Here is a 144,179-nt window from a genome sequence, read left to right as displayed (position 1 = left end):
ATGCACTACTGTTATAGAAGCCCCCAAAAATGGAAGGTTAGAAAAGTAAATGATAAGTGGCTCACATTCAATGGGTAAAAAATGCACCCACCCTGACGGCTAAGATTATTCAAGTAGAAAAGATGACTTAACAAATAACAAGTTACAACACAAAGTCCGTAGATAAGGAGGTTAAGAAGGGAAATACATAAGATATAGGGTACAACATACAGATACAAGTGGAAATTTCTTGTTCCCTGACAACAGCAAGAGTTTTATGAGTTATGACCATCTACATATAGAGGACGGTGAGGCTCTCGTTTTCATATTTCCACCCTTTAAACATAAATCCTTCCCGCATATAAATTACCTGCATAGACTCAAGCAAAAATTAAACAATTTATAGAAAGTTTAAGTTTTGTATTTAGTGAGAGGTAATTTGGAAATGATGAACTCATTTCAAAGACAAACAAACAGGGGGAGTTATAAAAACATTGCAAAATGATGAACTCATTTCCATGACAGATAAAAAAAAAGAGAAGATTAATTACCCAAGTTGGAGGGCTATTTTTTCCTGACGAGAGTAGTTGTGATTTGGGTCGAGTAGATTTACTTGTAGGAAGTTCCGAGAATCAAATGGAGGCATCACCGCGTATTCCCCATGATGCCCCTGTTGCTGCTGTAACATGTTCATGTGCTGTTGTTGGGTCCTCTCATTTTCAGATATCTGATAGATAATGCACAAAAACCACTCAGTTAATTACTCATCATTTATACTGGCTACTGATAATTGCACTACCATGTTATGATAATGAGACAAACTTACCTTGTCTTCCTTTTTAAGTATCTGTTGAGAGCTTTTTGGGAATTATATTGCAGTAGCTTTCGACATCTTATTAAATTATAAGAGTAAGGTGAGTTTGTCTCATTAACATAACATGGTAGTGGGAATATCATTAGCCTTTATATTGCAAGAATAATGATTTGTGACTGAGAGTGGATCCCATAGTGGAACCAAAATATTGCCTTTTCCCATGTTAGCAAACTTCTCTTTTTGGCTTTTTGTTTCCTTAAAATGGCAAAACTACCCCTCATTTGCCATGTGTCATAGAGGGATTTGTGTGGTTCTACTCTCGGTTTCCTTAGTAGGATAATGATATTGCCATCCTTTTTGTTTAATTTTCTTGAAAACAATCATATGAAAAAATAGACAAAGGGAGGTGGAAATATACTAGAGAGAGAGAGAGAGAGACCTTAGCTCGAATATAGATATTTTCATTCTGCAGATCTATCTCCTGCATGCCAACAGAAATAAGTAACCCAATCAGTATAGATGATAAATACACTCATTTTATCCATGAAGAGAATTTATATGATACCCGACCGTCAAAACATAAAGGGCAGATATAGACAAAACCTGCTGCCTTGATTTCCGAACCAAGGAAAAGTCAAGAAAGGGGGTTTCTCTTGGATTAAAAATCAAGGGAGAGATGGTTCTCTCTCTCCGCCCTTTATGGTTTGACGGTCAGGCACCATATAAGTTCTCATCCATGAATACCCTCCTTGTATATAGTGGTTCTATGACTATTGAACCATCTTGTTTTAATCATAAAAGGAAAATGATATGGAGACCGAGAATACCACCGAGCAGGAGACCTACAATGAAAATGTGTCATGTGTCCAACAAAATTACTTTTGATTGATTTTCTTAAACTTAAGGGTTGGATTACGTCATTTGTGAGGTTGTGGCAATAAGCCATTTGTTAGGTCCCCTGCTCGGTGGGACTCTCAGTCTCCTTAGCATTACTCTGTTTGTTAAGTTTTATAGGCAAAGAAAAACATTAAAGGGCGTGAATTTATCCTCAAGCAGTGAACCATTCTCACGAAAACCGTTTGTGTGTGTGTGCACCAGCTGGAGGGGGGAGGGGCTGGCAATATCATCTCCCTAAAATAAACATCCTGAAGATATCTTTTAACCGTTGATTTTAGTCCCCACATGTATAAGACAAGACCTTATGCATTGGTCAATTTTTACAATGCAAGTCTGGGAGGTGTTAAAGAGTCTAATTACCCTCTTCTGCATGTAGTCGATTTCAGCAAACAGCAACTCGTTCTGGTAAAATTAAACCGTATTAGTATGAGAATACAGAGAGTGTTAGTGTTAGACCTTACGACTACGAAAAGAAATTTCATGATAAACTGACCAAAAGCCTAGCAACAAATGGTGATTTGTAAGACGTTCACACCTTTTTAGAACGAATTCTGCTAATTCCTTTCTCCACTCTATTCTCCAGCTGCTTCAGTTCCTTAAGAGTCAGATTACTAAGAGCCTCGCCCATCAAATTCCTGGAATAACGTTTGTTAAAATTCACATCTGTAAATAATTATAGAATGATTTGAAATGTTCACCTGTTTGCATCCTGTATAATCCCGATTTGTTTGTGCAGTTTTGAGGCTTCTTGTTGGTAGTACTAAGATGGAGATGTAAAGAAAATGGGGTTAGAATATCCCTATTAGAAGTGAAGTTTATTCAAATTAATCAATCATGAATGCCGATGGTTTAGTTACATTATAATAGAGAACATGTTTTACTACTCCAAGACAAAGATAAAGAAACGAACTTGTCCAAAGTGTTGTGGGGACGAGCCTCATGATTTGGGCCCCACATACACTTAAAAATCGTATTATAATAGGAAACCGAGTAATACTATATGAAATAAGAAACTAAGAAGGATGTCCGTGTTTTTTCCCTGTTCATTGGAGAGTTTTCATGTAAATCTTTTGTGTTCTCTGGTGTGAATGCTAGTGAATGCTCTCTTGATGGTATGATTCTTTAATCCACATATATTTGTTTCGAAAATTTTAGTGGGTTTTCTTCGGCAAAAACCATACACAAAGCTAGTCTTGTGATAGTATACTAAAAGTGGCTCTTCATTTTTATTTGGGTCGAATGCTCTATCTAGACGATGAAGATTGGTCCACTAGTAAAAAAAAATCATAATAGTAGTGTGCTGGTTGAAGAAGAGAGGAAATGAGACGTAGTCAACATGAGTTTGAGGTGCATTACACATGTTGGAATAATCCAAACTAAGAGGAAAAAAGATCAACTTCAAGTGAAAAAAAATTGCTTTTTTGATGTTTTAACACACAAAAATGGAAGTTCACTTGCTTTAGTACTCAAAAGGCTTTAAATTCCATTGATAAGCTTGCATTTGAAGATGATACATAGGTACTTAACATACATCACAAATCTGAGATTAACACATTATTTAATTGCACTTATTTTTAAGCAACAATCTATGCATAACCATATGTATATGTAAAACATACAGAAAGTCAAGAACTTTACATTTACAAAGCAAAAGTAGAAGCTAACATCAAGGCTTGCTTTGAATCTTCCAAAGCTTGCTCCAAGTTCAATACAGCCATTTAAAATTACAAGGCTTGATTAGAATACCAATATCACTATTTGGATTCTCAAGCGTCAGCTTAGAGTTCCAACAGCCCTCCTTAAGTTAGACCACTACTATGCCAAGTTCATTCTTCATTTTGTTGACTATTTTATACTTAAAAGCTTCCAATAAAAATATTTGTCAGTTGATATTGAGTCTCATAATTTTTTACATCAATTTCTCCTCCATCAGCCTTAAAAATCAATTGTATAGTATCATAAACCTCATAAAATATATAACTTTCATTACATAAAGCATATGATTGAGCGAAGGAGATACATGATTAAAAGCCCCATGTGGAGCTCCATCGAACACAATAACCAACACCAAAAATAAACAAGCGCGCACGCACGTGCGTGCACGCTCATAGGCTATTGATATTGGCACTACCATGTTTAGATAATTACACTAACTCATCATTTTTTTTTTGTTTAAACAGAAGTCAAAGGTTATTACAATTCACAAAAAACTCTATGTATCCAATATAAAAAGTAAAGAGAAGCTGAGTTTCTGCCATTTTGAATATTGAGTTAAGAGTTTCTGTGATTATCTCTTAACTTCTTAAGGAGATCTATCGTAACTGTAGAAGAGAATGAAGACACGAATTGTCGTAGAAGAGATGAAACATTCAACTCAATTAAGCCAAATCTATAATTTTGTCATTCCGGTAGGAAAATCTTACATGAAATGATAATAATTATATATGTTTTTTTCAAATTGAGTGGTCATGATAATATTATAAATCAAGGCAATAAGGAAATACAAACCCCAACCAAGTTGGTCAAGGTAAAAACAACAGAGAAGACAAACTATAGCAAGAAGCCCAAATGATTAGCCATGGTCCTCAAATGAAATATAGTCCAGGACATCATGAATCTCCCCGGAGACACCACTATGGGCCAATTGATCAGCATTATCATTTGCTGACAGAAAACTATGCTAAAAGACTTGCCCTCTATATTATCAAGAACTTCTAATGCATCGGCAAACTCCCAGGGAAATTCATATGTTAGGCTCTCACCTAACAGATGATGTTCAAAAGATAATGGCCAATAAATCACCATCTACCGCCAAAGAGTCCAAAATCTCCCTATGAACTTGCATTATACCAGTCCTCAAAGCAAAAACCTCTGCCTCTTAGGAGTCATTACCTCCAACTAGCCCAGAAAATGCCCTATCCACCATACTAATCATACTATCATACCCTCTAAGGAGCCCCACAATACTTGTAAAGGTAATGAAATACCTGTTTTGACAAGAGACAGTGTTTACATTGGCCCACAGATATCAGAGTGCACCAGCTCTAATGGTGATTTAGCTCTCCATGCCTTTCCTGTAGGAAAAGAAGAACGGTGCTGTTTTCCAAAAACACGCCCTTCACAAACATCAGTATCACATCTAATTGTTGGCAGCCCTCTCACCATGTTTAACCGACAAAGCAACTTTAATCCTTGCAAATGCCAAGTTTCATCAACATCTGTTTTCAAAGCAAGCTACTTTCCATATTCAAGTGTAAGAACAAAATTTTTATTCTTTTCCATATTCACCTTTGCCAAAACTTGATTCTTGTTCTTGTTATAAAAAATAATGCCCGAATCATCTTTAAAATGAACTGAATATCCTTTCTGAACTAATTGACCAACACTCAATAAATTTTGTGCCAAATCAGGAACATGTAAAACATCATGGATATACTTAATGCCTTGTTTAGTGTTAACAGCAACCGTACCTTTTCCTTTAGCTTCAATCACAGGCTCACAGCTCCATTTCCCATACACACTTGTGACTTTATGGAAGTATCGATATCAAGAAAAATTCTCTCATCACCTGTCATGTGATTGCTATAGCCACTGTCCAAATACCAAACATCACACTTCCTTTCATTAGCAACATGACATGCAAAAAATAGAATTTCTTCTTCTTTTCCTTTTTTCTTCAGAAAAATTTGCTTGGTTTTTCTTTAAGTAGCAATCTTTTTGTTCATACCCAAATTTTTTGCAATTGAAGCATTGTGGCTTTCCACGGTGCCAACAAATTTTTGCATCATGTCCGGACTCTTTACAAATGTCACACACATTTTGAGAAGTTCTAGCATCATTCCCTTTCTCAAAATAGTGCTTAGAATTTTGAGAAGATCTGAAATCATACCTTTCGCAGAATAGTTTCCATTCCTCCCCTTGAAATTTTATTCTCTTTCTTGTCCTCGAGCATTTTTTCCACCAAATTTAATGTTTTTCCCTTTGTCACTTGTTTGTACATTAATAGAAGAACCTTTGAAGCTAGTGGTTAGCTTAGTCTGAAAAGCATGCTCAACTGATTTATCAGTATGACGATTCATTCTTTGTTCATGCACCTCAAGAGAACCCATCAATTCACTAACTGTCAAAGTAGAAAGATCTTTTGTTTCGTCTATAACTCCAACAATAGAGTCATATTTAGCAGGAAGGCTAATGAGATTTTTTTCAACAATTTTTTTATCAGAAATTGTTTCCCCATATGATCGCATCTGATTAGTTATTTCTAAAACTTTAGAAAAGTACTCCTTCAAGCTTTGAGAATCTTTCATATGAAGGTTTTCTTAGTCTCTACGAAGAGATTGAAGTTTGATGGTTTTTACCTTTTCATTACCACTGAGTTCATTTTTGAGAAGATCCCATGCTTCTTTGGCGGTTGTAGCTCCAATGATTCTTGGGAAGATCGCTTCAGAAACGCTTAGTTGAACGAAGAATAGAGCTTTGGAATCCTTCTTCTTGTTGTCTCTGTTTTGCTCCATTTGTTCATCAGTTGGAGGATCATCATATCCATTTTCTACCGAGTCCCAAATGTCTTGAGATAGAAACAAAGTCTTCATCTTAATGCTCCAAAAGTCATAATTCTCTCCGCCAAAGACTTGCATGGTAGGTTGAGAAATGTTGAGGCTTCCACGATTGGTTGCCATAAGACCCTTGAACAACACCCAGATTTTATCGTTCCTTGAGTGCTTTGATACCAATTTGTTGAAGTAAGACGAGTTGCAAGTGCAGAGCTTAAGAAAGGAGAAAGAGAAATCTGAAATTTGCTAAGACTTGCCTTTTCTTCTTACTATTCAAATGATGGCATACAACTGTTTATATAGACTTTTCTTACACACTTCTCATAAAACTCTTAAATACAAAACATAAAGTCCAACAACTTCCTAGACTTAGACTACTCATATCCTATGCTTGACTTATCATTTCCTAGACAAAGATATTTCCCACACACGTCAGTTTCAATGCTCTTTCTTTTTCCAGACACACCCTCTTAATAAACTAAACATTTCCAAGGCTTTTACAAGACACCCATTTCCAAAACAATGACTCAAACTTATTTCTAGAAAGAACATTAATTTTCAACAGTTCTGTAAATCTTTTGCTTTTCTAATGGAAAGTGTATTTTCTTTCATAACATGAAAACTGTATTTTAGTTTTGTGAAACTAAATACATTAATGATTTACGTGCAGCCTTCAATTCTCATACCAAAATTCTAAGGATTGCTTTTTTGGGTTATTTCATTCTGTTGGATCAACTGCAACTCAACTCAACTCAACTAAGCCATTCTGTTGGATCAACTACACACACCCACACAAACACACGCAAAAAAGAAAAAGAAAAAAAAAGTTACAATAGAGTTTGTATGAGTTTCATGTTTTCTACACAGTTGATAATTCTCTTTCCTGCACGGAAATACTTATGTTTGAAGATGAGCAAAATGAACACTTTAAAAGGGAAAAGACTTACTTGAGAATTGGCTTCCGAGACAGGTCCAGAATTTGTTGTATCTGCACATGCCTTCTTGTACCTATCGATTGTTGTTTTAACACTGCGTCCATGTAAAATTACCGATGTCAATGAGAATCATTTTCTTTGTTTCTCCATAAAGTTTACTAATCATAAAAAATATACTCATAAATCTGAAAGCATATCAATTACTCAAAACTGATGATTCTTATCATTCCGTTTTGTTTATATTTGGTCATTAAGTTTTATGACTTATGCATAAGAAGATGGGGCAACAGTTCCAGTCCTTGGACTATGAAGTTGGGAGCCCATTTCTAACTCCACCAGACACTTGATATGTGTATATTGGAACGACAATCAGGTGGGCCTACCATATTGTGGTCATATAGTCTCATCTATGTTTTTATATCCTGCGTTGAAAATCCTTCTTTATTATAATGCATATGTGATCAGATGTATCAGTAGTTAAATATTGCTTGTATTTGACACAAAATCTCAAACTCCGAACTACAATGGATATGAATAATAATCGGGTAGATGAGATACAGCTATCCCTGAAACAGGAGTAACTGGTAGTTTCACATGGTATTAAAGCAAAAGGTCCGGAGCTCAAACCTCCTTGATGTCAAAACTCCACATGCAATGGTCAACCCAAAAGTGGGGCCACATGTGCCACGTGCATGTGAGGGGGAGTGTTAAAAGAATAAATAATGCCTTCTCCAGTAGCTTAAGCTTTTGGAGTTACTGATCATTTTCACAATAAGGACGGTCCTAGTCATATGATCATTTGCGTTGCAAATGGGCCGCTAAGACAAAAATGGCTGACGGATTACTAAATTTGTCAGATCATTTAAAGGGTTCAACAGGCAAAAGAGCATTTGACCAAATTACTTTGTTTCATCCAGTCTGAATTTTTTTTACCTTCACCCATCCATCCAGATGACTGGTTTTAACAATTCAAAAAGTGAGATCACATTCAAAACTTAACACATGTCATTCGTGAAATATAATTTTGAACATGAAATATCATGACATGAAAGCACGGTGGATGAGAAATCCTAATAGTAATTGGTTCTATATGAGTTTTTTCAGCCCAAATAAAAAGTAAGTAATAGGGACCCATCCTAGAGCCCTGATTTCAATTTTATGTGTCTTTTAGGTGCCGTGTATGCTCCTTAAGTTATAGGGGGTACCATGGTATTTTCCTACCAATATCACTTGTTTTCTTGAATGGGGTTTTAAATAGGTCACATATATGTATTACGAGAATTCTAAGTGAGGAGAGAGTTTTAAGTCATTAGGGGTTGGGCCTGTAGCTCAATGGTGGACGCTTTGTTTCTCAACCATGTGGTCACAGGTTCGATCCCAGCTTGCCTACCAAAAAATAGAGTTTTAAGTCATTAGTGGGTATTATACTATAAATATGTCTTTCATTTACAAAGGCACTTTGACTATAAGATATTAAAAAAGGAAGGACAACTTTCAGTCGTTCAGCCAGCACCTTAGCAAGGACTTTGTAAAGACAACCCACCAAGCTAATAGGACAAAGATCCGAAACCAACGAAGCTCCTTTGACTTTGGGTATCAATGCTATAAAAGTGGCTCCAGTACCTTTGTCCACTTTCATCCCATCATAGAATTCTCTGAAAAATCTAATCAAATCCTCTTTAACATAATACCATCAACACTGGAAAAAGGTGAGGAAAAACCATTAGGGCTGGGGCTCGATCTCTACCCAAAGTGAAAACCCCTTTTTCAATCTCTTATTCCGTGGAGGGTCTCTCCAACCTTTTACTCTACTCCACACCAAGAGACAAAAAATCCACATCCTCAAGGATCGGGCAAATCACACTCTCAGATGAGAAGAGACGGCCATAGAAGTCCACCAATTGTTTCACTCTCAACTTCATATTCTCACTTTTCACCCCATTTTCCACCAAGCTCTCTATTCGGGTTCTCCGCCTTCTCGCGCTAGCAATTCCATGAAAGTAAGTTGTCTTTTTATCTCCAGCCTCCAACCATTTAGCTCTCGACTTCTGACGCTGTGAGATTTTCTCATGAAGAAAGATACTATTATGTTCTTCTTTTAGCCTTCCGACCTCCTCAATCTCTTTAATAGAAGCCAAGCCGCCTCCTCAACAGATTTAATGTCATCTATTCTAGACCCTAAAAAATTACTACAAATAAAATGACGAAAATACAAATTAAAAGATAAGAAAATTGTTCCACGCCAACGAACCGAACTATTCTTGGTGATTTTCGTCCGCATCACGTTCTCATTGGAATTTGATGGGAATTATACTTATCATTCTTATCAACAGACCTCATGGGAGAAATGGTTGTAAATAAGTGTCTGTTAGGAAAGAGCCTAATAGGTTTTAAAAAGGTTTTTCGATTACCTATCTAAAGAGCTCAAGATTACACGATTTGGACTTAATTTGGCTAAGTTATAGGCAGTTTTAGGATATGGTAAGTGTCTATTACGATATTACTATTTTAGATAAGTTTCAGTCAAGTTTTAGGTTTTATTTATGTTATTTTAGATGGACGGCTACGATTAGTTGCTTAAGCCTTAAGTTAAATTTTAGGGTTTCTTTTATTATAAATAGATGTTATGAAAGTAATGTAATGGATTTTGATTATTGAATGAAATTTGCCTTTTGGCTTTTGAGTTCTTTTGAGAAATTTTCGTTGCTTGGATTAGCACCTGCAGGAGTATTTTCTAGTTTCGCTCTGAGAAACTCGACTTCCACGAGATCGAAGTAAATCACATCCCCTTCAACTGTGATTGAAGTATTCTACTCCATACGACAGTGTTCAAAGGGTCATTTTTCATTTATTTTATCAATCTTGCATCCGCTGCTGCACCACGAAGAGCGTCCAGATTATTGGATTGCATCATAACGCTTCGATCAGCTAATCCTAGGCCCTTGGTTCTTCATGCTTTGTTAGGGTTTCGTCAATAAAATCTAAAACATTAAGTTTATGCTTTATCTTATCCATGTGATGTCAATTTCGGATGGGTTCCCTCATTATGTTCTACAAGTTGACGAACAAGTCACCTTGTGGGACCAAAAAGTATTTATTCCATTTATAGTAAAGTGAATTTATGTGTTGTCATTTTGAAATATTGTACAAGTTTGTTTGTTTTCCTCTTTATCATAAATTTTTGATGTAAAAGATGCTTCAATCTTATATGAGAGACAAAAGAAGAGGATTTCTGTGTACAACAAAGGAGGAGAACCCTAACAATTTTGGCGCTTGTATTCTGTTGCATATTATATAATGTACGCCCTAATCACATGCCTATATGATTTTGGCTCCATTAAAAGATATATTCCCAGATTTGTTCCAGGTAGTGGAGGACCAAGAGGCCTGGGTGAGGGAGTGTATGGAGAATGGGGAGGAGGAGCGGATAGCATGGAAGATCACATTCAGAGGGAACCTCTTTGATTGGGAAATAGAGAGGGTAGCAAGGCTTTTGCAGCTTCTAGTGGCATGCTATAAAGAAATCAGGTGAAGATAAAAGGGTTTGGATCCGATGCTCTTCAGGCTCGTGCAACGTTAAATCTTTCTACAACGCAATTGCATCCTTTCCTATAGCTTCGCTAGTGGCTTAAGTGTGAAAATACTATCTTTCTACGGATTCATGCCTTCTCTTGGATGACGACATTAGATAAGATTCTCACAGTGTATCACTTGTGGAACCGTCACATGTGGATCATAGAACATTATGTGTTGTGTTGAGGCAGGTGAATTAGTTGACCACAATTCCTGCATTGCAAAATAGCTAGGCATGTGTGGAGTAAAATTTTATGTAGATTTGGCATAGCATGCATATCCCAGCTAAGCTATTAGAGCTATTGGAGTGTTGGTCTTTGACTCCATGGCGAAAGAAGGCTAAAATTTTATGACTTGTAGTCCTACTAACCACAATCTGGGTGCTGTGAAAAGAGCGCAACAACATGGTTTTTAAAGGCCAATTGAAATCCTCTTAATTCCTCGACATTAAGATAATAGCTCTAACCATTGCTTAGGTCCGATCTTTGCCTTGCTTCAGGTTTGTCTCACTATAGGATCTATGGCAATGATGGTTAGAGGTATGCAATGGAAGGGAGTTGAGGGCGGTGATCTCTCAAGTTTGGGAGCCCCCTAGTAGTGGATATCTTAAGGTTAATTTTGACGGTTCAAGTTTGGGGGATCCTGGGCTAGCCAGAGTAGGAGGAGATACGATGTGGGCGTTCTGAAGGCCACATTGAGGTTTCAGACTCCAATCAAGTAGAAATTAGAGTGGTGCATCAAGGAATAAGGTTGATGGACCATAATACACCAAACAAGGTGATAGTGGAAGGAGATTCCTTGAATGTGATAAAATGGTTGGAGGAGAGTTCATTGCATCCTTGGCAGTTTTTTTTTCTTGTTTTTTGTATTGCCTTGATCATCTCCATCATCGGGGCTTTCCCGTCCTTCCTTTAATTTACTAATTCATTGGCACTCAAAATAATAATAATGTGGATAAGGGGCACTAGTTTTCCTGCAGTGACAAAAATAAGCGCTGACTTACAAGTTACTTTTGTAAATTATACTACTCTTCAAACACTCATCTAGTCACATGCACAATGTGTGGTGTTCAAAGCAAACGATATGGCGACCACCATGAAGTGTCTAGCCAAGAATGCTCCCATGTTAAATGAAGATCCGGTTTGCTCGATCAAGGCTTGCAAAAATCAGCTGTCACAGTTTAGCAGCACCATATTGCCCATTCATTGTAGTGTGAAAGATCTTCTCAACATTGTCGATGTATTTCAGATATGATGTACAAAGAAAGTTCTTTACAAATAAGGCCATTGCCTATGGTTCTTGACTACTTGCCATTTAGTTCTATGGTAATCTTTTGTAAGTATTTGACCATGGTGAATGGAAAAACATATTAGAAGACCAAGAAGAAGTTGAAAACATATACTAATCCAAACGATAAATGATGCAAGTCTCTCCTAGGCTTCTTGGACTAAGGATCGGGAGAGTGACAGACACACACTCAAATGCTCAAGAATTCGGATTCAATAAAAAAAACAGATTTGCGTAAGTTCAGTAAAATGAGCGTATCTCCCTCGATATAGGTCGGAATGACTTGATTCAAAAGCCAAAATTTTAAGGACTCAAAGATCTACAACTTTGTTGACAAAAGTTTGCTCAGAAAAATACTGGAAAGGGCTTGAAATGGTGATGGAAGTGGATGAATGCGAATTGACAGGTTTTTGGAAATAGAGCGGGGCAAAATAGAGAAAGATAACTTCAATGGCTACTCTTCTAGGTTGCCAAGGAAGATAGGTAACATCAATTCTTCTAGATTGATGGTTGCAACTGTTCATGGATGCAAACAATAGGAGAAAGCTCCTACTCTTCAAGGAAGGAGTGAAACTCTTCTAGGTTACAAGGAAGAACTTTTCAAGGTTCAAGGGAAAATGCACTAAGCAAATTTTTATTCAAATATTCAACTAACTCCATTACATATGTTTGATACTCTTAAATAGAGAAATACATGAGAAAATTCATTCAAACTAGTCCACTAACTAGTTTAGGGACTCACATACATCATTAATAGTTTAGGAACTCTAAACACATTAACTAGTCAAAGCTAGCAAACACAGTCTACCAAAATAGCCATAACTCTTTAACCACTGAGCCAAATCAGGACCATGAATATCTGTTGGAAAGATAATTTAAAGACCTACAACTTCTTAGTTAAGCCTTTTCTCTGATTCATCCATCTAGAGGTCAAAAAATGGACTCCAAAAAGTGGTCAGACTCATTAATGCGGGACTCCAGCTCGATCAGTGTGTCCATGGTGGTCTTTATGCTTAATGGATTCAAGTTGGACATGGGCCTTGTGTTGGGCTTGGATGCGGGCTGAGCTTCTCACTTGCTTAGGATGGTTCATCTGGGCTTCAAACTTGTCAACCTCATGGGTGTGGGCTGCATCATTCCCCCATTGTTTGAAAGAATTCGTCTTTGGATTCGAGGTATTATCATCAGTGGAATCTCCCATATAAGGTGTCAAATGGCGGACGTTAAACACATCATGTATCTTCTTATGGGAAGGAAGCTTGAGACAATACGCATTGGGATTGATGCATTCAAGTACTTCAAGTGGACCAAGCTTGTTGTAGTTTTCAATGGGGTGACGTTCTGGTAGCAAGTAAGCCCAAACAAAATCTCCGGGTTCAAATATGACTTCACGACGCCTCTTATCAACAGCCTTCTTATAGGTCTCAGATTTACTTTCCAGCTTACGATGAACATCTTCATGTATAAGCTTCATTTGAGATACAAAATCTTCAACTTGGGCAATGGGCTTTTCAGCAAATGGAATAGGTACAAGATCTAGTGCTGACTTGGGTTGTCACCCATAGATAACCAAGAAAGGGCTGCAACCTGTAGAATGGTTCACCGAACTGTTGGAAGCAAATTCTTCAAGTGATAGGCGATCTTCCCAAGAACGGGGATTGTCATCAATCAAGGTTCTCAACAAATTTCCCAATGATCGGTTTACAACTTCAGTTTGCCTATCAGTTTGAGGGTGGAACACAGTGCTATACTGCAGTGTGGTCCCAATACTCTTCCATAATTGACTCCAAAAGTGACTAAGGAACTTCGTGTCTCGGTCTGAAGTGATGGTATTTGGTACTCCATGCATTCTGAAGATTTCTTTGAAAAATAAGCTAGCAATGCGCGAGGCATCCATAGTCTTTCGGCAAGGTACGAAATGTGCCATTTTGGAAAATCTATCAATGACCACAAATATGGAATCCATTCCTCAGTGTGTCCGTGGCAATCCAAGGTCAAAATCCATGGATATATCCTCCCATGGTGCATGTGGTATAGGCAAAGGCAAATAGAGACCGGCATTTGTAGTTTGTCCCTTACCAATTTGGCAATTTCGGCATCTCATAGCATAACGATGTACATCCCGTTTCTAATGTGGCCAAAAGTACTTTACTTAAACAAGTTGGAGAGTTTTGTCACGACCGAAATGACCTTCATTATGTATCTCACCAATCACCTTTTGCCGAAGAGAGCAATCCGGTACACATAAGCGATTTCCTTTGAAGAGAAAACCATCACATAAGGTGAAATCAGTAAGCTTCTCATCTTGAGCATATGATATGAGTTTGGAGAAGTATTCATCCTCCATGTATAGCTGTTGGAAGGAGTCAAAGCCAAGCACAGTAGTGCGCATGGTATTGAGCAAGCTTTTCTTTCGGCTGAGAGCATCGGCAACCTGATTTTGTACACCCGCCTTGTGCTTGATGTTGAAGGTGAAATCTTGAAGATATTCCGCCCATTTTGCACACCGAGAATTTAGCTTTTGTTGACCTGAAATGTACTTCAATGCTTCATGGTCAGTGTACAAAATAAATTCTCTATAGATTAAGTATTGCCTCCAATGCTCAAGTGTGCGAAACAAGGCATAAAACTCCAAATCATAGGTACTATATTTGAGTTTGGCACTATTCAACTTCTCACTGAAGAATGCAATGGGACGTCCTCCTTGACTTAGAACTCCTCCTATGCCGGTTCCGGATGCATCACAATGAACCTAAAAAATGAGATCGAAGTTGGGAAGCGCAAGGACCGGGGCTGTACATAACTTTTTCTTGAGTTGTTCAAAGCTTCTTTGGGCTTCAATGGTCCACTCAAAAACACATTTCTTCATACAAGAAGTGAGTGGGGCAGCAATAGAACTGAAGTGTGCAATGAATCGTCGGTAGAAGGAAGCTAGGCCATGGAAACTTCGAACTTCATGCACGTTTATTGGGGTTGGCCATTCTTGGATCACCTTGATCTTGGCATCATCAACTGAAATCCCTTCTCTTGAAATGTTAAATCCAAGGAATAGGATTTGTGGCACCATGAAGTAACACTTTTCAGGGGCTGCAAATAAGCGTGCTTGCCTTAGCAAGCGTAACCCATCTTAAAGGTGCTGCAAGTGCTCATTAGTAGTCTTACTAAAAATCAAAATATCATCAAAATAAACAACCACAAAACGTCCAAGATACGGCTTTAGAACCTGTGTCATGAACCTCATGAAGGTGGAAGGTGCATTAGACAATCCAAATGGCATGACTAGCCACTCAAATAGTTCATCTTTGGTCTTGAACGCCGTCTTCCATTCATCTCCGGGCTTGATTCGGACTTGATGATATCCACTCTTTAAGTCTAACTTTGAGAAGATGGTGGCACCGGAAAGTTGGTCCAAGAGATCATCAAGACGAGGGATCGAAAAGCGGTATTTGATGGTGATTTTGTTTATGGCTCTACTATCAACACACATTCTCCAAGTGCCATTTTTATTCGGCACTAAAAGGGCTGGAACGGCACATGGGCTGAGGCTCTCCCTTATGAAACCTTTGTTCAATAGTTCCATGATTTGCGTTGTAGTTCTTCATGCTCCACTGGACTCATTCGATAGTGAACTAGGTTGGGTAAAGATGCACCGAGCAGCAAGTCAATTTCGTGCTGAATGTCTCTCATGGGGGGAAGGCCAGAGGGAAGGTCTAATGGAAATATATCTTTAAATTCTTCCAAAAGAGGCTTGACTTGGTTCGGAATGATTGGTGAAACCACATCTCCAATATCGAACTTGTTAAGTAAGATGTATATAACACTAACCCCTTCCATAGCACTCTTTACATCTTTCATCACAGGAAAATTAGAGGATGGTGAGTTTTCAACCAAAGGAGTTTGAATTGGCTCTTTACTAGGTGCTAAAGTAATCTTCTTTCCTCCATAGTCAAAAGAGTAAGTGTTGCGATACCCGTCATGGATTGTTTTCTTATCAAATTGCCATGGACGGCCAAGGATGATATGACTACAATCCATAGGTATAACATCACACAATATCTTGTCAAAGTAGATGGAAGCAATAGAAAGATTGACAAGACAACGTTTGAAAACAGTTACCTCCATACCTCGCTTTTACCAAGACATCTTGTAAGGGGTTGGATGTTCTTTCAACTCCAATTTCAGCTTGCTTGCCGCCGCCTCAGAAATTATATTTTCACAACATCCGGAATCAATGATTAATCGACATACCTTTCCAGAAACGGTGCATGCCGAGTGAAAAATGTTGTTGCGCAACCAACGATTTCCAGCTTCTTGTTTTGGAGTTAGAAAAATTTTCCGCACCATAAGAAACTCACCGGTATCGGCATTAAGCACTTGCTCATCCTCCAAGTTACTCTCATCATCCTTTGGGTCAATATCAGTGTCTTCCTCACCCAGATCATCAGATTCATTTTCCACAAGTAATGCTTTACCCGCTTGTCGCTTCCGACAATTGCTAACACGATGTCCTATCTCACCACATGAATAACAACGCATACCGGTTGTAGAGCTTTGACTGGTAGGAGGGGGTTGATTAGAACCCTTGGGCGGGGCAGAGGCTTTGTTGATGTTATTGGTATGTGCACTTGTGTTTTCGGCTTTATTGGTGCCAACCGAACCTTGAACTGCTCGATTTGTGAAGGATGTGGATTGTTGCTTTCAAGAGCGTGAATGCTCCACCTTGAGAGCTCTTTGGTGTGCATCTCCCAAATCCCAGATGTCAAGAACATCAAGGGTGTCTTGGATATGAAGTTGAAGGCCTCCCAAATACTTGTTCACGAGCATCTCCTCCGGATCTTGAATATTGTTGCGAATTACCAACTCATTGAATTCAATGGTGTATTGTTCCACCGATCGCGTACCTTGCCTCAAATTTTGATACCGTTGGTACAAATCCCTCTTATAACCTTTGGGAAGGAAGTACTTGCGGATCTTGTCCTCCATCTTTCTCCATCGAGTGATAGGATCCTTACCGGCGGAGTGGCGGGTTTGCTTCTCACGTCTCCACCAAGTTATGGCCTTGTCTCGGAATCGCATGGCAATGATGCCAACACGACGCTCTTCCAGGACATTTCTATGATCAAAAACTTCATTCACAAGTGTTAACCAATCAATGAATTCATCAGGGGAATCAGTTCCTAGAAATTCTGGAATGTCTCTCTTGATTTCCTTTTCCCAATCCGGTTCTCGAACACCTTGTGTGTGGGGTTGAGGGCGCCTACCTTGTCGCAAAGATTGAACACTTTCTGAAGAAGAAGAATCATCATTGGTTCTTCCGGATCTGGAATGGGGTGGAGGATTGTTTGCTTCAGCACGAAGACGTTCAACTTCTCAAGTCAAATCATTGATTTGTTATTGCATATGCTGCTGCAAGTTTTCAGCAAGTGTGTGTACTTCATCCAAGGGGATTGTTCTACCACCTCGACGTTGGGCTTGTCTTGGAGGCATTGTCCTCTCCTCCAAAGATCTGATACCAAAATGATGCAAGTCTCTCCTAGGCTTCTTGGACTAAGGATCGGGAGAGTAACAGACACACGCTCAAATGCTCAAGAATTCGGATTCAAGAAAAACAAAACAGATTTGCACAAGTTCGGTAAAATGAGCGTATCTCCCTCGATATAGGTCGGAATAACTTGATTCAAAAGCTAAAATTTTAAGAACTCAAAGATCTACAACTTTACTGCAAACGTTTGCTCAGAAAAATACTGGAAAGGGCTTGAAATGGTGATGGAAGAGGATGAATGCGAATGGACAGGTTTTTGGAAATAGAGCGGGGCAAAATAGAGAAAGATAACTTCAATGGCTACTCTTCTAGGTTGCCAAGGAAGATAGGTAACATCAATTCTTCTAGATTGGTGGTTGCAACTCTTCAAGGATGCAAACAATAGGGGAAAGCTCATACTCTTCAAGGAAGGAGTGAAACTCTTCTAGGTTTCAAGAAAGAACTCTTCAAGGTTCAAGGAAAAATGCACTAAGCAAATTTTCATTCAAATATTCAACTAACTCCATTACATATGTTTGATACTCTTTAAATAGAGAAATACATCAGAAAATTCGTTCAAACTAGTCCACTAACTAGTTTTGAGACTCACATACATCATTAATAGTTTATGAACTCTAAACACATTAACTAGTCAAAGCTAGCAAACACAGTCTACCAAAATAGTCATAACTCTTCAACCGCTGAGCCAAATTAGGACCATGAATATCTGTTGGAAAGATAATTCAAAGACCTACAACTTCTTAGTTAAGCCTTTTCTCTGATTCGTCCATCTAGAGGTCCAAAAATGGACTCTAAAAAGTGGTCAGACTCATTAATGCGGGACTCCAGCTCGATCAGCATGTCCATGGTGGTCATTATGCTTAATGGATTCAAGTTGGACATGGGCCTTGTGTTGGGCTTGGATGCGGGCTTACCTTCTCACTTGCTTAGGATGGTTAATCTGGGCTTCAAACTTGTCAACCGCATGGGTGTGGGCTGCATCAATAAATTTGATGAAGATGAAACTTCTCCATTTGTGACCATTATTCACAATCTTAAGTTTTAGCATGAATGAGAAGCCGAAGATCAATATTATAGAATAATGATTCTTAAAGCATAAAAGATTAAATAACACCATCTCCAACGGCGTAAGCTTTTGGAGTAATTGGTTGTTTCTCATGGTATTAGAGCAAAGGTCATGGCTTCAAAACTCCTTGATATTAGAAATTCACATGTAATGGCCGACCCAAAAGAGGGGCCACATGTGCCATGTGTAGGCAATTCCTGAAAAGAGGGGCCACAAGTGAGGGGGAGTCTTAAAGCATAAAAGATTAAATAATGGCATCTCCAACGGCTTAAGCTTTTGGAGTAATTGGTTGTTTCTCTATGATGAATTACTGCTGAAAAAATGAGTGATGATGAATAGTGATAGTGTGGATGTAAACTTAGATCAAATCACGAAACAATAAAAAAAGAAGTAAATAAGCAGAAAGCATGCTTGGAATGACTATTTTATGGAATACATAGCAGCCCACCATATGTTGGATTCTTCATAAACAGGAACATCATTCAAAATTGGCTGCCAATATAGGTGTCATTCTTAGATAAATTTTGACAAAAAAATAAAGGATGACAAAGCTCTCCAAGCTAGTTTCAAAAGGTGTCTCATGGAGCTCTTTCTCTTTATTGTGAGACTTCTTCATTGGATGGATGACAAGCCTGATTCCAATCCACTGACACTGATGATTTCCCATTAGGTTGGCAAAGAGAAATCTCCATCAGGCTTTCAATTTCCATGATGATTGATCTACAAATCTTGAAATTTCTAGGTAGAAAATTGTGTAGGAAATATAAGCTTGACCACATGACTTTCTCGGAACTCATTACATGCATGGAGCTTGCCATGCACCCATTGAATTTTCCTAGCTTGGAACTTTGCTATATTGATTATTACATTGGGAGCTTGCAACATGGACTTTTAGAAATCTAGTTTTTGGGAGTTAATGTACTAGGGACTTTGTTTCTTGTTTTGGAATTGTGTAAGTCGTTTACTTTGCATTTCATATTGTGTTAGTGCCAGCTTAGGAAGCTAATTATAGTTAAAGAATGTTAATCTCGGATTTGAAGTGTACCTTAAATATTAGGCCTTGTATCTTCATCTTTTGTAAGCCATTTTAGTGAAATTTGAAGTCTCTTGAGCAGTATAAACACTTGAGCTACTTTTATTGTGTGTTTAGCATCAAGAGAACAATTCTTCTCTTGAATCTCACCATCTCCCTCCATCCTGGTTGGTTTCATTCCAACAAAGTGGTATCAGACCATTGAGGTCAACCAAGGAGAGGATAAAATTTTTATTTCTCAAAAGAAGTATGCAAATGATTTGCTAAAAAGGTTTAGAATGGAAGGTGCTACAGATATTATCACACCTATGCATTCTGGCAATAATTCATCACCCTGGCATACTAATGTTGTGCTATAAGCGTATTTCGATAAATTTTAATGTAGTGATTTTAATATATAAGTCACATACTATAGTCAAAGGAAGTAAGGTTTTTGTGCAATTGTTGACCAAGAGAAAAGAAAGGAGAGTTTTGTCACCCTAATTGAAATAGTGGAAGTCTCTTATCCCATGGACATAGGCACACTATCGAACTATGTAAATTGTGTTATTGGTTTGTGTGTTTCTTATATTGTTGTTTGATGCACATCATGTTTGATCCTATTTTCAGAAATTAGAGATCTGTTGGTTTTCAACACATTTCATACTAGAATAGATCGCAAAGATCTAGATAACTTCATTTCCATTAGACGAATTACAATGGAAGATGTTAGCCGGAAGTTTAGACAAAGAAAATAAATGAGTTAGGGTTATCTCCCCCTGACTCATATCTTTATACTAAAACATAAAGGAATGTACAAAGTCCTAAATGCCCTTAGGCAAGTTACATATTCCAACAGAAGACTTGAGAGGAGCATGATTCGATTTTTCCATTTACTAAGACTATTGAAGAAGAGCCAAATTGTCACAGGTTACGAAGATGTCAAACTTTTTAACGTAATGATTTTTTATTTATTGAGAAAGGTGACTTTATTGATCTAAATCAGACATACAGATAGATGGAGGGGACAAGGTGTCCCCAATCATAGATGAGGTACAAATATAAACTCAACTCAACTCAAAAAGCTTTTGTCCCAGACTAGTTGGGGTCGGCTAAATGAATCCTTTAGAAAAAATTCATGAAGAAGGTGAAAGGAATCTACATGGCTCTAATCCTGGCTCTAGTTGGGTTCTTCTACGTGGATCATTTTCTTCCATTCTATCCTATCCAAGGTCATGTTCTCTGTTATGTTCCTAGCTATCAAGTCTTTCCTCACTATTTCTACCCAAGTCGTTTTCGGTCTGCCCCTACCTCTTTTTACTCCATCAATTTGGCACGAGTCGCCTCTTCTCATCGGAGCATCCCAAGGCCTACGTTGGATATGTCCAAACCACCTTAAGCAGTGCTCTCTCATCTTCACCTCAATTGGTGCCACCCCCACCTTTTTAATTCTATCCACCTTTTTACAAATATAAACTCTAAAGAGAAAAAATAAAAACCCTTTTCTCAAAGCCTAAATGGCCTAAGATACAAGAAAACGGCTCTCTACCACACGGCTGCTGTCTGCTCCTGCTTTCGCAAGTTCATCGGTTTTTTCATTAGCGGATCTGTAGATATATGAGAAAGTTGGGCGAATGACCTTACAACAGTCCAGAATTTCCAAAATGATATTAGAGAGGTTCCAAGGACCCGGGGCGTCACCTTTCGCCCATGAGATGACGTTAGATGAAACCCCCTCCACTATTAAGGGGTCAACACAATGTGTAGAGTGCCACCTAAGGCCATGCAATAAAGCTCTTGCTTCAGCCTCATTTGATTAGCATATTCCGGCGTAGCCTGAGTATGAGAACTCGAGAGGAGAATTTGGAATTGTTGGACGACGGGCAGGAAAGGAGGGGGTTGAAAAGCTGGACCAACTATTGAGGATGAAGAATAGGGAGTAGAGATTGGAAGGTCGTGGTAAGGACTTTCAAGTAGTTTGTGGCCGAGTTTGAAGAAAACCCTGCAAAATGCTAGGGCATTATCATATTCAACTTGTACGTTGTAGTGCCCTTCAGAAGTAGTTTGATGTGTTGATGAGAGGGGATTTTTGAGATTTGCTTCAATACATACCCTAGCTAGGTGGGCACTTGTTAAGCAAATAAACTGCAATCTATAATGCTTCCAACATTGGTATTGCAATCTCCTCAACCGTTCTGTTTTTCTTTTCTGCGACACTTTTTTTTGTGGACTGTAAGAAACTGTCAACTATCTGTGCACACTAACTTCTTCACAGAAATTATCAAATTCGTAGGATATAAACCCACCACCTCCATCACTTCTAAAAATTTGATGTCATATCCACTTCTTTTTGTTCTATAAGAAATTTAAACTTCTTAAAGATCGAAAAATATTTTGATTTCTGCTTCATAAAGTAAATCTCTGACATTGGAGAGGAGTCATTAATGAGAAGAATAAAATAAATATTTTTATTGTCAGATGTCGATATGAACCAACTCCAATGGTTTCATTGCTCTCTACAGGTTTTTTTTTCTATACAAAATGAGGCACTATGGTATTTGTCCAAAACACATCCTTCACAAACATCACTTCTATAATTAATGGTTGGCAATCCTCTCAACATAATTTTTTGATCTAATAATCTTAACCCTTGAAAGTTTAAATGATCAAAACCTCTTGTATCATAGCCAAGAATCATCAGATACTTCTTCTAAGGCAATTCCTACACATATTGAACTTTAAGTGAAAATTTTATTCCTCTCCATTTTCACTTTAGTTGTCAGTTGACTTCTATTTATTTTCATATATGATGCAAGAGTTAGTTTTACAAAATATCCACTTTTAACTAGTTGCCCAACTCTAAGTAAATTCTTATCTAAATCAGAAAAAAAAATCATAGCTATACTCAGTTTCTTTCTTAGTTTTCACAATAATAGTCTATTTAGCTTTTGCCTAAACCAAACAACCATTTCTCATGCGAACCTATGATGTGACAGAAGGATTTGTATTTTTTAAAATATTTTCAAGATCCGTTATATGATTATTGCATCCACTATCTATATACCAAATGTAAGTTTTTCTTTAATAGCCTGTCATGCATAAAATAGGTTTTCTTCTAATTTTTCTTCTAAAACTTTTGCCTACTTCTTGTCCTTAAAATAATAATTTTTTTAACTTGCTCAATTTTTATGCAATGAAAACATTGTGGTTTATCAAAAAGCTACCAATCTTTTTGTAAATATTTCATTGAGATTTAGAGTATATAGAGTCTTTACCTCTCTTAATTACTTCTACCTCTTCCTCCTTAAGTTGTTCACCTTCTTCTTTCAGATCTTTTGATCACTCTATATGTATCTCTTTATGTCTTATCTGAACTCGATTGCACTTTATCAAAAGTCCCTAAAAATCAAGGGTTATCTCAGATTGAAAAGTACTTTCAACAATTTTTTTGCAATGATATCAGAAAATATGAAGGCCGATCATGTATACATCTAATTGGTCATTACTTTCAAGGTGATAAATACTAATTTTCGAGATAGTGGAAATGGCTGTTGACTTCATCTTCCCATCTTTGAATTCCACGCTTCTCTATGTACACTAGCAAAGGACTGGTAACTCATCCACAACTTTAATAAAATTTGAAATTCAGCTTGTTTTCAGAGTTGAGTGAGTCATTTCATTGAGTGAGTGAGTGTTCTTCCCTTTTGGGTGACTTAGTCCCCAATAGCTACCTTCCATATCTGCAATTATTATTTTTGTAATAAATCATCACTACCTATTTTAATGACTAAGATCAATGCTTACTTTGTATAGTATCATGTACGATTCAATAAGTGATTTGTCCATGATGCCAGTTGTAACATAACACTAAAAAAAGATTACTAACAGAGGTTCTTAAGAAACTCATCATTCATTATAAATGCTTAAGCTTCTCAAGACCCTCATATTGAAATTAGGGTAGTGTCACTTTTAAGTATGGCGGAGTGAATCTCCAACAAAAACAAGAATCAACTGCACCTATGACAATTATCAAGGGAGTCAATAGTTTGGAACCATAACTTTCTTGAACCATTTAATAATTGCACAGATAAAGGAGTGTTCTTCCAAAGGATATATATGATGTAACCAATACCCTGCATTCAAGTTAAGGGAAATGATTTCACCACAAACATGTTTTGATACATGACGCTCATGTTTCTTGTCTTTTATATTTAAAGAGCTGTAAAAGAGCTTTTACAGTCCCCAAAAAGCACTTATGTGACAGTTAAACGCTAAAAGACAAGATACGTGAGCGTCGTACATCAAAACATAGTTGTGCTAAAATCATTTCTCTTAATCAAATGCATATGATCTGGAAACATTTTTTATCATTAACTAAATACTCTAGAGTTTACTATGCTGAATCAAATTAATTATCATTAAGTAGATACTCTAGAGTGGACTAGCTAATTGGAGGGAGAACAAAAAAACTGCTTTGAAAAGCACATTTCATTTATCCTTGAAATACTCAACTTGGGTTTTGTACAATGAGATGTATCTAGATAACATGAACTTTCATAGGTGTTAGTAAAATAGACAAAGCTCCAAATCTCATTGAAATGTATAATAATAAAATTAAAAGAATTAAAAATAAATAAATTATTTTATAATAAACCAGGTCCCTTAGTTACTCACACCTACTTAAAGTAGAAAAAATAAAACCTAATAAAAAAATTAAAAAAAAAAAAAAAAAAAAAAAAAAAAAAAAAAACTGAAAAAGAAAAAGAAACCCCCTCTCCTCTCTTTATTTTTGAACTCCCCCATTGGCTAATACTAGGACAGCTCATTAGTACATATATAGAACGAAGGGTATAAATCCATCTGAAAAAGCAATAAAAGAATAACTGAGAAACGTCAGGTACTGAGTTCAACATAGCTGTTACCTATGTCCTAAGCTCCGGTATATGCGCTCTTACCTTAGTTTCGTCGATAAACTGATTGGTCCGTATTGCCACGTTGGCACGAGATCTCACAATATGATTGGCTCTCTTTCCCGGGACGGATTCTTTCTCTTACCCGCTGTATAATCACCAGTTTTACCCGCCTCGATTAACTCCAAAATGACGAAATTGCCACCGGAAGATCTCTTTTCATTTTATTATATGTTTTTTTTTCACTGGCGCTATGTACAAACTACAGAAGGTCCATCTATCACGGTCACAGCCAAAAGTCGCGCACTCCCCATGCATGAAAAACCAAACGTACAAAACTCCTATTGGTTACCAGTAATCGTACCTTTTGATTCTGAATCTCTTATCTCTCTCTCTTCTTCTCTGTCATTTACTCTATCTTTTATCTCTTCATCAGAGCTTTGTTCAAAGGGATAAGAGCATTTTCACTTTAGTTACTTACAAAAAATAAAGAAAGCAAAACATTGGAAATCATGATATTGCCCACTTTTCTTACAGTGGTGAAAAATCTCGTGTGACGTGACCAAAGATTGGAAACTAGGGCATGAAAATATGAAATACATAAGTTCATAGTTTCATACCATGCCTCCTTCAAACCTAACCAAACCCAGAAGGGTAAAACGGTATAAGTTGCAGAATGGGGAAAGGTAGGAGAAGGCATGAATTTTCTAGTCAAAATTTAGATTATTTTTGTTTTTTTTGTGTGTTCCAACTTCCAACAGTAAACCCTAATTTGGGTTTTGGTGGGTGAAAAGAAAAACATACAATAACAGACCCTAATCGAATTTTCTAGACAAAATTGAGGTTATTTTGGGTTTGTTTGTGTCCCAACAGTAAACCCTAATTTGGGTTTTGGTGGGTTTTAATGAGAAAGAAAAAAGAACTAGGGTTGAGAACTTGAGATTCCTCTTGTTTTTTTTTTCGTTTCCTTTATGTTGTAAGAACTGACGTGTTATTAAGGAAGTGTCAAATGGAATAGTACAAGGGTTTAGGAATGGGCTAATAAGAAGGCGACAGCTTTGTAGCAGGCTTTCATATGCCTGATGGGTGACGTGAAGAAGAAAGAAAAATAGAGAGGGAAAGGAACAAACCTAAGGAGGAATGAAGGCTGAAGAAAAGAGAAGAAATGGCAATGTTAAAAACCATGGAAAGAGAGATACAAAGAATTCTAATTCCCTCACATGCATGCTTTCTAAGCCCTATTTATTTCAACTTCTACTTCTACTTCCATAACAGATCTATGCATCTCCCAAAGAAAGAAACACAAGAAATAAAATATCATATTATAATATATAGAGAGAAAAAAAGCTGACCCAGAAAAAGCAAGTAAATAAAAGTAGAGGAAGACCCATGAGAGTATTTGTTAAACATAATCTATAACAAGGTAAAAATGATTAAGTTTTCGCTGGATTGACCTTAGGAAATCTATGAGAGATGGCGAATCTGATCCTAAAACAGCAAATATTACATATGAAGCAAATGACATGCCTAGGAAAAATTCAGGAACCTCATAGTATCAAAAGAGAAACATTTACACAGCTAGAATTTTATCATTACCATCTAGAGTTAGAGAACAAAGCTGTGAACCTAAACAGAAACAGTTATATCTGCACCCTTCTAAACTTAGTAGAAATTTTATTTTTTTTTCCGATCTAATCGCATATTTTAGGATCCAACCCCTAATTTTTACTCATCCTTTTCATCCCTAATGCCCCTTCCTAGGGGGTAGCTATAATTTAGATCTTCCATGGAGGATAAAAAAGAATAGGCCCATACCCAACTGCAGAAAATAAACAGAAAGGGGTTTCTGATCTTCAAGGGGAGGGGTAAAGATCACATACGAAGATAATTAAGAATACTAATCCGAATTAATAATAAATACCTGTTGTTGGAATATTCGTAGAGGCGTCCACGGTTCGAAAACACGATGAGGGCGACCTCGGCCTCGCAGAGGACTGATAATTCATAGGCCTTTTTGAGGAGGCCATTTCTACGCTTGCAGAAAGTCACTTGCCGGTTAGTCGTGTTCTCGATCCTTTTGATCTCGATCTTTCCTCTTCCCATTTTCCCTTGGATTCTTCTTTGAAAGGAAGCAATTGTTGGGTCTGAGAGCTGAAAAGAGGCCACAAGAGAAAAGAAGGTTTGCATTAGCAAAATCGTTAGGGTTGAGTTTAGGTCTAAGCTCAAAAAGATGATCCAAGAAGAGATGGAAAAGGCAAAGGGTTTAGGATTCTGTTTTGGTTCTACTTACTGACCTCCACAAGGAAAGGAAATTGGCAGAAATCTGAGGAAAGGAGAAATGATTTCACTCTATTTCCCCCCGTTTTTTGCTATAAGAGATGCAGTATTTATAAACTTAAAAGTGACACTCTCTCCATTATCTTCTCTTCTTGCTCTCTGCTGTATAGTAGAAACCAAAACAAAGCAAGGGCTTGTTATTTACTCAGACTCCTCTACCATTCATTTCATGAATGATGGTTTTGGGAGACGAAGAAAGGAAAGGGACTTTTGGAAAGCGATTATTAATGGGGTGAATAAGACATTGAGCCAAGTTGCACCCAAGCTAATACCAACAGAAAAGAGGGAAAATGAAGAGGGAAGAGTCCCTTTTCTTTTTCTTTTTTGGATTTTGTTTTGCTTTTTTGTAAGATTTGGCTTCTGATCTAGTTGTAGGTCGAAATTCATTAGGATTGTGACATCTCCCTCAATGCACTATGCCTTCTCATTTTTATTTCTATTATTATTTTCATTTTTTCACCTGTACTCTTGTTTATTTTAATTTATATATGTAAATATGTATACACCATCTATTTTATATTTCTCATTCACATATGGTTATGACACAAGTGAGGGTGACTCCCATGTGACTCACTACCCTACATTTCCCTATTCCTTGCCTCATTTATTGTAAGAAGAGAAGCCTCACTAAGCATTCTAAGTAGCCATGCCATTTCCCCACCCTTTTTCAGGTGAGGGCCAATGAAACGAGCCCGTTGAACCAGCGGTGCCAATGCCTCCAATTGGGCTTGTCCACGTGAGAGGGATCTTTCCATTGTTTCTTGTCCACCCTCCACAACCCATGAGTGTGTCCACCTACCTCTCCTCCATTCATCAAAGCTACTCTCAACTACATGCTTTGTCTCTCTTGTCTCCCTTGTAAATGGCTTGTGAACAATGGTGTGCAAGATTGTACAGGACCCATACTTGTACTAGTAAAAATTTCACAAAGCAAGCTACTGGATAAATGTTATTCCATCCAACTTCATTTTTATTACTGTGCGGCAAAACTATTGAGCCAATTATTCCCTTGTATCTTGTTCTATTTATGGTTTTGATCACATAGGATGTAGGAGGTTCCATATATTACTTACTTTATATATCTTTGCATTGGCCCTATGAAATTCTACTCTTGCATTTGGGCAGAGAGCAATCTCATTCTAATTTGTAGTAGGGAGTATGTGATGCAAGGAACGTCGAGCAGCAACACAAGATGGAGATCACATAAAGAGTGACTAAATCATCTTGTGGGAGTTTGAATAACCCATACAGCGATTTTAGAGAAAACTCAAATATAACACATGAAGGAGCTAAGATCCTTGAATCACGTGAAGGAGCCAAGGCTCTCTTCACTGAGAATGTTCCAAAAAAAACCTCATTCAAATCTATCTTTTCTTTCTCATGTCATTACATTAGATGGTCAAAACCTAAAAAAGAAACCCTAAATTCCAACTTAAGATCTAAACAGTTAATCTCAATCGTCCATCTAAAGGAACTACAATAAAAGTCAGAAACATTACATAAATAATCCTAAAATAGAAACTCCAAAATAGATATGTAGCACGCCTGTAAATCATATGATCTCAGAATAGTTAGATAGGTAAGTAATTGAAAAACCTTTCAAATGATGCCAAAATCAAGCTAAACAAACAAGATTTGATGCTGAAAAAATAAGGTTCAAATAAGATGATGAAAGTAGAAGTTGAAAATGAGGAATTGTTCCAGGCCGCACGTTCTTGGTAGCTTCACCTACATCAATATGTACATGGATTATAACTCTCTTTCTCCATAGCAATATGAAAAGATCCATCATATCAATGAGCAATAGCATGCAAGTACAAAGTATTGTGATTAATTTTATCTTTATGCATTGAGGATGTGAAATATTCCAAGGGATTTTGAATCTCTCAAAATAGAATCAAATTCAATGTGTAGCAGAAGACAAGATGAGATGCAAGAAAGTCAAGATAAGATCAAGAAAGAAAAATAAACACAGCAAAAAAGACAAGGCTTATGTGGTTCATAAGTTATCCACACGAGAAGAGAGTTACACTGCTTCAATATTATGGTTCCAAATCTCCTTGCTACCTTTTTCTTTCATCCAAGAAAATGTTAGAGTAATTAGGTCAAGCAAGAGGTTGCTTGAAGCATTACACCCAAGGTATCTAATTTGGAATACCAAGTTTGTTGCCTCCAGCCCCTATATATATTAGATACACTATGGGTTTAATAGGTTAGTGGGCTCTAGCCCAAATAGGCCCACTACACCGGTCCATTATCTTATTGGGCTTATATTAGAACATACATGGGTTATATTATATACCCAACAATCTCCTCCTATGTTCTACATATAGCACAATCCAATAGATAGATAGTGTAATGTTCACAACAAAATATTGAATCATCCACATCACCATATGGTCTATATCATAAAAGATCTGTAATCCAACTGAAAACACGAATCCTTTTATGCAAACCAAGAGTTTTAGATATACAACAAGCTAAAGTCAACCAAAAGGTAGTTTCACATATAAGTGAACCCCACTGATCTTAGAGGAATTCATTCATGGGGTATGATTCTCATCGAGATCCAAAATAAAGTTCTACAAAAAAGTGAACTCTATACATACTGAAATAAAAGCATAGTCTTTATGACTTTAGAAGATTTAAGTAAGTCATCTTCATCAAAGTCCAAATCAAGACAAGCTCCTCCTTTTTCGCCAATCCCTGTGAATTACCAAATATGGATTTCATAAAAATGAATCCAATCATTTGTGTAAAACACTAAAGTATCTAGTTCTACCTGAAGAAGAACTTAGTACAATTCCATAATTCACGAAAGTATCTAGTTCTACATGAAGAAGAACTTAGTACAATTCCAAAATGACTGAAAAAGTATCAGTATCACTCTCACCATAAGCATCATTGTCAAGTTTCAATAAAGAACAAGACCTAAACAGCTTCATTTGCAAATAACCATTCCTAATTGTCAAGTTTCAATAAAGAACAAAACCAAATAGTTTCTTTTGCAAGGAACCATTTTATGTTTCTTTTTTTTGGAATGTTACAGTCATCTTATCCATATTTGAGTTAAGTTGTATCATCAAGTTTGGAATGTACAACCTTTCCCAAAAAAGGACATGTCATCAAATGTGGAATGACATACAACAACTGTAAACATCATTGAAACATATCAAGTGCCTATCTTAGCCAAAACAAAGGGAGATTCAAAAAATTCAAAATAACATGGATGTAGGTTAAGACATGTCTACACGGTCTTTAACCCCATCTCCCCCACAATTTTGAATATTCGATATTTTGGTCAGTCCCTGTTGTGAGAGCTTCGGCCTATTATCCTTCGATCTCGAATCAATCAAAGTGATAATCTCGTGTTCTTGAGATAATTCAGCATATGGCCTGTTATAGCCTAAGATGTCTCTTCTTACTATTAAAGAGTGAGTTCTTCACAACCATTGTTGTAGCTTGATTATCACATAACACACATAAGGAACTAATCCTTAACCCACTAAAGAACTAATCTTTAATCGGGTCAGTGGAATGCCATAACCATAATCAGATTCTTTATCCCCTAGCTTTCATCTATAGCTGAAGTTAGGGCATAAAGTTCCAATTCGACTTCCACACAACAACAATAAATTTGCTGTCATCTGATTCTGAGCCCCAGGATACATCATAATAAACTTCCATAATAAGTAGATGGCCATCATAGTTCAGAGCATACTCTTGAGGACACGAAAGGTATCTCATCAGCCTCATAAAGGCATTTCTATGCTCATGACCAGGAGTGCTAGTAAAACGACTCAGCATGCCAACTATAAAGGCTATGTCTGGCCTGGTGCAACACAAAATAGACATGAGACTACCTATCAATTTAGAATAATCTAACTGACTTACACTATCTCTTCCTTAAAGATCAGCTTCTTGGTATAATCAAAATGGTGTCTCAATCGATTTGCACTCACTGCATCCTCAAAAGGAAAGTAGTTTTTCATATAATGGGCTAGGCCAAGGGTGATTCCTTGCCTTTCAAAACTTACTTTCATACCAAGAATGGTGTTAACAACACCCAGATCTTTTCATGTCGAATTCTTTACCCAAGGTTAGATTCGCATTACTCATCACAGAGAGAGATTGGAAACAAGAATCAACATCTACATACAAGCAAATAATCATGACCGTATTCGACACAAAACGATAATAAAGGCATTTATCCGAGTAATTTGTCAGAAACCCAAAGCTCTTTACTACTTAGTCAAAAAAAAAGTTTATGCAACAATTTAGGTGCTTGTTTAAGACCATAACAAATTTTATATAATCACATACAAATATCTACTTACAGCCCATAGTCTTAGCCTCTTTTGGCAAATCGACTAGCTGTCAAGTTAGATTTTCTAACAGAGAGCTCATTTCATCATGAATGGCTTCTGCCCACAACATAGAGTCCCTAAATCTCATCACCTCCTTATAGGATGATGGATTATTCTCCAATTGGTAGGTCACAAAGTCCTCACCAAATTCTTGGGTACTCTATCACATGGAGGAGCATATAGAGATTTAGGATGTGATTTGCAGTCAAAGCTGCCTCTCCCCAAATGCAACTAGGCATGCTAGCTGACATTAACATTGAGTTTAACACTTAAGTTAACGTCCTGTTCTTACACTCAGCTATGCCATTTGATTGAGGCGAGAGAGGAGCAGTAGTTTCAAGGATTACGCCCTGAGAGGCACATAATTCCTTGAACCCTGTCAATGTGTATCTTCTCCTTCTCTATCACTCCTAACACTCACACTTGTCAAATGTAATTGATATATATATATATATAATAGTATCTTATGAGTATTAGTAAATTAGACCATTTTCTGATAGTGCACATGTCCCAATTGGTTGTGTAACAACTTATGAGCAATTAGCGATGAACTATCCTAACTAACAGTCTCATTATCTAAACTCAAATCAAACATACCATCTATCAAATACGCCCAATCAAAATAGTATGAGTTAACAATTAAAGTTACTCTACCACACATAAATGAAGTACATATGCCAGCATAGTCTAAAAGACTAATAAAAATTAAATTCTTTTGAAGAGCAAGAACTACTTTAACAATTTTTAAAGTTAGTATTTGTCCTGAAGAAAGGACCAAGTTCGCAGTACCAGTGTGAGTAATCTCTGCCTCTGCTCCACTAGCCACTGTAACGGTCTCTTTCGCGGCAACAAGTGGCTCCTGTATCTAACCACCAATCTGAAGAATGACTGGCCTTACCGTTGCCCAACATAGCAACAAAACTCTTAGGCTCAGTCTTACCCACCATCATATGAGCTTCCTTCTGTGGTGTGTCAGATTTAGACTGGTTTGGTAGCCTACAATCTGCCGCAAAGTGATCACATTTTTCACAGTTGTGGCGCTTGCCCTTCTTTTCTGGAAGATAGGCTCTTTGGCCTCCAACTTGAGATTGTCACTTTTAGGTGACTTGGATTTTCAAGAAAATTTCTTGGGATTTGTTACCGCGTTAGCAGTAGACTGTTGCTGTCTAACCATCTCCAAGTTATTCCTGGCTCGAGTCTCATTTTCGATTCGAATGAATCGTTTGAGATCATCCAGTCCCATTTGCACCTTTTTCCTATACATTTCATTTTTAAAAGAATGCCATTGAGATTCATCAACTTCTTCATTCGTGTCAGCAAAGGTACTCAAAAAGGTGTAAAAACAATTCATATATTTTAGACCGAATTGAGTCTTTCACTTCCATGAATTAAACTCAAATCCACCAAAGGATTGAAGTTTGACCATCTCAAAGGGAATAATAGTCTTTTCCATTTTAGGCTAACTACAAAAGTAAATATGGAAAGAGTGCACCTGATTTGTGTATCGCGAAAGCCGAAGCCAAATGGGTGACCAAAATCGCGTACCAAATCCAACAGCCAAGGTGAAGCCCTTCAGCAACAGATAACCACCAAGGTAATAACTCAAACCCAACTGACAAATATTGAGATTTACAGGGGGTGAACCAGAGAATAAAGAAACAGCCAAGGCCAGACCCGAGGCATTTAGGCTCATGCAAGAACTGGTGGCGAACCAAACAGATTCAAAAGAACTCAAACTGTCAACAAAACTGGTTGTAGAGAACTGGTCTAAAACCAATTTCACAAACTGAACCAGTTGTAAAGTCTGAGAAAACTAGTTCAAAAAAATCGGCCACAAATGCCGCGAAGGTAACCAGTTAGAAGCCGACGGCTTGCATCAGTTGACAGCAATTTCTGAAAAACAGATTTCTCATCCTACTGTCTCATACCAATTATGTCTGAGAAGATCCACAAGAACCAGCTTACAAGACCACTTGGAACTGGCTGTAATTACTCTTGCGAGATGAGTGAATCAATCAACGGTTACAGGTTTCTCGCATAAACCAGTTTCCAAATCGCAAAAACAATTACACAAACTGATTTCTCGCTCTTGTGCGCCAAATATCGCATAAAATCCTCCTAGGCACAAAATATCCCAAAAGGTGATATCGCACACAGCTGATATAGCGCATAGGTATCCTGTCCAAACAGGTGACAAATATCTCTGGTTCGAACCAAATAGCTCCAATAGATCAATCCACCAAGGGGATTTGGCTCCAACAATTGGATTCCGAAATTTCGCCGTCCATCACTAAAAAAAATTTCGACCACAAAGAACTTCCACAAGTTCAGCCCTTTGGAGCAGAGAGGTTGCGGGCAACAAGATAGAGCCCATGATGAGTCAAAAAACCCCCCAAATCTCAGCCCTTGTTTCCACAAGAGTTTAGGGTTGCAAATAAGTTGGAGCCGGCAGCTGGCCAAGGAATCTGAAGCTCTCGTCGATTAAGAATCCGAGAGAAACCCCCAACGATCCAACAGATTTCTTTCAAGATGTTCGTTCCAAGATGAAAGAAACCCTCGTTTCTATTCTGAGGTGAAGAAGAAAAAAAAAAAACCCACAGCCAAAAATCCAAAAAACCAATTGATTTCTGTGGGATTGAAACCCACGCTCAAACAAGTTTTGAGGAAGGCAAAACCACGGCCAAATTGGATCTGTGGAAGAATACACCCACGCTCAAATCGACCCCCAAAAGACCCTTGAAATTGTGGTGTCTTTATTTCCACCATGATCTGCCCAACTATGGCTGAAGTCCTACCAGGCTTCAAGAGGAAAAAAAATAAAGCAACAGATGTCCTCTTTTTGTGTTGAAAGAGACCAAGAATTCCAACGGTGGTTTTGCAGAGATCCACCACCGAACAATAGCAAGGGTTTCCCAATTCAAAACAATCGATTACCTTTTTGCCTTCTCTGTTGGGTGAAAAGCACGTTGCAAAACCCACGTTTGGTTATCTTTCTTGAACCCAAAAACGTGAATCTAATTCGTTGGTCCCTGTGGACCCCGATCCTGAGGTAGGCGTGAGGGAACGGGTCCCTACACATCCACTGGATCATCCACGTGAATGGAGAGCTCTACCAAGGAACTCTCAAAACGGATGCCACCCTCATAGCATAGCACGAGTGGTGATATAAAAAGAAAGAGATATGTCTCGATCCGGAGCCAAGGCTCGAAACCAAAACATACCTGAAATAAACTCAGAGTCGCCATCCATGGATATGCCATGGAACCCTAAAATCAAATCCTCTGTGCAATGGATAACCAGAAATATATATGGGTTCGTGCCTGGTTATGAATGGGGAAGGTCTGAGAGCACCCCCCAATTCGTCCGAGTGCAAGCACTTGGTCTCTTATGCCATTTTTATTAACTCCAAAGAAGTTTGGGTAAAAATCATGTGAAATGGGAACAATCCTCAGGAATCGTCTACCTAAGCATGCATTTCCTGAGGATAAAGATAATAAACACATATAAAATAAAATGAAAGATGTGTCACCTAAGCATAGCTAGGTTATGAGTGACAAGCTTAATGGGTGTCTAAGTTCTGATGTGCAAACACATGCAAGCTATAGCTAAAGGTATAGGATCAGTACAAGAAAGTAAGAAAACACATAAAAAAATACAATAATTACACAACAAATCCTCAGACTCTAAATGATTAGCCCGAGTCTTCGGATGGTCTGGTATTCATCCAAAGAAACCTACGTATCCCCGCCTCCACGAGAATCAAGGCAACGTAGTTCTTCGCTCCTATTCTAAGCTATGATGCCTAAGACACCTAGCCCTCTATCCTAGACTCGATCTAAAAGACCGGACCAATTATTAAAGTTTATTGTACGATTATTTAAATCCCAGTGAATTGTGGATTTTAGGACACCATATATGCCCTAACTAAATGGAGATTAGCCCTAAGCTAATGCAGGTGGTTCCTACAACCTATGTGTAACTAGGCTGTATTTTCTAAAGAAAACCAAGGGTGGACTAGCGTATCCTACTCTAGTCATAACTCGGTGATGTGGATCGCCGACTGACCGGACGGAGGCGCTCCTATAACTCTAGAACATACCCCTAACTCTAAAACAAGCACACAACAAACAATCAAACAAACGACCTATCAAAAGAAAAACCTAACTCTAAAACTCTTTATCTAGGAGAAACTCCTAACTCTAGAGGAAGATCTTTTGAAAATGAGGTTTTAAAGGTTTGCTTATTCAAAAAGATTTAAAATGTTATTTACAAAAGTTTGGCTGAACTTGGGATATAGATTCCAAGCTGCACTACGTACCTCGTGGAAGAGGATCAAGCCAACGTAGTTCAAAAATCGAACTCTCCTAAGTAAAACCTAACACTCCAAATGATTTAACGGTTTTAATGTTTTTCAAATGTTTTTGATATTTTTAAAGTTTTCAAATGTTTTTGAATTTCAAATTTCTAATGTTTTTTGAATTTTAAAGCTTTTGGATCTTAAAATGATTTCACTCTTACAGGGAACAAACAAGCATAACCATAAACTAGGGCAAAGCCCTAAAGCAAAAAGGGGAAACCCCAAACAAGTCACAAAGGTCTCAAAGAGACGATCCACAAAAACCAAACAAGCGTCCCAAGAAGAGAGAAAACGATCCAAGATCCCAAGCAAGCAAAGCTCTAATAAGACTGAGTTAGTCTCTAATGGAGAAACTCCTAACTAATAACACTAGGGGGAGTACAAATGAGTCAGAGACTCTCTAATAACACTACCAAGACAAAGGCTCGCTCTAAAAGAGGAGGCCACTCTAACATGAGGCTAGGTAAGCCTCCTAAAGGGGAAACTCTTTATATGAGACAAGGCTTGTCTCCGAGACACAAATGACGTAAACAAGGGTTCTGATAAGACTGGGCAAGTCTCCTATATACAAAGGAGGGGTATGCTACTTGGACTGAGCAAGTCCCCTAAGGATGGGCTTGGGCTAGCGCCTTCATCGCCCTCAAGAAGTTCCCATCCGTTCTCAACATAAATGAATCTTTTAAAATTGACAAGAAATTGATACAATGGTTTCAAGCGTCCCCATGATCATGAAATGGTGTGAAATCAATTTTCATTGGCCTTTTCCCCTTACCGACCCTAGCTATAGCTATCAATTCTTCTAGTAGCTCCTCCAGGCAGCGCAGGGGCCATTGCGTTGGACCATCAACAGGCGCGCTTAAAGGATCGCCATGCACCTCCATGAATAATCCACCCACCCCAACAGCAACAGATGTCCTTGCAACATAAGGTATTAGTTCACGGAGGCCTCCACTAGCAATACCGCCACCTTCTAGCTTTCTCCTAGCAGGCTGTTGAAGTGCATGTGTAACATCTGCTACCACAGGGTAATTTGCTTCCCTCACCCACTCCAAGTTAACGTGGATCAACAATCAAGTCATTACAGCCAAACATCGTTCCTCGCTCGTAAACCATCACATTTTGGTTCCCAGCCAACTTAACCTTTTCTGCAGAGTTTGTCATGACAGAAGCAGAACAAAACTGGCCTTTCTTAATATTGATAATTTTTTTAGTCTTGGCAGCTGCAACTAGAAGATCTGTCCGGCGGCATAGGCAAGCTGGAATTTGAATAATATCTGCAACTGCCTACAGGTTCACACTGGCTAGCCTCATGCACATCAGTCACAATGGGAAGGTCGTATGCCAGTTTAACCTTTTTAAGGATCTTCAAGCCTTCTTCCATTCCAGAACCACGAAATGATTTAGAAGATGCACGATTAGCTTTGTCAAAGCTGGACTTGAAAACCAGCTGCAACCCAACTTTGGAATCGACATTTTTTATACTTTTGGCCATACTTAGAACATGCTCCTCAGATTCAATAACATTAGGGCCTGCTAGTAAGAAAAAAGGCTCTGCAGCCTTCAGCGCATTGAACAGAATCGTTGATGAGTCCATCAGTGGCTTTTCACCTTCACACTTGAAAGTCAAGTAGGGCTTAGCCCTTATTTTCTCTTGTCGCTCGCGCTTTCTCGGGAAATTTTGGCAAAGAAGAGCACTATTTCTATGGAGCTACTCGTCTAAATCAATTAAAATGTGAAGGAGAATTACCGGATCTTTTCAGAGCTAATAATTGCTAATATCGAAATGAGGAGGGATGTACATGTTAAAGCTAAATGAAAGTACACACATCAAAGGCAAGTGGAGGCTTCACATGTTAAAGCCAAATGAGGGCTTAATTCTCATATCCAAACAGCCATTATAACATTGGTATCTACCTTATTGACATATTACCCTGCTCAAGTAATCCTCATAAATGACAAACCATTACATAAAAACACATATAAACCTGTACATAGTCTTAGAGATGAACACACATGTACATGGATACACATGCACGCAAGCGCACACACACTCACAGCCACATTGCATATATGTAGATTGTCATACCTACACACAAACACATGAGCTGACATTCAATTTGTTGATTTTGTATTACATGAAATAGTGATTGACACATGGAGAGCATTGTGTAAAACAGGGGCTGATTTATACAAAACAGGGAATGGCTTATGGAAATCATGGAATGATTTAGTGCAAAACAGGGGTTAACTTAGGGGCTGAAATGTGCTTAAAAATAGGCTGATTTTTGGAATGCTCTTTATTCAAACAGAGGCTGACATTGAATACAAACAGGGACGGAATTGTGGTGGACAGTTTTGCGAAACAGGTGGTTGAATTGGCGCCAAAAACCAGGCAGATTTGTGAACTAAAAACTGTGCAGAGAACGAGCAAATCTTGTACAAAAACTAGATTTTAGATTTCTGCAATTCATAAAACATGGCTAGACTAATATTATTCCCCACAAACAATAAAATCAGATTAGTACAACTTTTAAAACATTGATCACATGAATCTCTCTGGCAAGTCAAACCTTGAACTATCTTTCTTATCATCTTTAAGAGTATTAACAGAACTAAGAATAGATTATAAAAATAAATTCCGGCTGAAGAGCTAACCAAGGATTTAAAGGAAAATGAAGCAAACAAAAATTTAAAACAGGGAACATAGCTAGCATAAATGTATAAGTCAATCACAATAAATATTGGCACAAATAATGAAGAAGAAGTTACTAGAATAGCTTCACCATTACAAACCTTTCTTAATTTCCTTACAAATTGATTTTACTTTACTAACCCTTATTCCAGTAGCTAATCAATTTAGGTGATAGATTTGCCAAAAAAGAAAAAAAACTGTTTCCAATGCCCACAATGCATAACCATAGATTATCATATGAGAATATATTAACAAGTGGATGCCCTTTACAAATCAACACTAAAACCTAGGCATAACCATTGCTAAACTTAATTTGAAAAATCAAATTCATCAGATAACCCAAAATCAAAGGCATATCACTTAAATCAGATATTAATAATTATAGATGTAATTTTAAGAAGAAAAATCCATCAGATCTATATAAAAAAAAACACAGGGTAATGATGAAGATTTTACCTGTCACCGATGAATTTCTACCTTCTTCTTAGAATTGGTGAACTCTCCTTTGCTCCTTCTCCTTCGGATGAATTCCACACCGGAGATCTACAAATACTGTAGATCCTTTGATATACAACTATCCGAATTCTCTTTGCAAATATACTAAAAGGAAATGATCAGATCTAAACAATAGAAGTTCAGATATGAAACTCTCTAAGGCTTCTCTAGGTTTGCAATAGAAATATCATCAAAATTGATAGAAATTTGGTGAGATTAGGAAAGGAAAGAACAAAAGGAAACTAGGGTAAAAATAACAAACGGATCTTGGCTGGAATCTGGTGTGTTTGGCCGGAGAAGATGCTCGAAGAAGGAGATCGAAGAAGAATAGGAAGAAGTTAGGGTTTGAATAAAAATCTTTAGATCTATTTTCTTTTTCTTGATTTCTCTCACTCTTCTTCTAAGATTTTTATGAAAATGAAATTCTTCTCTTCATGAGAACAAGCTTTGATCTGAAATAATAAAGATCAGTGAAGGAAAGAGGAACAACAGAGTAGAAAATGAGTTTTGAAAGTGGATCGGAAAACGGAAATTCTGGCAATGTGGGTCGGAGAAGATGATCGAAAATAGAGAAAAATTTCGGCTAAGATTTAAGGCTTAGATCCAAAGATAAGCCAAGGAAAGAAGAAAGTAACCTGTGAAATATAATTCGACCGGAGCTCCGGTCAAGCCACCGGAGAAGAGAAACCTCTCTCCACCTCTCTCACTCTTTCTTTCGGATTTTCGCGAAAATCAGCTGCTCCTCCCTTGCTATTCTCAGATCTGAGATCTCGGATTTTAGGGGGCGATGATCGGATTCCGACGAAATTTTCGTCGGAGAAGAAGATCCTTCTCTCTCTCTCTCTCTCTCTCTCTCTCTCTCTCTCTCTCTCTCTCTCTCTCTCTCTCTCTCTCTCTCTCTCTCGAAGAAGAAGAAGAAGAAGAAGAAGAAGAAGAAGAAAATGAACAGTGTTTTCTTCCTTTCGATTTATATATATATATATATATATATCAAAGTGCCGATATCCGCACTCCCACTTGATGAGCGCACACAATTTGATGGGCGCGCGAATCGGCCGCGGCCCAGACGAGATGATTCACCCTCCTTCTACGCCCCTGATTCAATAGCTTGGTAAATACACCCCCAGTGTAGATAATTCACCCCCCTTTGGATTCACACCACACTCACTCTCTTGGCACGTTCACTGAGCAAACACGCTCGGATCTCGACGAAATTTTACGGAGACCTATGGGGGACCTTAAACTACCCTAGGGTTCAATTTGGGACCCCAGCTCACTGATTTGACAAGGTTTCGCACAAGCAACACGAACTTGGGTCCGGTCAAAATGGGGTGTCTACAGTCCCCTCTAATAAACGAAAAATTGAATTCGGCTATGGCCTGTGTCCAATTGCACCGACCATGTGAGAGAGAGTAACCCCCTTTAAAATTCAATTCCCAAAACAGTGTGAATACGTGATGGGGTATACGAGAGAGAAAGAGGCTATCGACCTCTTCTTGGCCTTGATTCCAACGAGTGAAATAACCCACGATCCAAACTTGGAGGGAAGAAAACCCACGGCCAATCTTGAAACCCACGTCCAAAGCCGAAAGAGGGGAGAAATTCACGCCAAAAACCAATGGAAGAAACCCATGTCAATTCGATTTTGTTTCTGTGTGAAACGTGAATCCAATCCGAGAGATAGAGGCTTCTTAATCAAACGAATAAAAAATTAGGGTTCATAATGCTTCAAGATTGTTAGAGTAATTAGGTCAAGCAAGAGGTTGCTTGAAGCATTACACCCAAGGTATCTAATTTGGAATACCAAGTTTGTTGCCTCCAGCTCCTATATATATTAGATACACTAGGGTTTTAATAGGTTAGTGGGCTCTAGCCCAAATAGGCCCACTACACCGGTCCATTATCTTATTGGGCTTATATTAGAACATGCATGGATTATATTATATACCTAACAGAAAATATCAAACTTCTATTATGTGACCCTAAAGCCCAATATGTTCAAGAATTCTCAACATACCCTTAGAGAAGTAGGATAAAAATAATCACTCAAAATGTGCTTCATACGCATTATATAACAATCATAACAACATAAATTGTTCGCTTTTGAGCCCCCTTAGTGTACTTTTTGCCATTTTTATGAATTCTGGTTGGGGTCTGCCTAACCCCTGCTTACCCATCAAAAAATAAATAATAATAAATAAATAAATCATAACAACATAAATTAAGATCAATTAAAGAAATTAACGAATAATAAACTTGTCTCCCCCACATATATTTAGATATTCACACAAAAATATGCACTCCAATGCAGCTACATGCGCACATAAATTAATAAGACAAGCAACCCAATCCAACAAGGAAAAGATTAGCCAAATAAATAAGTTTGAGGTCCAAAAACCTTTCCTTTCTCTCCGATATGAAGATATATCGAAAAATACATCAACCGTAGAAAATATTACTTCATGACCTAGAAGAATTGGAAAGGAGCAAGTACAAGCTACGAGTTATAACCATTAAAAATGATATTCAATTCTCTGTACGCTGATGTGAAGGGGACCGCATGCAACAGCTATATTTTCATTGGACCTTCAAAAAGATGCCTAATGATGAGGGCATCAATGCAAGACCTAATGTCATAAATGTCACACAAGCATTGTAAATTCCCCTTTGTTCTTCTTATTATCCTAAGAAACGGTGAAAAAATACTGGCTAAAAGAAAGAACAGAGGAAAGTAGAAAGAATTAATGCCATAGATAGGATGAATAAAAGGAGATAACTGGGCATTATGGCCTTCTAAACATTATCAATTTAAGGCACACCAACTAATCACTTGTAATTTCTTCTTATGCAAACCTATCCAATTACTATATTCAAATGGAAAATATCTACCCTCACTCCCTTGTTTTGGTAATAGTACTCCTCTTTTTTTCAGGTTTTTCTGTCCTCAAAAAGCATGTTAGCAGTTAATCAAACTAGGGTAGTGTTTAATAAAGCTATGAGTAGTGTCACTATCTAAACAAGGGAATGCAAATACGGTTCATTTCTCTTTTAAAATTGTAACAACCCGTTTTCCGTCGAGTCGCTACGAGCAAAAGAAAGTAAAAATCATGAAAATATTTTTTTTTTTTTTTTTTTACAAGCATCAACCACGATAGAATCTTATTACAACTTGAATATGTCTTATCATAACAAAGTATCGATAGAAATGGTAAATGACGCAAGGCGTCAAAATGCAAAGACTCCAGGAATAAACTCTCTGATCACACAGTCCCTTATCCCATGGTTCCTTCATTTGCAAATGCTCCGCCTTCTAATGCCTCAACCCCTGTGGTGGAGGAATCAACGTCAGAGCAGGGTCATCCAGAGACCGAGCAAAGTAAAAGAGACAATAATAACAGTGCATACAATATAATCCACATCCTCAATAATGTCTAGAAACAATATCATAAAGATTACAATGCCCATGGCAATATAAATAAAAGCAATGACAATAATTTCAATTTATACTATGTATGCAACAATTATGAGACAGCACATTCCCCAGGTACATCCGGCTTTTCCCCCATTTATTTTTCGGTCAGTTCTTTTCTGACTTTTTCATTTTATTTTTCTGCCGGTGTCCTTGCCGCACGACTACCCACTACCCCTGTCTGAAGGTAGTGACGTTATGGACTTGGATTACGGTCTCGCATTTGCCGAGCCGGGGATACTATCCCTCGGGGATACTTTCCCTTTTTGGTTGGTTTGCCAACGAAAGGCAGTACACGCTTCTCGCGTTGGCCTTTGGACCTTAGGTCCCAGGATGATTCCACCACACCCTTAAGTTCCCCTTCACTCTACCCCATGTATGCAACATGTATGGAATTACTTACCTTTGCCTTTCTTCCTGCATTCATTTGATTCCAGGCAAGCGAGTATAAATTCACTAAGCAGGTATTTATCAAGCAATTTATAAGCAGAGCTATATTGCATAGACAATTATATTGAATACCATTACAAGACAAGGTCTAGCTGTCACCTGCCTTTTCAAACTTGGAAATGTGAGTGAAATTAGAACTTGAAAAGTCCCAATAGAGTAGGAAATGATTATCCTGAAAATAAGACCACACATACCATTATTTGTATAGTGGTTTATGCGAATACTTATACCCCATTTCTGTCAGATTTGGATTCAAGAATTACTACACCAAAAGCTCATAAATCTGGTATGTTTGGAACCCAAAAACACCCACACGTACAGTGTTAAATCTGTCCTGTTTTGGGCTCGGAGATACACACACATACAGTACATAAATCTGTCCCGTTTTTGGATTCAAGAATTACACACCCAAAGCTCATAAATCTGGTATGTTTGGAACCCAAAAACACCCACATGTACAGTGTATAAATCTGTCCTGTTTTGGGCTCGGAGATACACACACATACAGTACATAAATCTGTCCCGTTTTTGGATTCAAGAATTACACACCCAAAGCTCATAAATCTGGTATGTTTGGAACCCAAAAACACCCACACGTACAGTGTATAAATCTGTCCTGTTTTGGGCTCGGAGATACACACACATACAGTACATAAATCTGTCCCGTTTTTGGATTCAAGAATTACACACCCAAAGCTCATAAATCTGGTATGTTTGGAACCCAAAAACACCCACACGTACAGTGTATAAATCTGTCCTGTTTTGGGCTCGGAGATACACACACATACAGTACATAAATCTGTCCCGTTTTTGGATTCAAGAATTACACACCCAAAGCTCATAAATCTGGTATGTTTGGAACCCAAAAACACCCACACGTACAGTGTATAAATCTGTCCTGTTTTGGGCTCGGAGATACACACACATACAGTACATAAATCTGTCCCGTTTTTGGAGACATAAGATGCTCTCATTTTCAAACACAACCTGGCCCACTTTTGGTCCTAAAATCTTCGACCAACAGTGTGAAAATCTGGTCCCATTTGGACCTCAATACTTATATATATATAGAACATAAATCTGGACATATTTGGTGATCTCGTTTAAGGTACAAAACAGTACTAGGATTTAAATTTTATAATTAAAATCTATAGATATATACGTACATGTAAGCACAAATTAAATATATACAAATTCCAGGTTTAAACCTAAGTGTATATGCCCATGTAATACAATAGATATTTCAGATTAAATACGGTAAATCAGGCACATAATTTCGCATATATCAATGTAAATATAATTTTTTTTTTTTTTGATTTAACTATATAACAGTACGCACGTATTCATATGGTTAGGTAAGTCTCCTCCTTGTCTTTTCTTCCTCTCCCTCTATTCTTCTTTTCTTTCTTATTTTCTTATTTATTTTGTTTTGAACGAGTCTCTCTCTCTCTCTCTCTGCTGAAATTTTGGGCGTGAGAGGAAAGAAAAGACAAGGTCACGATTGTATATGCCCCTCCTTTTGCCTAGTTTCATTTGTTTACAACAACCTTAATTATTTATTTTTAACAGAGATATGGGTTTTGCATATGATGAAATCGTGAGATTTGAGCATGGTTTTTGTGATACATGAGATGTGGAAATCCAAGAATTTAAAAATAAAGACACTTACTTGTTGTAAAAGAATGATGGAGGTTGAAGAAGAATAGAAGGACCAATGGTTTCTTCTCTCTATTTCCTTACTTCTCTTTTCTTTCTTTTCTTTTCTTTTTTTCTTCTCTTCTTTTTTTTTTTTTCTTCTTTTCTTTCTCTATTTATAGATGTATTTTCACCCACCATCTTCTTAAAATAAGATTAACAATAATGATTTCACCCACCATTAACAATAATGATTTCACCCACCATCTTCTTAAATAAGATTAACAATAATGATTTCTCCCACCATCTTCTTAAATAAGATTAACAATAATGATTTCACCCACCATTAACAATAATGATTTCACCCACCATCTTCTTAAATAAGATTAACAATAATGATTTCTCCCACCATCTTCTTAAATAAGATTAACAATAATGATTTCTCCCACCATCTTCTTAAATAAGATTAACAATAATGATTACTCTCTTAAATTAAGACTAACAATAATAATTAATCTCATTAATTATTATTTTTATTGGTAAGTGCAACTATAGTGGTTGTGGTGTGACCCGCTATTTGTGGGTCCTGCTTGTTGTGGGGCCCGCTGATGTGGGACCCGCTTGTGTGGGACCCGCTGATGTGGGACCCGTTTGTGTGGGACCCGCTAATGTGGGGCCCGCTTATGTGGGACCCGCTTGTGTGGGACCCACTGTAAATAGTAATTTTTGAATAGTGACTATTTGGTAATGCCGATGATTACTCACCTATATATTTTTACCGGTTATTACATTCTACCCCCCTAAAAAAAAAAATTTCGTCCTCGAAATTCCTCTTTATCACTAAATAACTAAAAGCGTACCTCCAAATAATTCTGGAAAATTTTTCTGGATATCCGATTCTCGCTCCCAAGTAGTCTCATTAGCGCCATGGTGACGCCAAAGTACTCTGACAAGGGGAATCGACTTGTTCCGCAAAACTCTATCCTTGCGCTCCAGAATGCGCACAGGCCCTTCCGAAAAGGACCAATCACCCTGAAGCTCCACCTCGTCCTCTTCTAGCACGTGAGAAGGGTCGGGATGATATAGACGAAGCATGGATACATGAAATACGTTATGCATCCTATCAAGGTTTGGAGGTAATTCCAACTCATAAGCTCGAGATCCAACTTGTTTAGAGATGCGATAAGGCCCGATGTAACGAGGGCTCAACTTACCTTTCCTGCCGAACCGCATAACCGCTTTGAAAGGCGAGATTTTAACAAAAACCATATCTCCTTCAGCGAACTCGAGTTCTCTACGCCGCTGATCGGCATAGCTCTTCTGCCTACTCTGAGCTGTCTTTAACCTTTCCCTGATCAAGGTTACTTTCTCAGAAGTTTCTTCCACCAATTTCGGCCCAAGCAACTGCCTTTCACCAACTTCAACCCAACACAATGGTGATCTACAAGCACGACCATAAAGAGCCTCGAAGGGAGCCATCTGAATACTTTGCTGATAACTGTTATTATAAGCAAATTCGACTAGGGGCAAATGACGCTCCCAGTCTCCCCCAAAATCGAGAATACAGGCTCTCAATAGGTCCTCCACAATCTGGTTAACCCTCTCGGTCTGACCATCCGTCTGAGGATGATAGGCCGTGCTAAAATTTAGCTTTGACCCCAAAGCCTCATGTAACCCATGCCAAAACTTAGAAGTGAACCTGGTGTCCCTGTCTGATACTATAGAAGTAGGTACTCCATGCAATCTGATAATTTGAGCCACATACACCTCAGCCAACTTGTTCAAAGTCCAAGTCTTTTTCATGGCAATAAAATGTGCAGATTTGGTGAGACGATCAACAATTACCCAGATGCTATCACAACCGTTCTTGGTTTTGGGCAAACCCATGATGAAGTCCATAGAAATGCTATCCCACTTCCACATGGGTATTTCCAAAGGCTTTAGAGTGCCTCCAGGTTTCTGATGCTCAATCTTTATTTTTTGACAAGTCAAACATTTCGAAACATAGCTAGCCACTTCTCTTTTCATTCCGCTCCACCAGAAGTTTCTTTTCAAATCATGATACATCTTGGTGCTACCCGGGTGAATGGTGTAGCGAGACTTATGAGCCTCATCCAAGATACTCCTTCTGAGATCTTCTTTAGCTGGCACACATATCCTGTCTTTAAAGTACAAGAAACCGTCTGCCCCAATTGAAAAGTCTGGTCTGGAATCTACTTCTTTCTTCAACTTGATCAACTCTGCATCATCTGCTTGAGCCGCCTTTATCGACTCCAAAAAGTCTGACTGAACTCGAAAATTTGCTAAGACTGATTTTTCACCCACTTTGCAAATATCCAGAGTCAAATCTCTAAACTGTTCAAGAAGTTTCCACTCTTCCATCAGTAAGCATGCAAGTTTAGCACATCCTTGCCTACTGAGAGCATCGGCAACCACATTGGCTTTACCTGGATGGTAGCTCAATGTAAAATCGTAGTCTTTTAAGAACTCAAGCCACCTCCTCTGGCGCATATTTAATTCTTTCTGATCAAACAGGTATTTGAGGCTTTTGTGGTCCGTAAAAACCTCAAACTTCACACCATACAAATAATGACGCCAGATCCTGAGCGCAAAAACCACAGCTGCCAATTCTAAGTCATGGATAGGGTAATTTACCTCATGCCGCTTCAACTGCCGTGAGCCATATGCAATCACCTTCCCATCCTGCATAAGTACACAACCTAACCCCTTTATGGAAGCATCGCTATAAATAACAAAATCCATTCCTTCAGAAGGAAGGACAAGAACAGGTGACGAAGTCAACCTCTTCTTCAATTCCTGGAAACTGAGCTCACACTCCTCTGCCCAAATAAACTTGACATTCTTTCTAGTCAACTTGGTAAGAGGACCAGCCAATGCCGAAAATCCCTCAACAAATTTTCGGTAATAACCAGCTAGCCCCAAGAAACTCCTGACTTCAGTTGCGCTAGACGGCTGTTTCCAATGCAACACTGCCTCGACTTTAGCTGGGTCCACCGAGATGCCCTCCTTAGAGACCACATGACCTAGGAATGTCACGCTCTCTAACCAAAATTCGCACTTCGAAAACTTGGCAAACAAATGATTCTGCCTCAAAGTTTCAAGTGCTCTTCTCAGATGCTCTGCATGATCTTCCTTGGACTTAGAATAAATGAGTATATCATCAATAAATACTACAATGAACTGATCTAAGAAGGGTTTGAAGATCCTGTTCATTATATCCATAAAGATAGCTGGAGCATTAGTCAATCCAAATGGCATTACCACGAATTCAAAATGACCGTATCGGGTCCTGAAAGCTGTCTTGGATATGTCCTCATCTTTGACACGAAGCTGATGATACCCTGATCTGAGATCAATCTTAGAAAAATGACAAGCTCCCTGCAACTGGTCAAAAAGATCGTCGATCCTAGGCAAAGGATAACGATTTTTTATAGTAACCTTATTCAGTTGCCGATAATCGATGCACAAACGGAGGCTGCCATCCTTCTTTTTAACAAATAGAACAGGAGCACCCCACGGCGAAGAACTTGGCCTGATGAATCCTTTCTCGAGCAACTCAGACAACTGTTCCTTCAATTCCTTCAACTCGGCAGGGGCCATCCGATAAGGTGCTTTGGAAATGGGTAAGGTTCCTGGCTCGAGAGCAATGGTGAAGTCGATCTCCCTGTGGGGAGGCAACTCCGTGAGATCCTCTGGAAAAACATCAAGGAATTCACTCACCACGGGAATATCAGCTGTTGATAACCCTACACCATCATCTTCTTTCTTCACATACGCCAAGAAACCTTCACATCCCTTATTTAACATTTTCTGGGCCCTTAATGCAGCAATAATTTTGATCTTGCCAGGGCGCTTCACACCCTCAAACAAGAATTCTTCCTCTCCGGGTATTCTGAACACCACTACCTTATGGAAACAATCCACACTGGCGTGATAAGACGCCAACCAGTCCATGCCTAAGATGACCTGGAAGTCATTCATATTCAGTAATACAAGGTTTCCCAAAAGCTCCCGGTCCTCAATTTTAATTTTGCAACCCTTACATACCAAGTTAGTAATTACTACATCACCTACTGGTGTGACCACTCTCAACGGATGTAGTAAGGGTACAGGAGATAAAGCTAATTCTCGAACAAAATCAGGCGATATAAATGATAATGTAGAGCCAGAATCAAATAAGACATGAACAGATATATCATTAACGAGAAGCTGACCTTCGATAACTGCATCAGATGCTTCAGCATCGCGCTGACTTAAGGCAAAGACCCGATTGATAGGAGCTTGGGGTGCATTTCTTCCTTGAACTGGTATGAGATTTGGGTTTCCCCTCCACTGATTTTGCTGCTGCGGCTGGTATGGAGGTCTAGGAAGAGCCTGCTGTTGCTGCTGATATGGCTGTCTAGCATACTGCTGGCGCTTCTTCTTAGGGCAATCCCTCTGCTTATGGTTGGGATCTCCACAATTGAAACAGACATTCATTGCTTTCCAACACTGGCCTGAATGGAATTTTCCGCAAAGAGAGCACAAGGTCTTGGATTGCGAACCACCATCCGTCCTCTGCTTTTTGGGTGGGGGTCCCTGATTCCTGCTAATAATAGATTGAGATCTAGCTGCCTGTACTGACTTCTCACAGTCTTCCGCCACTTCGGCCTTTTCACAGGCCTCTGCCAAGGTCCTAGAACCAAGGTTAACGATACTCGCCTTAATGGAAGGACGAAGACCGCTAACAAATTTTCTAACCTTATCATTTTCTGTCGCTGCATAACCCGGGGCATAGCGCGACAAAGCCCTAAACTTGGCCCCATATCGAGCCACCGTCAACGTTCCCTGCTTCAGTTCTGCAAACTGTCCTGCTAACTGGTCCTTGATATGCGAAGGGAAAAATTGATTGTTGAATCGTGATTTGAACTGGTCCCAAGTTTCGTTCCTAACCGTCGGGTAATTTTCTTCTACTGTTTGCCACCAAACACCGGCATCGTCTTTTAGTTGGAATGATGCAAGGCGGATCCTTTGAGTATCAGTGCAATTCATCACTGCGAAGATCCTTTCCATTTCAACTAACCAATGGTCAGCTGCTAAGGGTTCTCCTTCTCCATTAAATTCAGAGGGATGGTAGTCCCTGAACTGTCTATGGACTTGAGTGGTATCCTCATGATATCTTGGCTCCTGACGAGTCCCAATGCTCGCTGCAATGGCCTGAAGAGCTGCTTGATTTGCCTCTTGATTTGTCCTGAGGATTTCAGCCAGTAATTGTAGGTCATCTTGATTCTGATCCTGAGTTGGGCCCTGGGTATTGTTGTCAGGCGCAGGAGCTTGGTTAGTGTTGCCATTACTGCCAGTTTGCTTCCTTCTTGAATACATCTATAAGATACAAGAATACATGGAATGAGGAGAAAACTATGGGTCAGAACGAAATCTCTTTATTTCACAACTAAATTTCGAGGTACCATGAAGTTTCTAATCAATTGTTTACTTACTAAGGTTTTTAGGGTAGTTCTCCTATCTCGTTCGAATTCTCGGTTGACCTTAAAGGTGTGACATATCATATGTCACCTATTACCTATCTAACCCAAATTAACGACTCAACCCACAAGCACCAGATTTTCCGTAAAACCTGGCTCTGATACCACAACTGTAACGACCCGTTTTCCGTCGAGTCGCTACGAGCAAAAGAAAGTAAAAATCATGAAAATATTTTTTTTTTTTTTTTTTTACAAGCATCAACCACGATAGAATCTTATTACAACTTGAATATGTCTTATCATAACAAAGTATCGATAGAAATGGTAAATGACGCAAGGCGTCAAAATGCAAAGACTCCAGGAATAAACTCTCTGATCACACAGTCCCTTATCCCATGGTTCCTTCATTTGCAAATGCTCCGCCTTCTAATGCCTCAACCCCTGTGGTGGAGGAATCAACGTCAGAGCAGGGTCATCCAGAGACCGAGCAAAGTAAAAGAGACAATAATAACAGTGCATACAATATAATCCACATCCTCAATAATGTCTAGAAACAATATCATAAAGATTACAATGCCCATGGCAATATAAATAAAAGCAATGACAATAATTTCAATTTATACTATGTATGCAACAATTATGAGACAGCACATTCCCCAGGTACATCCGGCTTTTCCCCCATTTATTTTTCGGTCAGTTCTTTTCTGACTTTTTCATTTTATTTTTCTGCCGGTGTCCTTGCCGCACGACTACCCACTACCCCTGTCTGAAGGTAGTGACGTTATGGACTTGGATTACGGTCTCGCATTTGCCGAGCCGGGGATACTATCCCTCGGGGATACTTTCCCTTTTTGGTTGGTTTGCCAACGAAAGGCAGTACACGCTTCTCGCGTTGGCCTTTGGACCTTAGGTCCCAGGATGATTCCACCACACCCTTAAGTTCCCCTTCACTCTACCCCATGTATGCAACATGTATGGAATTACTTACCTTTGCCTTTCTTCCTGCATTCATTTGATTCCAGGCAAGCGAGTATAAATTCACTAAGCAGGTATTTATCAAGCAATTTATAAGCAGAGCTATATTGCATAGACAATTATATTGAATACCATTACAAGACAAGGTCTAGCTGTCACCTGCCTTTTCAAACTTGGAAATGTGAGTGAAATTAGAACTTGAAAAGTCCCAATAGAGTAGGAAATGATTATCCTGAAAATAAGACCACACATACCATTATTTGTATAGTGGTTTATGCGAATACTTATACCCCATTTCTGTCAGATTTGGATTCAAGAATTACTACACCAAAAGCTCATAAATCTGGTATGTTTGGAACCCAAAAACACCCACACGTACAGTGTTAAATCTGTCCTGTTTTGGGCTCGGAGATACACACACATACAGTACATAAATCTGTCCCGTTTTTGGATTCAAGAATTACACACCCAAAGCTCATAAATCTGGTATGTTTGGAACCCAAAAACACCCACATGTACAGTGTATAAATCTGTCCTGTTTTGGGCTCGGAGATACACACACATACAGTACATAAATCTGTCCCGTTTTTGGATTCAAGAATTACACACCCAAAGCTCATAAATCTGGTATGTTTGGAACCCAAAAACACCCACACGTACAGTGTATAAATCTGTCCTGTTTTGGGCTCGGAGATACACACACATACAGTACATAAATCTGTCCCGTTTTTGGATTCAAGAATTACACACCCAAAGCTCATAAATCTGGTATGTTTGGAACCCAAAAACACCCACACGTACAGTGTATAAATCTGTCCTGTTTTGGGCTCGGAGATACACACACATACAGTACATAAATCTGTCCCGTTTTTGGATTCAAGAATTACACACCCAAAGCTCATAAATCTGGTATGTTTGGAACCCAAAAACACCCACACGTACAGTGTATAAATCTGTCCTGTTTTGGGCTCGGAGATACACACACATACAGTACATAAATCTGTCCCGTTTTTGGAGACATAAGATGCTCTCATTTTCAAACACAACCTGGCCCACTTTTGGTCCTAAAATCTTCGACCAACAGTGTGAAAATCTGGTCCCATTTGGACCTCAATACTTATATATATATAGAACATAAATCTGGACATATTTGGTGATCTCGTTTAAGGTACAAAACAGTACTAGGATTTAAATTTTATAATTAAAATCTATAGATATATACGTACATGTAAGCACAAATTAAATATATACAAATTCCAGGTTTAAACCTAAGTGTATATGCCCATGTAATACAATAGATATTTCAGATTAAATACGGTAAATCAGGCACATAATTTCGCATATATCAATGTAAATATAATTTTTTTTTTTTTGATTTAACTATATAACAGTACGCACGTATTCATATGGTTAGGTAAGTCTCCTCCTTGTCTTTTCTTCCTCTCCCTCTATTCTTCTTTTCTTTCTTATTTTCTTATTTATTTTGTTTTGAACGAGTCTCTCTCTCTCTCTCTCTGCTGAAATTTTGGGCGTGAGAGGAAAGAGAAGACAAGGTCACGATTGTATATGCCCCTCCTTTTGCCTAGTTTCATTTGTTTACAACAACCTTAATTATTTATTTTTAACAGAGATATGGGTTTTGCATATGATGAAATCGTGAGATTTGAGCATGGTTTTTGTGATACATGAGATGTGGAAATCCAAGAATTTAAAAATAAAGACACTTACTTGTTGTAAAAGAATGATGGAGGTTGAAGAAGAATAGAAGGACCAATGGTTTCTTCTCTCTATTTCCTTACTTCTCTTTTCTTTCTTTTCTTTTCTTTTTTTCTTCTCTTCTTTTTTTTTTTTTCTTCTTTTCTTTCTCTATTTATAGATGTATTTTCACCCACCATCTTCTTAAAATAAGATTAACAATAATGATTTCACCCACCATTAACAATAATGATTTCACCCACCATCTTCTTAAATAAGATTAACAATAATGATTTCTCCCACCATCTTCTTAAATAAGATTAACAATAATGATTTCACCCACCATTAACAATAATGATTTCACCCACCATCTTCTTAAATAAGATTAACAATAATGATTTCTCCCACCATCTTCTTAAATAAGATTAACAATAATGATTTCTCCCACCATCTTCTTAAATAAGATTAACAATAATGATTACTCTCTTAAATTAAGACTAACAATAATAATTAATCTCATTAATTATTATTTTTATTGGTAAGTGCAACTATAGTGGTTGTGGTGTGACCCGCTATTTGTGGGTCCTGCTTGTTGTGGGGCCCGCTGATGTGGGACCCGCTTGTGTGGGACCCGCTGATGTGGGACCCGTTTGTGTGGGACCCGCTAATGTGGGGCCCGCTTATGTGGGACCCGCTTGTGTGGGACCCACTGTAAATAGTAATTTTTGAATAGTGACTATTTGGTAATGCCGATGATTACTCACCTATATATTTTTACCGGTTATTACAAAAATTATCGATTTTTTGATGGGCAAGCTGGGATTGAACTTTTCAAATTATACATTCAAAACCTGATCTTTATAGCAAATATAATATACCCCATTTAACCTGAATATTAGATTTAGAGTTAAATGTCTTTCTCATTTAACCTGAATATTAGATTTAGAGTTTATGGAGGGATAGAATAAAATTTTGTAAAGATGTGTGGTGTGCAGAGAGGCTGCTTAGGTTGTTGTTCCCGGAGATTTATAGGGTGGCCCTAATTAAAGAAGCTTTTGTGAGTGAATGCTTGGATCGTAGTGGCGGTGATTTGGTGTGGTGTCCGGCTTACAGAAGAATTTTTTTTGCTTGGGAGCTAGAGTCTGTGTCTGATCTTAAGAGGCTCCTTGATAGCTGCTACATTAAAAGAGTATAGAAGGATAGGAGATTATGGACTGCGGATTCTTCTGGGATTTTCTCTGTCAAATCATTCTATAAAAGCTTGATGCCCTGTTTTGCTCCCTCTTTTTCAGCAAAGGTATGGAAATTTCACTGTCCGCCTCGGGTTAGCATCTTTGCTTGGGCTGTGTGTCGCAAAAGGATTCAAACCATTAACTTTCTGAGAAATCGTGGAATGTGGCTTGTTTATCATTGCCCCCTCTGTCTTGACGATGGGAAATCTGTGGATCATCTTTTCATGAACTGTTCGTTTACCCGGACTATATGGGGCCGCATTTTCTTGAGATTTGGGATTACTTGGGTATTCCCAAGATCTATTCAGATGTTGTTGGATCTTTGGAGCTTTGTGCCTTAAAAACGAAAGGGTAAAATCTTATGGGAAGTTTGTTTGCTTGCTGCTTGGGGGGTAGTATGGAAGGAGAGAAATGCTAGGGTGTTTGAGGGGCTATCCAAATCTCCTCATTATCTGTTTATGTGTATTATTGCGGTGGCTCTAGCATGGACGAGATGTCATCCATTGTTTCGGTTTGTATCGCCTTATGAACTCTGGGAAGGTTGGCGAGAAATGTGTTTTAGTAGTGAGAGGGTTACTATCATTGTCCACAGCTGGGAACCACCTCCTTTTGGAGTGCTAAAACTGAACTTTGATGGTGCTTGTTTTGGGAATCCAGGTCCGGACGGGGTGGGAGGCTTATGTCGGGATGATAGTGGCAAGGTGCTTTGGGCCTTTTGCGGTCCGATTGGAGAGTGTGATGCTACAGAGGCGGAAGTCAAAGCGGCTTTTCAAGGACTAAAAAAGATTAAGAGGGATAGTTTGAAGAACTTAATTGTTGAAGGGGATTCTCTAAATGTGATCCGATGGTTAAAGGGTGGGGTAGGTCCTCCTTGGAGATTCTTGGCTCTTTTTGATGAAATGGAGGAAATAACGACTGAATCAAATATTGAATTGAACCATGTTTGGAGGTCTGCAAATGAGAAGGCAGATTTGTTGGCTAAAAGAGGGGTGGGGAGCGATTTTTTTATATGGTTTGATCATCTTCCTCCTTGAGGTGTCCTCTGCGTTGTGCTCTTTTTTCTGATTCTTTTTTCTGATTCTTTTTTCTTTCTGTATTCTTGGGTTTTCCCTTCTCGGGGCCCCCCCTTTTATTCAATATTATTTGCCATTTCAAAAAAATAATAATAATACCCCAAATGTAACAAAGAACTATAGAGTAACCAATTGCACCATACTATTGCGTTGAATTATATTGTGGAGTTCTGGAATATTGAGATTTTTTTGTTATGCATTTGAAGTTCATTTGCAATAGTAAATCTTTTCAATTCCTACATTCTCCATTTCTTTCCTTGTGCATCATTATCATGTTCACTTTTTTATATAAGCATAAAGATATGGGTATATTTGGTAGTGAGGATCATAAGGGAGGGGCAAATGCTACACGCTATTATCATGTGCAATGTTACCTATGCACGCTGGTGAGTGGTTTGGGAGAACCTTTCATCTCTTCTTCACCACAAAAAGGAGAAACACGGCCCACTTTATTAACCTACATTGACTTTGAAGAGAATTAATACCAACACCCATTTAGAGCTGGAAAGTATAGCATAACTTTTTTTGCCACGAGTAAAGCTGGAGAAAGGAGAAAGACATAGCTTTGAGAGATGATCCAATAAAAAACTTTCACTTCTATGCTGCAATTTTTAGTAGCTTCCTCTTCCATGGCAACATAATTTTCTTTTGGGTGAAAGAGAGAAGCCTAGACCCCAAAAGAATTTGAGGTTAGGGCATTACTTTTGCCCACCAAAAATTCGGAAATTTTTTTTAACATTCCCATCTCAAACTAATTAAAGAAAAGAAGTGGGTGCTTTTGTGTGGCCACACCTAGAAATTATTAGGGCAAGGTAAATAGTACTAAGACATACAAGTGAGCTTGAATCTATATTAACATAAAAGGAAACGGAGAAGGGTCCTAGAGAAAAGAGGAGCAGAGAGAAGGTCAATCAGAATTTACTGCAGTATAGATTTGAGACTTACATTGAGGTACACAAAAGTTTTATGGACATTTTTAATAAAGAATTGGCTTGGTTATAAGGGTGTCAATTTTGGCTCGGGCTAGGAAGCTCGCTCGAGCTCGGCTCGAATCCTTAACGAGCCGAGCCCGAGTTAGGCCAGGCTCCGCTCGGCTCGGCTCGTTAAGGCTCGTTAAGAATTTAATATATTTAAATATATATATTATATATTAATATATACACTAAAAGGGTTAATTAGGGAGTGAAAAGGGGAGGCAAAATATGTCACTTCTTTTTTGGAACCCCATTTGTTACTTGGACCACCCCCCTAGTGTAAAAAGAGTAGTAAAAAAACACTAGATAGGGCTGTCCAGGGAAGATGAGGGGTGTAAAATTAATATAATTCGAGCTCGATAAGGCTCGCGAGCCTGACCGAGCCGAGCCTGGTTCGAGCCCGAGCCGAGCTTTTGAGCTTAACGAGCCGAGCCGAGCCTAGCCAAGCTCGGCTCGGCTCGGCTCGTTTACACCCCTACTTGGTTATTTAATTAGTTTTGGAATACTTGGCAAGTATTTTAGCGATTTTATAACGTATATATCCATAATATATAGTAACTTTTCAGGGATTTTTGGTTGTTTATTTATGAACTGGAGCTGAATTGGAAGGCAAAAATTTTACCAACCTTCCATATCCAATCCCTTTTCTCCAAAAAATCTTACTCAAAGAATGATTTGTTTTCGTTGGGTCAACCTAGAAAGCTTGTGGTTCTACAAAATGCCTTTTGCAATGGACATATGTGTGTGTGTGTGTGAGAGAGAGAGAGAGAGAGAGAGAGAGGAAAGTGTTCCTGAGCTTGAGCTCAAAAATAAATGTGGCCCCACCTTTTTGGGGGAGATCCAAAGCATTCATTTGGAAGGCTCTTCCATGGATAGGGTGTGTATCAAAAATCAGCCATATAGGATCATCCTAACCCTGCCATTTGTGGATGGAAAAAATGGGCTAAAACATGGACATACAGTATCTGTCCATTTTCCCCCGACCTTTGATTGGGTTAGGATGATCATATAGGGCTGATTTTTTGTACACACCCTATTCATGGAAGGGCCTTCCAAATGAATGCTTTGGATCCCCCAAAAATGTGGGGCCACATGTGTTTTTTAGCTCGAGCTCAGATAAGCTTATCAGAGCTCGAGCTTAGGAACACTTCTCTCTCTCTCTCTCTCTCTCTCTCTCTCTCTCTCTCTCTCTCTCTATATATATATATATATATATATATATATATATATATATATATATATATGAGTTAAGTGAAGCTACACATACGTGTAGCTAACTTAGCTACACCGACGGCTTAAAATACAGTGGGCCCACATTGTTTGGGTGATCCAAACCATTCATTTGATAGGCCCTCACATTGATAGGGTGTGCTCAAAAAATAAACTCCATTGGATGATCCCAACCCTTCAAACTGTGGAGGCAAAAATGGACTGATTTGTGAAGGTTTTTACACGTCCATTTTTGCCTCCACAAATCGTAAGGTTGAGATGATCCTATGGAGCTGATTTTTTGGGCACACCCTATCTATGTGAGGGCCCATCAAATGAATAGTTTGCATCACCCAAAGAATGTGGGGCCCACTGTATTTTAAGCCGTCGGTGTAGCTAAGTTAGCTACATGTATGTGTAGCTACACTTTTCTCTCTCTCTCTCTCTCTCTCTCTCTCTCTCTCTCTCTCTCTCTCTCTCTCTCTCTATATATATATATATATATATATATATATATATATATATATATATATATATATATATATATATGAGAAAACATTTCCTACACACTTGTGTAGGTAAGTTACCTACACACTACCTTAAAATACAGTGTGGGCCCACATTGTTTTCATTTGAATGGTCCTCACATAGATAGGGTGTCCACAAAAAATCAGATCCATAGGATCATCCTAACCATTCAAACTATGGAGGCAAAAAATGGACTAATTTGTGAAGGTTTATACACGTCCATTTTACCTCCACAAATCGTAGCGTTGGGATGATCCTATGGATCTGATTTTTTGTGGACACCCTATCTATGTGAGGACCATTCAAATGAATTGTTTGGATCACCTAAACAATGTGGGCCCCCACTGTATTTTAAGGTAGTGTGTAGGTAACTTACCTACACAAGTGTGTAGGAAATGCTCTCTCTCTCTCTCTCTCTCTCTCTCTCTCTCTCTCTCTCTCTCTCTCTCTCTCTCTCTCTATATATATATATATATATATATATATATATATATATATATATATATATATATGGAAAACGGTTCCTACACATATGTGTAGAGAGTTCTCTACACACTAGCTTAAAATACAGTGGGGGCCCACATTGTTTGGGTGATCCAAGCCATCCATTTTAAAGGCCCTCACATAGATAGGTTGTCTACAAAAAATCAGATCCATAGGATCATCCCAACCCTACGATTTGTGGAGGTAAAATGGATGTCTTTAAACCTTCACAAATTAGTTCATTTTTTGCCTCCAAAGTTCGAATGGTTAGGATGATCCTATGGATCTGATTTTTTGTGGACACCCTATCTATGTGAGGGCCTTAAAAATGAATGGTTTGGATCACCCAAATAAGGTGGCCCCCACTGTATTTTAAGCTAGTGTGTAGATAGCTTATCTACACATATGTGTCGGAACCGTTTTCTCATATATATATATATATATATATATATATATATATATATATATATATATATATATAGGGAAATGATATCAGCGCTCCAATGTAATGTTTTGATATTTCCGCTCAGGTTTCTTGTCTTTTAGTATTTAAAGAGCTATCAAGAAACTTGTGCGGAAATATCAAAACAATGGAGCACTGATATCATTTCCCCCATATACATACTATATATATAGGGAGATGATATTTTCACTCCCTCTGCATTACGGGCACACTCCCTTATAACTAGGGGTGGCAAAATTGGCCGAACCGAACCGGAACTGAGCCGAAACCGAACCGAAAATTCGGTTTCCAAATTTCGGTTTGGGTATCAAACCGAACCGAAACCGAATATTTGCAATTATTATGAGTAAAGGGTGGCAAAATTGGTGGAACCGAACCGAAACCGAACCGAAAATTCAGTTTTGGTTCGGTTTTGGTTTGGTAAAACCAAACCGATTCAAATTTCGGTTTGGTTCGGTTTGGGGGTCAAACCGAACCATTGCCACCCCTACTTATAACGTGATTTGACGTGACTAGTGGGCAGCTTTAAATTGGCAGGGGGCGCATGCGTAATTTGGGGGGAGGGTGAAAATATCATCACCCTATATATTGATGAAAATTATATCCGCACTCCCATGTTGGATAATAACGCTGGTCACTTTATTAAGCACTTTTTAAATTGGCTATTGATAGCATCTCGAGAATTGTAACAGCGTCTTAACAGCTAACAATAAAAGTACTAGATGATGAGTGGGATGCCACTACTGAAATAAGGAATCTCTCTCTCTCTTTCTCTCCAAAGTCATTAGCATCTCATACTCGTGTTTTTCGTAAACTTTACCATAAGCTCATCGCATTCGTCATGCATTGTTTCATAGTTTTTTACGACGAGCTATTGGATGTGTTATAGAGGCCGTTTGGATACAAAGGATTTTGTAATCCGGGATTGTAAAATCCTGAATTTTACAAGCGAAACCCTATATTTTATAAGATAAAACCTTGATTTTACATTTTCAACTTATAAAATCCAGATTCTAGCTTTTAAAATCCCGGATTCCACAATCCTGAATTATAAAATATATGTATCCAAACGGCCCCTAGTTTGAGGTTTGCTAGCAATTAAAACAGAAATCTACTCTGTGAAAAAATAAGGGGGACCATATTGTTGTGACGCGTGTGCAGAGAGAGCTCGAATCCCCACCAAACACAAAAAAGAGTGAAAATGACGAAATCAGCAGTCATTTTCACTTTCGGCTTTATTTTCCAAACGGAGTTCCGTTTTGGAAGTGTTTTTCTTATAGGGTTTTATCCATCACATTTAACAATTTAATTTCCTTAAACTTTGACAAAGGCCCAATATCATTCATCATGTTTTCATAATTTTCATTTTCTTAATCGGATCCGTATATATCTTATTGTTATCCATCATTTTTAATAATTTAATTTCTTTTAAATTTAAAGGGTTCCCGTATGTACCGGAAGTGTAATGCATAAGCATATTTTTCTAGGAAAAATATATTAGATGATAGAATTACAATTAGGGTCTTCTTATTCAATGATCCTAACCATTTCTCTGTTAGCCCTAGCTATGGAAGGGACATGCATCACAATCCACATCCGTGGGAAGATTCTAACCCTCGATTTTGTGGTCGTGAAATGGACGGTGGAAATAAAATAAAGAAGCAATGGTCAGCATTCACGTTTACAAATCGGAGGGTTAGGATCATTTTCTTTTTCTTTTTTTAAATGGCAAGATTGTATAAGATAAAAACGGGAGCCCAAGATGAGCCACCCCAAGAATACAAAGAATAAACAAAAGATGGAGCGAAAAAAAAATACAGATATGCACTATAAGCCTCAAGGGTTAGAATCATACAACATAGCCGTTGAATAAAAACCTGTTTTTTCCTTGGAAAATTTATGCTCATGTATCATATAATAACCCATCTTAATACGCCTATCATTCAAACCAAGGCATTAGATGACTTGTATTTTGGATATTTTGGGCAATGATATCTGTATTCACTTGTTTTGATGATGGTACTTCTAACTTTAAACATTTTTTATTGGCTGTTAATTAATGAAATTTTGAGAATTACAACATCTTTAACTTGAAAATATAGAACAAATAGAAGTATAGCGTGGAACCATGTAAGTGCCATGATTTAATGATTATTTATGTGTAACTATCCTGAAGCAAAATTATACCCTGAAACTCTCTATCATTGAAACTCCTTTGTCTTATAACGACTGAGAAACCCTTGGCCTGCATTTGGATTGCAGGGACCAGGAATCGGAATCAACAGCATATTTTTTATTCTCAATCCCATAAATAGAATGAGAAAAAAATTAAAATTAAAATTTTAATTCAAAAAATATAATAAAAACTCTATTCTAACTGGGTTGGAATCAGAATGCCACCTTTTGGCGCAGGAAACAGATTCCAGCATTTTTTACTCCTCTACTTCCATCCCAATTTCGATTCCAGAACCTGATTAGGACAATCCAAATGCACCCATAAGGTTCTGTTTCGAACTACGGACTGTGAGTGAGAGTCCAATAAAATGGACAAGAGAACTAAACTGAAAGTGAAAAAAAATGCTGTCCCAACAGACACATGTCAATTTTTTTCCCCTATTAATCAGCACTAAGCATGGGCTGCCTCTTTGGTACGCTGGAGGAATGAATTACAGTCTAAAAGTTTGGGGGTTAAACTTCGCTTTCAGCGGAACATCTGAGGTTATATGCCCAAAGGAGTACTAACTGATGGACTAGACTAAGAACATGAAGAAAGGAAAAGAGGCTGCATGGGGTTCTCTACCTTTTGTCTCCATGTGTTATTGCATTCCAGGATTGTCAACCAAGCATAAGATTAAGTTTGAAATTCTTTTACTTGGAGAGAGTGAACACATTGTAATGGGAAAGCTTGGTTTTGGGGTGAAAATTGGCACCCAATTTGAGGCGACACTTGGCATGCTGGACTCAAGGGCACCATGGACAAAAGAGTAATTTCACAGCTCTTGAAGCCCTAAAATCATTGGCAGGGACTCTGTGAAGATAAAAAAGAAAATTAATACTTCACTTATACTCAATGAAATAGTATAAACGATGGGGACCTGTCACATGTATATTAATAACTAATACATTAGTTGGGCTAAAATGGAGGTCACACAATATCCAAAAAAATTAACCCGAAAGGGTGTGGCTCTTTGGCGTAAAGTCATGGGTTTGCTCCCCACTGACGAGCGTTAGAATCCCCCCTTGCTTACCCGATGCGCGTGGTTTCCGGGTGATTGCGCGCATCCGTAGGGAAATAGTCCTACCCCCGAAGAGGGTTCATTACCAAAAAAAAAATCCTACATGTATATTGATCGGTGATCTATTGGTGGGGAATGGAGGGGCCACTAAAAAAAACCAATAGGGACGTGTGTGTACTAGTGAGATCTACATAGAGGGTCTAATGGTAGAAATATAATGGTCCCCAGATTATTAATCAATGATCTATTGGTCAGGCTTGGATGAAGGTTCCAGTCGAAGGAGATGATTATTACAGTCTTACTAGCTTAAATCATTGACGCACGTTCACTTTCTTCCTTATCTTCTTTGTAGCTTTCTTTTGCTTTGATTATAAGGGACCTATTAATTGTGGCCTTGTTCGGGGTTGGTTCCACGGGTCATCTACCATCTTAAGACAAGAAGAGTTTCATTCGTATGTCTTGGTGGGATTTAAGCTAGTCGATCGTTGGAGTAATTTAACCCTTTGAATAATTAACCACAAACTCGACATATTGCTTAGCCTACAAAAAAAAAATATGGGAATTGCTAGCGTCCAATTCAAATGGCCCGTCAGATCAGCCACCTCATGAATGAAGAAGACATTAGCTTTTGTCTCCATTCACGAGATGGCTGGTCTGACTGATGGCTGGTCTGACATGAGACAGACCACCGGCGAAATGCCTTTTTGCGATGGATCCCAAAAAATATACATTGCCAATTATCCCACGTAATCACATGAGAGTTTTTATACGGTGTAAGCACGTGCATGCCAGTATCAAGGCCAGTTACTCTTGATATTTGATCCAAGGATCTAAGGATAAGTCAAGGATCCTCTTGATCCCTGGATCAAATATATATCAAGGGCGGCTACCCTGATTCTCGCATGTATCCCAGGAAACGATATAATTTCTCATCAAATGATTCTTGTCTTTTGATTGGAAAGACATTTTCTAGGGTCCTACTAAGAGAAGCTGAAGCATTGATTGTTTTATGCTTTGATATATATGGGTGTAATCTCAGTTCGACATGAGAGTCTAAGAGAAAACCCCTCATTTTGTCATAAACCTTCTCTTCAACCTTGAGTATAAGAAGAACCTTGCTGTTACTTCACCACAAAAGCCCTCTTAGAGCCCCCAAGAGAAAACTCCTCTTGCATTGCCCTAGCTTTCTCCTGAAGAAGAAGAACTTTTCTTTTGGTTAACCACAAAAGCCCTCCTAGGACTCTAAAGAGGAAACCCTTTTTGTCTTGCCTGAGCCTTTTCTCCTCTCCTCTCTACATTTTTTGTTCTTCAAAACCCTCTTTCATATACAAACCCTATATATATAGAGAGAACGCATCTCACTTAAAAGGACCAAGTAGGACCCACTTCAAGAATAAATTAGAACCACTGATTTTGTATCACCAACTCAACAATCTCAACCTTGATGCATAACCACCGGCATATTGAGCCTTCCTTCTTGAAGCCAAGAGAAGATGAACACCAATCCAACTTCTCTCCTTGAACCACCTTAGGGTGCATATCCGCCACATTCTCTTTGGTTCCCACTATCAACCATCAGATCATTTCGTCTTCTCATCAGAAAGCTCCACCTTAAATGTGTGGCTAGTCATTTTCTCAAACCTTGCTTCTCTCAAGCAAAGCAATTTCACAAACACCTTGTGTGCAAAACCCGAACGCTCCAATACCAATTTTAGCGGCCAAAACCCGCCGCCAATAAAACTGGACAATGCATCGCTGATGAACACACGGAAAATCCAAGATCTTTCAAAACAAGATGAGAAAAATCATGCCAACAAACTACAACGTCAAAGGGAGAAACTCACAAGCAACCACAAGAAGACAAGAATATACGTGGTTCACCATAATGGGCTACTCCACGGACAAGGCAACACACAATCCAGTATTTAGAACTAAAATAGTACAATGTTATCTCCATCGGTAAAATTCATCGATAAAACATTTTCCCCAACCTTCTATGCAACTACAAAGCAACCCTCAAATCTTTACACGAGTATAAGAAAAATCCCTTTGGAAAACCCTCTAATACGAAGAAAACTCTATGGAGAAGAAGAACAATGGAAGAAGAAGAATACACATTGATAAACAAGAAGAGGAAAAACCCTTTTTGATTCACAATAAAAAACCATCCAAGAGCCCAAGAGAAAACCACTATTTTTGCCCTAAACCTTCTCCTCAACCTTGAGTATAAGAAAAACCTTGTTTTTGCTTCACCACAAAAGCCCTCCTAGAGCCCCCAAGAAAAAACCCCCTCTTGCCTTACCCTAGCTTTCTCCACAAGAAGAAGGACCTTGCTTTTGCTTTACCACAAAAGTCCTCCTAGGGTCTCCAAGAGAAAACCCCTCTTGTTTTGCCCTAACCTTTTCTCCTCTCCTCTCTACATTTTTCATTCTTCAGAACCCTATCTTTCATATACAAACCCTACATATAGAGAGAAAACACATCTAAGTTAAAAGAGCCAAGTGGAACTCGCTTCAAGAATGAAATAGAACCGGTGATTTCATATCACCAACTCAACATTTGGACCATGCAAGCCTCCTCATGGTAATATACCACATCAACAATTCAAATTTCACATATAATGTAACACGTTAGACCCAAGATTGAATCATAACAAACCACCGTCAAGTAGTCTACTAATACTATATTACAATTAAGGCCCTCCTACTTCCTAGAGGGCAAAGTTAAAAGGCCATGTTTGAATTACACGGATTTTTGGAAAAGTTTGGAAGATAAACTTGTCCAAAATTTCTTACTTTACCATTGTTTGATTACAATTGAAAAAAGTAACCTGAATTGTAGCGGTTCAAGTTTTATACAAAGGGGACCTTCTATTTATAATAAAATCCCTCCCAATAAGACATACTACATCATTTCTCTCTAAATGATATAGATGGAAAAAAAATTCTACGAAAAATATTTTTCTTGCAATCCAAACGAGTCCGAAGTTTAAAATTCTTTAATATCGACCTACCATATGATGACCCATCTCTACTAACCCATCGTACTCTTTAAAACGTTTTAACTATGTTTTCTTCTCCATAAAGAGAAAGATAGATTTCACAAACATCAAAATATCTGCTTCTCAAATGCTGAAACCAAAGTTTACACTAGCCCAAGATCTACAACCAAAGTAGAAGAACACCAAGAAGATGTGCTGCAATATATGATGGAAAGAACAATACTACAAGTAGAACAATAGAAAAAGAAAGGTTAAACTATGAAGAAAATATGGGGCAAATTGGCACTTTACTTCAATAACAAGCTTGCACACAAGAGAACTTCAAAAAGTGGAGATTTAAATGCTTGGGGAAGTGGTGATAGGTTTAGAGTTCCAAGTAGAGTTTGAATTTGAAATTGGTAGGTAGTGGGAATATATGGAGCAAACATGTGTGCCTTACACATGTGCAAGCTAGGCCAACAAAATGACCAAATGCCCTTAACACAAAGTTATATTTTTGTCCTCACTACATTTCTCAAAATAAAATAAAATAAAACTACGCTAAACAAAATTAGCTTCCAAAAATACACTTTCAAATTTAACACTCCATTCAGTCTATTTTTCTCTACTCATTCTTGTTGGGGGTTCCACGCACAAGCAAAAGATCCCACATCGGATAAGTTGAAGGATACATGTGGATGGGCTTATAAGGATTTGGGCACCCTCCCCTTAATAGCTAGCTTTTATGGGTGAGTTCTACCTGGCTCCCAACAAATTCTTGCGTCACTGGGTTCTCTTTCTCCCTCTTTGTCTCTCTATCTATCTATATGCTTATAGGGTTCCTGGGAATAGTATAAATCTATTCTAGAAGGCTTTTTAGGTCATGATTGAAGCTATGAAGCCATTATTGTAATTGAGGTGTTTGCTTTACCATAGGAAAGCAAGAGGCCTCTTTTTTCTAACTTGAAAGCAGTAAAGCAAGTAGCGAGAAAACAGACGCAAAACCATACCAAACTACAGACTCACCTACAGACAAACAAAGACCCATCAGCTTCTGGTGGGCGCTTTCACTAGTGATGCCATTATGGGTCTCATTTCAAAAGCCATGTTCACATGTCTCCTATAGGCCCCACCCCAGGGATGGGGGAAGTTTAATTCCTGTATGATTTTGGATAAAGGAGAAAATGGCCGAGGATGTTGACAGATAAAAGACCTTTTGGAACGTTTTATTTTGAAAGCATGGCCTCATTGTTGTAAGCAACGAAAAAGTAAGGGCAGAGGAGAGAGAGAGAGAGAGTGTGTGCGCGCGCTCCGGGTTACGGGGAAAACCGGGATTTACTGTGGTCCAAGGTTCTCTTTTTTTTTTTTTTTTCCCTTTCCTTTCGTCGTGCACTCGGATGAAAGCGCTTCTCTTGTGGGCCCCATATTGTAAGCATTAGAAGATGTCCTTTTCGCGGTCTTCATATTTTACAATCTAGCCGGGCTTTGTGGGCCCCACGCTCTAGGAAGTCACTTTCGCACTTGCAAGGACTAAGGGTGCTTTGCATAGCACGAATCAAGAATGGGTATGGAAATCAAATTCCATTCCCATTCCATTTCCCACTGTAAAGGGAATGTGGATTCCAATTCTTGTGTTTGGTTAATCATTAACGAAGCATTTTCAGAAAAAGTAACAGTTTAGGGTGTCACCTATGAGAGGAAGCATTTGCCATATAGAGAGAGAGAGAGAGAGATTGAGATTTTCTCCCTTAAATCATGGAGATTTTTTCTCCCTAATTTTGTCAATAAAATCGAATCTTTTTTTTGTTGGGAATCAGAATACCACCTACGTAGGACGGTATCAAAATCCACTCAAGATTCCACCTAAAATCCCGGTTGGGCATTCCCTTTGCACCGAGTAAAATCACCCAAACGCAAGAATCGTGGGGAAAGAATCGAACACCGATTCTTTAATTCTGATTCCATCAATCTAATTCAAATGCTCTGATATATTCGTTCCTTACTTCGTTATTAAATATTACACCATGGATCGTAGTTGAGGTGATTTTGAAAGAGGGACATGTTACGTTTAGGGAGAAATTATATAGTGGCCAACCGTGTAGAAACAAGGGCTCCACACTTGATTTTTGATCCAACAAAAAATCAAGAAAAATGGGCTTTTGTTGGAGTAAAGGTCAGCCACCATATCAAATCTCACGTTTACGACCCAAAACAATATAGTAAAAATTTTGTCCCAGGAAGTTTTAGAAAAAATTTTGTCCCATCCCATGTTTGGTTGCCTTTTAGCACTAGAATTTTTTTAATCCCACTCTTGTAATGATTGCTTGTGTGGTGAATTTTTTAATCCCATTTTTGTAATGATTGCCTTTTCATCCCATCCCAAATAATCCCAGGAAGCAAAAATAAGCTTGAGAAGAATTTTTTTCTTACCAACAGTTCAAGCAACCAAACAAAGTTTTTGTTTTTTCCCACCATAGTCCAGTCAACCAAACATGGGATTTTTATTTTACCGGGATACTCCTAGGACTTTTTTTCCCACCAATCTCCTAGGATTTTTTCCTCCCACATAAATCCCAGGAACAAAAAAAAACCCGGCAACCAAACAATAAAGTGCAGGGTCAGCTTAAGGACCTCTTTGGATGGCAAGAAAAACATTTCTGACAGAAAGCATTTTCTTTGGAAATTTTTTCCTTTACATGATCAGATGGAAACGAACTGATTATGGCTAATTTAGAGGGAAATCATCAAAAAATTGAATAGGGTTGGTGAAGTTATCTTTATCCTAGTGTGAAAAAAGTAGGAAATTTTATAAATATTTTTCCTCTCCAAACTTTTCCAGAAAATTCTTGGACTGGGCAAAATGAGCCGAAAAACAGTTGCTTGGAGTGACCCGGCCTGGCTTCAAAAATTCATCCAAAACTCTTGTGCTTTTCTAGCACTCATGTTGGTTTGCTATTCATACCTATTGAAAGAGAAATTGGGGGGCTAATTTAGCAGAGGAACCAGCTTATAGGAGAACCAATATAACTTTGGGCTGGTCATTCCAAACTTTGTATTTAAATGTTTAAATGATAACATATATTAAGGGTCACAGGGATAGAAATCTTTGAATAATTGTTTCAGTGATTCGCTATCCTGCTTGGATAATTTGATGGAAAGTGATATTTACGCCCCTTTTCATCACCAGGGACACCCAGCGTCAGTGTATCAATGGCAAAAAGGGACCTAATGTACTTTATGTCAGAAAAATCCAGTGGTTTGGATTGCAAAGTACACTGGCAAATGGGTGTCCCTGGTGATAAAAGGGGCGTAAATATCATTTCCCTAATTTTATTCATCAGCCCCTGGGATTGGTTCCCTTGCTTCTATAATTCTATCTATAAAACCTTGGGATTAGCTACCCTTTTTACATAGTTTACCCATCCTATTGGGCTGTTCTCAATGTGAATAAAGGATAGCAAGGCTTTCTAATGAGAAAATGATTGGGACCCGAGTAGAACCCACTCTTAAAAGCTAACCGTTAGGGGAGGGTGCCCAAGCCCTTACAAGGCCCTCACATTTCGGAAGTGGGATCTTTGCTTTTGCATGGAAACCCCAACAATCTCCCCCTCCACACAGAAGCAGCGTGGATACTCTCGCCCATCCATGCGGTGGCAACCACGGCCCGGCTCTGATACCAATTGTTAGGACCCAGGTAGAACTCTCCCTTAAAAGCTATCCATCAAGAGGAGGGTGCCCAGGCACTTATAAGCCCATCAACATCTCCTCACATTTCCAATGTGGGATCTTTGCTTTTGCATGGAATCCCCAACAAAAATAAACCCCCGACTTGATGTCCCCATGTAGAAGAGCCCAATAGATATTAGCATTAGCTATCCCTAGAGCAACAGAGGATTACATGCAAGCAAGTGGGTGATGCCTCCGCCATCCCCCTCAATTAGGATTGGTATTTGATTTGAAATTCTTTTTTATTCCATGATTTAGAGGGAAACGATATGACAATGATTAATTTAGAGTAATAACATCATAAATTGAGGTCCCTCTAAATAAAAATTGAATAGGATTGCTTCAAATTATCTTTTTTATGTGTAAAAAAGTAAGACATTTTAGAAATCTTTTTACTTTCAAATTTTTCCAGAAAAATATTGGTGTTAATGCTTCAGTTGATGGTGGGAAATCAGAAAAACAGTTTGCTTCAAGCCACAGAACGTTTTCCTTAAGACAATATTTGCCCCTACCAGTTGTGTGCAAAGGGGATCTGCTAACTTGCCTCCAAGATAAAATAAAGCCAACAGAGATGCTCTACTTTTGTTTGATTAAGCTATGTACAAGCAGAATCAAAACCCGAAACGCCCTTGGAGTTCTTCAAGCCTTAGGGAAGCCACTAGTTATTGTTTCTGCTGAATAATAATAACTAGAGAGAGTGAAGTGTGAAACGACTTTGGGAGACTTGGAATTGAAGTAGAATGTTTATGGAATTCTCAAAGAATGAGTACCACAGAGGAAATTCGTAATCTTCCATTATGGTGAATTTCTAGTCCTTTTATGGACCAATTGTTGTCTTTTTTGTTCAAAGAGCCCCCTTCTATGGCACTTGATCACTACTGATGGCTTATTTAACTGTTGGATCTCGCTAGATCGGCTTTCAATAGTTGGAGTGACTCTTGGAGTTCCGATCACATCAGATGGTGTCTGATTGCCAATCTGTGGTCCTGATCGCACCCATTCGGCATTTGATTGTTGTCACCCGAAGGGTCGCGATCCTACGATCCAGATTGCACCTGCTCGGAATCTGATCGTTACCACACCGAACCGATGCGTCTCATCGTGCCCGACCGAGCACTAGCCATTGGTGCCCATCCGACCGACCGAGAGCCACACCCGAGACCGATCATGTGGCCGACCTAGAAGTGCAAACTGTGCCAAAAATTACCCTATAGGCTACTGCCGCGCGTGCGTTGCACTGTCCTCAGGGTCCACCATTTCCAAACACACTAGTGCTTCAAAGCGATAGAGAAAAGTAGAAGAGAATATATTAACCTCTCTCCACTTTTTCAAACTTCCAATGTAGACTTAACTTCGCAGTTCCCACTACACTTCTACAGCAACTGTTTGAAAGTAAAAACTAAAGTTTTTCCAAAGGAAAGTGATATATGTGCCCCCTTTTTTTACTTGGCACAGCCCGCTGCAGTGCATCTATGACTGAAGAAGGGCTGATGTACTTAACATGGGTACATTTCAACAGACCTGAACACCGCGTACACCGCAGTTGGCTGTCCTTTGTAATGAAAAGGGGCACATTTATCATTTCTCTTTTCCAACATACTTTAGAAAACCATTTTCCAACATCTCTTTAGTTTGAAAATCATTAACTAGAAATCCTGCAATCCAAAACAGGGCCTTTTTAGGTATTAAGGTTTGTGAGAGAGTGGCAATGATAATACCCCAATTAAAAGGGAATAGAGTACATTTGCTTAAAACATCACACTTTGAAAAGATAAAAAATAAAAATTATATTTTTAAAAGCAGATAAAAAAAAACAAAAAACAATTGAACTCATATTTACAACTTTTACCCCCTCAGGCTTAGCAATGGGGTTTTAGATTGATTGAGTTGGATTTTAGATTGATTTGATTAAGTGGTAGATTAAGGAAGAAGGCTAGATTAAGTAATAAGATTAGATTAGGATTATCTCCCCAAATCATGTCATATCTCTTTCTATGCTTATCTTCTTGAGTGTTCTCTATATAAACACTCATTGGGCTTGATTGTAATGCATCCAAGAATAATAGAAAATCTTCTCTTCAAAACTTAACATGGGGTGAAACTCGAAAGAGCCAAAGCTGCACCAAATGCTAACCAGTTACTGAACTTTTTTCTCTATTCTATAAAGAAAGCAAGCGCTCAAAGAAAGCGCCCCAAAAACATGTGTAGATACTACACATGTATGATACCAATAATTGCTATGGGGGGGGGGGGGCTGTTTATTGCCTTATTGGATGATTTCTCTGCGTTTTGGCTCTTGGGCACCTTAGATCACACTTTCTTGGCATGTGAAAAGTGGCAGCAGTTGACAGATCTTCCATATTTGAAGAACGCCTGTCACCAGTGCTTCTGCACCCTGCACCTACTCTAATTTCGGAAATGGATACGTAGGGAGAGTAGAAAACCCCCAATCTTTCATAAAATCCCTCCCTCCCTCCCCTTCTCTCATTCATTCTTTACGGTTAAAAATAAAATAGAAAGTAAAAAACCCCAATCTTTCATAAAATCTAATATCTGCACATTCCCACCACTTTTCCCGTTTTTTGAGAGCATGGAATATATCTTTAACTAGATTCATTTGTTTATATATAAATAAGCCGCTTAACATTTGCAAGAGTAAGGAAATGAAGGGTGCATTTGTCATATGGCTCTTGTGCTTGTCAACTTTAAGCTTTCCAAAGTGCCATTGGAGTCTTCCATTCCTCAACTCAACTAAGCCTTCGTCCCAAAAATTGGGTTGGAGCCTCTCCATTCCCTTCCTCCCAAAATTGGGTCGAATCTTAGGTAAGATCCTAGACAGCCCCCTTGACCCCACAAGCAAGCAAGCCATCCCATGCCATGGCCCGCACACACAAAATACACATTAGCATTCCTGGCCCATGCAATGCATGGTGTAAATTGGTGGGCCCCAATCCATAATGATGGCCCCACCTAATGATAGATTGGAAGATCCATCGATCTGAGCATCCAGCATTGGATAGACTGGAAGATCCTCCCAGTGATCGACAGACGATATTCAATGGGAACACATCTTCAACAGTTATCACGAGGATCACAGAACATCTACAATCTGATCAACATGACCAGAGGAACGATCGGTTTCCACACTTATTAATTAAAGTTTAACAGGTATCTTTGTTTTTTTCGTGGGCAAGATGAGGTTAGGCAGGACCCCTACCAGATATATAGATATGAAAAGAGAATACATCTATGGGGACTCAAAAGCCAACAAAAAGGGAACAAGCTCCCACTTACAACCCACAGGCCCAAAATAGGCAAAGTAGACAAGGAAAAAGCTACAAGCGAGAGTATATAGTCCCATTAGAATCAGCGACAATGATGTCCAGCAAATCTATAGGGAGGTCAACCACGGGGATATCCACTCCCTCAATGCAATAGGTGGGTTTAGAGAGAAAATCAGCAACAGCATTAGCTTCCCTCCACACATGGGATAACTTCCAATTATTTAGACAGAAATGTTTAACAGGTATCTGTTGGGTAAAAGAAGGTTAATATTTGGTATTCAATTTTGTGGGAAACTAAAAGGTGTTTTATACTTATATTTGACATTGTTTATGAAAGAAGAATATAAACTGAAAATTGAATCGACACGCGGAGGGCTAATGGCATGCATATGAATTTCTACATGGGGACTAGGTATCATACAATTCCTCTATGTGAAAATAGAATGGATTTTGGGAACAATTCGATCACTCATCTACTAGAAGTAAGAGATTGTGTTGACTCAGGAAACGTCCATTAAAGTCTATAAATTGACTATCAATTGTAAACCAAATCAGCTTTTGATTAAATGAAAATTTGAGTTTCTTTGGTGGAGAAAAGTCTCCTTCTTTATCATTGTACTCTGAAAAAGAATTTGTAAATTTTTCATAGTGAAAACTTCAGTTTCTTTTTGTTATTATCACCCTGTTTTATGCAGGTTTTCAACTTGTTTTAATGCAAGTTTTCCATCACAAAGAAGCAGCCCCTTTCCTGTTTCAACTTTGCAAAATAACCCACAAAGAATCATCCGAGAGTTGATTTTATCCCCATAGCTTCAGCCCCATCCAATTCACCCTTAAACCCAATATATATCATCCGAGCTATTATGCCCCTCAAATCCAACCACATAACCCATTCCAAACAGTCCCAAAAGTCTCCATAATATGCTTAAATTAGCTACTAATTCCATCACCTTTAACCATTAACCACCAAGATTTCTTTCTTGGATTTCTTTAACAACCCATTAACCCAACATCCTTTCTTTCACCACCACAACAGCCTTGTTGAAATTTAAGTACCTAAGCTTCCGCTATCCGCCCCTGCATCACTATCTTATAGTGGTAATCAAATCCCGGGGAATAAGGGCATGTGTCGGATAGAGAAATCAATTATTGGATAGATTGGGGGTCACAAGTGTAAGCCTTGGGCGAAAACATGTTACTGGTGATATTAGTCAACTAAAGAAATTTCACTGGTTTCTCTATGATTTTGGTGAATTACTGATTGCTTGTTGGGACAGGGTACGCAAGGCTCATGTTTGGACCGTAAGGGGACAAATATAAGCTAAAGAAAAAGAGAAGAATAGAATCACTATCTAATAATCTTCGATGTGGACATTAGAGAGATCTCATTCAAGACTCCACGTGAATATATCCTTTTTACGAAGGGGCCTACGGATACATTCGCTAAAAGGCTAAAACAACCCAACCTCCTAACCCCACTAAGTTCCACAAAGAAAATAGAATGTAGAAGTTTTAGAACTCCCAAAATGTGACAATCATGAAACTTGGGATTCCGGAGACTTCTAGTTTAAAATTAGTAGTAGTAATAGGCATAATGCAGTGCTTCTAGTAGAAATGGTTTGGATGTGATTGTTAATTGGCAGTAGGATCTCAACGGTTCCACTTCAGATTGGACCAACCTGTCTTTGGCCACGATTCATCCAGACCCCTTATCAGTCCTATCCTTTTCATAGTGCCTAAGTAATGGGAGGGAGTCTGGGTCATGATCCATCAAATCGTCCATAAGAGTGTCCCAACTTCTAATTAGGTTGTTTACGGTTAGTGCCCAGGTAAGAGGAGCGTAGAGGGAAGAAACTTACAAAGACAGGAGAATCATCATCAAAACAAAAGGCCGGAGAATAAAATGTTGTTTCTTGTTTTGAGAATGGTTTTTGGAGGTTACAAAAATACCCATCACGAAAACATAGATGAACGAAAAAATGAAGAATATTTTCGTACATCGGCACCTCTATTATGATCTAGGCCGCTCCATCAGATTTTGTGGCTACAACTGAGTCACCGATAGAAATAAATTCAGACCTTAAGATTTAAATCAAATGGACATGATTCAGATCAAGCGCTTGTGCCCGAATCCTGTCCATTAACATTTGGATCTCGAACCAATGAGGTCGATTGACACTCCTAATTAACAGCCTTTTTGAGTGGAGCCTTCTCTTTCTTTCTTTTTTCCTTTTTTTGTTGTAACCATGAGATCATCACAGATCTAATTGCAGCTCACCAAATCATATTGAACCATTTATTAATGGTGAAACTGAAAAAACTGATTGCTCAGCTCTAGAAAAACTAAGGCATTTGATCTGTACTAAAAGAGGATGTCGTTGATCCTCGTGTGGTTGAGTTGTCCCTAATTCAGTTTATCCTCTGGTGGCAATCCTTGAGCGATTCTTTTGTGCAAAGGTGAAGCATGTTGAGTATTAATGGTATAAATAAAGCTACAAATAGGCTGGTAGATCTGCAACAGAGTGGGGAGGGTCATTTGGAAATAAATTGAATAAGAGCTTAGATTCTCGAATTTACAGTCGCGGGTGGGACATTGTATAAACAAAATGAATTGCAATTGAAAAATATATATAAAAAAGAAGGTGATGCGTTTTGGGTATGAATGGTAAAACCCAACTTACAATAGACAAAAGAGTGAGTTCGAGGGGGTTGAGCAGATTGTTACAGTGGATATGAACCCAGTGTTAAAACGTCAGTGTCCTGCGTTCAGACTCAGTTACACACCCCAGAAGACACGAATTACAATAACAAATTACAAAACCAAACCTCAGAACTACTTAAACTTGGGCCTGGAGAGCCGCCTCCCACCAAATCTTATTGAATATACATGACACAGTTAGGCTCAGATTTTTGACTGCTTTGCTTCAACATTAGTCTTTAGAGAGATCAGTACTAAAATATGTAGCAAAACATTCGATTCCCTTAAAATAGCTGTACACTATGTCCAATCAATGGCAACCAGATCAACAACCTCAATCATCCTATGCACCACATGAAAGTGTACGGTGGAAAATAGCAGGGACAACACACCGTGAATGCTAGTAAATCTCAATAACTGAGTAAAGTGAGGAAAACACTATGTCCAATCAATGGCAATCAGATCAACAGCCTCAATCATCCTATGCACATGAATGTGTACGGCGGAAAATAGCAGGGATAACACACCGTGAATGCTAGTCAATCTCAATAACTGAGTAAGGTAGGGGTGTCAACGGATCCACTTCGGATCGGATCCACCTATGTCACGGTCACGATCCATTCAAATTCCCTATCGGTCGGATCAGATTCGGATTGTTCTTCGGATCCTACTTTCCACGTCTCGATCACGATCCATTTTAAATCGGACCGTCCATCGGAGTGTCCTATTATGTCCTACTAAGCTTAGTACACAATTATTATTATTTTAAATGAATTAGAATGTCAGTCCACCATAATGAAAAGCAGTGATCGACTTCAAAGAAGTGACTAAAAACAGGGTAAAATATGTATCCACTATCCAGTATTCTAAGAAGATAATAGAAACCAAAAACTTAGCAGGAGTTTTCCGTGCATACTGCTCGGATGCTGGGAAGGCAAGGGTGCTGCGATGGCGAGGGTGAGAGCAATGACTAGCGATAGCGAGGGTGAGAGCAATGACTAGGGACAGAACATTAATTAATGTCAATGGAGTATATGGGTTATGGTTACCGATAGGAAGATGAGATGTTCGTTCCACAAATGGAGAAAGGATACTTACAAGGGAAGGAAGAGGAGATTTATTTCGAAAAGGACATTTCATTCAATAAAGATGGAAACCGGTAACTACTAAAAGAATATGACTATTTTGACAAGAATACCCCCACTTAACATTGATGTTGCAATGATTTTGAGGGTATTTCTGTAAGATGATTTCGGACGATAGGAAGATGAGATGTTCGTTCCACAAATGGGGAGGGGATACTTACACGGGAAGGAAGAGGAGATTTATTTCGAAAAGGAGATTCCGTTCAATAAAGATGGAAACCGGTAACCACTAAAAGAATATGACTATTTTGACGAGAATACCCCCACTTAACATTGATGTTGTAATGATTTTGAGGGTATTTCTCTAAGATGATTTCGGATCGTGACTGTCCCTAAGGACTTTCGCAGCATGCCTGGATCCGATCCAAAAATTTTCGGATCATATGATTGGGAATCCGAAATATGCCAATGGACCCTCTTGGTATGCTTATATCCCGTTCATTAAAGTTCGGATTCGGATGGTCCATCGGACCGTCTGGATCCATTGACACCCTAAGAGTAAAGTGAGGAAAACACTATGTCCAATCAATGGCATCCTATGCACATGAAAGTGTACGGTGGAAAATAGCAGGGACACCACAACGTGAATGCTAGTAAATCTCAATAACTGAGTAAAGTGAGGAAAATACGCAAGGTACAAATAGGCCAGAATAACACTATAATAGCATCCTTTACAAAAATCAATATGTCAAGTGTGGCAAAGTTTTCAAATGTCAATTTTGATACGAAAAATGGATTTCAAAACATATGGTCTCCCATCTCTGCAGAAGTCTGCCAGGACAGGGGGGGGGAGAGAGAGGGAGAGAGAGAGAGTGACAAGGGACATAGCGCGGCTAGCACAGCTGGAGACTTGAGAGGCAAAAAGTGTTCAAGGGAGATCTCAGAGAGGTAGATCAAGAGGGGGAGAGAGCTTCGTGACTGAGAGAGACAATAGTGGGTGAATAAATAGAAGGTGGGCTCAATTTAGACGTGTTTTCCTCCCAAACCGTCTAGATACTGCTTTCTATGTGGGAAACGGAAGCTGCATCCAATGGTTTTTAGAAGGGATTGAGTTGGAAGAAAATGATCTGATTTCCTTTGCGTGTGGAAAGATCCATCCACCAAAAAAACCTTATACTTGAAGAAGCAAACAAAGGAAGTCATGGAAAAACCTAGTAAATTCAATAAGTGTGCTTTTCCATACACTTCATTTGGAGGATTTTCACTATTTCATCCTTCTGAAGAGAATTGTTCAATGCATTTTTCAAACACATCCGTTCCAAATCAAACTTTATAACATCTCATGCCGACAACTACTTATATAGGTCCCCCATTCAGGAATGTCTATCAACACATTCGTCCAAAACATTCAAATGAATTATGTTAGCTCTTGTTGTACAAGAAGACCAACTATCTCCAGATGATCCTACACCACCACATGATGTCATTGCATGTGGACAGTCTCCCATCAACTGCTTCTCTGCACATCCAACACCCTCAATGAACATTCAACTGATGAAACACGTTAAAAACCTAGCATGTTGCTCCAATTGAAAAGTGTCATCATCAGAGTACCCAATTGCATGCACCATCACATCCAGAGATATAATACATCCATGTTAGGTGTATAAGCTATTGAAGCCTATCTATAGGATAAAACAACCAGGACATGGACCCAATGATTTGGTTGTTCATCCTTATCAGCCATCTCTTATGCTACCAAATACACTCATGACTCATCTATGTAATTTTGAAGGACATCACCCATTAGTCTTGCTATTTTTATGGGACTGATCATTTTAAAGAGTAATTCTTCCATGTATTTGCATATGAAGGGTCTTAGAAGTTAGAACATCCATTATTTCATCAACAATAAAGCACAACTATGAATGGTGCGTTGTCTCTTACACAAATAAAAGTATAGTTTAGACCATAATTATCAGGTTGGGAAATGAATTCGAAAAGCAAAACGTAAAACGGAAGCGGAAAATGTGGGGGAAATAGAGGGGAAGATGGGGAAGTGATAGAAAATCGTATGAGAACCCGTATGAGAACGCACTGAGAAACATATTAGGAAATGCGCTACAAACGTTTAGAAAATGATATATAAAAGTCAAGTGAAACATGTACGAAACACAAGGAAAAGAAGAGAGAAATATGTGAGAAATGCACCTAATATGTTTTTATTTTCATTTTAGTTATTTTCTATTTTATTACCTTAATTCTCTCTTTTAATTTGTATTTTCGTAAGTTTTTGTGTATTTTTGTGTGGGTTTGTAGATTTATAATTTGTTAATTTTAAATTTCAATGCACTTTTACCCATAAATACACGCATTTATAATTTTTTATAATCTTTGTTTAAATTAAAGGAGTACAAAGAAAATTTGTGTATATCTTTTTACATATTGTATTTTTTAGTAAATTTTTTTACTTATTTCTATTTTTATTACTATAAATACTATTTATTCCTTTTTAATACGTACTCCAAAATAGATATAGTCTTTTTATCAGCAATATCATGTCACATTTGAGGAAGTACAGATACGTGGCCTCTACTAACTGAAGTTACACGGATGCAACTTCTTTCTTGTGATCAAAGGTGTCTCCACAGAATTGTCACACTGAATAGTGATGACTGCTCAAGCTGCATTGTAACAACATGATTTCTACATATAGGGTGGAAAATACATTATTCCATGTTCAGACAAAGCAAATCTACTATCATTTTATCTTTTGTGAATGATTTTCTATTGGAGATATACAAATGATTTACATTCACTAGTATTCTGAAGTGGTTGGTGATTTTCATGAATGCAATATCCAAGGAAAGACTTCATTGGCCGATCAGCATGTTGGGCTCTAGTCCAACCACACCAATCAATTTGATGGGGAAGCCCTTAAGAGATGAAGACCATAGGGCGTCCCATCTTCATTATTCTTTCCTTCTTTCTTTATTGTATTATACTGCAGTATTATACGTTACCTGTCCTTTTCTCTACCCTTCATCTCCAAGTTTGTGTTGTTGACTAAGAAATCTTCCCAAAGTGGCTCGATGTATGCACTACTGAAATTTCTGATCTCAAAACATTATGAGATAACCACCAAGACTTTTAGAGCTGACTTCACGAACTCCAAACTTGGAATTTGATTACACACACAAACAGAGAGAGAGAGAGGTTCAACTTCAAGCTACGCATCTCGTCCAAAAGGAAATTGATTGTCCAGGAATTTAATCATCCATATCCTACGAACATCTATGAGTTCCATTATCATCTTTTACAACTGAAGCACATAGATCTCTATTCTAGAATGTAAACTTTAGTAATGAACTCCAGAAGCAAAACTTATTCAAGTATTCCACTTTAATATAACATCCCCATAGCAGCCTCAGTTCAACATTTTCTAGCACATCCCCCCAAACAAGCATTGCAAACAGTCTCCTCCCCCCCCCCCCCCCCCGCGCGGAACACTGACATATATCTACCCATGAAACCAATTGCAGCTTCACTTCTTCTTTTTACAGCTTGTTACCCTTGCGATTGCCCCAAAAGATGTATTAGTGAATCCTCTTAATATCAACCCAATTGACAATAGATGCGTTGGGTTGCTAGATATAATTTGCTTAAATAAGGTCAACTTTCTCGAGGATAACAGGTTACCTTTTCCATCCACTTACCTATTCCTTTTCTCAATTAACAGGAAATGCATTCCTTGAAACATAATTATATCCACGAGTGAGTAGATGGAAGAGAATTACTTTGAATCCAGACATTGTCGCTATCAAATTGACCAACAGAAGTCTTCTCAGATGAGAAAAGGTTACTCATAACAAAATCGACCATCCGTTGATAACACACTTTACAATGTTCCATGAATCTCCAAGTATTTCATGAGCTCAATTATCAGTTCTCGTACATATAATTAATCAGATCATCACTAAACTGAAGGTGACAAACCAGAATCCACTATAAGAGCGAAAGGTTGCATAAGACCTTCAATAATGTTTAACAAACCTTTTATCAATAGTCCTTCCTGCTAAAAAAGGATTAGAAAAGGCTTGAAGTGAAACTGAAATGGTCTTTCTCTGCTTCTATCCACAATTGAGGTAGAAGTTTTATAACGGCTCATAAAACCATTTAGGAAAGGTAAGAAAGCCCTTAGTCTTGTGTAGACATACTCTATTTCAGAAAATCCGAATAACCCATCATCTTCTTCAAGCTAAGAAACCCTAGGATCTATTTTCTATTAAAACCTTTTAGGGTTTGTTTCAGTAACTTGTCACACATTAACCTTTCAACACACCTTTCGGTCTGCCAGCTCGGAAATAGACATAATTCAACTCCTCCTCAAGATATAATCCATACCATGAGATACTAAGTTATAAATTCCGTTTCGTTCGCCGTTTCGTTTTGGCTACCGGAACGGAACGTTTTGGTATTTTGTACGTTTCGTTTGGCGTTCTGCTCAAAACTTTTCGTTCCGCTCCGACGAGGGAAATTTTTTTATTTTATTTCTTTTAAGTTAAAAATATGGAGAAAAAAAACCCACAAAAATTAGAAATTGTTACAAAAAATAATAAACAATTAAATGAACTAAAAGACATCTTTATTGCTTAAAAAACAAAGTTTACTACAACCAAGACATAAAAAAATAGAACATACAAGAAAAAAAAGCCAACTACATCTCTAAATCACAACCAGCTACATCTCAGATCATCTCTAAATCTAAATCAGCGTGGTGGTGAATCAAATGGTTGAGAATCATACTCAACCGGCTAGTAGCCCTCATCATCGCTGTCACCACCATCTCTAGGAGGAGTGTCTTCAAGGTTTGCGTCGTCGTCGTCGGCCCCAACAACTCTAGAAGATCTGCGTCCCAGCCAATGTCGTCTGACGTTAAAATAACATATTCATCTTCCGCAATCCAATCCATCATAACATCTAGGTGATCTATACTCACTGGGTCGCTACTTGTAGAAGATCTTCTATTTAAGTCCCTGAAAAGAATGTCGAACACAAATGAGTAAGTACTACTTAAAATTTAACTTTAAACTTAAGAGGTCAAATATGAGAAGATTAATTTCAATTCAATTAAGTAACATACCTTTCTCGAAACTTGAGGTTGTAATAGACAAACAACAAGTCATTCAACCTCTGGTGCTCCAACCTATTTCTCCTTGCAGAGTGAATGTGCTCGAAAGTGCTCCAGTTCCTTTCACATCCAGTAGCACTACAGGTTTGGCTGAGAATTCTGACGGCAAAACTCTGTAAATCCGGGACGTCATTTCCAAACTGGTTCCACCATGCAACTATAAAGTAAACAATAGTTAAGCATTTACTTGTAGAAATTTTAAATGAAATATACTTAATTAAATTAATAAACCAATATACATGGTCCCAATCTGTCTCGGTTGCGAATTGCCATCTTAATTGGAAACATACTGGTAGACTCCAGATAGCTGACTGGTGATGGTGTCATGCGTACCTTAAACAGGTACTAATCGATTAGCACATTCAATCAAACCTATGGTGACTTCATGATGCTTGGAGAAAGTAGGGCTGGAAAAGAGAGTAGGGTAAAGAAAGTATCCCGCTGCATGGAGGGGACTGTGAAGCTGTTTGCCCCATCTTTGGTCAATAATCCTCCGTAAGGGAGCATAATCTGACTTTTTGTTCCTTAGCCTAGCCTTGATGTTTTCTTCGACCCTATCCATGGCCTCATATAGGTAACCCATCGTCGGTTTGTCTTGTCAGTCTACCAAACGTAGCACCCTCACCAATGGCTCGTTAATGTTTAAAATATGCTTGCAGTTGTCCCAAAATTGTTTGTCCAACACTGTACTCACTATCTTTACACTCAATTCGTGTTGAGCATGCCTACTAGCAGCATACTCATCAGACACGAACATATGTTGTAGGACTTTCCTATGAAGCACCAGACTTTGTATGCTAATGAAATTTGTAGCAAGTCTGGTCCACACAGGACGACACAAGTCTCTCCCACCTGTGAATTTCTGTCTCATCAAATTCAGAAAGCCTGCGTGATTGTAGATAAACCTCGTAACCTCTCGAGCCTCGTCAATTGTGCTTCCTATTAGAGGAAACACTTCCGGCTTGCCCAGGTGCTCTAAGATTAGGTCTAAACAATGGGTTGCACACGGAGTCCAAAAGAAGATACCATATTTGATTTATAACTTCTTCCCAGCAGTTTTATAACTTGGCTTACTATCAGTTAGAAACTGCACTACATTTTACCGGACCTACTTCTAAACCAATCTCATCAAAAATTGCGAACAACACATCAACATTATTCACTACGCTATATGCATTAATGGATTTTAGGAAAACTACTCATTTAGGACAGTACACCAAAAAGTTAAGGCACGTTGTTTGGTGTCTGTCCATCCATCGGCCATAATGCTACAACCACTAATTCTCCATGTTCTTAACTTCCCCCAAATAGCTGTTTACTTCTTCTACAGTTTTCTTCAATAAGCCCCCCTTAAATCGTGAAAAGTAGGCGCCTTATAACATGAGGCTACAACAACTAGTTCTCCATGTTATTAACTTCCCCCAAGTAGCTGTTTACTTCTTCTACAGTTTTCTTCAATAAGCTCCCCTTAAATCGTGAAAATAGGCGCCTTATAACCTGAGCCAACGGCATTTATGGCATCAAACATCGACTGCCAATATGGTGAATTGGTAATATTGAAAGGCAGGTTCGCATCATAGCAAAGCATGCCAACTGTCATATTTGCCTGATCTACGGTTTCTTTTATTGCCAAAGCACTCTTAATGCGTGGCTGGAATCCAGGGGTTGTTCGTGGTACAAAAAAATCTCCCAACCCCCGTACAAGACCCTTCTTTTTACTCTTTGCCCACTTGGTTCTACAACAGCTTCTTTCCCCTTATGCCTAGGCGCAGGTGGTCTCATCGGTTCATCCTCATCCCCCTCCTGGATCCCAGCCAGGCATTAAGAGTGTTTTGGCAACAAAAGAAACCGTAAATCGGGCAAATATGGCAGTTGCTTTGCTATGATACAAACCTGCCTTTCAATGTTGCCAATCCACCATATTGGCAACCGATGTTTAATGCTATAAATGCAGTAGGCTTAGGTTATAAGGCGCCTGCTTTTCACGATTTAAGGGGGGCACATTGAAGAAAACTGTAGAAAAAGTAAACAGCTACTTGGGGTAAGTTAAGAATTCATGGAGAACTAGTGATTGTAGCATTATGGTCGATGGATGGAATGACACCAAACAACGTGCTTTAATTAACTTTTTGGTGTATTGTCCTAAATGAGTAGTTTTTCTAAAATCCATTAATGCATATGGAGTAGTGAAAATGTTGATGCGTTGTTCACAATTTTTGATGAGATTGTTTTGGAAGTAGGTCGCAAAATGTAGTGCAGTTTATAACTGATAGTGAGCCAAGTTATAAAGCTGCTGGGAAGAAATTAGAAATCAAATAGGCACCTTCTGAACCCCGTTTGCAGCCCATTCTTTAGACCTGATCTTAGAGCACCTAGGCAAACCGGATGTGTTTCCTCTAATAGAAAGCACAATTGACGAGGCTCGAAAGGTTACGAGCTTTATCTACAACCACGCAAGCTTACTGAATTTGATGAGACAGAAATTCACAGGTGAGAAAGACTTGTGTCGTCCTGCGTGGACCAGATTTGCTACAAATTTCATTAGCATACAAAGTCTGGTGCTTCATAGGAAAGCCCTACAACAGATCTTCGTGTCTGATAAGTATGCTGCTAGTAGGCATGTTCGACACGAATTGAGTAAAGAGATAGAGTATAGTATTGGACAAACAATTTTAGGAAAACTGCAAGCTTATTTTAAACATCAGCGAGCCACTGGTGAGGGATGCTACATTCGGTAAACCGGCAAGACAAATTGGCAATGGGTTACCTATATGAGGCCATGGATAGGGTCGAAGAAAACATCAAGGCTAGGCTAAGGAACAAAAAGTCAGATTATGCTCCCTTACGGAGGATTATTGACCAAAGATGAGACAAACAGCTTCACAATCCCCTCCATGCAGTGGGATACTTTCTTAACCCTGCTCTATTTTTCAGTATGTTTGCAATGAAGATGGCAATCTGCAACCGAGGCAGATTTGGACCATGAATATTGGTTTATTCATTTAATTAAATATATTTCATTTAAAATTTCCACAAGTAAATGCTTAACTATTATTTACTTTACAGTTGCATGATGGAACTAGTTTGGAAATGACGTCCTGGACTTACAGAGTTTCGCCGTCAGAATTCTCAGTCAAACCTGTAGTGCTACTGGATGTGAAGGGAAGGAAACTGGAGCACTTTCGAGCATATTTAGTCCGCACAGAGAAACATGTTGAAGCACCAGAGGTTGAATGACTTGTTGTTTGTCCATTACAACCTCAAGTTTCGAGAAAGGTATGATACTTAATTGAATTGAAATCAATCTTCTCATATTTCACCCAATAAGTTTAAAGTTAAATTTTAAGTAGTACTTACTCATTTGTGTTAAACATTCTTTTCAGGGACTTAAACAGAAGATCTTCTACTACTAGAGACCCACTGAGTATAGATCACCTAGATATTATGATGTATTGGGTTGCGGAAGATGAAGAAGTTATTTTAACGCCAGCCGACATTGGCTAGGAAAATACTGAATTGCCTTCTAGAGTAGCTGGGGCCGACGACGACAACCTTGAAGACACTCCTCCTAGAGATGGTGGTGACGGCGATGATGAGGGCTACCACTCGGTTGAGTATGATGATCATCAACCATTCGATTCACCACCACGCTGTTTTAGATTTAGAGATTATCTGAGATGTGGATGGCAGTAATTTAAAGATGTATTTGGCTTTTTTCTTATATGTTCTACTTTTTATGTTTTAGTTGTAGTAAACTTTGTTTTTTAACTAATAAATATGTCTTTTAGTTCATTTAATTTTTTCTTATATTTTTCTAACAATTTCTAATTTTTTTGGATTTTTTTTCATATTTTTAACTTTTTTTTTAAAAAAAAAAAATTCCCTCACCGCCGGAGCGGAACGAAATAGACGAAACACCGAAACGTTCTGTTCCGGTAGCCAAAACGAAACTGCGAACGAAACGGAATTTAAAACTTAGGCCTACATAAATTCTTGGAATTCATTACACATGCAATCATGTATTTTCAGTATGCTTTCCATCACCCATCATCTCCTATTTACGAAATTGAGAAAGTGCATAGAGGTAGTAATTTGCATTAGAGTCGATTTTGTGACCCCACTTGGTTAATCATGTATCTCTAGATAAAATTAAATATCAATGATTCCACCTCTTCCCACTTTCTCCTCTTCTACTACTCATTTTTCCCCTCTTCTCTATTCTCGTCTCTTCTTCTTCCTCTTTCCTCATTCTTTGGTTTCTTCACTCTTCTCTCGTTTCGCAAAGAGAGGCATTTTGGTCCATGTATTGTAAAGAACTCCACTTGTCAATTCAAAAAGACCGCATTAGTTTGCATTCTAGTAGAAGAAAGAGGGTGCCAATACCAGCTCCCTTTTTCATTAGAACCAAACCACTTCACATCATCAAATGAAAAGCCGTTCTTCACTCTATCATACCCTAATCCATATTGAGCTTTAAAGTCAAATTTCCAAATAAATTTGTCCATTTAAGCTACCCTATTAATTCAAGCACAAAGCCAAGTTTCTCAGATATGCATTTTCCCAAAAAATTTGTTTGGTCCCAAAAATCAATGGGAAACAACCTTTTGGCCCAACTTTGGACAAATTTTGTACATGCATTCACATAGATTAATTGGTCAAAACTGATATATTAACTAGGAATTCCAATTTTCAAAATAAGTGAAAAGAAGAGGATTAGCTAATTCATTCCAGGGAGAACTATATTGGAGTTAAATGAACTCGCATAGACTAATTGGTCAAAACTGAAAAATTAACAAGGATTTCCAATTTTCAAAATAAGTGAAAAGAAGAGGATTACCTAATTCATCCCAGGGAGAACTATATTGGAGCTATGAGGCAAACAATCTAAAATTCACTTCAAGGAGAAAAGGAACGAGTCTATATCTTTACCAAAAACTAGAAAACTGAGGATACAAGCTCCCGAAACAATATATAGAACTCTGATAAATTAAAAAACAGTATCAAAATGATAAGAAGTACCCCCTACTAAATGAAAATATTCAAAGACAAACAGAACAGTCCAAAGAGCAAATTGTAAACAAGTAGTGAGACAAGCAGCCATTCACAATTTGGTACATCATGCATCAATCATTGAATGGTAACCTCTAACATGAATGTCGTCATGACAAGGTATAACCTAATGTTGAACAAAAAGGACCTTACATAGGGAATTAGGGAAAGCACCACTCTTATAGTTAACTTTCAATACGTAGAACTAGCATAAAAACATCCAAAAGTAACCCATAAAATTTATCACAACAAATATCCAAAAAAAGAGCCTAGAAAACTATACATTAAAAAAAATTGAAATGGACTATACATAAAATTTTATTAAAGAAAATGAAACAACTTCCAACATTATTTAGGAACTGTGTCGTTCATGTAAAATTATTATAATGCCCTTCACTCACAAAAGAATAAAGCTTTATATGAAAATATTCAGAGACAAATATAACAGTCTAAAGCAGTGGCAAATTGTGAACAAGTAATGAGACAAGCAGCCATTCACAATTTGGTACATCATGCATCAATCATCGAATGGCAACGTCTAAAATGCATGTCCAAATAACAAGGTATAACCTAATGTTGAACCAAAAAGGACCTCACATAGGGAAAGCACCACTCTAATAGTCACTTTCAATACGTAGAACTTGCAAAAAAACATCCAAAAGTAACCCCAAAATTTTTTTTGAAAAAAATCCAAACTATTCTAAAAAATGCTACAAAGTGAGCCTGGAAAACCATACAGCAAATTTTATTAAAAAGGATAGTACAACTTCTGACACTATTTAGAAACTCCCGGGATATTATGTCGTTCATGTAAAATTATTATAATGCCCTTCACTCACAAAAGAATAAATTTTCCAACAAAATAGAAAACAGCAACCTAAACGCCCTATTCTCCTGCATACAATGACCAGAAAGGTGCCTGAACCATGTGAATATGTAGGTTAAAAAGACAAAAAACCTGCACTAGGGTAAACTACAGATACAGGTCATGCTGCATCATATACAACAAAAGATTGGCACATCATTATTCAATCATGTACTCTGCATATCGAATCAAAGTGCCAATTCGTGATTTTATACACCACTAACTGAAAAGCAAAAAATCTATACCTCAAACCATCAAAATCACTGCATGGAAGAGGCTGTGCACATCTCATACGAGTGTAATGGAACCCATCAGCAGTCTTGACAACAATGATGACAACTATACATGGACACATGTCATCTAATCAAACCACCGTAGACTAAGGATAAAGCGCTATGATTCCAGGCCCTCAAGCTTCAAAAGAGTGCTCTGAATTGCAAAATCGGACCAATATGAGTACTCAAACAACCATGAAAATCCATCAATGCCCAAAAAATACACTAGATCATATGACAATGGTCAATCTCGACCTAACACTTCACACTATATCATACGCTAATGCCTCCTATCCAAGATGTGGGGAGTGTAAAGAGATACAGTTGAACATATCTGATTGCAACTAACAAACTCAATCTATAACTGATACTCTTCTCAACCAAACAACACCAAGAAAGAACAAGGAACTGAAGATACTTTTGGGAGGGAGCACAGAAGGCCATAACCCAAAAATAACAGCAATGGAACAATACTAACCATGAGATTCGAAGATTCTTAAGGAGTAAAAGATAGAGGTGGAATCTGGAAAGATTTTATAAGTGAACGTTTTGATAGCATCTTGTGGAAAATTGTTAGGTACTCAAAATTTTTACACCTTCCTAGGAATCGAGAGAGCTCTGGAGTGTTAAGAAAAGTGTGGTCAATGGTCAACACCAATGGGTAAAGTCCACATGGATGAGGACGAAGTGAGTCTGAACTTTTAAATTTTCAGCAAATCACAAGTGTTCAACCTTTCAGCAACTACGGTGCAACAAAAAGCCTCCACCCTGTGGGGACTGGCACACATTCACACAATAGATATAGAGGATGAACGTGTTAGAGATGCTAGTGATAAAGAAAAGAAAGACTTGATGCAGATCTAACTCGGATGATCCCTACACCAAATTCTCTTCTTGCAATGATCTAAGCAAGGATAAGAGACAATCAGTCTCCCCATATTGTGGTTCCTCCCCTAAGATCCACTCCCAAACCACCTTTCCTAACACGCTTCGTAGCAATCACTTAACACTTGTCCTTTAATTATTAAATATTCTATCTAGGATCAAGTAAGCGTGGCACAAATGGTCTTCAATAAACCAAGGTCCTTAAATCTTATACCTTTCCACTCCTACTTAGAATTCAATCCCCACACAGAACCTTCTATACAACGAACTAATCGACCGCCATGCACCCAATCCTATACCTCTAGCTAGAGAACTACAATTCTGGCAGGTCAGGAATTCAAAATTTAGGACTCGTCAATAAAGCCTTAATTGGTAAGTGGTAGTGGAGGGTTGGGGAGGACGGGAATCACCCTTGGACCAAAGTAAGTGAAAGTAAGTACGGGTCTTGTTCTGAAATTGTATGTCTAATGATAATTCAGAAACAGACGATTGACATTGTGGAGAGACACACTGAGACCCAAGAAAAAGTTCCTTGAAGGTATCAGGTTTAGAGCATGGAAGCAAAAGAAGGAAGCAAAAGTGGGAAATGAAGACTTTTGGAAGACGCAAAGTGTGAAGGGAAGCGACGGGGAAGCACAAAAGGAAGCAACAAGGAAGCGTGAAAAAAAATTGAGAAAATGACAACATTTAAAAACAAGTAAATTCAAATTCCCTGCGAATATAAGACACCATTATATTTGCAACGTACCTTTTCGAATAATTTTTTTTTTTTTTTTTTTTTGAAATGGCAGGGAAATATCATTAATGAAAAGAGAAAGTGGGACAAGGAGGACCGCTACAAGAGAACAAGAAACACAAAAACAGGAAAAACAAAAAAGGAGAAATTCTACTCTCACGGAGGGAGGAAGTCAAACCACTCCAAATAACTTTTCGAATAAATTTATCAGGAACAATAGATACAATAAATTTTGCAAAGCACCAATATATAAATAGATCAAATGAAGTATTTGACATGTGTTGTGCAAAAAAAAAGGCAAGGGCTTGAAATTTCCAAATCATGTAGAGAAATCCCATATGTAAGCACATAAATACAGAATTGTAAGATGGGTAAAAAGAAATTCATCTCACATGCCCTATATACAAAAAATTGTTCAATATCTTAACTAAAGATTGGAAACATTCAGAATATTATGCAAAACTATTGCATGTATAACCCCATCCCAAGAGATAATAGCATTTAGAACAAGAATACAAGATAAGGAGCATACAGCAGCAACATTTAACAAACGAAAATCCTTGGAACTAGGAAACATGATTCCCCGGGTAATTGGGAAGCAGGCTTCCCCAATTTATGCAAAACTATTGCATGTATAACCCCATCCCAAGAGATAATAGCATTTAGAACAAGAATACAGGATAAGGAGCTTACAGTAGCAACATTTAACAAAAGAAAATCCTTGGAACTAGGAAACGTGCTTCCCCGGGTAATTGGGAAGCAGGCTTCCCCGATTTAGGAGATGCACTTCCCATGTTTCGGAAACGCGCTTCCCGCATTTCGGGGAAGTGGCGCGTTTCCCGCTTCCGAAACATGCTTTCCATTGGCGTGCAACTTGGGTCGGTTTTCAGGAATTCCGGTTGAGCTTTTTCCTTAAAATCGGGCCGGGTTCGGGTTGATTCCTATTCACTTTTTAGCAGAAGCTCAACCCGACCCGACCCAAGTTGCACCACTACTTTCCCACTTCCCATGAGTGTTTTCGACAATTCTGGTTTAGAGTTTATACAAAGGACAGAGTTTTTGGGTTTGCCTATACCAATCCTCGAAAGCTCAACCTTTGATGTATACAAAGGACAGAGTTAGGTTGCATAATATCTGGTGTGCAGGGACTTCCCTAATGGATATGTTCGCTGACCTATTTTGCTGGTCTCCAATAAAGAAGCTTTTGTGCAAGATTGTTTTGAGAGGATAGTAGGTTTTATCTCTTAAATGGCTAACATCAGGCAAAATTTCTTTGACAACGAGGTTGACAGAATTGTCCAACTTCTTCATATTCATCCATCTACATTGGAAATGCTGGCAGAGATAGAAGGGTTTGAATATGGAGTACATCTGACACATTTAGCATAAAGTTTGTTTTCCTCTGTATTGCTTCTAGCCCACTTTCCCCGCACATGTCTAGAGTCTGAAGTATCCTGGCTCCACCTAGAGTGTGTGCCTTCGGATGAACTACTTTCCAGGATAAGATTATGATGGTTGACCACTTGTGTAAACGAAAGAAGATTATGATGGTTGACCACTTGCGTCAACGAAAGATCCTGATCATCAACCATTGTGCTCTTTGTGTAGAGACCGGTGAAACTGTAGATCATCTGCTCCTCCACTGCAAGTATGCTCTAGAGAGGTGTGGTGCTGCATCCATGGAAGGATCAGGATGTTCTGGGTGTTGCCTCTTCACTTGGCGGACCTCCTGAACCGTTGGTAATTTGCGCCTTAGCCTAAAAAAGGATGACCTTGGTTGCGACTATTTAGTTCAATTCCTTTGGAAGGAGAGGAATGCCAATCGTTTTAAAAATATTGTCAAAGGCTCTCTTTGTTTACCCTAAAATCATCTCGATCATTATCTCTTGGGTGAGGATACTCTCCTACTTCAAATTTTGGTCTAGCTCAGATCTTAACAGATGCTGAAAGGAGATTTCTTCTAGCTTAGAGAAAGTTGAGATTGTATCCCCTAGAGGGAAACCTCCATCCCTCCCTCTTGATAAATTGAAGCTTCTTAAACAAGACAAACCAAGCAAATGACTGGCTGGAGACCACCCATTTTTTATGAGGTCAGGAAGGTTAGGATGCTTCAGCCACTTGCTGATGCAAAGAAAGAAAGCGCGTTGTGCGATGATTCATTCGTCAAGATGTTGAAAAACCTCTTTTCTTCTTCGGTTGGGGGAGGACACCTCCTAATATGGACTCTCAAGAATGGTCTAAGGATGTTGAAAGGGAATTTGAAAGGGAAATGATATAAGGATGTTAAAATGGATCTTGCTTTCCCGAAAGGTAACCATACTCTCATATTCAGAATTATAGCCACCTGGGGAAGAAAATGAACAGGTTTCTGGTCCGAAGGGACCGGCGCTATAGGATATGGCGATGCCTCCCAGAGATAGATACTTGAAATTTTAAGATTCACATGTTCAATGGTTGAAACTTAAGGAACCGGCTAAGAGTGACTAAACGAACAAAACCACATTGGGTTAGAATGAAGGAGATGGTCAGTTTAACGGGTCCTGGGAAAAGGAAGAGAAGAGGGTCTTTTAAAACATTGTAGCAGCAGTCGGCACTCGAGGTAGTGACCATGCACCAACAGGAGTGGGAGGTCTTCTCAGAAATTTGGAATGATCGACAAGATGGGCTTTTTGAGACCTATTGGGGTTAAGGACTCCAATGAGGCGGAAGTGGGCGGTGTTGCAGCAAATCAGGATCACTGACAAAAGTGATTTGGATAGGATAATCGTAGAGGGAGGAAACTCCCTCAACGTATGGATGTTCGTTAGCCTCATCGGTGGGTGGTTTGCGAAGTTGATTGATGCATAGTTTCAAAACTCCCCCATGTTATCGTGGACTCTCCTGAGTCAGCCCCTTTTTACCTTGGTTGTGTTCTTGTCTGAGTCCACATTTTTCCCTACAAAGTCAATCGAAACTCCTATGACTGTCCTGAGTTATGACCGCGTCAACTGAGTACTCCACCGCATCATGCCGAGTCAACTAGGATTTGCTTTGGCCATGTTTTGACCCCCATCAGCATTTTGAAACACTAAATTGATGAGATCATGGATCATGTGGAGGGTCACTCAATTCGCTTCCATCGTGTTCGACAATTGGCTATTAGTGAGTGAGGCTGACCAGCTCACCAGATTAGGAGTTCATGGGACGAGTTTGGAGATTTTTTATTACCTTCCCCCTAGATTTCTCATCTATTGCTTTTCTCTTTGTTTTTGCCACTTTTCTTTGCATCTCTTATCATCTCGATCATGGAGCTTTCTTCATTTCCTTCTAATAGAATGTGTGCCGTTTAAAAAAAAAATGCTTAAGGTGCAATTTCTAAACACGGTTCCATTGGCTCTAAAGGTTTCCATTCATCGAATTGATCGAGGATAGGGGTTACGTTCTCCAAACTTTCCATTCAACAACCTTCACAGTTCTCCAAATCCCAAATTTCGAGATTTCGGTGAATTTCTTCTGAAATTTCCGAAATCGAACGAAATTCGGAACGAAACGAAATTTTGGTTCGCTACCATAAAAGATCGCACCTACTAAGCCTTTTGAGATACGTATTGGTTGTTGAATCAGGGATCAATACATCACCTCCCTCTTTTTTAACTCACTTTGTGACGTTCTGAAACCACCCAGTAAGATTTCTTCCCGTAACTGGAATGGTCTTCCCCATCATAACTAAGGATTGCAGCTTTGCTCATCGCTTGAATTATTGCTTCCAAAATGCATAGAGGGACTCTAAAGACTGGGAACCTAAACAAAGACGGAGCTCGAGATCAAGATGGGACCATCTTAGGGAAAGAAAAGGAGGAGAGGGTATAGGGTCATTGAGGGCGTGATCCCAATCTGCTTAGGTAGTGAACTTTCACGGTTCCTCTAACCTTCCACTATTTCTCTATTATATTCTTCAAACCTGAGATACCCATCAGTGGAAAAAAAATATGAACACGACAATTTAGCCTTCGGAGATACATCTCAACTCTTGACTCAAGAATCAAGATAACATCTCCTTTTTTCCAAGACCGCCTTGTGACATTCTAAAACCATCCAATAAGACTTTTGTCCAAAACTCGAGAGGTCTTCCACATAAAATCTAAGGATCGCTGCTCTGCTTGTCTCTTGCATGTTGCTTCCCATCCTTCTGCCTAACTACTTTGGATTTATTTGTGTACAGGTCCTTTGATGAATGGGTAGGGGATATGATGCTGATTGTAGGCCCAATAAGAGGCATATTTGCCCATTAAGATTTATTTACATGCTATTTAGTTTCTAGAATTTTGTTTCCATGTTATTTAGTTTTTAGGATTTTATTTTCATGTTTCTTTAGTTTTTAGGGCTTTTATTTATTTCCATGGAATTTTACTTCCATTGCCTATATATAGGCCTCATGAATTAGAGTTTTTTAGTTTTGATGATTAATTGATTGATTGATTGAGGATTTCTCCAACATATTTCTTCTTCCTCCTCCTTCCCCTCTTCTCTTCTTCCCCTATTCTTCTTCTATTCTTCTCCTTCTCTTCTTTTCTTCTTCTCTCTTCTCCCCTTTCTTCTATTTCTCTTCCCGGTCCTACATCAATTAGGCATCAAAGAGAAGGAGCCAAGCCTCAGAAGATCAGAGCGCAAATTCTACTCAAGCTGTGAATCGCCATCAAGCCTCAAGTCTCAGCCACGAAGTCCCAACATCAGTCCGAGCTCTCCAACAACCTTTATTTCAAATCAAGAGATCGAATTTTCGGGTTACTATCGAGTTGACTCACCAGCCAACTCGGTCATCTTCAACCTTCGGATCTGCTATATTTCAAGACTCAAGCATTCACCAAACCCACAACCCATCTTCTCTCACCTTAAACCTTAACCCTAGCCCTCGATTCCCTAACCCCAAAAAAACCCTTTATTTACCCACTCAAACTAGCCCCTAACTCCTTACCGTCCCCTTCCTTTCACGCTCACAGAAACCCATACCCTTGTTGCCAATTCCTCAAAACTCAGCCCCTTGAGGCAGTAGAACCCCACGCATAAATTGCAGAGAAAAGCACATTCTTTCCCCTATTTTAATTGAACCCATCATCTTCGCTGCAACCACCCAGAACACCCTCATCCGCAGGAAGCTCTTGTTGTCACCATCTTCTTCGAAGAGAGGCACCGCCTCTTATCCTGATTTTTCGGAGCTCTCTTAGCGCCTCCTTCTCCAGCCAATGAACAAGTAAAGAGGTAAATTAGGGTTTTAGTTTCGGCAACACAACTTCCTAATCTGATTCTAGAATTTATTTACATGCTATTTAGTTTCTAGAATGAAGACATCCGTAAAAAGGTAGGGGTGGCACCAATTGAGGAGGAGATGAGAGAGCACCGCTTAAGATGGTTTGAGCATATCCAACGTAGGCCTTTGGACGCTCCGGTGAGAAGAAGTGACTCGTGCCAAGTTGATGGAGTAAAAAGAGGGAGGGGCGGACTGAAAACAACTAGAGTAGAAACAGTAAGGAAAGACTTGATGGCTAGGAACATAACAGAGAATATGGCCTTAGATAGGAGAGAATGGAAGAAAATGATCCATGTAGACAAACCCAACTAGTGTCAGGATTAGACTTAGTCAATTTGAGCCGGGTAGATCCTTTCACCTTCTTCATTAAAATTTTCTAAAGGATTCATTAGCCGACCCCAACTAGTTTGGGACAAAGGCTTGGTTGAGTTGAGTTGAGTTTTTTAGTATTGGGGCTTTTATTTATTTCCATGGAATTTTACTTCCATTGCCTATATATAGAGGCCTCATGTATTAGAGTTTTTTACTTTTGATGATTAATTGATTGATTGAGAATTTATCCCCCATATTTCTTCTTCCTCCTCCTTCGCCTCTTCTCTTCTTCCCCTATTCTTCTTATATTCTTCTCCTTCTCTTCCCTTCTCTCTTCTCCACTTTCTTCTACTTCTCTTCCCAGTCCTACATCAGGATCTGCTGTCTCCCTATTTGATGTTGATCAACTCTTGCCACATCTGACACAAAATGCCCTATAACTAAAGTTTACAAAGTGGAAACCCTGACATTCACAGTCGTCGAGACACGCATGTCTCTTTCTCTACTGACTCCTGCTCTCTCTACTTTCTAAGAAAATTTGGAGTTGGCAATGGACCAATTGATTCCAGAGGCCATAGAAAGCGATCAGCTTCTTGTGAGACAGCAACTTCTACATGAGAGCTTTATGTCAGATTATGCATCCCCTCATATACAACTCGTTAATCACCCCTATATTTCATTCATAAGAGAGCTTGGATGTGATTGGCAACTCTTACTCCAAACTAAGACGGTGCAAGTCTAATTGGATCAAGGGCCAAACTCCCCACCATATATTTATGAGTTGGCAAATAATTCAAGTCAAAGAATACACGAAGCAAAAACTGATAATGGTGGCAGAGCTTAATTTAAGCCTGATGGGAAAACCATTGATGATCTCTTTTTGTACTGTTCTTACTCCCCCTGGATTTGAAGATCTGTCCTATGTACATTCCCAATCAAGCTGAACCAAGAAAAGATTCATCAAGGACGAAACACATTGGCCGTGCAACACAGCTAAAGGAGAACGCCAAATTCCCACTGCCCTCGAGCTTGCATCAGCAGCAACTATATACCATTTCATGAAGCTATAGCAAGAGAAATCAAATGATATATGAAAAAGAAGGAAAACAACAAGAATCTGGTTCTCCCAAATAGGTATATGCGCCTACTTGATGGGAAATCACAGAAAAACAACCAGAGAAAGGTAATGGTGAACATAGATGTATCCCACAACTCAAAAATGGTGGGAAAGGGTGTCAACTTTGAAGACAAAAAATGGAGATCCTTAAGCATGTTTGGATGTGATTCGCAACACTTACCTAAACTAATATGGTGCGAGCCTAATTGGTTCAAGAGCTACACTCCCCATCATGTATTTATAACCTTATATAATTACTGAAGGGAAAGTAAACAAGAAGCATCCATTGATAGATATGGCAGAGTAAATTGACCCAACATCTGTTCAATGCAAACACAATGTGAAAACCATTGATCATCACTTTTTGTAAGGGATCTTACATCTTCTGGATCTGGAGATCTGACCTATGGCTATGCAACATGATTAAAGGGGAATGCTGAATTGCCACCACCCTGAAGCTTGCTTTTAGGGCATCTAGATACAATGTCAGGGCTATGGAGCAAAAGCAAATACAAGATAGATGAAAAAGAGGAAATCCATAACAATCTGGTTCTAAAAGATATTATAGTCGGTACTCAACAAAATCTAGAGTTTCTAAATTGCAAAGAGGTAGATGGGAACACTCTCAGAAGAATTAGGATGCACACGGAGTCCTAGGATGACGGACACGACAATGATACAGATGGCAAAAAAATCCAACCAGAGAATGGGAAAGGTTAAAGTAGATGCATCCCAAGCATAGTACATGGTGGGATTGGGAATCTAATAAAGATTCCATCTATGTTCATGAACTCAAAAGCCATCCATAGCATCAAAATTGCATCATAAGAACATAATTATCATCATTGATCATGTTCCCTTTATGCTGAATAAACTCGACCATTACATACCCTAAACTCCAGGAAAGTCCATAAAATCAGATTATAAAACACCCAATTACCCTAACGAGCTCCAAATTTTGGAGGATGGTGAATTTATTCTCGCAATGGTAAAGTTTCCGAACGCGTAATCAAGAATTAAAGTATGAGATGATGAAACCCCAAATCTTATTATTTGGCATTACCATTTCAACTAGCAATCCTTCTACACTCCAAAAGAAACAAAAGCACATCAAATTAAACAGATGATATTGCATAAATTAGGAAATCCGTGTATAGAGTTCGCAGAAAATACAGAGGGAAGCAAAACAAAAAAGAGATTCTTAAATCCGAGGGAAAAAATCGCGAAGAAAAGAAAAAGCAAGAAGACTCGAGATGGGAACTCACAATAAATTAGGGTTAGGGCTTCTTACCGTCAAGTAGTTCTTGGTTCTTCAAGAAGGAAAAGGGAGAGACACTTCGTGCAGAAGAAAATATTGGGACCACAATAGACGGCATATATCCCCTGCCGTCCGATTGCGACTACCCTTTGGGGGCAAATACAGCTTTCTAGTTGTTTGGGACTTTACGCCTTTCATAGGGCGATGATTGTTTCGCCCCCCTATAAGATTATGCGCCCCACTGTTAACAATGATGTATAAACAGTAGGCCTTTTATTTTATTTTTTTAAAGGCAAGAAAATGGGCATTTTAGAAGCTTTCTAGTATAATTTGGGAAATGATATGTCCCTTCAATCCTTCTCATGTGATTTACGGCTGGTACGATTGCAATGGCAATCAGGTCCCTTCAATCCTTCCCATGTGATGTAAAGATGCCTCTTTGAAGTTGCAGATAAAGTGCACCCGGTATCCCAAGTAATGAAAAGGGGCGCATTTATCATTTTCCATTATTTTTATTTTTATAACAATTTTCAGGGATTTGCTGGGGACCATCCTAGAAGCATTTCGCAGACGGGTTGTTGCATGAGAGAGCAGACACCTCATATGAATTAGTTGAATAAGACAAAATCATCCTAGCAAATCCCTAATTTTCATTCTTATAACACCCTTAAGATCTTATATGGTAATTTTATGGGTGTGTTTCGATGTAGGGAGAAAAGAATTATGGAAAAAAATTTCAAGTAATTTCGCATTTGTAGGGAGAAAAGAACAATGGAGATTTTTTTCCCATGAAAAAATTTTCCTAGGTCTAGTATGGTTGTAATTTTCCCACAGAAAAAAAAAAAAAAAAAACTCTCAATTTTAGGGAAAAAAAAATCATGAAAATGAGTTTGCTCAATGCTGGAAAAAATTATCCAATATAACATTTCCTGCATCCAAATAGGCCCTTAGGCCATGTTCATTTGGATTTTGAGAATTAATTTTGAGTCCAAAATTGGATTATTGGAATCAAAATAAAGTCCGATCAGATAAGAAAAACCAGTAGCCTCTTGACTTCAACCCTTCACTAAAATACATATACACACATGCAACAGAGAGAGAAAATATTCAGATAAAATAGAAATGGAAATAGAGAAGGGAGCTCCTTGAGTGTGAAGGCTGATGGCCTCAGCGTTTCTTTGCTTCCTTTTCAGCCTGCACAGTCAAACATGCTTATATGAAAAGTGATGAGAAATTTGAAAGGAGTAATGTGTTTTAAGCACTAACCTAACCTACCATTAGACGGATAAGATCATCCAATGAATGTGATTCCTGGGGCATGATCTAACCATAAATGATGATGATGATGATGGTTTGGATGACCAAATAAAATCTTCCTCTAATACTATTGAAGAAAAAGACAAAATAGGATGTAAAGTGTATTTCATATTTTTTTTTATAAGGGGACAGGATCCTGGTGTCAATATTATATTGCTTTTATTTTATTTTTATTTCTTCTATTTTTTATTCTTCCATTCGGGCCTTTCGGTTTCAACCGCAACAAAATCATAGAAAACCAAGGTAAGTTCCTGGGTTTTCCAACCCGGGCTTTCTACCCACCCCACTACTGTACATTCTGTACATGCATCCAAACATAGCCTAATGGGCAAGGTATTTATACTATAGAAGCAAGGTAGCCAATCCTAGAGGTTTATTCAAGATAAAATTATTCTAGCAGGATAGCCAAACCTAAGAACAAGTTATCCAAAGATTTCTACCCCCTCGAGAACTCTCTCTCTCTCTCTCTCTCTCTCTCTCTCTCTCTCTGCATTACCATGTGCACAAAATGCATGCATTTGTTATTGTATGATTTAATGTGTGCATGCTTACCGCTTTGACGACCCTTTCAAAGGCTTCTGATCCATATTCAGAAATGTATCGCTCGACCAACTTCCTAGAGTTTGGAGTCATCATCAGCAAAACCTTCCTTTGCTTCTCCGGATAATTTGAGCTCACTTGATCCACATTTTTTATGTATTTCCTCACAAAGTTTTCATGGATATATGCTGCCCCATTGAAAATGGGCAACATCAACCAAAGGCAAAATACAAGCTTCATGTAAGGCCAAATAGGCAACCTGTTATGCAATAGCAATGGGAAAAACACGAAACAAGAAAATATTGATTTTGTGTGTCACAAAATAAAATGATGATAATTGAGGCCAAAAAATATATCTTTATTGTATATACTATTTACCAAGCTAGGACTTTCCAAGAAGAAAGCTCAAACAGTGTGATCAATGAGTATAGCACCCAATATGTCAGCCATTGCTGGTCATCCAAGGTTGAAGGGCTCTCAATTGCTCGCATCGAAGCATATCTGTTCATCAATATTAAACAGATGAAACTCTTTCCCATCATTCTCTTACTGATGAAAGAAAATATCAATCTAAAGTATTGACAGACCAATTGAATATATAGAAGAAAAGCTGCCACTTACAAAGGATAGAGTAACATCACTCCTGGCCTGGTTAACAAATGAATGAATCTTGTTAGGCATGTAAATAAACCCCCAATTGAAACTGCTTATTCCTTGTTCTAGAGCATTAGTAAATAGATGGAAATGATACGTTCATCCCAATTCCCAGCATTTTCAACCCTATTTGTCTGCCTTTTCCTAAAAAATAACTTCTATTTTTAGAATAGACACATAAAAGGAGGTGGAGATGAGGTCATTTTCAGGAAAGACAAACAAAAGGATGTGAAAATGCTGGAAAGGGGGATGAAAATATCATTTCTGTAGTCATATATGTAAGATACATATTTGGTATATTAAAATACATATAATATTCTTACTGGTATTACAATAATGAAGGGGGCATTAATTGGGCGCTTAGGTTTTATTGCACAACCACTTCTCAAGTGATTGTATAGGACAATATCAAGAAACTCTTATACATGCGAGAATGGATGGGGTTAGAAGAATTTGTTAGGTGCCTAGATGGGTCCCACTCAGGGTGAAACTAATAAATTAGTTTAGATATTCGTAGTTTATGAGTATTTTTATCTAATTGTTTGGTATGGGTAAGGAGTCTTAGAGATAAAAAGTTAAGGTGTCTAGATAGATTAGCTTGGGTACGTATACGTAGGAGTTTAAGAGGAAGTGGCTAGTGAGTTTTATATTGGGTTTAAATAACATGCAAGTAGCCTTTTTAAAGGAATGAAGAAATTTATCCTAAAAATTGTGTCTTTACATACAAAGGAGGACTAACACTTCCCTTGAAGTGGGTCAAGAGGCTGATCTTCCCTCTAAGAAGATCAATCACGATGTGAATAGATTCGGGTTCGTAACATAATTTAGATAAAAACCACGTTAAATTAAACGACTCTAATTGTCCCAGAGCTCCAACAAACCAAAAGGAATGAGGAAAGAACCAAAATTCATGGGAGGGCACAATAAATCCTTTGTAAAATAAAATTCTTACATGTTCCTAAAATCGGATTGGAAGCAAATATTTATACAAGTTGAAAAAAAAAAAAGTGGAAAAACTAAAATACACTTAAAATTAAAACTGCATGAAACTCGGTTAAATCAAAAGTAATGACACAAAATAGTATTCGTTCATGTGTACGTGCTTGAGTGTCACAAAATCGTACATGCAACATCTTCCCACTCAATGGTTGTTTGTGAAGGTCACGTCCCTTTATAAAATCATATGCTATGATGTGCACCACATCACACTCCATTCATTGTAGGCCTTACAAGTTACAACTATGGGGCCACGAAACCAACATCATGCCCTTCATATGATTCAAAGGGCATGTTCCCCAACCATTAGATTTTATTGTGTGGAATATTCTTGGGGCCAATTGTGAGACATGGGCTCCGAAGGAGGGGGAGGGAGGGAATTCTGGAATGGAGAAAGCATGAAAAATCCTTAAAATGGTCAGAAAATATGCTACTTAAATTTAGGCCATGCTTGGTTACCATGGAATTGCAGTTTATCAAATGGTGAGAGATTGTTAGGGAGGGTGGGACAGGAGAAAATAGAGAGAGCATGAATGAAGAGAAAAACAAGGAAAAAAAAAACTCTAATCAAAATACAATTTTATATTTCCCTGCTTTTCAGCCACTTTTGTAGTTGTACGCTCTCCGAGCAGCCATGCCACCTCAAGTCTTTTCATCTCCCACCCTCCCTAGCCATCTCTCACCACTTGATAAACTTCTTAATATTTCATGGAAAAAATTCATGGTTGCCAAACATGTCCTTAGGTTTCTCTCCCTATTTTTTAGGGGCTTTTCATGCTCCCTACACACCTCTCAAAGATGACACCATAAATATCCCATGAAATATTTTTTTCATGATTGTCAAACATGCCCCAATTGTCAGATAATTGACCTTCAAACTGATGCCCAAATTAAGCAAATTGGTTATCAACTTTCATATGTTAGGATTGCTAAATTTTATTTATTTATTTGTATAAAGCCCTGTCCACCGGGATGGCCCACTACCACACTTAGATACCATCATTTAACTATGAACAGAAGCACAAGAAAATTAAAACATAAATTAAGTCCGTATTCTCATACCCGATTAAAGCGTCAAGATGCCTAGCCATGGCACCGAGAATACCCATGACAAAAAGCTTCTGTTTCTGAGCAGAGAAGTTGCAAATTCTCTTATGAAAAGAAGGACAAAAGACTGGATGTTTAAAATAGGAGGACGGGTGAACCAACGAAGTAAAGCATTTTCTATTGGAGTTGCTAAAGTCTGCTTTCCTCCAACAACAAGAAAAAGATAACACACACACAAAAAGGAAGGAAGAGACTTTCCATTCACTTTATATTGTTTCCTCACCGTCCATATAAAATATTCCAAACGACCTTTGTTGCCAGCTTCTATCAGTTATCACGCAATGTATATGCCATAGTTAGGCCACACCATAGCTTCTATTATATTTTTGGGTTTTTCAAAAGAAGCCTTCTACTTTGCTTTATTTGTAAAAAGAGTCTTCTAGTTTGATAATTTGTTAACATAGTCATAACATTTGAGGGAATTTCACAAATCAGGTCATGCCATAAATTTGTGACCAAAATATGCAGGGAAATGATATATCCGCCCCTTTTGATCACTAGGAACACCCCCTGTCAGTGTATCAGTGACTAAAGAGGGGCTGTTGTACTTATGTCGGAAGAATTCAATGCCCCTGATTGCCACAAACACTGACAGGGGGTGTTCCTAGTGATCAAAAGGGGCAGATATATCACTTAGTATGTTTTTTTAACTCTTAAAAAGACCAAAATGTCTATGTGTCAACATGAAAATTACCTTCTAAAAAGATCAAAATACATTACACTCCATCAAAGCTTGAAGTTAAAGTAGTAGGCCTCACCCTATGCATAGGTTAGGTTGGATATTGTGGGCCCTACGTATCAAAACACAAGGTAAAATGATGGGTCCCACTTGATACATGGGTATGAGTTGAGTTAGTGTGACTCACCATCAAAATATGAAGCGTAAAATGATGCACCCTATCCTATGCATAGTTTGATTTTAGTTGGTGGGACCCACCCAATCAAAACATACCGTTGAGTATAATGAATTAATGAGTATTTTGGTATTTTTACAAAGGTAATTTTCATCTATTCACGTATATGGACATTTTGGTCTTTCTAATAGTAAAAAAAATATACCGTGGGTATTTTGGTCACAAAATTATGATAACCAATTTTGCAAAATTCACTTAAATGTGATGAGCCTATTTGCAAATTGTCAAACTAGAAGACTCTTTTTGCAAATAAAGCAAAGCATAAGACTTCTTTTGCAAAAACCCCCTTCTAGTTTTCAGTATCTCATTTCAAGGTCATTAATTAGAAGACTAAGCCATTTCGCAGCCCCTCTTTTAGTCGTTGCATTGCTGAATTTGTCATATTCATATGAGGTGGCTCTTCTCTCTTGAAAAAGAGGGGCCGCAAAATGGCTTTGTGCAAAACTGCCTAGACACTCCCTATAATAAAGAATTTATATGATGAAAGGCCTTATAAACACGTAAAGTTAGTACGATAGAGGTACCACCCTTGATATTTGATCCAACAGCCGCTCCTCAAAAAGTAAGCTGTTGTTGGATCAAATATCAAGGATGGGATGATGGGTACGTGTTTATACCGCTCTTCATCATATAATTTCTCCCCTATAATAAATTATAGAAATTAGTTTTTTTTGCAGGTACTTATGTGAGGAAAATTTTTGTTTCGTTCACAAGGACACCATACACTTTACATGTGTGCATGATAATTGGGGTCATTGATTTGGTGTACCGCAGCCAATCCATACGAGAGAGATAGTCCTCAACACAGAGGTGCATTCCTAGGTATTTCCTAAAACATTTCGATGGTTAACTGCGTGGGACAACATTAATATTCAGTCTATGGTCATTCCCTCTCTGCGCTCCCGCATTCTAATTGATTCTGCAGTGTTGTAATCCAATCGGGTAATGAGAAAACGCAAAAATAGAATGAATGTCAGATGCAACCGATGAGAGAGAGTGATACAAGGAGCAATTAAAATATGATAACCACTCAAATTGGCTAGATCTTTTCCTAATCTACTTAGATTGAGATTGGATTGTAGGTCTTGATCGAGTCGGATTCGACTAATCCATAAACAATTACAAGTGTGACTCTATATGAGTTTTCTTGTGTTTATAGCTCATTTTAATGAACTATTTTCCCAAAATAAAAAATTTCCATGTTCTCTTGAAAAAAAATTCAGCCCCAAAAAATTCCACAATTTCTTGGCCTAGATCCAAACGGGCCCTAGGAGAAACTCAATTGTCCACCCCTGATTTGCTTGGTTGTTGTGATTCCTATCTCTTAATAGGCAAGGTTTAAAATTTCGGTTTCGGACCTTGAAATTTCGAAATTTCGATCGAAATTTCAAATTTTTGGTCTAAATCTGGTACCAAAAAAAAACAATATTTTATTCATTATTAAATTTCGGTAATTTCGGTCAAAATCTCGGTGAAATATTAAATTAATATTAAAAAAACATATTTTTTATGTCAAATTTCGAAAAAACCGAAATTTCGGCTGAAATAAATGACCATTTCGGTTTTGTGTGGTTTCAGTGTCGGTCTTTCGGATTTCGGTCGAACTTTAAAACCATGTTAATAGGAAGTAATTACACATGCCAAAGAGTTTTAGTATATAACTTCTGTTTGCTAAAAGGATTAAACTTTATTGAGGGATGAATTCATGGCTTTTACTCCAACTACATTCTAAAATCATGTTCTCTCATCAATTAGACTCATTGAAGATCTTAAAGGGGTCATACGATATAACTTTACTATCAAGTGTTGCTTCCATGATTACTCTATGCGTGGTATACCATCATGTGGTGATGCTGTGATTAGTACTTCTAATAACATAATCTTAGGAGACCATTATTATCCACTTTGGGCAATCACAAGTCTTCTATAAATTACATTAGAAGTCGAATCACATAATGCCTCTCGACCGAATTACTTTATTCTTTTGCATTAAGCAATCTGTCATAGTATGCACGGCAAGATACTGCCTTTATGGTTACTTTACTAAGCAAAAGCTTATGTTGCAAAATGTAGATATTGAAAAATGTATGGCATGCATGATGGATTCAAATCAATGATGTTTAATCATCACAACTACTTCAACCTCCATTGCCACTGGACCTCCATTGCCATTTTAGCCCAAGGCACCTCAATATCCTAAAACTGAAGGGAAGAAAGTCTTCAAATATTTCTCTTGCAAGGAGAAGGGACACATATAGAAAGAACGTCACATTTACTTGGCCTAAAAATAAAATGAAAACCACTAGTAATCTCTTATCCCATTTTTTTAATATCCAGTCTTTGACGTCCCTTCCAATTTTTGGTGGATTGATACTAGTTTGAAAGCTAGAAAGCTACAAGTAGTGATGAAGTCAGTGACTACGTATGAAATGAAAACGAGAATAGTTGTGGATCCATAGATGAAATTAGGATTCGGCTAAAGTCAATTTTTTTCTTAGAATTGGTTGATGTTGTTTGTGTCCCCTTCATGAGAAGGAATTTAGATTCCATTTCAATATTTGTTTTCCCTATACTAATCCATATTTTATTTTTCTAGTAGTGATTTTTAAGTGGTGATTACTTCATATAATGACTGGATGTGACCACAAATTTTCTCAGATGAATCATTAGAAGAGGTCATCGTGCCTATGGATGCTCTACCACAAATTGCTTCAGATGATCAACATAATGTTGGTCAAGCATCTATTCATGAAAAAAAAACACTTGAGAGACCTCCCAACTCACTCATCAACTTGGATGCCCCATGCTGATACACATGCTTATTGGTGTCAAACAGATGCGAGACTACAACATCATTGCTTTGGTTAGTGAAGAAATTCTACAACTATCAGCTCACATATATCAAGATAAAAATGTGTGGATCATAAACATATTGCTCATTTACTAAGTAAATGTTCAAATATAGCAAGATAAAAATGTGTGGATCATAAACATATTGCTCATTTACTAAGTATTTGTTCAAATATAGCAAGATAAAAATGTGTGGATCATAAACATATTACTCATTTACTAAGTATTTGTGCTTTACCGCTAGGATCTAGCACATCACATTTTCCAAAAAATGAATATGCATAGTATTGTGGATATTCGATATTTTCGTTTTAAATCTTTGTTCACACTTTGGGTTGCTAATCTATGGTCACACATATGCACAAGATCAAAGGTTGTTGGAATGTGTAAGTCAATCAAATGTGCCTTGGTGAATGAAGGGTTTTTTGTGGCGTTCCAGGGTACTCATTATTTATTGAAAAATGAAGAGTCTTTGTATGTTTTGTAAGTCTTTTATGTTAGGTTAGATTCACCAAGAGTCTCTTGGGGATTTCTTTGACGTTGTTTTGATTACCTAAAAGACTCATGAGAACCACAACTATATGTTTAATGTGGTTAGCTATTTTAGGAGTAGTTTGTGTCTATAAATATATAGTCATTGGTGTAGAGAAAGAATGGGTGAAACAAGAGAGAAGAAGTGTAGAGATTTATAGAAGGGAGAAGAACACCAAGTTTGTAAGTGTTTTTTTTATGGATATAGAAGTCTTTATTTTGGTGTTTGTTTGTTTTTTAAGCAGAGATCCACACGGGCCCTTTGGCCGTATATCTCCTTTTTCTCCTTTATCTATTTTTATTCATTACCATGCTGCATATTTTCATAATTGATCCATTCAATATGGTAAACAAGGGCCCACATGCATGAGCTTGCATACACATATTTTATATGCCTTCTATTCCCACAGAATAATGATTCATGAACATACTTCACTGTAATATTAGATGTTTAAGCTAAGGGTTGTGTAATTTTTCAAGAACTCTACAATTAAAAGTGTAAACTAATTTTAAAAGCCCATTAATGCCATTATTTATCTTTCTAAGGTTTATATTTTCCCATAGACTTTTCTTCTTAGTTTTTATATTCATTCATGTGCTCCTCTTTTATTTCAATTCTAGGCATAGCTGCCTAAAATGCTTACTATACGTCAGCTTGCTTGCTAAGAGTTCCATTTTCTAGTAATCAACAATTATCCCAGGACTTAATTGAATTCACTTGGTTGTGTCAGGTTTCTTATACTAAGTTCAGACTCTCAATTTTTATAAACTGAACGATTTGTTGAATCAGCCAACTCAAAAATTTTCCCACAGACTTTTCTTCTTAGTTTTTATATTCATTCATGTACTCCTCTTTTGTTTCAATTCTAGGCATAGCTGCATAAAATGCTTACTATACGTCAGCTTGCTTGCTAAGAGTTGCATTTTCTAGTAATCGACAATTATCTCAGGACTTAATTGAATTCACTTGGTTGTGTCAGGTTTCTTATACCAAGTTCAAACTCTCAATTTTTATAAACTGGACGATTCGTTGAATAAGCCAACTCAAACCTAGTTATCAGAAGACTAACTCCATGGTAGGCCAGTTTTTTAGCATGGTTAAAAAGCTTTTTTGAACTTACGTTTAAAGATGAATTTTCATAAGAAGCAAAGTACTTCATGGAACTGCAAGCCAATCCCAAGTTGAATAGAATCAGAGCCTAACCATTCTTGGAACGCTACGTCCAATAAAATTTCATAAGGGGTCAAACTCCAACCAATCCTAATTTTCAATTTCAGCGTTGATCTCTCCAGCTTTTGGTAGGCAACTACTCTTCTCTATGCTGAACATGGGGTCAAATTTTAGAGTTCAAGCTCAGCGTCATCTGCATTTTCTCATTATTTTAGTCATCTATGAGATAAGTTTTCTTTCATTTCACTCAAAAAAGAAAGAACAATGATAGATGCCAAGTTTGTTGAGTGTGTTTTTATGTTTCCCAATATTGATTGTGTCATCAGAGAAATTTGTTCACTTTGATTATATATGTTTTTTTTTAATGTTTGTAGTTATGTTTATTGAATATTTGTAGTGTTAGCTTTTTTTTTTCTTAACTGATTGTTTCAATAACTTTGTAAATGATTTTTCTTTTTTTGATATGGTGAATCATATTAGAATGGAAAGGGAAGCCCGAGGTGGGACAGCCCAATAGAACAGATTACAAGATAAGAAAGCAGAAACAGAAAAACAACAGAACATGACATGGCTGATCAAGGGGGAAAATAATCAAACCATTGTAAAGAGTCACTATTCACACCCCTCTTGGCTAACAAATCAGCCTTCTCATTGGCCGCCCTCCTCACATGCTTCATGACAGCCGATGACCCTGATATAATCTCGTGGATCTCATCTATGAACGGCAAGAATCTCCAAGGAGGCGCCACTCCCCCCCTTAAGCCATCGGATAACATTTAAGGAATCCCCTTCAATAATAACCTTGTCAAGACAATCACCACTTATTTTCTTGATACCGTAGAATACCGCCTTAACTTCTGCCTCTGAAGCATCGCATACTCCAATCGGACTAAAGAAGGCCCATTGAACAATGCCCTCACCATTACGGCATAACCCTCCCACCCCGGACAGCCCGCGATTACCAAAGAAGCACCATCAAAATTAAGTTTGAACATACCAAGAGGAGGCGGTTCCCATCTTTGGACGATGCTAGGCAATCTTTCACTACTAAAACACACTTCCCTCCAACCTTCCCAATGGTCAAAAGCCAAAACAAATTGAAATGATAGAAGACATCTCGTCCATGAAATCACCAAGGCAATAATGCGCATGTACAGAAAATACGGAGACTTCGTCTTACCCTCAAAGTTCCTAGAATTTCTTTCCTTCCAAATAATCCACCAAGTAGCAAGCAAACAAACTTCCCACAATATTTTTTCCTTTTTTTCTCCAAGGCACGGCGCCCCACTTATGTAACAACATCCGAATAGACCTCGGAAAAACTCAACTGACTCCAAACCTCAAAAAGGTACATCTCCAGATCAATCAGGTGAAAGAACAATGCATGAATAAATGGTCCACATATTCCCCTTCCTTAAGGCAAAGAGAGCAATGATCGACAAGCCACATGCCACGGTTTCTCAGGAAATTAATTGTTTGAATCCGGTCGCGACAAACAGCCCATCCAAAGATACTCACCCGTGGCGGATAATGATATTTCCAAACCTTGGCTAAATAGGATGGAGTAGTACTGGGCATCAGACTCATGTAGAAAGATTTGACAGAAAAACTCTCGGATGGTTCCACGGTCCATATTCTTCTATCTATCCCTTCCACCTTAGTGAAGCACCCCTCAAGAAGACGACACAGACTGGAATATGATTCTAGTTCCCAATCAAAGAAATTCCTTCTAAAGGAAGGGCACCACAGTAACTTCCCACTACTACGATCAAAACATTCACTCACAAAGGCTTCTTTCTTGTCAGCCACCCTAAAAATACTGGGGAATAAACTTTTGTAAATGATTTTGAATATATTTTTTGAATATGTGCGATAAAATTATGATTGTAGCCGGGTTTTGTTGATTTATTCATATGGATAGATGACTAATGAATTGTGTTAAATTAGCTGAACTATGTCTATGGTAGTTTTTACATTTTATGTAGGAAAAAATAGCTAAACAATATATACATGAGGCCAATTAAGGTGAGATTGTTAATGATAGAAACCACACCACTTAGTCCTAGAAGACATAAGTCAATATCGATTATTTGGAATGATATAAAAAATAGAATATTCAGAGGGGGTTGAGTAGGCTATATGCAAATATTGCAGTAAGAAGATAATGATTGAGTACTAGAAATAACACCTTCCACATTGTAACAGAAGAAATAACTAGGACGTAAAACATATATAATAGCAAAATGTGAGTGTTTGTCACAATAAATTTAAGTTAAATAAAATCTAAGTCAAGAAGATCTTGCTCACATGATAATATTGTGTGAATCTCCATCTAAGTTAGTAAAACATCCTAGGTTCATTAAATTTGTTAATAATCCTCAATTGTTATTCAAAAGTATGTCTACAAACATAATTAAGTCTAATTATAGAATAATTGGTAGGAAACAGAGAAAAACACTATAAAGTGCTTGAAACTATTCTTGAGTTTATCATACTTACAATCGATATGCGGTTATCCAACCATCTGTTCAAATGTATTCATCTCACGACTCATTTTGTTGACCATGAGTGGGTGTTAAACAAGAGGTTAATAAGTTTGGTAGTAGAGCTACCTTTCACATAGTGATAAATCTTTTAGATACCCTATCAACTGCTATTATAGTAGAAAATAATAGAAAAATCTCGATTACGATTGTAGATAATTTGAGAACCAATAATAACATATGTACTAAATCAAATGAAAAGTTATTTGACACAATTCTACTTAGTAGAAAGTTTTTCTATATTAGTTATTGTGCTCACATACGGAACTTTGGAGTCCAAAATAGTTTGGAAGGGATAAATAGTGTGATCTATAAGGTTTGTGAGACGGTCAAGTATGCTAAGGCCTAAAAATCACGCTAAAAATATTTCAGGAGTTCCCAGGATTGTTAAAGACGAATAGTAAAAATCAAGAGTGTTTGGATTGACTTTTCAACTTGATTGAACTCGCCATATCTTTTGGTATAAGTTATACTTGTTGCATTTTGCTCTCTCTCTCTCTCTCTCTCTCTCTCTCTCTATGTGTGTGTGTGTGTGTCACACACACATATAATATAATACTATATGATGCAAATTACCAAGTTGCACTAGCAAAAGATGAATGGGAAAGTAACGAAGCTTTTATGATCCTTTGAATGTCTTATCTACTATTAAGTCTCCTATTGTAAATATATTCTTTCCTAAATTAATCGCAATTCAATGTATATTAATTGTACGGGGAATTTATATATTAAAAGCCTTTCATGAGATCTATTATTGCGAAAATGAGTGAGAAGTTTGAAATACTGTAACTATCGCTTGATCTTATCAATAATGGGTTGGTGATTCCATTGATTTGGTAGTGGTGCTAAGTGGTGAACCAACTACACTCAACTCAAGTCAACTCAACAAAGCATTTGTCCCAAACTAGTTGGGGTCGGCTAAATCTCTTTGCTTGTGATTGTAAATATGTGCCTTTTGAATCTCTTTGCTAGTGATTGTAAATATGACAATCTTGCCAAATCTTTCAAACTTGTAAGTATTAATGGTGTGATGATGGTATGACTATGGACTATGGTCTTTGGACTACCTACCATAGTCCATGGTCCATAGTGGACTATGAACTACCTACCACATGCTATCATTTTACTTGTTTAGAAGTCCCACTATTTTAGTTGTAAATTGAATCATTTCTTTGCCTTAGAATACACTAAATTGATGGTGCATAAGACAATAATTATCTTTTTACTTAAAAATTCCACTATTTTAGTTGTAAAGTGGATATAATTAGTCATTACCTTCGTGCCTAGGAATGTTTACAACATTATTTTAATGTCTCAGGTCCATCATTTTACTTGTCTAAAAGTCGTAAATTGCATCAATTGTTTGTCCTGAAATAAAATTTAAACTGCTTACAGTCTTAGATATAATTTACTTGTTTATAATAGATGCTATGCATCGGTTATAAATTGTGTACATTCCTAGATACCATCTTGTCAGGGGAAAGAAAAAAAAGAATCGTATGCAAAATGAACTAAAACGTAGCATAATTGTTTGTAGGGTTCGAAGTGGGTATATCTGATAAAGAATAATTACAGCCATGGAAGTTGATTGATGTTGTCCGAAAACCCAGAGGTTCTTCATTGCCCAACAACATTATTAGACATACAGAAAAGAAGAAGAAAATGAGCCCTTCGATCACCGCCGTAGGGAATAAAATACTTTGATCACCATCGAAGGGGGTGTGATTTACTTCGATTCCGTCGAAGTTAAGTTTTTCCAAAGAGAAACTAGAAAATACTCAAAATTTCTCAAAGAACTCAAAAGCCTAAAGGCCAATTTCTATTTATGAGTAAAAGAAACCCTAAAGCTTACTTAAGACCTAAGCAACTAATCTTAAATGTCCATCTAAAGTTACTTAATTAAAACCTAAAAACTTGACTAAAATAACCCTAAAATAGAAATCCCGTAATAGACGCGTATCATGCCTGTAAATCAGCCATAACATATTCAAAGCATGTCCAAATCACATGATCTTGGAGCCGTTAGATAGGAAATCAAAAAACCTTTCTAATGTTACCTAAATCAAACCAAACACACAAGATTTGATGCTTGAAAAGTAGGCTACAAATATAATCACGAAAATAGAAGTTGACAAATTAATATGAGACTTGTTCCAGGCTTTACGTTCTTGATCGTTTTTGTCCACATCATTCTTCCTCAGGTTCTCTTGCTAGTTTTTCATCTTGTTCTTCTTTTTTCCATTATTGAAGCAGACTAAATGCACAATCATTAGTTTTTAAGACCCAAAAGTTTCATAATTAAGTCATAACTGAATCTTATTGTTATTGACTACTCCATATGCTTGTATGCAATTTAGATCAATTTCATTGCTTATAAGCATTAGGTTACTTATTTAGAAGTTCAGATTAGTGGTAGATATGGGATGGATTTGACTTAATAAACTATTTAGACACTCTAATAGTGTACTGAATAACTTTATACAAAATTCTATTTTTGTAAAATGTAAGTAGGACATGGGACACTCAAATGGATGGTCCGATTCAAAATGGATTAGGATCCGAAGAATCCATGGATATGACCCAGCTTGCATTCATGCTCCATCCTCTAAAGGTCTTATCTTGATTATCTATCTCCATGACTAAGAGAAATATTTGCCAGTAGGAGCCATCAAAGGATTGCGACCCAGACATAGGTGGATCCAATCTGAGTTGAATCTGCTGACACCCCAACTTTTAGATTGTTTTGAAGCAGCTTGTTTATGAAGTGCCTTCTCTTCAACGAGCTTCTTTCTACACCTATCTTCCAAAGAAATTCTTTCGATTTGGTCCCCTTATGGTGCAGTTATTGAGAGGTTGAATCTGATATCAATGGTCGAATAAATCAGATATGACGGAGCAAATCCTTCCATATATCAGCTGCAAATTTGCTGCGAAGCAGGAGATATGTGGAACACTTTTGCTCGTAGTTAACCATTTTTTTTTTCATATTCTCTCCCTCGCGTCTCTAATATAGATGGTGGATCACTTAAAGGTGTACAGGTGTGTTGACCTGTATTTCATATTTTATTCAAATATCCTATCAGCTGCTTCACGACCTTAACATAGTTTAATAGTGCATTACTTTCTTAAAACACTTAACATAGTTTAATAGTGCATTGCTTTCTTAAAACACTAGAGCTCTCCTTTTTTATTGTTTAAACCGAAAATCCTATGAGATGTCTCGCATAAAAATACTTGGTGGTTTTAAAATATCCATTACCACTCCTTATTAATACCTTCTTTCTTAAACATAAGTTAACGTATAAACATAGTGGGTTTCACATCATCAAACCCTCGTGAAGCTTCCATTTTTTAAAATAAAAGAACCCAACCTCTCTCTCTCTCTCTCTCTCTCTCTCTCTCTCTCTCAAACAATACGAAGCGTAAAAGCAAAGAAGATTCACATTACTATCTTTCTTCCGTTTCTTGTCAGTCATGAATTCTCTTTCTATTAAGAAAACAAAACTGACTTCTTTCCTCCCATTACAAGAAAAGTTTGCATTAAATCTCTTAAACTTGTGGGGTTCTAACTCTTCTCTTCCAGTCGTACCTTTTCTTCTGCCAAATAACACGCGTGCCGATGAAATAGAGAATAATACTCTCATCGGGTGGGAATAACAATAATTAAAAAAAACTAGGCGGGAAACCTCCCAAAGGAAAAAAAAAAAAAAAACCTCGTAATCCGTTTCGGACAGCAGCGAAGAAACAGGAAAAATAGGAGAGGAGAGTCTCTACGGAATCGGATTAGCGCGACTAATCACACCATTAATTAATTTAATTCCCTTCTTTTATATCCTCCTCTTTCCTCTCGCTCTTCTTTATCCCTTCCCCTCCGATTCTGCCCGTTGCCCGCCAGACAGCAGTGCTGGAATGCGGGCCCCATGTCCACCCGTACGAAAAGCAAACCATACATTCATAACTCACCATACATGCATGTATGGCATGTCATGTATGGAACATGTACTGATGGGATTTAAAGTAATTAAAAAAGAGGAGAGAGAAATTGCATTGGTGTCATTATTACCTGCCTAATGATACGTCGCTTTCTGGCATTAATTAGAAAGAGAGTGGAGGAGCGGGGGCGAGCGGGAATTTAGAAAGCGAGATGAAAAAGCCAGAGTTTTTCGCCCTTTTTAACTTTTTTCTCTCTCATATCTCTCTCTCTCTCTCTCTCTCTCTCTCTCTGTAATAAAATCTTTCCGGTGAGATAAGGAGATGCTCTTTTTCCTCTTCTTCTCCTTTTGAAAAAAAAAAAAAAACACACTTTTTCTCTCTTCATCGATTCGATCGATTCGAAATTTTGTGGGATTTTCTTAGAATTTCACACCATGGAAATCGCGTTCCAGAGGTTTTCGATCCGGTGAGTCTTCAAATTTTCCTAAAATATTCCTTCTCAGTTTCTGGATTTTTGAGTTTTGGACCTAATTTCTTGTTTTTTGGTGCTTTAGAGAGTTTGCTTCGAATACGAGAAGTGTGGATATTGGAAAATGCTGGCCTTTTGATGAAGAATCGAAAGATCTAGAGAAAAACGAGGTTTTGCTTCCGCCTATTTTTTGCAGGAAATTCCGATGGTGGTCCGACGAGTTCGAAGTCGTAAAATCGAGCCACGAGGTCGTAGAGAAAGCGAATGTTGAAGAAGAAGAAGAAAAGATGGAGGTGGAGATGGAGGAAGTGGTGGTGGATTTGAGAGAGGAGAAAGAGGGTTTAGGGTTTGATGATGAGGATTCGATGGTGAAGATCTGTCCGGTGTGTGGGATCTTCACGGCGTCGACTATTAACGCCGTGAACGCGCATATTGACAGCTGTCTTGCTCAGGCGTCGAGGGAGGAGCGGCGCCAGTTGAGAACGGCGGGTAAAGCTAAGATGAGGACGCCGAAGAAGAGATCGATTGTGGAGATTTTTGCTATTGCGCCGCAGATTGAAGTGGTGGAGGAAGAGGAAGAGGGTTTGGAAGCTGGAGAGGGAGAAAATGGGAAAAAGAAAAGGAAAAACAAGCTGAAAAAAAAGCTTGTGGAGATGAAGAAGATGAAGAAGAAAAAGAAGATGAAAATGACTCATCGATCGGTCTCAGAGAAGGTACGGAGATTTCATTTAAAGTTTAAACCCTTTGAAATGCATAAAATACTTCTGATTTTTATTCTATTTTAATTTTTTGCCTCTTTTTCGCTATTTCTTTTGTTGCGTCGGTGAAACTGTTTTGGTTTTAACATGACAGCGAAGCTGTTGAATTTAGATTGTGTTGTTTTGTGAATTATGGTACTAAAAGCTTTAGGAGAGAGTAAAAAAGGCAAAGGGATGTGGGGTTTCGTGTTGGGGCTTGGAGTGGTAGTACTTGAAGGGAAATGACTTTTATTAGCTGAGACTGTCTTTGGTTGGGTGTTTTTGATGAAAGATGTGGCTTTATTCAGTATGTCCTTTTTGAGGGGCAGTTGGGTTTTTGATTGAGTGGGTTTAGGTTTTGATTTTGAGGTGTGCATTTGAAATAGGCTGGGAGAGGGTTCGGATTTCTAGGTGTTTTTGTTGTAAATGGTTATGATCAGATGAACAAGCTATCTGGTGAAATAGGAAATTGGTTTCGTTGCAAGGCCGGTTTGTTAGATGTTAATAGTGGGACATGCTAGGATTGTAGTGTGCAATTTCATTTGTTGACACAGATGAAGCTGGATGAAGATTAAATTTGTTCGATTTCTTGAGACGCTAGCTCATGATGATATCTGAGCACATAGGAGGAGGTTGTAGGATCTAATTTATGGTGTGAAGAAATTGACATTTCATCTGTTGACTCAGATGAAACTGAATGAAGATTAAACTTTGTCCAATTCATTATAGTTCTTCAAAATAAAATAGGGAGATTATTTCATGAGACGTTCATGACGTCATCTAAAATCTGAGCACATAGGAGGAAGTTGTAGGATCTAATTGATGGTGTGAAGATATTGACAGTGTCAGTTTTACAACAGTTCTACTTTTAGTAGTTGTTTGGACTAGAAAGAGACATGTAGATTGTTGTACTTGCATTTGAATAGTCTTCTTATTGAATTACTTTGGCTCTTTTAAAGGTTCAGCCCCAAATGAAATGCCATGGTTTGTTGCATTTTATTGCCATGTTACCATCTATATTTTGTAAAGAAAAGTGACAAATCATGCAAGTGGCAAATGATGGTTTCTAATCACAATTCCATCTCCTGTTCTTGCTTTATTTTATGACATTTCATGGATGGAAAATGATATTTACACCCTCTTTTCCTGCATTTCCACCCCTTCTGTTTGTCCTTTTCTAAATTCTCTAAAAGATATATCTTTCAAAAAAAATACAAACGCTAGTAATAAGTTTTTTGTCTTTTTTCCATAACGGTTGGGAGATGCTCCTTTGTTTCTTACTATGAGAGAAAAAACTAAGAGATATTAAACTCTCTTATATTGGTGAGAGAAAGAGTATGTGAAAGAGTAGGAACACACGAGTTCAAGTGGGTAGGGTTTCTCCTGGTTTGGCTTGCTCTTAATGTTCTTTCGTGGAGAGAAGGGGTGAGCTCTTGCAGAAGAGAAGTGTATGGTCTTGGCTGATAGAGTGTATGGAAGGGGTTACACTTTGTGGATTTTGGGTGAATCTTATTGTACCTTGTATTGTTGCCTTCTCATAGAAAAAGATTGTGATATCGCCTGTGACCGTAGGCCTTTGAACTGAACCAAGTAAATTGTATGCGTGATCTGTGTGTCCCATTTTGCTACTATTGTGTAGTTGTATTATCTTTCCTTTGATTTTGCTTTGAACGGATTTTGCCCATCAGATTTCGACAATGTGGTATCAGAGTCGTGGTTGGAGTGACCGTGTAATCAAATTTGAGAAAAACAACATAGTCAGTTAACAAGGGTATAATAAGGATAGTGGATTTTTGCATCCATTTTAACTTTCAAAAAAATAAGGATAGTGGATTCTCATTGAAGGTGGACCTTTTAATAATGAGATAAACACACATTGCTTTGTTTCCTAAAGCATGTGGAGACTAGATGTAATCCAAGTTGACTGTGAAAGACCTAAACACGAAGTTTGAGGTTGAATAATTTGGCGAAAAATACATTTTTAGCCTATAACAACTAAGAGTTCAAGACTTGTGGGTTCAATGAGGATTGTTGGAGGTATCCTATCTTCCATGGTGACAAGATGAGAAGAGAAGATAATAGAAGATGAGCAGTGAGAGAGAGAGAGAGAGAGAGAGAGAGAGAGAGAGAGTTGTCTGTTACCCTCTCACACGAAAATTTATATATATATATATATATATATATATATATATATATATATATATATCTGTGTGTGTGTGTGTGTGTGAAGTAGGATTGCATAGAAAGGATAGAAATACCCCCACGTAAGTGGTATGTAATACACCCACTCTCAACACTCCTTCTCAAGCTGGAGTGTATATATCATACATTACCAACTTGTTACACAAGTCACTCAACCTTGCTCTGCTTAGGGGTTTGGTAACTTATCTGCTATCTGATCATTTGACCTCGTGAACACTGTGAAAATCTCCCCCTTTTGAATCCTATGATGGATAAAGTGACAGTGCACCTCTATGTGTTTTGTCCTCTCTTGAAAGACGGGATTTTGGGCTATATGAATGACAGACTAGTTATCCCGGTGAAGTGAAGTAGGTGTTGAGTAGGGTAGCCCAATCTCTGACATAAATTGATACCGTTCGGATCGACGAACGCAATCCTTAGGGTTGTGAAGAGATAACAAGAAGTGAAATTCTTGCAAAATGATTAGAGAAAGCTTTTTTTTCAACTGAAACTCCAATTACAGAGGTTTGCTAGACTTTTATAGAGTATTACAAGAGAAAAGGACGTTCAAGCTAGCCCATTAACAAGTTTAGGGACTTACAATCCTCATAATAGCTTAGGAACTAAAAAACATTGACTAGTCAAATACCTACCAACACAGTTTACTAAAATGTCCACAACTCTCCAACCACTCGACCAAATTAAGATCTTAAATATCCCTTGGAAACAACAGAGAAAAGACTACAACTTTGTAGTTTACCATTTTCCATGATTCTGCTACTTAATAATTCAAAAAACGTGATTGAAAATTAGTCAAAAGCTTGTAGTGGGAATGCACCTGCATCATAAATGACCTCAACCAGATCAACTCGCACGCTATATAGGCCATGGCTCTATACTCTACCTCTGCACTCTCGACCTGGATACAACATCTTATTTCATATTCTTCAAGATACTAAATTGCCTCCAACAAAAGTACAATAGCCGGTAGTAGACCTTCTGTCTGTAGAAGATCATGCCCAATCTGCATCTGGTTACCCCTCGATCCTCATATGACTATGTTTCTTGAACGCTAGCCCTTTACCAGGACCTTTCTTATGGTATCTCACTATCTGGGTGACTGTTGATCTGTGAGATCTCCGTGGTGTACTCATGAACTGGCTGACCAACTGACTGCAAAGGAAATGTCTGAACGTGTGACAGTAAGGTAGATCAAGTTCCCAACTAAGCATCTGTATCTTCCTGGATCCTCCAGAAGTACCCCTTGATCAGGAGAAAACTTGACTTTTGGGTCCATAGGTGTCTCAGCCGGCTTTGCTCCCAGAAGCCCTATCTCTTCCAATATATCCAGTGCGTACTTTCTTTGTAAGAGAGATAGCCTCCCACGTGAATATGCTACCTCTATCCCTAGAAAGTACCTTAGGTAATGTGGATGCTTAAGAGGGAAGAAGAAGAAATCTAGAACTCAAGAACACAACTAAGAGAAGAAGAACCAAAATGAGAGCAATACTCAACTCAATTGATATTCAATCAATTACATTAGTTAATCAAAATCCAAAATCCCCTCTAAATATGGTTTCTAACCCTTTAAATAAAAAATAACAAGAGAAAATTCCTTATAACAACACCATTTTTTGAGAGGAATGGGCACATGATATGCAATTCAACTCAACTAAGCCTTTGTCCCAAACTAGCTGGGGTCAGCTAATGAATCCTTTAGAAAATTTTCATGAAGAAGGTGAAAGAATCTATCCAGCTCAAATTGACAAAGCCTAATCCTGACACTAGTTAGGTTCATCTACATGGATCATTTTCTTCTATTCTCTCCTATCCAAGGTCATGTTCTCTGTTATGTTCCCAGCCATAAAGTCTTTCCTCATGCTCCGTTTGGTTGCTGGGTTTTTTTTTTTCCTAGGATTTATGTGGGAGAATATTTAGTGGTCACATCAGCTTTTTCTTGGTGACATCAGCAAAATCTTGCTCCGTTTGGTTGCCGGGTTTTTTTCTTTTCCTAGGATTTATGTGGGTAAAGGTAGGAGACAAAGGAGGGGACAAGCATTAATTAGAGAAAGATATTATGATGAGTGGAGAGAGAAGGTAGAGAGAGAAAGAGAGACCACCATTTTCTCACTGTTTCTACTCAAGTTGTTTTAGGTTTGCCCCTTCCCCTTTACTCCATTAACTTGGCACGAGTGACTTTTTCTCATTGGAGCATCCAAAGGCCTACGTTGGATATGCCCAAACCATCTTAAGCGGTGCTCTCTCATCTTCTGCTCAATTGGTGCCACCCCCACCTTTTTACGGATGTCTTCATTTTTAATTCTATCTAACCTTGTGTGGCCGCACATCCATCTAAGCATTCGCATCTCCGCTACACTCATCTTATGCACATGCTGCTTCTTAGTGGGCCAACATTCTGAGCCGTACAGCATGGCTGGCCTCACAGCTGTCTTATAAAACTTTCCCTTTAACTTGGTAGGTATTTTACGGTCGCACAGAACTCGTGAAGCATGCTTCCGCTTCAACCAACCTACTCTTATTATGTCGTTAACATCCTCTGTAATCTCTCCTTCCTTATGTAGGATTGAACCAAGATAGCGAAAGACATCCCTCTTAGGTACCTCCTGTCCTGTCATATTTACTACATCCTCTCTCCGCCTGCTTACATTACTAAAGTTGCACTCCATATACATCGTCTTAGTCCTACTCAGTCTAAAACCTTTCTCTAACTTAGCATAAACTCCTGCTTTGGTTTCGTCAATTAATACTATGTCATCTGCAAATAATGTACACCACGACACCTCATCCTGGATACCCACCGTAAGTTCATCCATAACTAGCGTAAAAACATAAGGGCTTAGAGCCATCCGTAAGTTCATCCATAACTAGCGTAAAAATATAAGGGCTTAGAGCTGATCCTTGCTGCAGATGACATAGTATGGAGACTGATGAATAATGCCATGACTAGAGAGGAACTTCTGAAACCCATTAGAAACAGAAAAATATTCACGTGCATTATCAGTGCGCAAGCATTTAATAGAACGTGAGTACTGTGTAGAAACCTTCGTATAAGAACGAAACACGTTAAATACGTCTGAACGATCTTTTATTGCATATAACCAAGACATTCTGGAAAAGTAGTTCACAAATACAATAAAATAAGGGTGCCCAAATATAGATGGAGTTCTATAGGGACCACAAATATTAGAATGAATAACCTTAATGGACTAGGCACATGACTAATTGACCTAGATAGAAAGGAAACACGATAGTGTTTTCCATACTGACAAGACTCACACTGAAAAGGAGTGATAGGACTAGACACAACTGAGGAGTGCTACAGGCGATCCGTTGGAGGGTGATTGAGATGACAGTGCCACGTGAATGAGTCAACAGAAGCACTCAAGGCAGACTATGAAGGTCCATTGTCAAAGTAGTAGAGGTCGCCCACCTCATGGCCCGAACCAATCCTCATCCCAGTCGCTAGATCCTGAAAGGTATAATAAGAGGGAAAAAATGTTAGAGAACATCAAAGATGGCAAGATGACAGTGCCACGTGAATGAGTCAACGGAAGCACTTAAAGTAGACTATGAAGGTCCTCTGTCAAAGTAGTAGAGGCCGCCCACCTCATGGCCCGAACCAATCCTCATCCCAGTCGCTAGATCCTAAAAGGTACAATAAGAGGGCAAAAATGTTAGAGAACATCAAAGATGGCAAGTGATGCAGGGAGCGCGAGAGCGACAATAACATGATGGAGATCAACACAAGCAGCAACTAAAATAATCTCGTGGGGGTTTGAAAACCCATGCCACGGTTTGGAGGAAAACTTCAATATAACACGTGAAAGGAGCCAAAACTCCTTCACCCACGTGAAAGAGCCAATGCTCTATTCATAAGTGATTTCCCAAAAATAAATTTTATTCAATATATCTTTCTTTCCTCATGCCATTACATAATATAGAGAGTCAAAATCTAAGAATAGCAACCCTAAATACTTGCCTACCAATTATTCTCCATCTTCTATCTAAAGCAACAAAAATAAAAGTAAGAAATATCTCTAAGATAATCCTAAAATAGTAATCCCATATTAGACACTTACTATATCCTAAAAATGCCATATAACTTAGCCAAATCAAGTCCAAATAGCGTAATCTTGGGCTCTTTAGATAGGTAATCGAAAAACCTTTCTAAAAACACCAAAATCAAGCTAAATAGACAAGTTTTGACGTCCCAAAAAAATACCACAAATAAATGACGAAAATAGGAAATAAAAAAATAAAAGATTTGATCCACGCCACACTTTCTGCATCATTCACCCCCGCTTGAAGAAAACTCGACCTCGAGTTTAGGCCATCGTCCTCCAAATCTGATTTTCGGCACCGCATCAATCTTCTATTCTTCATTCCCCCTTTATTATTATTTTTTTGTGATCCCTCCCATGACGCTTAGCCATGAAAAGGGCTCTCGAAGGCACTCTCAGATACATGGCCATTCTCTCATGGATGCGGGCTTCGAGTAGTGCTAACTGTGTGTGAAAGCCTTCGCTTGTTGTTGGAGTTCTTTGTTCTTCGCGGCGAGATCAGGCTGGCTGACGTTAGGCGCAACGACTTCTTCATCCCGTCGTGCATTCATCAGAGATCCCTTGAGCTCTGATACCAACTGATGCAGGGAGCATAGAGAGCAACAATAACAAGATGGAGATCAGCACAAGCAGCAACTAAAATAATCTTGTGGGGGTTTGAAAACCCATGCCACGGTTTGGAGGAAAACTCCAATATAACATGTGAAAGGAGCGAAGCTCCTTCACCCACGTGAAAGAGCCAATGCTCTCTTCACAAGTGATTTCCCAAAAATAAACTTTATTCAATCTATCTTTCTTTCCGCATGCCATTACATAATATAGAGAGTCAAAATCTAAGAATAACAACCCTAAATACTTGCCTACCAATTATTCTCCATCTTCTATCTAAAGCAACAAAAATAAAAGTAAGAAATATCTCTAAGATAATCCTAAAATAGTAATCCCATATTAGACACTTACTATATCCTAAAAATGCCATATAACTTAGCCAAATCAAGTCCAAATAGCGTAATCTTGGGCTCTTTAGATAGGTAATCGAAAAACCTTTCTAAAAACACCAAAATCAAGCTAAATAGACAAGTTTTGACGTCCCAAAAAAATACCACAAATAAATGACGAAAATAGGAAATAAAAAAATAAAAGATTTGATCCACGCCACACTTTCTGCATCATTCACCCCCGCTTGAAGAAAACTCGACCTCGAGTTTAGGCCATCGTCCTTTAAATCTGATTTTCGGCACCGCATCAATCTTCTATTCTTCATTCCCCCTTTATTATGTTTTTTTTGTGATCCCTCCCATGACGCTTAGCCATGAAAAGGGCTCTCGAAGGCACTTTCAGATACATGGCCATTCTCTCATGGATGCGGGCTTCGAGTAGTGCTAACTGTGTGTGAAAGCCTTCGCTTGTTGTTGGAGTTCTTTGTTCTTCGCGGCGAGATCAGGCTGGCTGACGTTAGGCGCAACGACTTCTTCATCCCGTCGTGCATTCATCAGAGATCCCTTGAGCTCTGATACCAACTGATGCAGGGAGCATAGAGAGCAACAATAACAAGATGGAGATCAGCACAAGCAGCAACTAAAATAATCTTGTGGGGGTTTGAAAACCCATGCCACGGTTTGGAGGAAAACTCCAATATAACACGTGAAAGGAGCGAAGCTCCTTCACCCACGTGAAAGAGCCAATGCTCTCTTCACAAGTGATTTCCCAAAAATAAACTTTATTCAATCTATCTTTCTTTCCGCATGCCATTACATAATATAGAGAGTCAAAATCTAAGAATAACAACCCTAAATACTTGCCTACCAATTATTCTCCATCTTCTATCTAAAGCAACAAAAATAAAAGTAAGAAATATCTCTAAGATAATCCTAAAATAGAAATTCTGTATTAGACACTTACTATATCCTAAAACTGCCTATAACTTAGCCAAATCAAGTCCAAATAGCGTAATCTTGGGCTCTTTAGATAGGTAATCGAAAAACCTTTCTAAAAACACCAAAATCAAGCTAAATAGACAAGTTTTGACGTCCCAAAAAATACCACAAATAAATGACGAAAATAAGAAATAAAAAAATAAAAGATTTGATCCACGACGCACGTTCTGCATCAGCAAGTAAGTTGACTAACAGAAAGTAAGCTAGAAGGGAAAGTAGGAACACATAAAACCGATGAAAGAGACAAGTGAGGGCTGAGTGATGTGTCCCCTGTACCAGAAACAGGGCACATCGCCCCATTAGCCAAAGTGACTGATGTAGATGTAGAAAAAGGCTCAAAGGGACTAAGGAGGCTATTATTACCAGTCATATGATGTGAGGCTCCCGAGTCAATGAGCCATGAACTGGAACGACTGGGAGAGCAGGATGGGTTGCTACCTTCCGTAAAAAGTGTGGCAATGACTTATTTTCCTCTATCCTGCAAGAAAGCCTCATACTCGGATCGCGAAACAACCAAATTATCAGAAGTAGGCGAAAGAGGGGTTGCAGAGGAGCTGACTGTAGAGGTGCCAGAAATGTGATGAGCAACACAGGAGGGCCGTAACTCCAGATGAAGGTCGTAGCAGAAATCAATAGGATGGCCTTCCAGACCACAGTGAGTACAATAACGTGATCCACGACCACCTACACCACGGCCGTCCCCTGAATCTCGGCCAGTGCCACGACCACGACCACCATGTGCACCATGATCATATCCAGTGTGCATGGCAAGAGCAGAACGCTCAGTGGAAGAGTCATCAGGGATCTTTATCCGCATAGCACGCTCAACTCTGGATGGTACAGAATCATGTCCCACAATCTGCTTGCGAATGGGTAGAAACTCACGTCCCAAGCCATCAAGAAAATGAACCACTCGCAGGTCACTTTTCTGTTTTGCTAACACGGCATGGTCCGTCGAGGAGGGCTGATATGTATCAAGCTGCTCACACAAGTGGACAAACTCGGAGTAATACTCAGAAACGGGTCTATCACCATGTTGCAGACATCATAGTGTTGAGTAAGTATCACATATCTTTGTCAGATTATTCTCCCCTGAATATAGTGTTGCAGTGTCATCTCAGATAGTCTTTGCCGTGTCAAGAAACATCATATGTTCAGCAATCTTCGACTCTATGCTATGAAACATGAGAGTCTTAATGTGCGCTCCTCCTGACACCACTGAACATATTCCTTGCTCTCATACGATGGTGGATCCAATGTAAGATAAGAAGTCTTCCACTGTGCACGAAGGTAAATCTGAACAGACTGAGACCACGCAGGATAATTTCTACCATTTAATTGAACAAAGGTCATCGGAACCATATGGAGGGTCATAGAAGACCCAACAACCGTATTGGAGGATGCTGGAGTAGTCATACTGAATATCGGCAACGTAAACAATCAATAACGAGGAAGTACAAGGTACTGATCACTACCAAATACGAGAGAGTCACGAACAAATCTCCAAGAACAATCCACTTCGAACCAGAAACCACCAACAATCCAGCAATAAGGCACCAGCAACAACGAGTCAAATCAAGATACAACTAACCATCCACCAACAACACTAACCTCCACCAAAAAACAACCACATGCACCAACAACACAATCAACAAGGGGCCATCTATCAACAACTCAAATAATTAACAACCAATTCACCGCCAACAATGACGCAACCAACATCTACCAAGTAAACGAGGAACCACCAATCACAACCTATACCCCCCCAAAAAAAAAAATAAATCTCGCAGACATTTCATCAAACAGGTGCACGTATCAATACCAACGATCCACTAACAACTATCCATCATAAAAGAAACTAAATCAACACCAGCAACTAAACACAATCAAACTACAAGGGAGCCAACCATCGACCAACACCACATCCACCAACAGCATACACAACGAACAACCAAATCAGATCTGCATGCACCAACCACCACAAAGCACAACAACATGTGCTGTCCCACACATTAGTAGACGGTTCTGGGATTGAGAAAATCGAGAACTTCACACAAACAGACCACCAAGGAGCGAGAATCATGAAACATCGGCCCGGAACCAACAACGAGATGAAAAGGATGAATGATGAGTATCTAGATCATGAAAACAAGGGAAATTAGGGGCTGATGTGGATGATCATCAAACTTAGGATAAGGATTTGTACACGAAAATCAAGGAAAAATCAATTTTAGGAGGGGCAACAATGAGGGAAAGGTTGTGCAGGGGGTCGGCTGGGTTTATGGTAGAGAAAAAAAATGAAGAAATAGGTAGGTATTGAGGGGCAGCAATAGGGAAAAAGCAACGAAGGAGATGGGGTGGGGCGTGGGGGCAGCTAGGGTTAGAGTTAGGTTTAGGGTTAGGTTTTATGAAAGAACAAGGCTAAGGGTGAGGTGATTAGGGTTAAGGTTTTGAAAAACCAAACAATGGAGGTGGCAGCTAGGGTTAGGGGAAAAAGCACAAGGTTTGGGTGCGTGGGGGTGCGGCTAACGATGATGGGAGGAAAACCCAAAAAGAGAATAGTTAGAGTTTGTGGGAGGGGTACGGCTAATGTAAAATGAATGAAAAGAAAAAAAATGAAAAACTTTCTTCCTCCTCTTCAATATTGATCTAGTTTCCTCTAACCTTTAGCTCTGATACCATGTTAGAGGTATCCTATCTTCTATGGTGACAAGATGAGAAGCGAAGAGAAGAGAAAATGAGGAGAGAGAGAGAGTTGTCTGTTACCCTCTTCCACATGAAAATTAATATATATATATATATATATATATATATATATATATATATATATATATATATATATATATATATATATATATATTACATGAAGTAGGGTTACATAGAAAGGACATAAATACGCCCACATAAGTGGTATGTAATACGCCCACTCTCAACAAGGATTATAAGAGGCATTGTTTGAAAAAAGAAAAAGTTGATACTAATAAAAGATGAAGGCTAGGAGGAGCTCGAAATGAAGGTTGTACGCTCTATTTGACTATGTCTCATAGATGAGACAATCTACAATGTCCTTGGCATTAATACTGAACTTAAATTATGGAAAAACTTAAAAAGTCTATACATAGCTAAATCTTTTACAAACAAACTATTTCGTAACCATTCAATAAAAAAAACTATTTCGTAACCATTAAAAAACCCCTAGGGTTGTTCAATGTAGGCATCATCATGGAGCTAGTCATTAAAAAGGCATTGTGAACATCAAATAGACCCAGAGGCCACCCATGAGAGCAACTTAAGGATGGAAGGAGATAAATTGTTGGAGCCCTCGCCACCGTATTGAAGGTCACATCAAAATCAACTCCATGTTATTGATAAAATCCTTTGGCTAGAGGATGAGCTTTGTATCAATCGAGTATGCCATTTGATTTGAACTTTGTTTTAAAACTCCATTTGCACCCAACGAGATTAGCATAGGTACGAATAAGGAAGAGAGACCAAGTGCATTTCTAAAGCAAAGCATTGAACTCCTGCATGGCGTCATTCTAGTGAGAGATTTTAATGGCCTGAAAGAAGTATTTTAGTTCGACTATCACAGATAATGAGAGATCTCAACTGAATCATTCAGGGAGTGGATATTGCGTTGCAATCAAGAGCTTAGGCTTCCGGATACCATCCCAGAGGCAGCTCACCACTGGATGGATGGATGTGACTGGGCTAGACCGAGTGATGGAATAGGTGGCTTGGTAGGCATAGTAGGGGCAGAGTGGGGCACTAAGCAAGACGAGACGACACTAGCAAGTGAAGAGGCCGTTGGTATCTCATTCCTAGATGAATAATACGGGGACCTTGTCGTGTGTGAAGACAAGCATGAAGGTAGAGATGAGCTCGTGGGTGAAGGCAGTGTCGAGATCGATGTATGTGAGACAGGTATGACTGGATCGAGCCACTGAAGGACCACTAAGGTGCTGGTTGGTGGCATTGGTGAATGGGGGGTGCCTGCAAAGATGTATTAATCAAAGACATGTCTATATATAATATAATCAACCGATTTGTGGATCAGGACATTTGTGTCCCTTTTGTTGGACACCATAGCCAAGAAAGATGCATTGCTTCATTCACGAGTAACTTGTACTTGTTCCATGGAATGAGAAAGGGATAGCAGGCACATCCAAAAACCCGAAGAGTATTGTAGTTAGGTCTATTACCATACAAAAATTCATATTGAATTTTCCATTCGGAGTGGGAGTATGCATTCAATTAATTGGGTAGACATTGGTCTAAAAGACCTTTAATAAAAAGTACTTCGGGAGCTTGGCTTGATCCAAGAGGTCCAGCCCATCTTTACTACACGTCAATGTTTCTGTTCTGCCAAGTTGTTCTATTGTGTTGTATGCGGAGAGGAGGTGAAGTGGTGAATACCACTACCCTATAAAAGGGTGGCAAAAGGAGCCGTTATGAATTCACCACCATTATTAGTTTGGATAGACTTCATCCGGGTAGAGAACATTTTCAATCATCTAATTGAATATGGGGAAATAATTTGCCGCCTCACTCCTGTGACACTGAGGAAATAACCAACTCAATCACAAACAATCATCACCGAACAATAGATAGTAGTTATAACCAAGGTTTTAAATTTGAAACCGAAATTTCAGCCGAAATCCGGGGAAAAAAAGAATTTTATATTTAATTCAAAATTTCAGAAATTCGTACAATTTTGAAAAAAATTCATTTTTCTGAAATTTCAACCAAAATTTTTAAAATATCCCAAAATTTCAGCCAAAATTTGGGATTTTTCTGAAATTTTGATTTCAGGGTATTTCGGTTCCAGCCCCCACCGAAATCCGAAATTTCAGTATTTCGGCCGAAATTTAAAACCATGGTTATAACCAATAGAAGATGAGATTGGGGCCGGCCCCCATAAATCATAGTGAAGTACTGCAAACCAAAGGATAATAAATTAGATAACTCAAAGGGGAACTTGCAGTCTGTTTTCTAACTAACTAGCACAAACAGTTTGAACTGCTAAGGTGGTAAGCACTTATTTTTCAATAATCTGGACAATACTTTATGACTTGGATGTCCAAGGCACATTTTCCACTCATCCCTGATGGCCTTTACACCATAAAATGCCTTTCTTCTCAATTCGCTGTCTAGTTGATCCATTGCACTGGAAGTAAGAGTATAGAACCCCTCCCTTACTCCGTCCACTAAGAAGAGTTTTCGCCGTTGTGATCCTTAATAACAAAATCATCCCCAAAAATAAACACGCATTCAGTATCGTGTATGAGTTGGGAAACAAATAATAAATTTTTCGTGAGAGCAGGAACACAGAGAACATCTTTCAGTGAGATGGTTGTTTAATTAGTATGAATTGTAACAGAACCAGTGTTAAAAGTTGGAAGGGTTCCCAAGGGTGGAACCGTTACCAATAAAGACTCTAGAATTACCCTGGTACTCGGATTGAGGATATGTAGGCTGGTGAGATCAGAGGTCATGTGACCAGTTGGCAGAGTTGAGGTGTTTGTGCTCTGATAGACTGTGGCAATGCCATGGCTTGAAGGTTGGTGGAGAAAGACTGTGGCAAGGCCGTGGCTTGAAGGTTGTTTGTGCTCTGATACCATGTAATCAGCTGGAAGAGATTGCATAAAACTCTGGATGTTTGATTTAGTATGCAAGTTGCATATTTATGGTCGTTTGAGATTTATACTGCAGGAATGTTTCTTAAACTCAGAAAGGAAACATTACAACCGTAGATAAGAGGATATACAGAAATTGAAGGTTTCTGTTATGAAACCAATTCTCCATGGGAGAGACTAGATGTGGTTGAGGATCCTTGAGAGATCAGGTAAATCACTTTGGCTGTCGTTTAACACCTGTATCTGTATTTATTCATGAATATGTGCTCACTATGTTCCAGAAGTTCTCAAGTGTTTCTTTTTTAATCCATTTTGTTGTGTTAATGTGGGATGCCATCTTTTCTTTTCTTTTTTGTCTCAGGAGGAAGTTCATAAGCACAAAACACCATCGGCAGTTGATTTTTCTCAATTATTACGTGGCTCATTACACAATAAGAAGTCAGGAAAGAAGATCAAAGATCCCATTGGTATACAAAAAAAGAAACCATCAAGCATGAAAGGATTAACCAAAAAAAATCAGCTCAAATTTATTCAAGCATCCAAAAAGATTGCTAAACGGCAGGGGGATCCGTCAGTGTTTCCTATTCACAGCATCCTCAAGAATCAGAATAGAAGCACATCAGTCAAGAAACTCTCTTCAACCAGAAATTTACAGGGTGGTAATGTCGCGAAACTTCTCCACGCTAAACATAAGAACAGGCATGTCAGGTTTTCAGGTAAGGATGACATACTTGGAGATACAAAGGTGAATGAAAGTGCTCTAGATTTCCAATCAATGGAAAACGATAAGCATTTACTTGCTATAGATGAGGCTCAAGAGGTGAATGAAAGTGCTCAAGATGTGTCTCTAAGCATTATAGATGGGAGTGAAATTCAATCTCTACATGAAAAGAACTGGTTGACCAATGTTCATGGCCATGCTCCACCACCTACTGTTGTTAATTCCATTAATCGGCACAGTCATGATGTAGAAAAGGTCCCTTTGGGTGAATCTGTAGACCTAAACAGGTCCTTGCCGCACTATGATAACTTTTATCTGTTTAACCCAGACAACACAATTTTGTCACACAATCTTTCATGCGCAGTTATCCCTAAGATGCTCAACTCTGTTCCAAAACAGGGGCTTAGTTCTGATCTGGGAATTCATTCAGAAGGAAGTCTTCCTAGAGCACCCCATACAAGCAAAAGCCTGTCTAATCCTTTTGTGAATCCTATTGAAAGAATGAATTCTCTGGAAAACATTGCCAGGAATGCTACTTTACCATCTTCTATAGCAAAAAATGTGGAAGAAAATGAGAAGTGGCCACATTGTTCACAAACTGCTTGGAAAAATTCTAACAGCTTTTCGTTGCAGTACCAGCCATCAGGGCATTTTTCCCCAAAAGATCTGATGAGCAGCATTTGTTCCTCGGTGGAGTTGAACAAACGATTAGCTCTTAAAAGCCGGCAGTTTGTGGAATCAGGAGTGCTTTCAGATCCAGTATCTCTTGGCAGAGACAAGAGTATTGATGAGGGTTTTATTGGTTTGCCTCTTAATTCACAAGGAGAACTAATCCAGTTGCATTCAAGTGGTAGTGTAGGGTTTAACCAGCTCTTTAAGAAGCAAAACACACCATTGGGTTCTGTTGGCAGCTTCCCAATCTACAATTTTGTGGGGCCTAAGAATACCATGCATCATTCAAACATGAAAGAGAAGCTTCATGATGCGACAGAAATTTCTAATTTAAGATGGTTTTCTGAGCATAACTACTTACAAGGCAACCCAACTTACAAACCTGTGTCATCTAGGATTGATTTCACTGAATTGCATAGTACTGGAAGAACAGAAAGCCATTTCCATGACACAATGAGAGAGAAAAAACAGGGGAATTTGGATCATGGGTCTCAGCCTTTAGCCCAGCCAAGTGTGCGGCTGATGGGTAAAAATGTTATGGTCGGTAGAAGTAACGAAGAAGTCCACGGTTTTGAGGATGGAAAGATATGGACCGACAAGGAGATCATTACTGAGCATTTTCCTATAAATGTGTCCGAAAATTCCATACCGAGACAATGTTTCCTACAAGATTGGGTTGGCCATCCAGTATCTGCCATGTCAAAAGAAAATCTGAGTCATTCAGTAGAATCCCAAAATTATCCCAACTCACCAAGCCTTTTGCAGATGCAAGCAGTAGATCCTAGATTTTCTCATACACACCTCAACTGCCAGACACATTTAACATCAAGAAACGACCTTCCCTTCATCAGTGGACACCATGGTACCAAATTGCATCACAGTAGCCATCCACACCCATCTCAACAATTTCTGTATAAGGCATCGAAGCTTCCAGAGAACTGTATCTATGGAACTGGACCTGTTAAAGCGAGGCATCAAATGCCAATATCAGCGTCCAATCCTCGGAACACTTGTCTACAGAACAATACATTGAATTCTAAACAATGCAAGCATAAACAAAGTCTTCCTTATAGTGCAACATCAGATTTCCAGATACCATTTTCAAACCAGGAATGTGGAGGTTATACCCAACCGTCGTGGGCCCAACAATCTTCATCGAGCCTGCCACAGTGGCTCCAGAATGCAACACGGCAAAAAGATACACAGCCACACTCTTCTTCTTCTCAACCTTCTGATTCAATTGCTAAACACCACTCCTGTCCCATGTCTGGAGCTAATATTTCACCCGTCCCTTACCCCTTCGTCCACCCCTCACTCACCCCACGCCTTCCAGGGTTCAAACCTAATTCTGCAATCAATTCGAACCTCAGAAATGGGGGAAAGATCAGAGATGGGGAAAAATCCAAAGCTAATTGTTTTAACAGCCCTGATCATGTAAAGAAAACTAAAAAGAGGCCTGCATCTAAAGTTGATGAATCTACAAAATCCCTGAAGAAGCCCAACATAGAAATGCAGGACTCAAATGCTCCGTCAGGGTCAAAGAAAAGAGAATATTTGCATGGGTACACTCAGTACAATGCAGGAACATCTGAACGCCATGCTTACAGGGATAAAATGGTGGGTGTGGGCTTTTCTGGGATGGAGACTGAGACAGCAAACGATGGTAGAACTGCGTCTGTTGGTTCTTTTAAGTTTGATAGCATACAAAGATCGGGACCCATTAAGCTGAGTGCAGGAGCAAAGCATATACTGAAGCCCAGTCGAAACATGGATCACGATAATTCTAGGCCGACTCATTCAACAATTCCTTTTGCAATGGTGACTAATTCTGGAAAAGCACCTGGTTTTCAGAAGAAACCGGCAAAGATTTACCAGTTTTGAGATGAATTCTGAATCCATCATGGGAATTCTTGAATTTTTTGTTTACCTACAAGCTGTTAATCCAGGACTGGTATTGTGTGTGCACAAATGCTACCCAGTCAGAGAGGTAATAGAATATAAAAATTCTGAGCAATTTCAGATGACCATGTGATCCTAAAGGAAGATCAGTGTTATTGGGTCTAGGTCCCTGAGCACAATCATTATGTGACTTTCCATCTCTGATGATAAATTAGATCCATCGTTGCATTATGGTTTTCGAATTCAAGTTGTCCTAAACAGGTAACCGGATCCTGGTCTCAAGAATCCGATATCCTGGAATTGCTGTTTTATATGTTAATGTGTTGATGTTTTCTGAATAATTGCATACTCATATATTGGAATTTGATTTTCCTGCCTTGGCTCTTAATGCAGTTTCATGCAAATTGGTTGCACATCATTGGGATAACAGAAGAAATTCTTTTGCAAAACCATATTTCTTCTACATGAGATTTATTTATGACCTATTATGGATTATGTAGATTATGAGAAACTGATTGCTTTACTGGGTTGTGAAATCAGTTCTTGATCTGATTTTCTTTAACTCCTCTGGTTTTGTGAGATGGATCATTGTCCTTAACATATGTGATTAAGCATTATGTGGATTATGACCTATTAAGGAATTTTTGAGGTTTTGGATATTCTATTGTGACAGAATATTGCTTGGTCGGGTAGTTTTATCTCTTTGTGACAATTGAGTGATTATGGACATATGGCATCAAACTATAAGAAATGAAACACTTGCACTTATTGTTCTAGACCTGTTCATATTATTTCTGAGTGCTTTTGGCGATAGGATCCTGTTTTGGCGGTTGATACATTCCTTCTCGTGGAGTTGGTACTCAGAAAACTTCTTGAGGTGGGGTTACTCAGTTTCTGCCTCGATGTGGTGGTGGTGGATCTTCTCAGAATCAACAGGCATATCAGGCCATTATCACTTCATATATGAGCACAGATCAGACAACTTCTATGACCGTGACACTTCCCTCTCTTGATTCCATTCAGAGGATTATTCAAAAACCTATTGAGGCCGCTCTTGCCGAATGCCGACGTCATTTCGACAACTATTTCTACTACTGGCTTCTCAGATAATTCCGGTAAGCCCTCTTCTTCATTTTGGTGTTTGGATTTTAGCACCTCTGACCATATGACTGGAGAGCACCGAAATATTTCTATGATGGAGCAATACTTTGATTATCAGAAAATAGTTAGTGCTAGTGGTGATCCCTTACCCATTTCTAAATGTGGTTCTCTTTCCCTTTCGCTTTCTCCTGATCGTTCCTTACTTCTTAGAGATATTTTATTTGTTTCTAGTTTGTATGAAAATTTTCTTTTCGTAGGTTGGTTAGTAGAAAATAATCGTTCTATCTCATCCATGGTATCAAATGTCGGCCGAAACATGTCAATTTTGGCCGACATGCTTTCATTTTCATGGCGATTGAAACAATATTTACTAGAAGTGACATCGTTACAAAATTTCGACCAAAATTTCATTATGTCCACAATGTTTCAGTGTTATTTTTATCATGCTAACCAAAATGCTACGAACGTAATGTATAAATGTATGGATTTCGGTCAACATGTCAAAACATCAATTGAAGTCCATAAAAAAACTTCTGTTTCGACATGTTTGAGGTATGCATTTATTTTCAATTTTTTCTTATTTCTTCCATTAAGGTGCAAATGCATCAACTAATTGTTGATCTGTTGCGTTTGTGAATAAATTTTTATTTTTATTTATGGATTTATGGTTTTGATGTTAATAAAAAAATATTTTTAAAAAGAATTGCCATATATGCATGTTGGGTTCTCTTTTTTTCATGTTAGTTATTCTTGCCCTATCTACCTATAGTTCAGTATTTTTTATATTTCAGAAATTTATTTTTTTAGAAAAATATTTAAAATTGAGAAAAACTATATTTCTAAAAATAACTTATCATTTATGCGCATTAGCTTGTAATCTTTTGTGAGTAATTCTTGCCCAATTTATTGATTGAGAAAGTCAATTTTTTTCTAAAAAAATGTTGGATAGTCCTTTAAAAATTGGGACAATAAATAATTTTGTGTATGTTTTACCCTTCTTCCTCAAACTTTTATTTAGAAAATGCTTTGTAGTTTTTGTGGCTTAGACATTTAGGATATCCACATAAAGATTGATTGAAATCCATGTTACATTCTAGTTTGATTATACATAAGGATGTTGTTTCTCCTTTTTTCTTCTATTTTTTGAAAAAGTAATTTTTCTAAAAATAATTATTTTATTTATTTTTGTTAGAAAGTCCTTTAAATGAAAAAATAATTAATTTTTTCATATTAAAAAATTTTCAAAATAGAATGAACAAGAAAATTATATAAATATCATAATTCATACTATTGTATTATTATAGGGATTTGCTAGCGTCCTTCGCAGAAGGCATTTCACGGATGGCCTGTTGCATGTGAGAGCAACCACACATGCTCACTTTTCTGCAGATTTTGTCTTATATTCGTGAGGTGGCTGCTCTCAAATGCAACAGGCCATCCGCGGAATGCCTTCTGCGATGAAAGCTAGTAAATCCCATTATTATATACCGTATACATTTTGAGTTTAGAATGAATCTTACTACTCCGGACATGCATGACAATGCATATCACTAGGTGTCGATGTTGTTAAACTATTACGGATTGTTGTCTTACTTATGTGGTGGTTTCTACGTTGCTTACGTGTGCTTATTGTAGCGTTTCCTGAAGTTTCATTTTATTTCCATCATTTGCATGTGTTTTCTTAAACTTTCATGACTTTACAGAATTTCCACCAAAATCTATAACCAAAACCAACATGTTTTCATTTTCATGGCAAACGACATGGATGCCAAAAGTAACATTTAAAAGCCTAGTCTCATTTTCTTCTTGTGGTAGTGTTATACAAGACCTGGGACAATGCATATGCATATACAGACTTACTTTCTTAACTTTAATAAGGGGTTTACAACTGGGACAATGCAAATGCATAGATGGATTTACTTTCTTGACTTTAATAAGGGGGTTACATCCTCTATTTTGGAAACATCCCAAGTATTCCTCACTATATATTTTCAATTGTGTTCTGTTTTTTCATCTTCTTCTCCTTGAAAGAGATAAACTCTTTGATTGTGCTGCAATTGTGTTTTTGTTGGTTATGGAGAATTGGAGATGGGCAAAAGGGCTTTAGATGTTATGATCCTGGAAAACAGTGTATGCGCATATCGCATGACATTATTTTCTTGGAAAATGTTTATTTTAATACCATTGTCCTCCTAGTCTTCCTTACTTAGCCTCTTTTGATCATGATGTTGGCTCTGTTGTTACTTGCCTCTGTTTCTACCTCTGCTCAAATTGTACAGTTCTGATATTTGTTTCGTACGTCATTGTAAGGGTGTTTCTCAACTGAGTGTTTTGGATTTGTTCTATTTTATTTTTGTTATCTCTCAGGCGATGTCTGCTCATCTTGATACTCGGTCTATTTACGTATAAGCAAGACATTAAGCAGCGGTGTTGGAAAAAGGAAATGGTTGAGGAGCTCAAGTTTCTCTATGAAAGCAAAACATTGGATTTGGTTCCATGTCCTTTGGATGCATCTATGATTGGGATTGAGAGTAAGTGAGTTATTCTATCAATGATCAAATCTGGTGGTGTTCTTGATAGATACAAGGCTCAGTTGGTGGCACAAGGGTACAAATAGGATTATGGGATTGATTGTGAAGAGACCTTTTTCTCTTGTTGTTGAGATGACTATTGTTCGCTCCCTTATTTCCGTTGCTTCTACAAGATAGTGACCACTATTTCATATGGATGTGAAGAATACATTCTTACATGGTAATCTCCTAGAGACAATATACAATACAAGAGTCCTCCGGGCCTTGCACTCTCATCTCATCCACCACTAGTGTGTAAGCTACAAAAGTCTCTTTATGGTCTAAAGCAAGCACCTAAAGTATGGTTTTAGATGTTCAAATCAGCTATAGTGGGAAATGGGTTTTAGTAGAGTGCTTCTGATTACTCCCTATTTAGTCAACGTAGACAAGGTATCGTTATTCTTCTCATCTACGTTGATGATACTATCATTTCAAGAGATGATAAGGTAAGCATTGATGAGGCGAACTCCTTTCTTCAGCCTACGTTCAGGATGGACTTCGAGCTGCCGACTTATGTTCTAGCCTTAGATGTGTCAAGATTTGCCAGATCATATATGGGAGAGTCTTACCGTTGGATCATCTAGGATTAGATGATAGGTAGTTTGGTTAGATTAGGCTACTAGCTAGATTAGGCAAGTAGTTTAGATTAGGTTTATCTTTTCCTAATCTTATCTTTATCTTGTTTATCTTTATATCCATATGTTTATCTGTAAATGCTTATTTAAGCATCTTTTACTCGTTAATGAAAAATAATCAGAAATCAGTGAAATCTTCAGAATTTAACAAGATGTGTCACGATCATATTGAAGTATTTTAGTTAGCTAGATTAAGTATACCAAATATCTACCCTCCTTTCTGATGATATGATTGTTGATACACCTGTAGAGCTCAATTGCAAAATACAAGGAATCTGGTGGGACACCTTTGGATGGTGTGGGGACTTTGATGTACTTTACAACGACTAAGCCAAATATAGCATTTTATGTCCATATTGTTAGTCATTGCATTCTGTCTCCTCATCCAATACATCTTACAATTGTGCATCACATCATTAGATATCTTTGTGGGACAGTTGGCAAGAGTCTTCTTTTCTATACTTTGTGCCCTTCTGGCGAAATTTGACATTCCAGTTTCTTCTCCCTCTCCTCTCTATTAGGATCACAAGGGCATCATTTAGATATGTCACAATTCTTGTCTTTCATGAGCAGACAAGGTATAAAGCGGTGGATTGTCACAGTATACATCAGTGTTATACTTGTGATTGGATTATATATGTTCAGTCTTCATATCAGTTGGCAGATATCTTCATGAAGGTGCACGACATGACTTTTTGATTCACATATTTACGCTTTCCAATCCTGAGCAACAGTTTGAGTGATTTTGAAAGATTTATATTTATGCCCTTTGGCCTGTGTACATAACACAAGGGCTATTTATGAAATCTGTATGTTGATTATTGTACAAGGGAGGGAGACTAGCCGTGAGATGGCTAGAACTCCTGTTTTCCTCTAAACCATACGCCTTCTTTCTCTTCTCTTCTTTCTCTTCTCTTCTCTTCTTTCCTTCATCTCCTTCACATCTTCAACCTTATTTCTAGGCCGATACTATCAAAGAAGGTCAATGAGTGGTACTATTATTATCAATTGCAACTATAGAATCTTGCAGTTTCTTATAGCATTTTCTGTTGGAATATGCAGCTTCAGGTAGAAAATCGAAACCTAGAGTTCTTGTGAGATGGTAACCTCTAAACTTCAATTGCACATATGGAGACCCAATTTCATATTACAATTACCTTCTCCAAGTGGATATATTATCTTGATGAGAAATTATATGATGAAATGCCGTATAAACACGTAAAGGTGGTATGACAGAAGTACCACCCTTCATATTTGATCCAACAGTAGCTCCTCAAAAAGTGAGCTTCTGTTGGATCAAATATCAAGGATTGGATGATGGGTACGTGTTTATACAGCCCTTCATCATATAATTTCTCTTATCTTGATGACTACCATTAGTTTGATTAGATAGAGAAGAGTTATCTTGTTCCATCACCTCATTAGTATAGCCATTTTCTTGTCATTATGTGTCAAGTAGAATATTACATGAGCAGAGATTTTGTAGTCTTAAAAGTGATATCAAATATTGTTGGCTATTTGGTGGCAGTATTATTTTTTGGTAGGAGGTGATTAAGTTGCACAATGCATGGTGTGATAGTTTTTTCAATGGCTATCAAGGATATAAAAATTGAGGAGCTAATGAATAATAAAGAAAAAAAACAAGGCAAAATTATTTGAGTAACTGCACTTAACCTCAATAATCCTGGGTAGAACTGTTCTTTTTTGGAATTATGGAAAATGACCATTTGGACCCTCTACGTATTTGGTTTCATTAATCACTTCAATATTTTGAATTTTATGAAACATTCATTGTGTGTATTATTGAGTTTTCAATGCCAGCACTGTCGTGTCTCTATGTCCAGGACTAGAGTAGTAACTACCAACCCTAGAAGGTTACTTTCCTGATATTTCCCTTGAGTGATGAGGGAAAGTAACACTATATGGTATCACTCACTCAAACCTCTAGAAATTCCCACTTTCATCAGTCAAACATATTGAAAGTGCATATATTATGTTTCTTGTATTTCTTTTCCGTTCATTGTTTTCTAATTTCGGGTAGGTATTTATGTTGTTTAATAGCTGAATGAGGCCAGAAAGTTGTCTTGCATTGATATCTACTTGAAAGAGAAAGATTGTGATGATCTAGTTGGCATTTTTGAAGAACCAAGCATCGGCAAGTTACTATTTGCACATGTTTTTAGTATTTCACCTTCTATTTTTCGTTCATTTCTTGCTCATATCCTTTTTTCTCCCTTTGTTTTTCTAATTTTGTACAATTGCCTTTACAGCTTCTGCTGCTAGTATAAGAGGGAAACACTCCTCGGATTATCACTGCAGAAGTATAGTTTTCTCCCTAATGGATTACAAGAGTGTTGACTACATGTTTGATTGGTTTGCTGGTTAAGGGATATATGGAGGGTGAATTCTTAAATACGAGACAAGATATTGTAAGGGGCAGAGTGGCCTTGCTGTCAAGATCACTGAGATTCAGCCCTACGTTTCATTGATTTGTTAATTAATTATACAAAACATTAATTTAAAACAAAATAAATAATTTGTCAAAAAAAGAAGAAGAAGATAGATGCAGGGTGGATTTGCCAATGTAAACATCATATAAGGTCATAACCCATTACTTAAAAGGATGAATATTGCTCAGATTCTTCTCTTTGTTTCCAGGTGAACCACAGGTTCATTTCTCTAGCTCATTTCAATGCACCTTGTTCTTGCCGTAGGGAGTTTAAAAATCGTCATGAGCAGGGTTTCCACCTAGGCTCTGTTTCTTTCGACCTTAAATGGGCGTAAAAAACAGATTTTACACCCATTTTTACACTTATAATGAGCATAAAATTTGTTTTACGTCCATTTTTTCGAGGAAAGAATGCATTGCAGTCGCATCAGAAATTAAGTCTTTGCTGCAAAGCAGAGTGAAAACTGAATGTTGTTGGGGCGAGCCTTGGAGATCTCTATTCGGGGATGAACAGTGAGTTGGTGCTAAAATGGGGAGTTTGACTCTTCTCTTTCTTGTTTATAATTAAAAGTTGGTTGACAATGCATCTGAAATCTGTCAATATAGATTTGTCTAATCTTCATTCCTTATCTTGATCCTTTTCCCTGTTGTATTCTGGTGTTTTTGTTGTAGTTTCTTTCTCTGGAAAAGCTCATTCTTACCCAGCAAAAAAAAAAGAGAAAACACATTATCATTGAGCACTGTTGTACTTGCTATGATTGTTTGAACTTCTAGTCCGTAAACTGTGTTGATCCTTTTCAACCTGAAAGTATGCCCTTTCAAGTTATTTTTCAAATGAGAGGCTGGAGTTTTGAAGAATGATTTGGATTGTTTTAGCCCATAGTTTTTTCTTATTAGAGTCATCCCAAGGAAATAATCCGTGTGGAAGGATTTGGGTCGTATTAGAACTAGTGTGATTCATAAATACTTATTTACCGCTCTATTTGGTCTTGTTGAATCGTTCATAGACCTATTTTGTCTCACTTTTTCACTTCTTACTCGAAGTCATGAAATGTTGAATTTCATTCAAGGAAAGATCCATTTAAGACGAATTTTGATGTTGTTTTTCTCTTGATAAAAGAATGTTTCACATCATACTTAGGGACTATACTTATTTTACACGGTTTTGATAGCAAATTTTATACACAACCCATATTCAAGAGTGGTAAATATAATGAGAGAACGGTTCCTACACACATGTGTAGATAAGTTATCTACACACTAGCTTAAAATACAGTGGGGGCCACATTATTTGGGTGATCCAAACCATTCATTTTTAAGGCCCTCACATAGATAGAGTGTCCACAAAAAATCAGATCTAGAGGATCATCCTAACCATTCGAACTGTGGAAGCAAAAATTGGACTAATTTGTGAAGGTTTAAAGACATCCATTTTACCTCCACAAATCGTAAGGTTGGGATGATCCTATGGATCTGATTTTTTTGTAGACACCCTATCCATGTGAGGGCCTTTAAAATGGATGGCTTGGATCACCCAAACAATGTGGGTCCCCACTGTATTTTAAGCTAGTGTGTAGAGAACTCTCTACACATATGTGTAGGAACGTTTTCTCAAATATAATATGAAATTCAATGAAAATGTCATCCAACCTCCCTAGACCTCAAAACTCAAAACTTCCTCTTTTACAAGTTTTTCTCCTCACTAAATGGGAAGAAGAAAAACAATACAAATAACTAAAAAAGAATTAAAATTTAAAAAAGAGTACAAAAAATTTAATAAAAAAAAAAACAACGCTAATGATGTGTGTGATTGTCAAAGCATATACCTATATCTATACAGCAGAAGGCTGTTTTTTATTCATAAAATCGCTCCCATTGACGTGTGGAATTTCGTCTCACTTTTCACTGCAGAGCCCCTCCTTAAAGACCAAAACTCCTTCCTAGTCCTTCTGTGTCCTTGTCTCTCTCTAACTTGTCTTACGTCTCTCTCCCTGACATCTCCTCTCTCTCTCTCTCTCTCTCTCTCTCCACAAATCTCTCCATCTCTCTTCCTCTCTATAAATCCCCCAAAAACCTCAAATTTTAACTATTTTAATCATGTTTAAATGCCTTAACTGGTGATTGAATCTTGAACATTTTATTTATATTTTGTAGTCTTTTTAATAGATCTTGGTCAGGTACGTAAGGGGCTGTTTGGACACGCAGATTTTAGAATCCAGGTTTTGGTTTGAAAATAGTGTAAAACAGGGTTCATGATCAAGCAGTGGTATGCTGTCCTGACAGCGTTTCTTGGATTTTAAGTAAGAAATCCAGGTTTTAGAAATCTCTCCTGCATCTTGAGATTTCTGAGAGATTTCTAAAACCTGGAAACATGCGACCATCTGCTCCGCTCTTGGTGACGGAAAGAAGGGTGAGAAATAAAAAAAAGACAACTGATTTGCTTCTTCTCTTGTCTCTCATCTACAATTTTGAAGAAATCACGGATTCTAAAATTTGTGTATCCAAACGGCCCCTTAAGATCATCCAATGAAAATGGTTTTTAGGCATTAAACTATCCAAGGCACGGTCTACTACATAAACGATCAATTATGGTCAACCTCATATGTACGATACAAACTAAGAGAGCATGTTTCAAGCATTTTTCTCCTTTTTTGGCCTCCATGCGAGGAAAGCCAAGGAATTTTTTTTTTAATAGTAAAGAATTGAATTAATAAAGAAAGAAACATGTGCAGAACTCCGGTGAGGTGACAACAAAAACCATATAAAATACAATAGCCAATCAAGGAGGGAGAAAGTCAAAGACTTCGAACTAGGCCGTTGAAGCCCTTTCCCTAGCTAGACGGTCAGCCTCACTATTCGCCGATCTTCTCACATGATGGAGTGCAATGGAAGATTCCGCGCGACTCTCGGTCTAATATCTCATCTATCCACTGAGCAAATCACCATGGGTGAGCCTCACATGCATTCCTTCGACCATCTAATCACGTTCTAAGATTCTCCATCTACTATGACTAGGGGTGTAAACGGATCGAATTCGAATCGGATATGGCTATATCCGAATTCGATTACAGTATACACTATCCGAATTCGGATTTGGATTCGAATTTGACGGATATTTAATATCTACTACCGAATTCGTATCCGTCGGATATTGTTCGAATTCGGATATTATCCGTATCCGTTTATCACGTAAATTCGAACATTTTATTGCAGCACTTTATCTTTCTTCTCTTTCTTACTCCTCGAATAAATTTTCCAAACCCTAAAACCAGACCTCTACCTTCTCTTCACAAAATTAACTCTCAAACCCTAAAATATATGAGATCATCTTCTTCCTTTTAAAACAAAGGCAGAGAGAGAGGCGGTGGGGATGGATGATAGTGTTGGTAGTGGTCTTTGGATGTTTTTTTTTAATGTATATTATGGAATAGGTTTGGGCTATTTTGAGCAGGGGAAGTGGGAGTGCTGATTGTGGAAAATGAAGAGAAATGAGGATGGAGATGAGGATTGGGTTAGAAATGGAGGTGACTGGCAGTGATGGAGGTGGCTGTGAGAAGGTGGAGAGGCGCGGCGGTGGATTTTGGTGGGGTTGGAGGCACCAAGGAATGCCAAAGATGGTGTCTCAGCCTCCTCCTTTCCCCTCTCTTGCTTCTCCTGGCAAACCTTAGAAGTCCCCTCTTTTAATTGCATTTTGGGTTTTTATATAATCCTAAGTTAGAAAATTGATCTGAGCCGTCTATTTACCATCAATGACTATGGCCTTTTTGCTCTAGAATTCTCTAGAAACTATGACATCTTCTTTCAATCACCATCATTCATTTGTCTCTTTCATCCTACAGCCCACATTTGTTGCTTCATAAAGAAGCCATGTCAAACTCCAAGAATGCCCTTAAAATGAAAGATTACTTCATTTCCTACCCAAAACACTTTTTGCTTTTGTTTTTTTCTAAAAAGAAAATTCACTTTTCTTTTAGAAACAAGTGTGTCATTATTAAAAATAAATATTAATGATATTATTAATAATAAATAAAAAGGATACTTCTCGGATTCGGATGTTAAACGGATCGGATATACCATTTACCAGATTCACATCCGCTAAAGGCCGAATATCTCATAAACGGATTCGGATAATATCCGCTTTAAACGGATCCGGATAATATCCGCTTTAAACGGATTCGGATGCGAACGGTAATCGAATTTTCGAATATCCATTTACACCCCTAACTATGACCTTATCTAGAAGCTCGTGAACCGCTCAAATCTCTGCCTCACTAGCGTCAGCAATCCCAATGGATTCTGAATGGGCCCATAATGTATTTCCACTTTCATCTCTAATAAGGCTACCTACTCGTGTTCGTCCCAGGTTCCTCAAACTGGAGCCATCAAATTTCAACTCTAGGAAGCCTCTGCCGGCGGCTCGCATTCCTGATTTATGACCGACCTCATTTCCCCATCCATACCAAAGTTCATGAGCCGATACAAACCGAAAATTGGGCAACGCTCTTACCCAAGCAATACTTAGAACTAGACTCTTGACAAAGAGGAAGTGAGGGGACTTCATGAAGCCTTCAAAAACCCTTGTGTTCCTCTCTTTCCATAGCACCCATATCGTAGATAGTTATACCACCTTCATAAAATTTTGCCTCTTTTGCGCCATGGGATAGATGACCATCCTTCTAAGAGCTCTGTTAATCTACATGGGAAAACCCACGAAACCTGCCCAAGATTTTATTCCACGCGCATCTAACATTTTTGCAATGAAGGTATCCACTGATTCTCTACCTCCACGCATGAACCACAATGATATGTGATCCACATGTGCCGATTGCGGAGATGATCTACAGCGAAGTGATCTACAAGAATCAAGTTAGGATCTGATTTTAATCCCATTGGAAGAGAGAGAGAGAGAGAGAGAGAGAGAGAGAGAGAGAGAGAGAGAGAGCAACATTGGGAAGAGAGAGAGAGAGAGAGAGAGAGAGCAACATTGGGAAGAGAGAGAGAGAGAGAGAGAGAGAGCAACATTGGGATTTTTCATTTCAGCATTGTTACTGTTGTAAAGGACAACAGCTTTACAGCTATTCTAGCAGAGCACTATTACCTCTTTTAATGGACTGTCATTCATTCCTCTTAGAATATCCCCATGTGCCCAAACACAGAACTCTTATAGTATAAATCTACGACCGATCCTTGGAATGGTACCTCTGCCTCCACCCACTTTCTGTTCCTGCATCACGCACGTGAGCCCTGAGAGGCTGGCTTGGGGTTTTGCGAGCTTAGAGTCTTGGAGATGATTAGGGTTAGGGTTTTTATTTGTAGGGGTTTTGGAAATGGGAAAAGGGTTTTTGGATTTGAGTGGAAAAAGAAAGGAAAATGAGTATTTGGAGAGAAGGGGTTGCTATGCAATTCTACTGGTTGTGGTAGGCATGTTATTTGTCATCCCTGCAAATATATTTGTTTTTTAATGCTGAAAGTTAGGCAACATGTTTGTGTGTCCTAAATAAATTCTGGGTTAAAAAACATGTTTGTGTGAATTGAAAACCACCTTCTCTTCCTCATGAAATGAAAAAGAAGAGATAGGAGATGAGTTCAATATTTTATTACCATGGTGCTTGAACTCCTTACTTGAACCTAAAAACATCTTTTTTTGAAAAAAAATATGAGAATGAGTTTTTTTCCTTCCTTGGTAGCATAGTCTTTTGTGCATATACGTAGAGAGCATAATGTTCAATATAGTTTTTTTTTTTTCTTCCTCAAACTATATGAGATTGTAAAAATAGATGCATTGAAAATGAGTAGTAGAAAGGCCTTTTAATGAATAAGTTTGTAAGTTGATGGCACCCACCTAGAAGATAGGAAGCTCGTAGTTGTTTGTAACATACTCTTTTTCAAACAAAGACAAAATCCAACTCAATGTATTTCAACCATACATTAAGAATAGGATTGACTGCCATATGAATTGTCACAATATAAAGCAGGCATCAGGCATGGATCTAATAGAAATATCTAGGATCATGTAGAATGTATTGGATTTTTTTATTTTTTTTTAAAACAATAATTGACATTGC

The 144,179-nt window shown here is 38.2% G+C and overlaps 5 protein-coding genes and 1 pseudogene across 5 annotated transcripts; 1 reads left to right on the top strand and 5 right to left on the bottom strand.

Moving 5' to 3' along the window:
• Window positions 1-105: 105 nt before the first annotated feature.
• On the bottom strand, window positions 106-27,186 carry LOC143860253 (agamous-like MADS-box protein MADS1). Its single transcript, XM_077370821.1, has 9 exons — window positions 26,863-27,186; window positions 26,490-26,719; window positions 7,191-7,272; window positions 2,389-2,450; window positions 2,226-2,325; window positions 2,051-2,092; window positions 1,233-1,274; window positions 531-706; window positions 106-349 (listed from the first exon to the last, which is right to left on the bottom strand). Exons 2-9 carry the CDS (start codon window positions 26,669-26,671, stop codon window positions 346-348), a joined length of 690 nt encoding a protein of 229 aa, XP_077226936.1. The 5' UTR covers window positions 26,672-26,719; window positions 26,863-27,186; the 3' UTR covers window positions 106-345.
• A 9,080-nt stretch (window positions 27,187-36,266) lies between these two features.
• Window positions 36,267-37,257, bottom strand: LOC143862093 (2-dehydro-3-deoxyphosphooctonate aldolase pseudogene; annotated as a pseudogene).
• Window positions 37,258-41,917: 4,660 nt separating this feature from the next.
• On the bottom strand, window positions 41,918-51,031 carry LOC143860647 (uncharacterized). The gene is made up of 2 exons (XM_077371394.1): window positions 48,606-51,031; window positions 41,918-42,141 (listed from the first exon to the last, which is right to left on the bottom strand). Exons 1-2 carry the CDS (start codon window positions 49,750-49,752, stop codon window positions 42,089-42,091), a joined length of 1,200 nt encoding a protein of 399 aa, XP_077227509.1. The 5' UTR covers window positions 49,753-51,031; the 3' UTR covers window positions 41,918-42,088.
• A 29,091-nt stretch (window positions 51,032-80,122) lies between these two features.
• On the bottom strand, window positions 80,123-96,704 carry LOC143860435 (uncharacterized). The gene is made up of 3 exons (XM_077371081.1): window positions 96,503-96,704; window positions 80,638-80,842; window positions 80,123-80,530 (listed from the first exon to the last, which is right to left on the bottom strand). Exons 1-3 carry the CDS (start codon window positions 96,585-96,587, stop codon window positions 80,242-80,244), a joined length of 579 nt encoding a protein of 192 aa, XP_077227196.1. The 5' UTR covers window positions 96,588-96,704; the 3' UTR covers window positions 80,123-80,241.
• Window positions 96,705-97,378: 674 nt separating this feature from the next.
• On the bottom strand, window positions 97,379-101,240 carry LOC143862322 (HVA22-like protein f). The gene is made up of 5 exons (XM_077373347.1): window positions 101,039-101,240; window positions 98,948-98,974; window positions 98,705-98,827; window positions 98,339-98,585; window positions 97,379-97,663 (listed from the first exon to the last, which is right to left on the bottom strand). Exons 1-5 carry the CDS (start codon window positions 101,083-101,085, stop codon window positions 97,637-97,639), a joined length of 471 nt encoding a protein of 156 aa, XP_077229462.1. The 5' UTR covers window positions 101,086-101,240; the 3' UTR covers window positions 97,379-97,636.
• An 11,960-nt stretch (window positions 101,241-113,200) lies between these two features.
• Window positions 113,201-131,747, top strand: LOC143860252 (uncharacterized). Its single transcript, XM_077370820.1, has 3 exons — window positions 113,201-113,491; window positions 113,580-114,207; window positions 128,429-131,747. Exons 1-3 carry the CDS (start codon window positions 113,460-113,462, stop codon window positions 131,339-131,341), a joined length of 3,573 nt encoding a protein of 1,190 aa, XP_077226935.1. The 5' UTR covers window positions 113,201-113,459; the 3' UTR covers window positions 131,342-131,747.
• Window positions 131,748-144,179: the final 12,432 nt, after the last annotated feature.

Source organism: Tasmannia lanceolata, unplaced genomic scaffold (assembly GCF_043159265.1).
Source record: "Tasmannia lanceolata isolate RefF3 unplaced genomic scaffold, GAP_Taslan_0.1 ptg000037l, whole genome shotgun sequence".
Classification (NCBI taxonomy): Eukaryota; Viridiplantae; Streptophyta; class Magnoliopsida; order Canellales; family Winteraceae; genus Tasmannia; species Tasmannia lanceolata.
Note: the sequence above shows the minus strand (reverse complement) of the source record. Positions and strands in the feature narration are given on the sequence as shown.

Excerpts from the sequence above, each read along its gene's own strand:
- LOC143860252 (XM_077370820.1), top strand. The coding sequence starts at position 113,460 with ATGGAAATCGCGTTCCAGAGGTTTTCGATCCG. Across the intron at positions 113,492-113,579 it reads TTCCAGAGGTTTTCGATCCG|AGAGTTTGCTTCGAATACGA; the intron begins GTGAGTCTTCAA and ends TTGGTGCTTTAG. Across the intron at positions 114,208-128,428 it reads ATCGATCGGTCTCAGAGAAG|GAGGAAGTTCATAAGCACAA; the intron begins GTACGGAGATTT and ends TTTTTGTCTCAG.
- LOC143862322 (XM_077373347.1), bottom strand. The coding sequence starts at position 101,085 with ATGGGTATTCTCGGTGCCATGGCTAGGCATCTTGACGCTTTAATCGG. Across the intron at positions 98,975-101,038 it reads CATCTTGACGCTTTAATCGG|GCCAGGAGTGATGTTACTCT; the intron begins GTATGAGAATAC and ends TTTGTTAACCAG. Across the intron at positions 97,664-98,338 it reads TTGAAAGGGTCGTCAAAGCG|GCTGAAAAGGAAGCAAAGAA; the intron begins GTAAGCATGCAC and ends TTGACTGTGCAG.
- LOC143860253 (XM_077370821.1), bottom strand. The coding sequence starts at position 26,671 with ATGGGAAGAGGAAAGATCGAGATCAAAAGGATCGAGAACACGACTAAC. Across the intron at positions 2,451-7,190 it reads TCTCGGAAGCCAATTCTCAA|TACTACCAACAAGAAGCCTC; the intron begins GTAAGTCTTTTC and ends TCTCCATCTTAG. Across the intron at positions 2,326-2,388 it reads ATTATACAGGATGCAAACAG|GAATTTGATGGGCGAGGCTC; the intron begins GTGAACATTTCA and ends ACGTTATTCCAG.
- LOC143860435 (XM_077371081.1), bottom strand. The coding sequence starts at position 96,587 with ATGCCGTCTATTGTGGTCCCAATATTTTCTTCTGCACGAAGTGTCTCT. Across the intron at positions 80,843-96,502 it reads GAACCAAGAACTACTTGACG|TTGCATGGTGGAACCAGTTT; the intron begins GTAAGAAGCCCT and ends TTTACTTTATAG. Across the intron at positions 80,531-80,637 it reads AACCTCAAGTTTCGAGAAAG|GGACTTAAATAGAAGATCTT; the intron begins GTATGTTACTTA and ends CATTCTTTTCAG.
- LOC143860647 (XM_077371394.1), bottom strand. The coding sequence starts at position 49,752 with ATGTATTCAAGAAGGAAGCAAACTGGCAGTAATGGCAACACTAACCAA. Across the intron at positions 42,142-48,605 it reads ATCTGATGCAGTTATCGAAG|GGGTTGAGGCATTAGAAGGC; the intron begins GTCAGCTTCTCG and ends CCTCCACCACAG.